This window comes from Sarcophilus harrisii, chromosome 3, assembly GCF_902635505.1.
Source record: "Sarcophilus harrisii chromosome 3, mSarHar1.11, whole genome shotgun sequence".
Taxonomy (NCBI): domain Eukaryota; kingdom Metazoa; phylum Chordata; class Mammalia; order Dasyuromorphia; family Dasyuridae; genus Sarcophilus; species Sarcophilus harrisii.
The window spans coordinates 433,038,309-433,182,487 of NC_045428.1; the positions used below are offsets into that span (position 1 = coordinate 433,038,309).

The 144,179-nt window shown below is 34.4% G+C and overlaps 1 protein-coding gene and 2 pseudogenes across 1 annotated transcript; all 3 read right to left on the reverse strand.

Moving 5' to 3' along the window:
* Nucleotides 1–3,035: 3,035 nt before the first annotated feature.
* On the reverse strand, nucleotides 3,036–3,767 carry LOC100914635 (annotated as a pseudogene).
* A 4,393-nt stretch (nucleotides 3,768–8,160) lies between these two features.
* Nucleotides 8,161–81,038, reverse strand: RXFP2 (relaxin family peptide receptor 2). Its single transcript, XM_003764504.3, has 18 exons — nucleotides 80,996–81,038; nucleotides 69,646–69,792; nucleotides 67,967–68,044; nucleotides 60,852–60,957; nucleotides 59,731–59,802; nucleotides 48,430–48,501; nucleotides 46,844–46,915; nucleotides 45,294–45,365; nucleotides 41,505–41,576; nucleotides 33,238–33,309; nucleotides 29,224–29,295; nucleotides 24,952–25,023; nucleotides 24,759–24,830; nucleotides 22,171–22,242; nucleotides 17,558–17,787; nucleotides 14,488–14,895; nucleotides 13,311–13,529; nucleotides 8,161–8,462 (listed from the first exon to the last, which is right to left on the reverse strand). The coding sequence occupies exons 1-18, from the start codon at nucleotides 81,036–81,038 to the stop codon at nucleotides 8,197–8,199; spliced, it is 2,217 nt and encodes a 738-aa protein (XP_003764552.2). The 3' UTR covers nucleotides 8,161–8,196.
* Nucleotides 81,039–92,402: 11,364 nt separating this feature from the next.
* On the reverse strand, nucleotides 92,403–95,575 carry LOC111719834 (annotated as a pseudogene).
* Between the last annotated feature and the right edge of the window lie 48,604 nt (nucleotides 95,576–144,179).

Below are 144,179 nucleotides of genomic sequence, written 5' to 3' on the forward strand. Positions count from 1 at the left end.
GACCCAGGAAGAGAAAATAATAAATAATACAAATAGCAAGAAATTCATGGTTGGCAAAGTATCTTACATATAAGTTTGTACCAAAGATCTTTGAAATCTTGTGAAAAATGGAAAAGGAGCCTTGAGAGAGGAAATTGAGGTTTAGAGGGTTCCCTTTGCTTTGTGTTATATAATGAGTGTCAGTACCAAAATTTGATTCAGATTTTTTCTGCTAAGATTAAGTGTCTTACTACTACATGATACTTAGATTTCAACAAGAAACTAAAAAATTACACAATCTCTGAGTTGGGAGGGTATTTCAGAGGCCATCAAGGTTAACCTATAACTGATTAGCTCTTTTCAAATGTATCTGACAAGTGTTCTATTTCATCCTACTTGCACTTGAGAAACTCCTAGCATGTAACTAAAATGGACCATTTCATTTTAAACCTGCATTTATTTATGTATTTTAATTAAATTATTTATTAGATATATCTAATTATTTTCATTAATTATTTAATTATTTAATATTTTAAGACTAATTCTTAGGAAATTTCAAGATATCAAAATAAATCTATGGCTTTAGAATTTCCTTCAGATTTGAAGTTTTGATGACCCTGTTAAAGGTATCTGCTATCTTGGAAAGATTACTTATAATGTCTTACTATCTATTAATACCTTATCATAAATGGGCAAATCAGACATCTAGCAGACATCTAGCAGAATTCTGAGAAAATCAAATACTGGACAGGCAAATTTTGATTCAGGAGCTGTTCTAATAAGAGTGTGTGGAGGCAAGACAAATGTGGACATACTAGAAAGGGAGAACCTATGGATTACTAGAACAAGAGTATCTTAGGAAAAATCCTAATATGAAGTCTGATAAAAGTGAGAAAAGGAACATGAAAGGATAAAGCAGAATAATTAAAAACAAAGAAAATAAGAAACTAAACTTTTATTCTAGAACTTTGATTAGGGCCAGTCTTAGGCATGTAGACTTAACATTATTATTCTCATTTTACCAATCAGGGAACTGAGGCTTAGAAATTGAAATAATTGCCCAAAGTCCCATAATTGATTAGGGGCCATGACAGAAGCTAAACATGGGCCTTGTAGTTTTGTTTTACTCTCTCTTTCTTTTAGACCCCACAGAGATAGAAAAGGAGAGGAGACCCACAAACCCCGCCCCCACATACACACAAAGGCAGAGAGAAGGAAAAGAGATAAAGACAGACTGAGAGAGAGAGAGAGAGAGAGAGAGAGAGAGAGAGAGAGAGAAACAGAGTGACAGAGAAACAGAGAGAAAGAAAGAAAGAAAGAGAGATAGAGACAAAAAAAGAGAAACAGAGATAAAGAGGAGACAGAGAGAAAGGGGGGGGGAGAGAGAGAGAAAGAAAGGGAAGAGAGTCATTTGACTTTTGGTATAAAACTCTTAATGTATTTCAAATTGACTTATTAATACAGAATCTAAACAATAAGACAAAAGTGTCACTTTTTAAAAAACAATCCATAATGGTGCCATCTGATTTCTCAGTTGACTTTCAAGAGAGATATAAAATGGATAAGACCTAGAGCTTCCTTTTTAGCTGAAAAGCAGTCAATGTGAAATATGGGATTAGAGAGTTTAGACTGACGACTCAAAGAGTTTTTTATTCCTATTTCTCTTGGACTCTTGTATGCCATTCAAGACTGATTACATTTGGACATATATACTTATAGTTTTCTTGTAATGATAGTAGTCGTTATTGCCATTGAAATGATAGACATTGTTAGGATTAAATATTCATACAAAAGGTTGACCAGTGAAATGAATAGTAGTCTTCACTTAGATTGAAATGATTTAGAAATTGTTTCTCAAGGATTTTGAGATATTTCATTGCAAAACGTAATTCCTCAAAAGAAAAACATCTTATTCTATTCTTTAGTGTCTGGAAAAAGATTCTAACTGTATTTCCCCTTCCATTCATTTACAGGGTGTCAATTAATAGCTAAGTAAGGAAGAGAAATATCTTCTAAAGTCTAATCTACTTGCATCTATATTCAAAGAATACAAAAGACCTTAGTTTCTAAAAACTTGTTATTAGATTCTTTTTTGTGGTTGGTTAATAATGTCCATAATTTATAGCTAAACTGGAGAAGTGTAATGACTATACAAGTGATTAAAGTACATTACTGACATCATTAAATATTCGAAAGACAGTAAAATAGCCTATTTAGATACAATAATTATTTATAACACCTCTTTTTGTGGTGGTTAAGGATTGGAAATCAAAATGATGCCCATCAATTGTGAAATAGCTAAAACCTGGAAAGATTTACATGACTCAATACATAGTGAAGTGAACAGAACATTTTACATAGACACAGTACACAGTTACAGCAAAATTGTTCAATGAAGAAGGGTGAATAATTTAGCTATTCTCAAGGAATACAATGTCAATTCCACAGGACTAATGATTAAGCATACTATCTGCTTCCAGAGAAAGAACTGATAATGTTTGAATGCAGACTGAAGAATACTATTTTTTTACTTTCTTTCATTTTTTGGTTTTATTTAAGTCTTCTTGTATAAAATGACTAATATGGAAATAGTTTACATAACTGTACATGTGTAAATTATATTTGATTCCTTATTCTCTCAAGGTGGGGGGTAAAATTTGGAGGTCAAAACTTTAAACAAAAATGCTAAAAATTAATAATAAAAGGTTAAATACAAATGGATGCCTGTATGATAAACCAATTGCCAGATATAGGGGCTCCTCTAAGAAATTATGCAAATATTTCTCAAACACATTTCTTTCAAACTTTTTCAAAGTTTGGCAATATGTGGGATAATGTCATGGATGGAATTTTGCTAACCCAAATTCTCAGGGGTTTGAAGTGACTTGACCTTGGGGTGTTATTTGATAATCTGAAAATACTTGGTAAATTGGCAAGCAAGTGCCAGTTGAGGGTGGTCACTGGAAAGCTACAATTTCTTCCCTCCCCTCCAATTGGTGAACATTTTATTCAGGAATAACAATGAAAAGGAGAACGGGACGGCAAAAACATTTTCCTCATTTGTAATATCTGTCAGTTTTCAATTTGACTCTCCTTTCCAGGAGTATCTTGTGAAAAACTTCCAGGCCTTTTAAATAACTCTGCTGTTTTCTTTGCTTATTTTTAGTTTGTGGTCTTGGATGATATTCTGGAATTTCTCACCGCTTCACATTTCCTTTGACGTCTTTGGGAATGTCATCTTTCTTCTTGATTTCTCTTTGTGCAAAAGAGTGAATCTTGATCATTTCTTCTTCTCCTTCATTCTTGCTTTTGACTTCTATATCACCTCCTTCATTGCAACTGATAAAGCAGTTATTTGAAGCAAGGTAAGCCATCTTCCTGTCTTGATTGGCTCCCACTGCTCCCTGAGTCCTGTTGCATCGGGTCACTCCACTACCAGGCTATCTGAATTTATTCCGAGATACTTTCTATATAGACAAATAAGTGCAATTCTGGCATCAGACAGTTTGACTTCTCTGAGGTCCTTGGGAGGTCTGGGACCCTCATCATCTTCTTTGTGTGGTGTTTCCATGTCAGGTCATGGACATTTCTTTGTCTATTTCAGTCACTATGGTTCCAGAAATTTCACCAGAGTTTCTGGCTACCCACCGATTTCCAGTACAATTGTCATGGCTTTCTTCTTTCTCTTCCCTTTTCTTTCTTCTTTTTGCTTTTCTTATTCTTGGCTTTATACCTTTCAGAACCAACTTGGTGGACTTGACCAAAGCATACTCAGCCATGGCAGCAAAAGCTGAAGGCTTCCAAAGTAGGTCAAAACTATCTCAAACTTTGTTTTGACAAGTCCTGCCTACCTTGTTGGGAAGACACAATTTCAAAAATTTAATAATATCAGTGTGCAGTCCATGACACTTCTTTTCAGATGTCTTTTGTTGTTGTTGTTATTTGATAGATAGTAAAATGGGAAGGCAAATCCCATTCAAAATGGTCCTCACTTCTATGTTCCAGATTGCCTGGTGGAAAAAAAGAAAATGGGGACTGAAGGTAAAAAGAATCACATAGTTAGATCTTAGATAGTAAACATTAATTTAACTTTTGTCAGTCAGCATACAACCTTTGTCCCACAAACAGCAAATTGACACATAGATTCTAGATTTGGAAGAGGACCTAGAATGGAATGCTGGTTTCCTATCTCTGTGACCTTCAGGAAGTCATTTCTCTCAGAGCTTGAGATTCTTCTTCTGTAATAATAATGATAATAACTTCCATTTAGATAGTGTTCTACAATTTGAAAAGTGCTGTATATATGTTATCTCAATTTATTTTCCCACACTCTGGGAGGCAGGTGCTGTGATTATCCCCATCTTATGGTTGAAGAAATTGAATCAGATTGATTAAGTGGCTTTCCCAGGATCACACAGCTGGCAAGAGTCTGAGGCTAGATTTGAAGTTGGGTCTTTTGGACTCAAACTATAGCACTTTTATCCACTGAGACACTTAACTATTAAATGAGGGAGTCAAATAAAATAATCTCTAAGATCCTTTTAGAACTAAAAAGGATTCTACTGGAAGAGCTGAACCTCATCCAAACTGATATAAAGATGCTAAAGCTAAAATACATTCTAAATAGAAAAGGAGATGGGCAAATAATATAATGAGGATACCTCTGAAGCGCTTTTCTCTTATTGGTCACTTCTTCCTGGAACTTTCATGTTAAGAAAAGTGATCAGGCCAGTCACGTATGCCCTCTTCATTCCTCTACTGGCTCCTTTTCTGACTCTGAACTTTCCTTTCTATTATGGCTCCTATACTTCTTTCCATTCTCTCCAAAGTTTCAATTTCCTTTTTTTGGTGGTAATTTCTTCATTAGAATGTATATTCTTCAAAGGTAGAGATTGTCTTTATTATTGACTGACTAATTTGAACTGACCCAAAACAACAAACAAATTTTCCCCATGTATAATTAACTGAATGAAGAAAAGGCCTCTAGAATGTGGGGTGGACCCTCTCTGGAGGAATGCTGGAAAACTTGAACAAGAATAACTTAAAATGGGAAGATATGGAATGGTTGGGAAATCCCACAGCAATGAAATTATGTATTCACTGAAATACTGAAGGATATAACTAAATGACCACCTTCTTTGTCATTAGAGTCAGTCCTGGGGTTAGGAAAATCACATCAGATTTGAGACTTTCTATGCTGCTGGGGAAATCAAGAAGCCTATTTGTAACTTAGGAGGGAACTGGCACTACAAATTAGTGTTGGGTTGTAGGTACTTAAATTATTCTCTTCTTCAATCAGATGTAGACAATTCTAACTGTCTACCACATCCACCAGCACTCTCCCTGTTCTTGCATTGCACACCATTTCGGATTACACATGATACTTTTGAGATAGCCTATTTTCTCTCCAGGCTGATATTCATATTTATTTGGTCTAGAGACTTCAACTTATTGAGCTGGGGCCTCTGATCTTGTATTCCCAATTGATGACTATGATTATCATTTCTTTTCTTAACTCTTAGCATGGTATTTGGTCATTTGTGCAATGGAAAAAATGATGAGGAATAGTTTCTCACACCTCACAGGTGCCAGTTGCTGTCTTCTATTCTGCCAAAGACATACTAGTGTTCCAAGTCTATAGGTCAGCATCTTACTAGACTATGTATAATGCTATAATTAGAATTCAACCATAATTTTATTTATTTCCAAAGAGTTAATTTATCAGTTTTTTTAAATATTAAATTTATGCTCATTTTACAATACAAAATAATTACCTGAAATTTATTATGGATTTTTTCTTGTGTATATTAACAAAGTTGTAGTATGGCTTGTGTCATACTAATATATAGCTTATTTTTGGACTTACTCATTTGGTTATCCTATACTGTTCTCTATTGCACTTGTACTCATACTTGCTATATAGGACAAAGAACAGAGGCATTGCAAAAAAAAAAAGCAGCTTTCATGATTTTTATGGATATGAAAAGTGGTGAATTATCATATTTTTTCTTACTTATACAGTGGACAAGACTAGAATGATTCAGATAGATTTGGTAGATCTACTGTGATACCTTGCTTAATACTGTTAATAAAGGTGAGGCAATTAATAGAGAAACCACACATCATTCAAAAATAGGAGGGATTTTTAGCTTTTTAAATGTTTCCTTTGAAGATCAGAAAATATGAAAAATAGATGAAAAGAGACCCCCAAAGTGAATGATACAAGAGCTAGAATCAAGTAACCAAGTGGAAGAGCAAAGGTGATGCTGAATAGAATAGAGAAAAGAAGTTTGACATGAAAAGGGAACTGATGACAAGAGAAAATTCAGATATAAAGTAAAATCGATATATCTAGAATCATAAAGGAATAAGAGAGATAGCTTTAAGAGAAACAGGATTTCTATAGCAAGGGAATAAGGCTATAATTTCTTGTGAATTCATTTCTTTCTGAAAATGAAAAAAATTTAGCAGAAAAGCTAAAAATAATTGACTTGATCAAAATTATAAACTCCTACAGAATATACAGTGTTGTATACATGTCCTATGTAGTGTCTAGCACATTTTTTGGGTTTAGTAAGCTTTAAATAATAACTAAAGTTTGTTTAAATTAACAGGAGAACAATGTATAAATGTGATTGATGGACAGTCAATTCATGCCCCTTCCTTACATAAAATCTATTGGAAATATAAATATAACAAAGACCTTTGAATTGATCAGCATAAGAAACTATGGGTAAAGGAATTTTTTTCCAACAAGCAGTTAACAACATCTAAGGAATCAAATTTATTGGCAACTCCAAGGTGCCTGAGGTTGATAGAAGTCAAGTGACTTATATAGGGTGACACAACCAGTAACTTTTACAAGTGAAATTTTAATTAATGTCTTCTTGACTCCATATCTAGCTCTCTTACTCTTTTGAGGCACCTCCGCACTTACTCATAAAAAAGCACTGAATTCAACAATCCATTAGAGGAGGCATATATTAGGCTACACATTTATGTGTTGTTTTATTTCAGAAGTTAGAAGGGAGGAAAGTGAAGAAATCAAATTACCCACTCAGAAAGGAGAACTGGGAACTCAAAAGGTAGCACATGGCTAATCATATTAGGCACTAAATTTTTTATCTGGAGATTGATCAGTTGTAATGCTCTACAAACCATACTCTTGCTCTTGGTAAATCAAACAGAAAACCTTGGGCAAATGCAATTTTGTCCAAAAGGAGGACATATTTGAAAACACATTTTTCTAAAGATTTAAACAGTTTTAAAGAATTTTATAGGTCAATGAATTTAATTATTTTGTTCCAGCTAATTAAAACATCACTGTAGAATTCTAAGGGATAGGATTGTTCAGTAGTTTTTCTTGTGATTCAAATATTTCTTGCTTGAGTCTTTAGTGTGGGAGAGAATGAAATACAAGATGTGACATTGGGATCTGTTAGACTACCTCCCTACACATTTAACAGGAAATCTAGCAAGATACTTTGCCTGGTCCCCTGATGACTAGGTAAATACCAATGATTAATAGGAAGCCCCATACAGGGAGATTGTGAACAGAAAACCAAGACACTTTATAGTTTCATATAACTTTGAAAGAGCAATGAAAAGACTGAAAGATCATGCCCAAATATCTCCCCCCACCTTGATACTACAGTTTTATTTTATAAATGGACAATCATTTTCTTGTTAGCTGAGTTTTAAATGTATTTCTGTATTTAAATAAATTCACATTTCCAGAATAAAAGGAAATCAATTATTAGCTTAGAGCAAGGAAAGATCAATTGCCTATTTGTTGTTTATTGAATCTATAAGAATAGAGGATTTTTGGCTTAGAGATCTAGTTCAATCATCTCATTTTATAGATGAGGGAACTGAGGCTTAAACAGGTGAAATGATTTGGACAATGTCACACAACTTGTAAGTGCCTAAGGTGGGATTTGATTCCAGATCTTCTTGACTCCAAGTCCAATTCCCTATCCATCATACCATGATGCAATACTTCTTCTTGTAGGTAAATGAGGAATGGACAGAATGATTCTTACACAAATGATAATCAAAAAGCTTGGGTGCCAAAATGCTAAGAGTTACACAGGAGGGTGAATCTTGCAGATAGATTTGCTGCTGGTAAAGATGAAAGATATTTCTGAAGTCATCTTCTTGAAATGACATGAAATCCACAGAGTCTACTCCAACTTCTAGTGGTCTTACAATCAAAAGTCATCGCAAGCAAGTAGGTTTTGTAATACTATCCCCTAGAGTTACTTTGTTCAATACTCCAAGTTTCAGGGAGGAGGAATCATTTGTCCAAACAATGGAAGTAGATAAACTTTTCTTTTCACTTTTGAATATTGACCTTCTCCGATGCTTGTGTATTAGTTGCTTCAATTTATCCTTAAAGAAGCTGGTTGTAAGTGTGTAGAGGATGGGGTTCAAGGCACTGTTTATTGGCAGAAAAAAAATTACAATCCAAGAAGTGATTGTGCCTAGAGAAGGAAATGAGATGCTTAATTATGGGAGACTATTTGTTTTATTTTTATTTTATAAAAGAATATACAAACATTTTAGGGTTAAGACAATTTTTGAGGGACATATGATGCCTTTAAGTTTTTAGCTTTCCCACTTTTTGAAATCTCTAAGAAAATTTACTAAGAAAAAGTAAAGACCAACAATTAAAAATGGCAATGTTTGGCTCTAATCATACAAAATCACAGATTTCTGATTGAAAAATCATTTAGTTCAGTCCACACTTGAACGGAAACCATGGCCACTACATGCCCAGCAACTGGCCATACAGCTTTTGCTTGAAGATATCTCGGAAAAGACAATCTAAATCAAAGTTTGGACAGTTTTAATGATCAGGAAATGAGTCTTTATCTTGAGCTAATATTGACTTCTCTGAACATTTCTCTTGATTTGATTCCTGATTCTACCCGTGAGGGTAAACAGAACAATTTTAAGCTTCTTCATTTTATAGCTCTTTCTATAACTGAAGTCAGCTATCAAGCCACTGCCCTTTCACCTCAATTTTTCTCTTCTTTAGATCAAATAAACATACGCAGTTCCTTTAGCTCATCTCCTTAGGGTATAATATTGAAGCCCATCCTCAGAGATGGAGGATGATTATCTTCCTTTGAAGACTGTACAGCTGATCAATGTCCTTTCTAAAAGAGAGTGCCCAGAACTGAATTTAGCATTCCAGATCTGGTCTGACTAGGGCAGAGTAGTGACTCTATCCCTTCTCTAGTCCTCGATACTAGCCATTAGCTTCTTTAATGCAACCTATGATCCACGCTGGACAGCTAGGGGGCACAGTGGATAGAGTATTGGGCTTAAAGTTAGGAAGGATTGAATTCAGATTCAACCTCAGTCACTTATTTGATATCTGATTTGGGGCAAATTATTAACCTCTGTTTGCCTCAGTTTCATCAACTGTAAAAAAGAAATTAATACCACTGCCTACCTCCTAGGATCATTGACAGGATCAAATGAAATAATATTTATCAAGTATTTAGCACAGTGCCTGGTGCATGCAAAGTACTATATATGTGTTATCATTACATTACTGTATCTGCTAAAATCTAAGCATTTAAAGCTGTCGCGTATCTACTAGCATAAAAACCTAGGAAAAAAGGGAAATGAGATTGGTTGGGGCAAACATTTTCCGGGTGAAGTCAAGCTGTCTATGATCATTTCCTTTTCAAAATATTTATTAATCATCCATTTAATGATACATCCTACAGTTTTTACCAGGAATCAAAGTTAAGCTTGCTGACTCAGAGTTCACAGAAGCTTTTCTTTTCCTTTTATTGAAAATGGGATAGCCCTTTGCCTTCTCAGGTCTTATGGCTATTCTTATATTCTTCATGATATTTCAGAGATCATTAACACTGGTTCAGCAATCAAATCTAATAACATGTTTAGTGTCCTGGAATGTAGTTCTTATGTTATCAAGGGAATCTGAATGCTACTGTCTCCCTTTCTTATTATTTCCTAATACACTACTATTTCCCCCATTTATAATGCTTTTTTTTTTTTTTACAGAAAAATGAGATCATTATGAAATTTTTTTCTTAGCAGTATGACTTAGCAGAAGGAAGACAGCACTTGGAACCTGATGATCTGGGTTTAAAAATTTTAGTTCCTCTATTTACTAGTCACTTAACTTTTCCAAGCCTCAGTTTCCTTATCTGGTGAGATGAGAAGGTTAGACTAGAGGACTCTAAATATCATTCTGCTTCTAAAACTATGATCCTATGATGTAAGATGACTGTGAATTTTGGAACACTATAATCCCCAAAGGATCAAAATTGCAAATGAGCCTGGGCTCCCTCAGGTTACAGAAATGGAGCACAAGTGCTCACTTTTTGGGGGGGGACAAATCTCAAGGACACACCCGTCCAAAATTGTCTCTTGTCTAACCTAGCCCAGTTGTAATGGACAGTTCACCACCAGACTGGTCACAGAGTGAGGAATTTTCTGATAACTGTAATTCTTAAAGAATTTCCATGGAAGAGTTTTAACCGGGGCCAATTAAGTTAATGTGTTTATCAGTTTCAATTGATCAGTGATGGACAGAAGCAGCTACACCCAAAGAAAGAACACTGGGAAATGAATGTAAACTATTTGCATTTTTGTTTTTCTTCCCAGGTTATTTTTACCTTCTGAATCCAATTCTTCCTGTGCAACAAAAGAACGGTTCAGTTCTGTACACATATATTGTATCTACAATATACTATAACATATTTAACATGTATAAGACTGCTTGCCATCTAGGGGAGGGGATGGAGGGAGGGAGGGAGGGAAAAGTCGGAACAGAAGTGAGTGCAAGGGGTAATGTTGTAAAAAATTACCCAGGCATGGGTTCTGTCAATAAAAAGTTATAATTATTAAAAATAAAGTCAATGTGTTTAGTTGTTTCCAACTCTTTGTGACTAGGTTTTTTGTGGCAAGGAAAGTGGTTCACCATTTCCTTCTCCAGCTCATTTTCCAGATAAGGAACTGAGGCAAACAAGGTAAAATTACTTGCTCAAAGTTATACAGCTAGTAAGTAAATGAGGCCAGATTTGAACTCAGGATGTTAAATCTTCCTGACTTCAGGATGGGCACTCTATCTGCTGTGCCTAGCTACCCTGTGAAGTGAAAACACTGAGAAAATGACATATCCTTGAAGTCTTTTAAGGTTTACAAAATACTCTCCTTACAAGAATCCTTTGTGTCGGGTATCAGGAATGTGATTAACCTTACCTCACAGAGAAAGAAACTGAAGCTGATTTGTCTGTAGTCATGCATGTCTACAATTTAAATCCAAGTGTCCCAGTTCTTTCCACTGTGCTACGTTTCCTCTGGGCACAACTTATTCCCATGTCATTCCACTCCAATAAACTCCCTTTATTCCATTAGATCAACCGTCAATTATTCTGGCACTTAAAGGCTTTTGCAATCTGGCTCCTACCTCCCTTTCCAGCCACATTACACACACACACACACACAGACACACACACACACACACACACACACACTGTGATCTAACCAAACTGGCCTTCTTGCTTTTCTTTATACATAGCACCCAATCTCAGATCTCATTTACCAAAACAAACATGGAATGCTTTTCTTCCTTGTTTCACCTTCAGTTCCATTTTCTTCAAGATTTAGTCCAAGCACTATCTTCTATACGAACATTTCATAAGGACTATTTGTGTCCGACTTATGGCAGAGTATTCCAAGCTCCAATTGGCCTGATTAGTCACAAATGGACATGGTATAACTCGACTCTAACATAGTGTTGTCATTTTGGTCCTCTTTGAAAGACAACAACCTTCTATAGGAATGCTTTCCTGATCTCTCCATCTCTTAGTGCCTCTTGCTCTCCTTCCATTTTTTTGTGTGCACATATTTACAAACACATTTTGTTTCCCTAACTAGATCCTCAAGGGCATGGAATGTTTGTTTCATTTTTATTTTTGTACCACATTGCTAATGATGGTTTCTCTTGTCAAATTTTCTTGCTTTCTTTTCTCTCTCTCCCTCAACTTTTGGCTCCTTCCTTCCCTTTATCTAAAACTATGGATTGTAACTCCAACAAAGGCTTTGTAACTATATGCCAGGGTCATGAAATTAAGATTTATTATCAGCAAATTTTTATTTGTATACCTGTTTTATATATTTATATACCCGAGGTCATGTAAAAATTTCTCAGGCGAAAAGGGTTGCAAGTGGAAAAAGCTTAAGAAGCTCTAGTTCACCTCATTATTGCATCCTTTCTATTCTTCCTTTTTTCTTCCCTATCATCTTTTCTTCCTCTTCTACTTCCTTCACATAGAAATAGCATGGAACCAAAATATATTATTAGCATTTGTTTTTCTCATAAAATAAAGTATTATATTTCCAGTTGTTAATTTAAAAAGCAGCAGAACCTCACTATTTTTCTCTCTGTGGGGAAAACAATTAAATTTAAATTGTTTTATATGTGTCCCTCAATTATTTTTCTGTGACCACTGATCCTTGTCAGAATAAAGTTTTTATAATCCCTCAGAGCAGTATCTACATAGGGTTTTGCATTGATAATTAAGATTCCTAAGGCTTGTGTGAAGTCGCATTTAGTCAAAAGGCTGCTTGGGGTGGAAAGTGCCAAAACCTGGTTTGGCTTCTGGGCAGGGTCTGGGTAAGAGTGATAAAACATTTTGACTTGATATATAGTATCAAGGGGACTTTTTGAAAATAGGGATTGTATCCATTTAATTTGAAGGTTTGGGTATGATATGCACAGACAGAAGGGGTTCTGAAAATGGTAGTAACTTACTTTTTCCCTGTCATGCAATACAGACAGACACAAAATGCAGAGTTCTAATTATGGATTGGAATCAGGTAAGCTGTAGCATCAAACTCACATAGAATGGGGCCCACTAAATTGTACATAAAAAAAGATTCCTGCTGGCATGCAAACTAACAAAACCATATATCAGCATTATCTGTATTGCTATAGTTTTTGTATATTTTGTTAAGTATTTTAATTATATATTTTATAATGTTATTATAAGTCTCTCTAAATTGGCCAGTGGAGCAGAAGACCTATTGAAACCCTATAGCTTCCATTTCTTCAACCTCAGGTATTAGACCCTTTCTGCCCTCTGATTAACCAATTGCTGTCAGACACATAGAATCTCTGAATGATGTCACATTTTTTTAAATACGTGGGAAAATGTCAAACTGTGCAATATAGATTTATCCTTTTTGTGTAACCTTCGGTGTCTCCTCCTACTCACAATATACAAAAGACAATATAGATGAAGATTGTATTTTCTCTTTCTCCCAGAATAGGAAGGAGGACTTACCTGGTATTTCCACCGGGAAAAGGGAAAGAATTTTTATTACAAACACGGGAATCCAGCAGATGGCATCAGAGAACACGATAAAGAAGAACCGATTAGCGAGAGCTACATCCCTTCCAACGTGAATCCTCATGTTGGAAGTCTGCAGGGTTGTTTTTTGAATGGAACAGAACATGCTGATGTAGGAAAACACTATGAGGAGGAAAGCCAGCAAGTTCACACCTAGGGGGGAAAAGCACAGATCTTAACACCTTGGTACTATGTAAATAATGGGATATTTTTAGAGATGCTGTTAAATGTATCTGCCAGGAAGGCTGTGCAACCCTATTTCAAAAGCTCTAGTGACTTCCAGAGAAAATCCAAAATCAAAAAGTTGTGTTCTGTATCATCTCTACAGATATGAGATTGTCAAATGAGAAAGGAAAAAGGATTTTTAAATACAAGGACCTTCCATGAGGGAATTGCAAGATGCTACACAATTTAAATCTAGGGACCTCTTGCAATAGGATCTAGCAGATGATAATTAGAAGAGAAAAATTCCTTAGGTCTCTGAAACCTTGTAAATGATCTTGTAAAATTCAGATTGCATTAACAAAGTAAAAATGGAAACATGCCCATTTTTTGCAATGCTTCCCCTCAAAATGTAAGTGACTTTCTAAGGAGGAAGTACCTTATTAAGAACCAAGACATGGCTGACTTTAGAGCTGTTTTTTTGTAAACAGTAAACAACAACCTTTCTTTTCCTTGTCATTAAAAGCGCCTCACACTTGGGTGTTTGGAAAATTATGTTCTATTTAACGAACTCTCACTTAAGTTGTCTAAGGAATGAGGGGCTCACAAAAGCTTGCCAGAGTTCCCAGGTGAATTGCTTTAGTTCACAGTCATTGTTGATAAACAGGAAAGCAAAAGATGCTACAGATCAGACAAAAATCACCTAGAATTCCTGGATTTACTGGGAGAGCTTTTTAGTATGTCTTCAGCTGTTTTCAGGACTAAATTTCTATAATAAAACACTTAATAAAATATTTCATCAGTATTTATTGAACATTTTTTGAAATTAAAAACAGAGTATTGGCAACATAATTATACTTAATAATGTACATGAATTAACTTTGCCAAAAATTTATAACATATGTACAAAAGTTAAAGTCAACTGGAAAAATAAAAAAAATTCATTTACCTAAAAAAATGCCAAGAGAATACCCTTTGCTTCTAAAATCTTCTGTTTGGTCATAAAGTGGAAAACACACTCCATTTTTTCCATAGAAGTTTCCAAAAAATTCCTCACTCCAAAATGGAATAATTGCTATTAAGAATCCCACAATCCAGATGCAGACAAGAATGATCAGTGTCTGGCGTTTTCCTGGACGAATGTTACTAAAGGGAAAGACGATGACTACATATTTCTCTAAAGTCAAGTACGTCAGTAGCAAGACAGAGACCTCTGTGGATAACATGGCTAGAAACCCCATGAGGCGGCATTGTAAACTTTCCATCCACAACAAAGCATACTTCTGGTATTGTCCTCTATATTTTATGTCAAAGAATCCAATGAAAAATAAGTAAACTCCCATTAGACAGTCAGCACCTGTCGAAGGATTGCAAAAAAAATCATATATTAATACTAATTGCCTGGCTTGTAATGTTAGTACCTGGGGAGGCTGAGGTTGATGGATCTCTTAAGCTCGAGTTCTGAGATGCAGTGGGCTATGCATTTTGCACTATATTTGTCACTGTTATGATGAGCCCCCAGGAACAGGGAGGCCATCACTTTGCTTAAGGAGGGATGAACCAGCCCAGGTTAGAAAGAGAATTCTTATACCGATCAGTAATAGGACTGACCAGTGAGTAGCTTAAGTAAAATGGGGAGACCCAGGCTTAAAAACAAACAACTAAAATTAACATAACTAAACATAAACTAAAAATTAAATTAAAAAATAAGAATCAATTTCCTTCTATCTAGTTCTACTTCCTAAATCCTATAATTTTAACAAGAAATGAGGAAATACTCTTGAACACTAAAATAACAGAGATTTATTTCTTTACAATTTTTTTCTAAAAAATTATGTTCTTTTATAAAAATTAGATTAAATCTCATTTTATTCATATAGAAAAGTTTTTATGAGAAAATTTCCTCTACTGCTATAGATCTAATGTATAATTTAGAGATTTAGAGATTTGCCTCTGGCCCACAGGTTATGTGACTTGCCTAGGATTATACAGGCAGGATCTTTTTGGCTTGAAAGCTAGTTCTTTATCTGCTATATCTTGTTGGGCTAGCATAAAAATAGCCAGCTATAACTGCTTAAAATAAATAAAATGAAAAGGAAATGGAGAGGCTCATGGTATCTTTTAATTGGCTGTGACATATTAGAAATGACAAATTATAGCAAAGAAGTGAATCAAAAGAGGTATCATCACATATGTATGTGGTCGAACAAACCAGACAGATTATCATATGGAGAGAGAGTAATGGACAGATGCCTGCATGATTCACTGGTATCCTCAGGATGTCATCAGTACACCAAGGAAAATTCCCAGAATATAGTTACAATGGAACCCCTGCAGTAAACTTGGAAGATAGACACAAGGTTTATGACTTTGCATTGCTAGAGAGAGTGGCTGCACTAATGAGATCATAGGAGCATGCTCTTGAGCTGGGAAAGGACCTCAGACATCATCTAGTCCAAACCTCTCCTTTTACAAAATACGAACATAAATCTTCTTAAGCTGAAATGTTCAGGGTCATTCAGTGAGTTGTGGCAGTCAGGATTTGATCCAAGGAACCAAGGACTGAAAAGCCATTACTCTTTCCACAGTACCACACTCCTTCTCACAGATCCCCTGAAGTGCACCAATATTTTTTTTTAATATTTGTCTAAAAAATTTTCTATCAGTATGAATTCCATTTATATTTTCAGACATAGTACTATATTGAACCAAACCCCACTTCTGGCATTTAGTAGGAAAGAGAAAGGAACACACATTAATTGTGTCATAGAATATGTCACTGACATATTGTATCATTGTGTCATTATCTATGTTTATTATATTATATTTTGTTAAATATTTCCTAATTACAGTTTAATCAGATTTGGGCTTTGACAGCATTGTGGGTGGTGTATGTGATGGCATGATTCCTGTCCAAGGACAGCATAAGGAACTAAGAGCAGGAACTATTGTTGTAAATGAGTATCTGATTAAAGAACTGTTTTTATATATGGGGAGGTAGTACAGTGGAAGGACAACTTGGCTGTAGTCTGAAAGACCAGGATTTAAATCCTGCCTCAGTCACTTAAGTAGCTGTGTGATCCTGGATGAAACATTTAACCTCTTCTAGACTCAGTATTTTTCATGTATAAAATTGGCATCTTAATAGCACCCACTTCACAGGATTATTGGGAAGACCAAATGAAATACTATGGGTAAAGCACTTTGTAACCTGAAAATATGACATAAAATATTATTATAATTATTATAATTATTCCCTCCTATAATCCCTCAAATGACTCATCTTTTCAATCTGACCTCATTTTGTGCTGATGGGAATCACTGAATCACTGAAAGTATGGGAATATTTCAATGGTTATTGTTGTTCTTATTTGTCCTTTTTTCTGGAAGAAGATCACTACATGAGGGAGGTGATGCCATGATATGCAAGTGAATTAGATTAACTTAAGGAAGGGAGAAATATCTCGCTTTCTCCTCCAGAACCATCTGGATTCATTGGCCAGATATAGATCAAGATGACTGGAGATGACCCTGGATGATTTGTGACTTGTGAGTGTGTGTGTGTGTGTGTGTGTGTGTGTATGTGTGTGTGTGTGTATACACACACATATACAGTCAACTGTTTGAAGCACGTCCTCATTCACAGATACCTATACAAATGTGTGTAAGTATCTGTACATATAAATTGCCATCACAATTGTGAAGTTGAAATACCTTTTTCTATTCCAATCCCAGCTAAAATTCTACCTTCTCACAGGAAGGCTTTCCCAATCCCTCTTAATTTTAGTGCCTTCTCTTTGTTGATTATTCTATTTGTATTTTGTTGATACAGAAAAATTCAAATGTTGTCTTTCCTCATTAGACTTTAAGCTCCTTGAGGGTAGAACCAATCATTTATCTTTCTCAGTATTCCCAGTATTTAGCACTGTCTGGTAACCACATAGTAGGCACTTAATTGTTTTTTGTTTTTTTTACTGAGGGCTAGAATTTGGGTCGGATCAAACCAAAACCATACTTACAACACAGAATTTTGATGGACATAGCATGGGTCTTATTTTCGGCTCTGATGAAGGACCTCATACCAATTACAAAAAGATTCCCAAAACAAGTAATGAACGCTATAACCCAGACAAATATTCTCAAGATGTTGTTAGCCAACAGGTCTTCAAATGAAGAAATGCCATCAGTCAAGGGTACACAAATTCTAACACGAGGAGCATAGGAGCAATACCGAAAATTTTTGAAATAACTGAAATCAAAAGAAAAAAACACAATAATTGTTAGTATAGATCAAGGCTGTAATTGCTTACTTGAAATGGGGTATTAATGGACTTTTTTACTGAGAAATCTGGATCTGTGCAGAGTTCCCTGGAACCCTGCAAATTCTTCATTGATGGAGATCGCTAACTCACCTGCACCTAATAGACTTAGAGTTACCTGGGTCAAGGAGAAGTTAAGTGAAATATATATGTCTCACTTATCAGAAGTAGCCCCTGAATCCAGACTTCTCTAACTCTCAGAATTTGAATCTGACTGCAACTCTTATATTCTATTTACCTATTAAAATTTTTGTTCAGTATATAATGTTCATATAATAGTCTAACAGAATTAAGAATCAAGAAGTCCTATTTTCAATTTGTTCCTCTCCCATCACCAGTTATCTGGCCATAAAAGCAATTCACATCTCTGAACTTCTGCTCAAGATGTAGATCCCAAGTGACAGACCTGATTGAGATCTGCTTTGGTAGAAGGAGGTCTCACACCATAAAAATCACAAATTCTTGATATATTAATATAGATGTCATTCGTCTAATACTTATACTTAACAACAAAGCTACTTATTTGCCACCACACTATTATTCTAGACAAAATTCCTATATATTATTATTTTTTTGGTTTTTTTTTTTTTTTTGCTAATGTTACTATATTATTGATGAACAACCTGAAGCCAATACACTTACCCAAGGTGACTTTAGTGGAGGATTCAAAGACAAAGGGATTCTAATTTGCTTATCAACACTGCCTTACTCTGTCACATAAAGAGAATTAATTCTCATTATAAAGCTTATCCCTAACCAATATTTGAGGATTTGAGAAACACAAAGAAAAATGGTTTCCTTTTCCAAAATATATAAAGAATTAACTCTAGTTTATAAAAAATCAAGCCATTCTCCAATTGAAAAATGATCAAAGGATATGAACAGACAATTCTCAGATGAAGAAATTGAAACTATTTCTAGTCATATGAAAAGATGCTCCAAGTCATTATTAATCAGAGAAATGCAAATTAAGACAACTCTAAGATACCACTACACACCTGTCAGATTGGCTAAGATGGCAGGAAAAAATAATGATGATTGTTAGAGGGGATGCAGGAAAACTGGGACATTGATGCATTGTTGGTGGAGTTGTGAACGAATCCAACCATTCTGGAGAGTAGTTTGGAACTATGCTCAAAAAGTTATCAAACTGTGCATACCCTTTGATCCAGCAGTGTTACTACTGGGCTTATATCCAAAAGAGATTATAAAGAAGGGAAAGGGACCTGTATGTGCACGAATGTTTGTGGCAGCCCTTTTTGTAGTGGCTAGAAACTGGAAACTGAATGGATGTCCATCAGTTGGAGAATGGCTGAATAAATTGTGGTATATGAAAATTATGGAATATTACTGTTCTGTAAGAAATGACCAACAGGATGATTTCAGAAAGGCCTGGAGAGACTTACACGAACTGATGCTGAGTGAAATGAGCAGGACCAGGAGATCATTATATACTTCAACAACAATACTAGAATGATGACCAGTTCTGATGGACTTGGCCATCCTCAGCAATGAGATCAACCAAATCATTTCCAATGGAGCAGTAATGAACTGAACCAGCTATGCCCAGAGAAAGAACTCTGGGAGATGACTAAAAACCATTACATTGAACTCCCAATCCCTATATTTATGCCCACATGCATTTTTGATTTCCTTCACAAGCTAATTGTACAATATTTCAGAGTCTGATTCTTTTTGTACAGCAAAATAACGTTTTGGTCATGTATACTTATTGTGTATCTAATTTATATTTTAATGTACTTAACATCTACTGGGCATCCTGCCATCTGGGGGAGGGGATGGGGGCTAAGAGGTGAAAAATTGGAACAAGAGGTTTGGCAATTGTTAATGCTGTAAAGTTACCCATGCATATATCTTGTAAATAAAAGGCTATTAAATAAAAATAAATAAAAAAATAAATAAAATAAAATAAAAAAAAAGAAAAATGGTTTCTTTGTAAAGAGTCCATCATTATAAGTTATGCATTTGCATTTAATCATACATCTTATATTTAGTTTAGTATCATCAGTGTTCTCACTTTAAGGAAACTGAATTTTTCTGTTATACTGATAGGATGGTAAGTCCTCTCAGATTAGGAAGTCTGGGACTGAAGAGAAATGGACATTTTATATACTGATTTTGGATCAGGATTTTGAAGGATTTAAGTAAATTGGGGAGAGAAGAGAGAGAGAGAAAGGTTTGTTTTAGGTTTTTATATCACTGAATTTTCTAGGTTGAAGCTGGGAGCAGGATTAGTGGCATGGGGATATATCTGACTCATAATCACCTACCAAACTAAGTCTTGAATTTTCTTATATCTCATCTTATCTATTTTCATCCAGCCCCTATTTTACTTCACCACATCCTGGCAATCCCCCTTTCATCTTTCTTCATCTGCCTGTTCATTTTTTAAAATGCCTCCCATATTAGACAGTTGGGGAGCAATAATTAATATGGTATAGAGAGATCTATATTAGGATGTGTAAGGATAGTATTTACAGGCCCTCCTCTCAGCTCAGTCTCCTTATCCACTATATCTAGTTTAAAGGAGTTTTACATTTTTTTGGATTCCTTTTTCTGCCTTGTAATCTCTAGCAAACACAAAATCTTTCCTTCTGGCTCTTTTATAACCCTTGTATATTAATCTCATCCAGTAAAATGTAAGTCCTTTGAGAGTAGGGACTTTTTTTTATCACCCATAATTGGCTGACACATAGTAGGCATTTATTTCTGGCTAATGTATGTGGAGTTAAATTGAATTGAATAGATCTTGTCAGATGTTTTTTTTTTTTCAGTTAACTTCCTCATCAGTGTGATTTTGCTGACATTTGATGATGGAACTAGTTAGAGAAGGAAATGGATTGTGGAGGTGTTAAAAACAGATTTTATGCAAGGAATTGAAGATTTTAGCAATTAGATCATGAAAAAGGCCAATAAACAGATTGCTAATGGATATGCCCTTATTGACATGACTTTTGGGTCAGTGTTTAAAGTGGCAGCTTTATCTAGTTCCAAGAAGTTTGCATTTCTGAGAAGATACCACATTCTACCTGCAATAGAAAGTCTTCACCTGATGAAGTTTTAATAAGAGGAGCCTAACTTTGAGTCATAAAGTAACTTAATTGTTAGAAAACCACACTACAAAAATATAAGAATTTAAAGTTTTCAAAGTAATCTATATATTTTCACTCATTTAAATCTTAGTGCTTCTAGTTGTGTAACTATGGACAAATCAGTTTGCTTGAGCATCTATCTGTTAACTGGAGAAAATAATATTACAGATTCCATTATGGCCATTTTAGAGATGGAGAAACTGACTTGGCCAGTCATATAACCAGAAAGTGTTGAACTTGGAATACAAGTCTTCTTGATTACAGGTCCAAATCCTCCAACTAGTACAATCTTGGACTTGACTTGAGTAGATAATCTTTTTGAGGATTTATAGGGTTGAATAGATAACCTTTTGAGAAGCAGTATGATACCATAGAACTTTTGTTGGGACTTTTTGTCAAAGGATTAGGGTTCAAATCCCTGGTCGGTTACTTTCTATCTATTTGACCTTTGGCAAGTTAAAATCTTTCTGGGTCTCTCTTCTTCATGTATAAAATGAGAAGTTTAATCTGACTGGCCTATGAGCCCTTTTAGATCTAATCTCTGATCCCATATAAACATAAACAAAATGTTTTCCGTCTTGTTCATCTAGTAAATTTTGATTTTCCTCTTATTTCTTCCCTTTTTATGTAGATACTGCAGAATTTTTGAAATGATGAACATGTATTGTACCTTGCAAATGCTTTAAGTAATGTGCCATTTACATAGTACAGTTTACCAGAAAGAAATTGTTACCCCAAACTATTATAATGGTAGACTTTCACTGTCAGTAGCTCTATCAACAAATGGAATTCATATACATCTTTTTTTTCATCAGAGTTCCTATTTAGAGCAGTCAGTTGCTCATTCATGTGAAGGGAATTAATTTTTCTAGTTCACCTGAGAAATGTTTAACCTGTGACCTCATCTAATGTAATATGTGGCACTTAGATGCCCTAGCACACTTAATGGACCTCAGATGGATGAACATCTTGTATCCAAACAGAAGTTTCATTGCTTTTGGCTCATTGTAAAATTCAGCTCTATTTGAACAAGGTCCAGCTATTACAAAATTAAAAAGCTCTTAATGAAAAATATTTTCTTGAATAGAAACACATGCAATTATAAATAGGAGACATAGCTCATATGAGCATTCTAAAACATTTCTACCAAATCTCCACCTACCTTTCATATATACATATACACAATACATACGTACATACATGTGAGAAAGATTCCTCATGTGTTGAAACATTCTTGGGTTTATATTTGGAATCTCTATCTTTTCCAGGTCCCTGGAAAATATAATTAACATATTTACTAACTGATAAATGAGAATTCAGATTTATAGTGATTTCTAATTTTTGTTTTTGAGGGTCACAAACTTTATACAGTCCACTGAATGAAACATTTAAAAATTACAAAGTTAATATTTAATCATAAAAGAAATCACCCTAAATTCATGTTTGTATATATAGTATATGTATATATATATATATATATATATATATAAAATGCACATATGTACAGGTGCATATTGTGTACATATATATGCACAAGATCTTTATATTTCTGTATATGTTTATATATATTTATAAAGCTTATGTTTGTAGTTGTAAAAAAGGCCAGTTCTGCTTCTGTGGAATCTCTGTCCTGTTCACTTAAAAATAGAATGATAACATAGCAGCATTTTTATACATTCTTTTGATATATTTTTTTAAAACCTATTTTCCCTTTTTCTTTTATTTACAATCAATAGAATGTAATCTTATTATATAAACATATTACTTCTTCAGTAGAATGTCACCGAAGTGAAGGTATTAAAGGTAGTTGAGGTCCAATTTTTCAATCTCTTTTTGTGTTGGGGTGCTCTATTAGCAATAATCTAATTGTTAGAAGTATCCCTAATTCAAGATTACAAAGTTATCCTTAAATCTTCTCAAGATTCCAAGAAACTCTTGACATAGTAAAGACCATGGAATTTAGGTTATAGGTATCAGAAAAAAACAATTCATGTAGGATGACTTTTCTTCATAAAAATTGTCATTTGAAAACTTCCGGAGTCATTCCTTATGGAACTTATTTGTCAGGGTGTTATCTATCCCATCTCCAAATGTGTATAAAGAGAATCACTATGGAATAATAGATGTAGAAAATTCCTAAAACCTTCCTTGTAGTTTTGGGTGGGAAATTGTCAATCAAAAGAGGCAGAAACCTTTCTTTAAAAAAATTAGGATTTGATTTAGATAAAAGAACCTGATTCTCACTTTACCTATACTTTACCCCATGTAAAGATGTCTTTTTGCTCAGTGAGAAAGATGTAACTCAATCAGTTTGATTCTTTTAAAAGCAGAAATGACATGTAAGGGAGCTATTCAATTACAGTTACTGAATAATGACCCATTCCCTCTGAATTCTAGGTCTGCATGGGGTACTATTCAATTTCCTTTTTTCTTCCCAAAGAAACCACTAGGTTTCTACTGATGAGCAAACAGTCCCTCACACATAAATGGACTCCTGGGAAGAAGGTTTGTGGGAAGAAAAGGAAAAAGTTGCTTTTCATTAAGTCCACAATTTCTGTTCTGTTAAGAGGCTTGTGAATTCTCGAGTCCAGATCCATCATTTATTTTCTGATAAGGCCTTCCAAAGGCCAGTCCTTCTTTTGTGGTCATCCACAGATTTAACAGTGTATTGTCAATTGCTTTGTTTAATAAGAATTATAGAGTATGAATTTGGACAGACTCCAAGAAATAGTGGAGGATAGAAAGGCCTGGTTGTTACAGTCCATGAGGTCATGAAGAATCAGACATCCACTGAATAATAGCAAAAAATTGTCACCGAGAATTGCCTGGGAACAATGAGAAGTTAAGTGACTAGCTTTAAGATCACGTTGCAGTGCTGATGAACATCCCTTTCCCTAATCCTCATTCTTCTATAAATATTGTCTTCCCCTATTAGAAGGTAAGCTTCTTGGAGACAGGGATTATTTTGATTTTTCTAATTGTATCCTAGCATCAGTGTTTGGCATAGAATATCTGCTTTTTTATTCATTCCTTCATGTGTCAGAGTCAGGACTTAAACCCAGATCTTTTTGGCGCTATAGCCAGCACTCTTAACGATTATGTTATGGTGACTTTTGATAAGAATTATATAGAAATGAAAAATCTGACCATAAAATATATAAAGAAATGCATCCATCTTAACATACTATGGATCCTACTTTATGGAAATAAAATTTTACAAATCAACAATGCTTGGTATATAGAAGACACTTAATAAATGTTGATTGATTGTTAGCATAATTTGGAATCTTTTTTAGCTAAACTTTGAAAAGGCTAGAAAATGGCATACACATTTTCATACACATAAAAATTCTCTTTTTCTAACTGACTAAAAACAATGAGGTACACACTGTAAGATGAATATTTTCATATTCAACACTTCTGCAAATGTATTTGGGAAAAAGGAGGTAGTTTATTTTTAAAAAGTTTTTATTCTGAAATTATTATATGCATCATTCCTATTTTGTGAAATTGTACAATGAAGTCTTCTACTTGATATTAGTCTTTAGGAAGACATCCTTAGTCTTCAAAGGGGGGGGAAGATATAATCTTTTTTATAAATTGATTGGGAGAAATAGTTATTAGTCATTCAATAAATCCTAGATGATAACAGTGCTGCTCATTATTGTTTATTTATCAATGAGAGGATTAACAGCCATACAACATATGAAATAACCACTTAAAAGGCATGTTTTGCCAGCTAAAATAGCATAGTCTTAGTAATCATGATAAATATATTATTCACTCACAGAGATTGAAGGTATTTCAGACTTTTAAAGTGGTCTTCATCAAGGTTAGAAATTGGATTGTAAGAGAGATTCCTAAAATAAAGAGAAAACAATATACCCTTAGCAGGAAGAGAAAAAGAAGGCACATTGTTATTTAGAAAGTTCAACAAGAGATCATTAAACATGATTCTAAAGGGGAAAAGTTGCTACTTACAATTTTTGCAGACGTTTTAGGTCTTTAAAAACATCATGGGGTAAGTCCACGATCAAATTGTTAGACAGATCACTGGTAGAGAAAGTGAGAAACCATGACAATTAGCTGTCAGTGCATCAAATTGGATATAGATTAAAAACAGTGTTTTCTGTATGGGCATTATAATTTCATTAGACACAATGGAAAATCTGATTCTTTTCTGAAATGATAGTTTATTCATTATACTACAACATGGTTCCTGGCCATTTTAGTGTAATATCATGGTCTCCAGAGTCAGAGGACCTGAGTTCAAATCATATTTGAGATACTATCTATGTATTCATATGTAACTTGATTTCTTAGACTCAAATTTCTTCATCTCTAAAATGATGTGGTTGAACCACAAATTTAGAGAAATGATGATAAAGCATATTATCTATTTATTGTCAAAGGTGATAAACTGAATAGAAGGAGTAAATCAGATTTTGAGGCCCAGCAAATGAAGAAATTTATTTTGCTTAACTTTCTAGATTTTTGTAAGGGATTTCTTTTTCCTTTTTCTATCTCTTCCCTTCTCCCCCAATTGTGGGGGTGATAGGGATAAGATAAAAAGAAAACGAAAAAAAGGGGATTATTGATATATTTTTTAATCATAGAAATGAATAGAAGACCAGAATTACAGACAAGGAGGAAATCTTGAAAGTTACAAGTTGCATTTATTTAAAAGAAAAGGATACTACATGTAGCAATATCTATTGTTTCATGTACAGATCTTTTCTTCTGTTATCCTATGAATGGAACATACTAGTAACTGTTTTATTTGATGTTTAAGTTTCACAATCTAAAGAAATAATATATACAACATATAATAAAAACAAACATAGATGGAAATGGAAGATGGTAAATAAATAAGCAAGTAAGCAAACATAAATAAATAGATGAAAACATGTTGTTGAAACATATAGTCTTTGAGAATCCTTCTAGTATTAGATAGTTGATTCTTAAATCATTATGAACTCCCTCCCTCTGATATTTGACATTTTTGCTTAAAAACAGATATGATTTTTATGGATTCAAATATGATTAATCCAGCCTGCAGTTCTTGTCCACCAATTTATGTTCATTATTTCCTTCAGGATTCAGCTTAAACTGGCTTCTAAGAAGTCTCTCTTCTGACTAAACCTCCCCAGCCTGGTCTATGTTTGGTTTTGTGGAACCAAATTGACAAACCTCTTATTCCTAGCTTGAGCTATATTTTTATTTATAAATATTTGGTTCATAAATATTTGTTGACTATATTCATTCTGCCTATAACTCCCTTCTCATCAAAAGTAGTGCCATTCTCATTAATTCTCAAGAGGTTGCCATTTACAAGTAGAATTTGGGGTAGCTGATCTGTTGGGCTTTTATCTTGATAAAGTAGTCTACAGACCATGGACCATTAAAATCTTCTCTGGTTGGCATGAAGGAAGGCTTAGCTTAAGGGGATAGAATGAAATTATGATAGAAAAGGAGAAAGTTCTGTATCCTCATCCTTAAAGTTCACATAACAGAGAATTCGCTATTATAGCTCTGTTAGAAATATCTTATTCACTTTTATTCATGTTGTTGTTATTCTCAGTGGTATTACACGAACTCATGAATTCATGAACTCATTTGAGGGTTTCTTGGCAAAGGTACTGGAGTGATTTGCTATTTCCTCCTGCTGCTCATTTTACAGCTGAGGACACTCAGGCAAAAAGGATTAAATGACTTGTCCAGGGTCATGCAGGCCTGGTGCTCTATTCACTATGAAAGGCCACTTTCACTCATACCTCTCTACTCACAGGATGTGGTGGAAGAAATGGAATATTCCTTTCGTCATACTGTTACTTCTAGACTTTTTCTCTATGTGCAATGTGCCCTCCTTTAATATCCAAATATCCAATTTAGAGCAAATTTAATTTAATATCCAATCTAGATCTTGATGCCTGCTATCCACCTACTCCCCAAGACATTGTTCTTTCCATAATAAATTCACTGCTTGGCTCAAAGATCATCTCTCCCTCAATTCCTTCCTTCATGCTAGGAATGGTTTCCTGTGTGTGTGTGTGTGTGTGTGTGTGTGTGTGTGTGTGTGTGTGTTTTTCTAAATAGATGTAAAGATAGTTTTCAACATTCACCTTTGTAAAACTTTGTGTTCCAGAATTTTTCTTCCTCTCCTCCCTCTTCTCCCTCTTTATCCCTCCCCAAGACAGCAAGAAATCTGATATAGGTTAAACATATACAATTATTATAAATATATTTCCATATTTGTCATGTTGAACAAAAAAAATCAGATCAAAAGAAAAAACAAGCAAGCAAACAACAAAAACAAAAAGGTGAAAATATTATGCTTTGAAACATAGTCAGTCTTCATAGTTTTCTCTTTGGATGTGGATGACACTTTTCATCACTTATCTATTGGAATTGCCTTGAATCACCTAATTATTGAAAAGAGTCAAATCCATCACAGTTGGTCCTCACATAATCTTTCTAGGGGATTTCAACATACATACTCTAACCCTAAAATTTTTAATCTGCTTATTTCATAGGGTCTTGTTATTATCCACAAGTGTTCACTTGTTTACTAACTCTGAAATTCTTTTATCTGGTCACAATATTTTATAATTCCATTCCTCCCATGCCTTAGGACTCTAACCCTGTTCTTGATTTTTATCTTAACTTCTATCTCTTAGTGCTCTTTGCAAGTCATTCCCTCTGCTCTGGTTTTACTATTCTCCTTTTTCCTTTCTTAACTCACTGATCAATCAATTCAACTCCACACTATACTTTATATTGAAATCCTTTGCTCCCTTGTTTTTACCACTGATCATGCCTGCTAAGCCACAACCTTGTATTACCACTAACTTGTACTGCTTTTATTCATGTTTAGTTAATGGTGAACAAGAAGACTATTTACTGACTGACACCCATCATCTGCTGTCTTCACTTATATTAATGTACTTTTAAATGGAAGTAGGGGAAAAAAGTCACAAAATTATCCTAATTACAATCACTATAAATGTATGTTACACGATCTCACAGCAGTGAAGCAATCTTTTTTATACCTCCCTAATCATTTCACAGTCTCACCCACAGCACAAGTATTCTTGTCTCTCCTCAAGCTTCTCATAGTATTCCCTGCCCTCACTTTCTCACTTCATACTTCACCCCCCAAAAAACAAATAAATACAAAACACAAAAGACCGTTCATTGAAATCATTACAAGCATAGAAGATATTTGTGCATCCATCCTGGTTGAATTCTTCCCCAGAACTTCACCTTTCCTTCAATACTTGGTGGTTCAAAGATTTTCTGTCGCAAATAGACTCTAAATTCCAATTCTAAACACATAATCTTAGGATTAGGATAATAAAAGAGAGTATGTGGGTCAAATAGAAGAGATTGTCTATCTCTTTTAATTTACTATTTGATTTTTAGACCTGTCATAAAAGAATTTTGTTGTCACTGTTAAGTAATTTTTCAATTATGCCTCCCTCTTTGTGATGCTATTTGGATTTTTCATGGCAAAGATATTGGAGTGGTTTGCCTTTTCTTTCTCCAGCTCATTTTACAAATGAGGAAACTGAGACAGTGTTAAGTGACTTGTTCATAGTTCCACAACTAGGAAATGTCTGAGGCTAGATTTGAATTCATGAAGATGAGTCTTGACTTCAGACCCAGGACACTTATCTACAATGTCATCTAGCTGCACATAAACATAACCTACAAAGGTGTATATTTATTTTGGCAGATACTGGATACCTATATAACATTAGACTGGGATATTTATAACAGAGCAATAATTTCATATTGCTGTACCTGAATCGTGGTGACTGTTAAGGGCGAAGCAGAAATGAATGATATCATCTGGAGTGTTTCTATCAGGGCTATTCAATATGGCTTCAATAAGGTATTCAGGAAGTATTTAATAAGGTTTCTAAGCTGTTGAAGAAGGAGGAGGTATTGTAGGATGGGGATCCTATACAGATAGATTGGGACAAGGGAGAAGAGGTGGGAGAAGAAGTGCATCTCCAGATGGCGCAGTTGGTGCCTTCTAAAGTTTTCTGGGGTAATAGTCCATAAGCTCCAACCTAGTTCTTATATTGATTTTGAATATCAAGTGATCAAGGGGACTGTGATTATGACCAGGGGAAAGGTAATGAGTACAATATGTTAGCAGCTTTTTCAGTCATTCCAAATTCCTACAAATAGCACATGCAATTTGTTTTTATAAGCTTTAATATTTTCCCATTACTCGCTGCTACTTACAGTTCTCCTAAATTTTTTAATGAAGAAAAGGTCTTGTCTGGAACAAAGTCAATTTGATTTCTAGGAAGAAACCTGTAAGACAGATCAAGAATCATTTCTGGTTATTTTTGTGTGCTCCCATAATTAGGCCAGTCTGTGAGCTGTCATAGATCCAGGATTAATTTAATGCTTCTTCTGAAGTCCCATGGGGAAGGAAGCACCTTTTGAAATAGAATACAAACAGTGTTTCTGTCTTGTCTGCCTCCAAGTAGTGTTTGCTGAGAAAAGAACATCTATCATCTTCTCTCCCAGCTAATATTGCTAAATGCAATGTGATTTAATAATAGGAAGCATGATTGACAAAGGAAAAAAGCATTTGAACTTTGAACATTGGTTATTTTGATAATTGGATTTTTCTCAATGAAACTTCAGAGATTCTTAAAGGTTAAGGAAGAATAGTAGGCAAGACCCATACCATATTCTGCCCAATTCATATTTTCAGGGCAGTAGAAATTTTTATTTGTACTTTGTAGGTAGAGTGATTTCTTCCAATGCAAATTTATATTAATGCCATGCAAAATGGCTCTTTCTAGATTTGTTAGAAGGAAAAGAAAATGTATTTGGAGGAGTAAAACTGAGTCCAGACTCTTTTGCTTACTACCTGTGTGATTCTGTATGGGTAATTCCACCAGTTTCCTATCTGTAAATAAGAAGGGCTGCCCTGCATACTGTGAATAGTGTACTTGAAATCAGAAACTGTGGGTTCAAATCTCTCCTTACTCATTTCCTAGTTGTGGGACCCTAGGTAAATCACTTAATCTAGTTCAACCTCATCTGGTAAATGAGGAAGTTGAAGTCTATGACCTCCAAAGGTTTTTCCAGCATTAAATCAATGGTCCTGTAATCCTAGATGTATAATTTAAAAGTTATACTTCTTCTAAATATTTACTACCAAGTAACCAAGGAAAAGCCAGGATGGATTCTTAGCCAAAGTGAAGATTCTATTCCATTATTGTCAATAATAATAATAATAGCTAGCTTTTATATAATGCTTTAAGTTTGCAAAATGCTTTGCAAAAAAGTTGCTGGTTATAAAATAAACCCACATAAGTCATCAGCATTCTTATATATCACTAACAAAATCCAACAGTCAGAGTTACAAAGAGAAATTCCATTTAAAGTAACTACTGAATATAAAATATTTAGGAATCTATCTGCCAAGGGAAAATCAGAAACTTTATGAGCAAAATTACAGACCACTTTTCACACAAATTAAGTCTGATCTAACCAATTGGAAAAATATTAAATGCTCTTGGATAGGGCGAGCAAATATAATAAAGATGACAATATTACCTAAACTAATCTATTTATTTAGCGCTATACCAATCAGACTCCCAAAAAACTATTTTAATGACCTAGAAAAAATAACAACAAAGTTCATATGGAAAAACAAAAGGTCAAGAATTTCAAGGGAATTAATGAAAAAAAAATAATGAAGGTGGCTTAGCTGTACCAGATCTAAAATTATATTATAGAGCAGCAGTTACCAAAACTATTTGGTATTGGCTAAGGAATAGATTAGTTGATCAGTGGAATAGATTAGGTTCAAGGGATAAAACAGTCAACAAATATAGCAACCTAGTCTTTGACAAACCCAAAGATCCCAGCTTTTGGGATAAGAACTTACTGTTTGATAAAAATTGCTGGGAAAATTGGAAACTAATATGGCAGAAACTAGGCATTGATCCATACTTAACGCCGTACACCAAGATAAGGTCAAAATGGGTTCATGACCTAGGCATAAAGAATGAAATTATTAATAAATTAGAGGAACATAGGATAGTTTACCTCTCAGACCTGTGGAAGGGGAAGGTCTTTATGACCAAAGCAGAACTAGAGATCATTACTGATCACAAAATAGAAAATTTCGATTATACCAAACTGAAAAGTTTTTGTACAAACAAAACTAATGCAGACAAGATTAGAAGGGAAGCAATAAACTGGGAAAATATTTTTACAGTCAAAGGTTCTGATAAAGGCCTCATTTCCAAAATATATAGAGAATTAACTCTAATTTATAAAAAATCAAGCCATTCTCCAATTGAAAAATGGTCAAAGGATATGAACAGACAATTCTCAGATGAAGAAATTGAAACTATTTCTAGTCATATGAAAAGATGCTCCAAGTCATTATTAATCAGAGAAATGCAAATTAAGACAACTCTAAGATACCACTACACACCTGTCAGATTGGCTAAGATGACAGGAAAAAATAATGATGATTGTTGGAGGGGATGCGGGAAAACTGGGACATTGATGCATTGTTGGTGGAGTTGTGAACGAATCCAACCATTTTGGAGAGTAGTTTGGAACTATGCTCAAAAAGTTATCAAACTGTGCATACCCTTTGATCCAGCAGTGTTACTACTGGGATTATATCCCAAAGAGATTATAAAGAAGGGAAAGGGACCTGTATGTGCACGAATGTTTGTGGCAGCCCTTTTTGTAGTGGCTAGAAACTGGAAACTGAATGGATGTCCATCAGTTGGAGAATGGCTGAATAAATTGTGGTATATGAAAATTATGGAATATTACTGTTCTGTAAGAAATGACCAACAGGATGATTTCAGAAAGGCCTGGAGAGACTTACACGAACTGATGCTGAGTGAAATGAGCAGGACCAGGAGATCATTATATACTTCAACAACAATACTAGAATGATGACCAGTTCTGATGGATCAGGCCATCCTCAGCAACGAGATCAACCAAATCATTTCTAATGGAGCAGTAATGAACTGAACTAGCTATGCCCAGAAAAATAACTCTGGGAGATGACTAAAAACCATTACATTAAATTCCCAATCCCTATATTTACGCCCACCTGCATTTTTGATTTCCTTCACAAGCTAATTGTACAATAATTCAGAGTCTGATTCTTTTTGTACAGCAAAATAATGTTTTGGTCATGTATACTTATTGTGTATCTAAGTTATATTTTAATATATTTAACATCTACTGGTCATCCTGCCATCTAGGGGAGGGGGTGGGGGCGGGTAAGAGGTGAAAAATTGGAACAAGAGGTTTGGCAATTGTTAATGCTGTAAAGTTACCCATGTATATATCCTGTAAATAAAAGGCTATTAAATAAAAATTAAAAAAAAAAAGAGTCAAAACTTTAAAAAAAAATGCTTTGCAAAAATGATTTTACTTTACTCTTCATAACAATTCTGGGAGGAAGATGCTACCATTATTCCCATTTTATAAATGAGGAAATGGAGGCTGAGAGAACTTAAGTGATTTGTCTAGGGTCACACATATAGTAAGTATTTGGGGCTAGATTTGCCTTCAGGCCTTCCTGATATAAGGTCTATCACTCTACCCATTTTTCCACCTAGTTGCTCACTAATGCTGCACTATGGCTAGTCTGAAAGACAGAGAAAGATTGTGGGGAGGGCTCTAAAATGTTAGCCATGTAGATAAGAAAAGGGTTGTTGCTTCAAACTGGAAAAGTTCCACAGATCGATGTGGCTAGGTTTGGGATGCACACATCTGCCACTCCTGTGATGATCTCTTTCCTCATCTCTGCCTGCAAAATGCAGCTCAAGACCCACTTTATGCAAGCTGTCTTTCTTGATGCCCTTTACTACTTACTGGTGTGTCCTTCTGAAATGACCTTCCATTTTCCATATATATTTATATGGCATATAATAATATTATTTTCGGATGTTGTCTTTGCCACTACATGTGAATTTCTTGAAGATCTTCCCCTCCCCTCTTTCTTGGTGTCCCCAGTGCTTAAGCACAGGACCTGGCAGAAATTAAATTAATATGTGTTGATTTACTGACAAAACAACAGAAAACAGGACCTTGTACTGAGATTTAAAGGGCTACTAAAGTCATTTCATAGTTTACCCTTCCAGATCTAAACTATCACTGAAATGTTTGGGGTTTTTGTTTTGTTTATTTATTTGTTTTTTTTTTTCATTTTTATTTACCATTGTTCTAGATTCACAAATAAGTCAGTTATATACTTACAATACTGTGAGCTCATCACACGCCAGAAAGGTGGAATTCATTAGAGATTTAATCCGATTGCCTTCCAAATCCCTGAAAGCCAAGAAAGCCTACATATCATATCAAGGAGCAGAGGGATCTGATTCTGAGCCCCTGCCAGCCCCATATAGGCCCATTCTCACACCCTCCTTTTCTTCCCAATTGCTGACAGCAAGGTTAGAGTGATGAGCCCTATGTCTTCTCTGGATGCTTTGTCCTTGAAGTCAGCATTATTGGCACTTTATTTCAAGAACAGAGATTGTTTTCTTCTGAATGTTTCCACGTGACAACTTCACCATCATGTCCTCTTTTAAGATTCTTCAGTAACACAGTAAAAAGACAAGTTGGTGCTCTGAAGAGTTAAGGAAAACTGCCTTCATTTCAAAGGACTCTCTCTCCTCAACATTCACACAGTGAGCTGTTCACACAAGGTCTCGCCTGCCCTTCCCCCCATGTTGTAGAGCCAATCCCACTCCCACTTAATCCCTTACAGATTTGAAGACTGTTATTATGCTTTCATTTAGCTTGCTCTTCTGACTAAAAGCCTCCAGCTTCTTTGTTCTTTTCTTGCAAGATCAATTTGTTCTCCTCTGGACTCTCTAATTTTTCCATGTCACTCCTAAAATGTGTTTAAGATAAACACAGTAATCTCATGAAAGCCTTAGCAGCACCAAATACAACAGAAAGCATATATGCTTATTTCCAGGCTCTGTTACTTCATCTTTCTAATAACATATGCAAGTGGTAAGGTAGACTTCTTAACAAAAGCAGAATGCTGTAGGTCGTCTGTGAATACTATAGGTCTCTTTCTAAGGTTCCTGTTTACCCAGCTGGGGAGTGGGCTAAAGTTCCAAGATTTCAGATCCTCAAGTCATAGTCATAAGGGACTTCTGGTAGGGCATTAGAGTAGCCGGGTAGGTTGGTCAGCCACCCAGAAACCAGATAAGAGGGCAAGGGAAGGAAGGGCCAGAGGATCAAGATAAAGCAATATCTATCTATCTGTCTATCTGTTTGTATATCTCTATTGACATATCTATCTCTATAAATTTTTATGTTTACCTGTATGTCTCTCTATCTCCATCACTTTACTTGTATCTCTCTGCTTCCATATCTTTCTATTTCCATCTCTAGCTCTCTATCTCAATATCATTTTATCTATCTATATAAATCTCTCTCCATGTTTATTTCTTTCTTTCTTACTTTCCCTTCTTCCCCCTGTCTCTTTCTATCTTTCTTTATATATCTCATTCTATCTACCTATCTTTCTCTTTCTGTTTATATATCTATCTGTCTATCCCTCTATTCATTTTTAATATCTAGAAATTTCTATCTCTTTATCCCTATCTCTCTATCTCTATCTGTATCTTTCTGCGTATCTTTCTTGCTAGCTCTCTATTGATTTATCTATATTAATCTCTCTCTATGTCTATGTGTCTCTATGTCTATCTCTTTAACTGTATTTCTTTCTCTCCATCTACCTATATCTGTCTACCTATCTCTCTGTTTCTATATCTATATACCTCTATCAATATCTCTATCTCTCTATTGATTTATTTATGTAATTCCTATGTCTATCTTTCTCTATGTTTATTTCTGTAACCACCTATCTATCTCTCTCTTTCTATCTATCTCTATCTGATTTTTATCTGTATCTGTCTCTCTATCTCTATTGAGATCTATTTCCATAAATATTTCTCTATGTCTATATATTTTTATCTGCATTTCTCTCTCTCTTCTTTTCTCTTTCTCCCCCTTCCTTCCTTCCCTTTGTCCCTTTCCTTCCCTCCTTTCCCTTCTCTCTCTCTTTTATGTGCCAGGCACTGTGTTAAGAATACACTCTCTGAAAAGTGTTTGAGGCAAAGCCACAGGATGGATCTGAAGAGTGAACACAGGAGAGTTTCCTAGAACATGTAACATCCAGAAGAATCTTTTGACAATTGCTGGGACCAAGGCTTTCCTAGGGCTTCTGTTGCTTTCTAAATGGGAGATATTAAGGCCTCTACCTTGTCTTACTTGCCTCTAGAAGACAGATTTAAAACTGGAAAAGAACATAGAATCACAAATGTAATCCTGAAAGGCCGTTTAATCTAATTTTTATTTTATTTTAAAGATGAGAAAACTGAAGTTTTGCCAGGGAGAAGTGACTTGCTCAGTTTTCACACATAGTAAGTATAATAGCTAGGATTTGAGGTTCATTTTATCCTCCTCCAAGGAGCTCAGTTTGAACCCTAATTCAACTAACGTGTGACTTCAGGCAAGTCCTTTTCTTTAGGCATATTTCATCTGTAAAGTGAAGCTTTTGGAGTTAGATTTGAGAGATGACCAATTTGAAAGGTGGAGCTAAGAAGCTGCCCTTAATTCCTGCCATAGGTGACTACCAGGGCTCTAAAAGCATATCAAGTATCTTTTGGGGAGAAGGAATATAAAGGAGGGAGGGAGAAAAATTTTGAAACACAAAATCTTACAAAAATGAATGTTGAGATTGGGAAGTAATAAATTGGGAAAACATTTTTACATTCAAAGGTTCTGATAAAGGCGTCATTTCTAAAATATATAGAGAATTGACTCAAATTTATAAGTATAAAAGCCATTCTCCAACTGATAAATGGCCAAAGCATATGAACAGACAATTTTCAGATGAAGAAATTGAAACCATTTCTAGCCATATGAAAAAGTGCTCTAAATCACTATTGATCAGAGAAATGCAAATTAAGACAACTCTGAGATACCACTACACACCTCTGAGATTGGCTAAGATGACAGGAAAAGATAATGATGAATGTTGGAGGGAATGTGGGAGAACTGGAACACTGATACATTGTTGGTGGAGTTGTGAACCGATCCAAGCATTCTGGAGAGCAATTTGGAACTATGCTCAAAAAGTTATCACACTGTGCATACATACCCTTTGATCCAACAGTGTTTCTACTGGGCTTGTATGTCAAAGAGATTTTAAAGGAGGAAAAGGGACCTACTCACATGTACAAAAATGTTTGTGGCAGCCTTTTTTATGTGGCAAGGAACTGGAAACTGAGTGGATGCCCATCAGTTGGAGAATGGTTGAATAAATTATGGTATATGAATGTTATGAAATATTATTGTTCTGTAAGAAATTACCACAGGATGGTTTCAGAGAAGCTTGGAAAGACTTACATGAACTGATGCTGAGTGAAATGAGCAGAACCAGGAGATCATTATACACAGCAACAAAAAGATTATATGATGATCAAGTCTGATGAACATGGCTCTCTTCAACAGTGAGATGATTCAAACCAGTTCCAATTGTTCAGTGATGAAGAGAGCCAACTACACCCAGAGAGAAGATTATGGGAACTGAGTGTGGTTCATAACATAGCATTTTCACTCTTTTTGTTGTTGTTGGCTTGGATTTTATTTTGCTTCTCTTTTTTTCTTATGTGGCATGATAATTGTATAAATATGTATACATATATTGGATTTAACATATTTCTACCATGTTTAACATATATTAGACTACTTGTTATCTAGGGAAGGGCATGGGGGAAGGGGGAAATTGGAAGACAAGGTTTTGCAAGGGCTAATGTTGAAGAATTTTCCACTGTTTTGAAAAATAAAAAGCTTTAATTAATAAAATAAAAAAAATTAAAATGAATGTTGAAAAATGAAAACAAACAAGTAAATCATATATATATACATAATTTATGTACATATATTACATATATGCATATTAGAGTTTTCTTGAGGCTATCTATAGATTGGCCTGGGATTAGCATCTTCTGGGGACTTGGAATGAAATGTTTCAAGAGTAAAGTAGGAAGAACACAGAAAATGGAATGTGGGTAGAGTTAGTGTTAGGTCAGCAACTAAACTGATTTAGAGTTTAGTGGTAAGAAATCAGAGAGAATAGTAGTAGTGAAACAGAGCCAAGTGTAATGGTGTCAGGGTAAGCAATTTGTGGGCAAATCTCAATGTGGTTCCCCGAGGGCTGGGTTTTCCCCTGAGAGGACTTTGATTTAAAAAGTCAGGGAAGACTGAAGAGGAGGGTCTTAAAAGTAAGTGGTAACCAGCCAGGTTATCAGGCCACTTGAAAAATTGCATATACTCGCAGGTGTAACTGAAGTGATTATATTATATTATGGCATGATTCTGAACCTCTCATTTATCTCTATTGGGGGGGGTGGCGGTATCCTGGAGTAGGTATAATGGTGCAGGGGAAAAGCTGACCCAGGTCTTGGAAAAAAATTCAAATGCATATGTGAATGAATCTTTAACATTTGGTTGATTTCTGAGGTCCCTTCTAATTCTTGGTGCTATGACATTTTAAAAAGCTCTTATTGTCTATGACTATTTTGATACTGCATATATCTTCCAGTTGCTGTTATTATTAAGTCGTTCCTCAGTCGTGTCTAAATCTTTGTGACCCCATTTGAGGTTTTCTTGGCAAGGATACTGAAGTAGTTTGCCATTTTTTTTTTCAGCTCAGCAGATGAGGAAACTGAGTTAAAGAATTAAGTAATTTGCCCAGGATTGTACAAGTAGTCAGTGGATGGGGCTAGATTTGAACTCAAGAAGATGAATCTTCCTGACTTTAGGTCCAGCATTATATATATATATATATATACTATATACTATATAAATGCTTGGTTTCCTTCCTTTCATAAAGTTCATGAGTTTAGGTTTTAGTTGTTCAGTCATATCCAATTCTTTGTGACCTTATGTGGGTTTAAGTCTTAGCAAAAATATTAAAGTGGTTTGCCATTTCCTTTTTCAGTTCATTTTACAGACAAGGATACTGAAGTAAACAGGGTTAAATGACTTGTCCAGGGTCACACAATTAGTAAGTTTCTGAAGCTGATCCAGACTCCAAGCCCAGCATTCAATCTATTGCACCACTTAGCAGCCCTTGAGCTCAGAAATATGTTGATCAAAATAAAAATTCAAGGTTAGAAATGAGAAGAATTAGAGCTTCTAATACAATGATACATATTTTATCTTATAGTTAATAGTTGAGATTTGGTAGGAGAGCAGTCATGATCAGAATATATGACTATATTAGTATATAATATATTCCAAGGGAAGAGAATTATAATTTTTAAAAAAGGTGATTAAGTAGCATTGTATATTTCTTACTCATATTAGAAAATTCAGGAACCAGAGTGAAAAGTATAGTAGAGATCATTTGGATGAGGATCAATAGAGAGAAAGAAGAGAAATCATATTGTGTTGGAAATATACCACAAACCATTAAGTGGAGGAAATAACATAGGTAAGAAATTCAGGAAATGGTCTACAGTTTTGGCAGAAAGTATTGCTATAGTAGTGATGAGGGACTTCACAATTTGGACATCTGTTGTGGTTTTCTCTCTGCCAAAAACAGAGCAGTCAATAAATTCTTGACTTGCTTATTGTGATAATTATATTTTTCAAAAGATGTAGGAAACAATAAAGAAAGAAATTATTCCACAATAATAATGAAGAATTTGTTATTAAAGTAGAAAGAAGAGAGAAAGAAACAAACTACATATTTAAGATTTATAATAGAAAAAGCCAGGGATATTTCTAAATCTTAGGAAAGAAAATCAGAGAAAGGAGTGGTTAAGTTCCATGGTCTAGAATTCTATAAAGATAATTGGATAATAAAGGGATTAATTCTCATGAAGGTAGGAATTCCCTCTCTATACTATACTATACTATACTATAGGTATATTTCTCTATTTGTCACACTAATCCCTTGTGTATAACTTTCCCTGTATGTTTACTATGTGTGTCTATTCTTCCATTATTGTTATGTGTACTTGTAGGATAGTATACTCTAGGTTTATGGTGATGTTGGTAGTGAGGGGGGGAGGAATATTCTGTTTTTTTCTTCTTCATTAAATGCTTTTGTTCTGAACTAATTGTGTCTCAGGTCAACTAAGAAAGGGAAACACATTGGTGGGGACTTGTCAGCTATTGTTGTAAAGGATGAAGATTCCTAAGGTACTCTGAGTCTAGTTGTCTGCTGAAGGTGATGGGAACTGTGTGTGTGCAAGTAGAATGAATTGCTACACTATGAAGCTCATTCAGGATCTTCATCTTGGAGGCTCTAGTGCCATAAAGAACAATTAGATGAAAAATTAGCATTTCCCCTTTTATTTCAGGATATAATTAGTCAATTTAAATGAAATGCTGAAACAAAGAAGATGAAATTAAAAGTAATACTAAAATAAAATACTACACAGGCTCAAATAATTCAACTTTACAAATATAAGAGGGAAATTGTATGGCTAAGAAGAATTTATGTGAAAAAGACTCGGGGGTTTTAAAAGACTAAAATTTCAACATGAATCAATATTGAACACAGGCAGCCAAAAAAAATAATCCAACCTAGGCTCACCATTTTCTAGAGCAAAGTTGATCATGGTCTTGCTATTGTCTACCAAGATCAGAACACATCCAGAACATTATGTTTGATTCCTGGGACTGCATTTTAGGAAGGAAGTGGATAATTTAGACATTATCCAGAGCAGAGAATCCAGGAAAATGAAGTTAAGAGAAATCATAGCAGCTGTCTATTTCCAAAGATAATTAGGGAAAAAGGAAAATAACCTATATATTCCAAAATGTAGCAACTCTCTTTCTGGTGCAAAGAGCTGGAAATTGCAAGGCTGCCCATCAGTTGGGGAATGACTGAACAAGTTGGGGTATGCAGTTGTGCTAGAGTACTACCATACTATAAGAAATAATGAGCTCAGTGATTTTAGAAAAACATGAAAAGACCTGCATTACCTAATGGAGAGTAAAATGAGCAGAACTATGAGAACACTGTATACAGGGACAGCAATATTTTTAAGAAATTTAAGTGAACAAGTTATTTTGACTATTATAAATATCCAAATTAATTACCATGGATCTATAAAGAAATATGCTATCTGCATCCAGTAAAATAACTGATAAATAGAAGTATATATAGTTTTACATATAAACCTTTTTGTGCTAATGGTAGCCTTCTCTAGGTTGAGGGTTTGGGAGAGGGAAGAAAAAAAGAAATTTACATGATAATTTTGTTATTTGAAAGGAATAGCAAGTTGTGTATAATAGATTTTTGTTTCCTGTACAATCATTTTTTGTTGTACTATGCTGTGAAAATGCTTATTTTATTCTATAAATTAAAAATAAAATAAGAAATGGACAAAGACAAAACGAGTAATATGTGAAGTTTGAAAAGAAGCAGATTTGATGGATGGCTGTCTAGTCCAATTCCATTATTTTAAAGTCTAAGAAACTGGGAGGTTGTGACTTGCTCTATCTGTATAGCATTCTATCTACTGTGCTATCTGGCAGCCCTAGAGTTCAGAAATATGTAGAGAAAAATACAAAGTGAAGATTAGAAATGGAAAAAATTAGATACATATTTCATCTTATAGTTATTGCTGTGATTTGGTAAGAGAGTAATCATGATCAGAATATATAACTGTAGAAGAATATAACTTATTCAAAAGGAAAAAAATATTTTTTTTTAAAAGGTGATTAAGTACTATTGTGTATCCTTACTCATATTCTACTTTGTTTTTTGTTTGGAAAGTTACCGTGGTTTGAACAACGCATTGCACATTTATAGGTTTTTGTCAAAGCAAGCAATTGAAACAAAGTGGAGATGAAAAATTAAAGGACATAACTGATAATATTTTATTTGGTGGATATGTTAAGAGAATTTCAATAAATCATTTTTAAATATGAAGAAGAAAAATATATAAACATAGAAGGTGATATAAGCAGTTTTGTTATTGCCTTGATCAATTTCATATTTTACTTTCTTAAATAAAATCACAGAATTTTACAACATAATTTCTTTCTTCTTGCTTGTTTTTATTGAATTGTTTATTGAAATGTTTTTATTTCATGTTTAAGTTCACAATTTTTTTAAAACTCTAGGGCAGTTAGATAATGCCATAGATAAAGGAGATCCCAGTTCAAATCTGACCTCAGAAACTTTAGCTGGGTGACTCTGGGCAAATCACTTAACCTTGTTTGCTTCACTTTCCTCATCTATAAAATGAGCTGGAGAAAGAAATGGCAATTTCCTCCAGTATTTTTTGCCAAGAAAACACCAAATGAGATCATAAAGAGATAAACGTGATTAATCAACTCTAGACAATAACACCAACATAAATATTTACAGGTTTATTTTTTATTTAAAGTTTGTTATTGTAAAGATAAAATTTTCATCACTTCACTTCTGATTTATTCATCTGAATGAATAAACAATTAGAACATTAATGTTTACTTACATCCAATTAAGATGAGGCATGTAGTTACACATCTCCTTGGGGAGGGCTTCCAAGTGGTTATTGATCATAGACCTTTATAAAAGGAATATATTAATTAGAAATAAAATCGGATGTCCTCAAGCAAAACAAAACTGTGATCTAGCCAAGAAGTGTTATTGGCCTTGTCATTCTGAAATCTGATCTCTTTAAAGAGATTTTTTTAAAGGACTGGAAGTATGATTTATTTAACTATATGGGGCATTCTGGGCATAAAAATGCCCCCAAACTCGTTCCACCAATATGAATCAGAGACTCATAGAATATTGTTGAGTAGCTTGAGGGCAATGTTACATTAAATTGTAAGCCAACCCATCAATAAACATCATTTGGCATTTATATGCCAAAGGGGCAACTAAGTGACAGTGGATAGAATATATAGTCTGGAATCAGGAAGATGCCATCCTGGGTTAAAATCTGGCCTCAGACACTTACTATCTGTGTGAAAAGTCGCTTAACTCTGTTTGCGACTCTTCCTCATCTGTGAAATAAACTGGAGAAGGAAATGGCAAACCACTTCAGTACCTTGACAAATAGGGTCACAAAGAGTTGGACATGATGGAAAATGAAAAACAACTATATATCAGACACTTTGCAAAACACTGGGCATTCAAAGAGGCAAAATGATGGTCCTTGCCCTTAAGGGCTCACAATCTAAGAAGGGAAGCAATAACAAATCAATATGAATAAATAACTTACAGGATAAATAGGGAAATAATTAATATAGGAAAGACACTATAATTAAAAAGTTGAGAAAGGCTTCCTCTAGAAGACAGTATTTTAGTTGGGGCTTAAACAAAGTCAGAAGGGAGAAATGATAGTGTTCCAGGCATGGTGGATAGCCAGAAAAACTGTCCAGAGCCAGGAGGATAGTGTCTTGTTCATAGAACAGCTAGGAGGCCTGTGTCACTGTATCAAACAGTATGTGGTGGGAGTAAGGAGTAAGAAGACTGGAAAAGTATGAGTAAGATTTAAGTTATGGAAGGTTTTGAAAACCAGATAGAGAATTTTGTATTTTATTTGGAGGTGATAGGGAATTATTGAGTAGTGGACTGACATAGTTGGACTTGTGCTTTAGGAAATTCTCTGAATGGAGAATGGGTTGGTATGGGGAGAGAACTGAGATAGACTGACTCATCAATAGGTTGTTGAAATAATCAAGACAGAGGTGATTTGGGTCTACATTAGAGTGATAACAGTGAAATCAACAGATCTTGTTAATACATTGGATGCAGGACTGGGGATAATGATGCCATACAAGGTAGTGAAAAGTCAAAGATAGGAATATTAGGAAGCTGGTGAAGGATGATTTAAGGGGAAAGATAAGTTCAGTTTTGGACATGTTGAATTTAAAATGTTTACTAGATACATAGTTTGAAATGTCTGAAAGGCACTTGAAGTTAGGAGATGAGAGGTAAGCAGAAGGGCTAGGTCAAGCTAGTTAGATCTGAAAATCATTAGCATAGAGATGGTAATTAAACCCATGGGAACTGGTAATATCACCAAGTGAAGTGATATAGAGGATGAGTACAAAACCCTATGGGACTCCTACAATTAAAGAGTATGACCTGGATAACTATCCAGCAAAAGAATCTGAGAAGGAGTTGTCAGATAGGTAAAAAGAAAACCAGGAGAAAGTGATAACCTGAAAACCTATGGAGAAGAGAATATCAAAAAGAGAGTAATCAATAATTAAAGGCTACAGAAAGATCAAGAAGAATGAGGATTGAAAAAAGGCCTTTGGATTTGACAGCTAAAAGATCAGTAATTAACTTTGAAGAGAATAGTTTTGGTAGAATGATAAAGTTGGAAGCCTTTCTAAGTGGTTAAGAAGAGAATATGGAGAGAGAAAATGGAGACACCTATTGTAAATGGCCTTTCTATGGTAATATGAATTATATGCATTTCAAAGGAATACAGGTTTCTGAGTGATAGAGATAATCCCTTGAATATGCAGGGTATGACAGTATGAAGGTGTTCATCAATGAGTGGAAGCAACTACTCCTCTTCCCAAAGGAGGCTGAAGATGAGACTGGAGACAAGTACAACATGCGATGGAAGGCACATGATCATTTGGTCACATGGGAGGTCCCATTTCACTACTCGAAGATTGGAGATTAATCAGAAAATAGCACAGATATAAATCCTGCTCTCTACCAATTTTCCTCTTTTTTCCTTGTGACATGTCAGACAGCAGGAGAAGGCACAGAGTCAACAGAAAGTTTCATGTCTCTTCTCACTTGAAACTGGAGATCAGTAGGTTCAGTAAAAGGTAGAAATCTTGCTAGCAGGACTTACACATGCATATTTAAAGCTATCCCTGGTCCCTGTAGGAGTCTTGCCTCAGGGATACATGAAGCAGGGGGTAGTTTAACAGCTGGTATATGTCAGATATAAAATTTAAACCCAGGTCTTCTCTGTGCCTGGGCCAGCTCTGTATCTTCTACCTCATGCTGCCTTTTTAAGAGCTATTTTAGGATAAGAAAAGATATATTTTTTGAATTGGTCTTTATCTGATGGAATTGAAAAAAGAAGTACCAGATTTTGAAAAATAAACTAAGAATGGCTAAATGTGATATATAACGTGGGTCAAAGTACCATCTGGTTCAGTTTTATGAAATGAAACTACATAGCAAGGGAATGCTTAATTTCCAAGTATTCAGGAACTTGGCTGGAAGTAGCATTCAAACTGAAGTGCCACAAAGAGAAAAATGTAAAGAAAATCATATCTCATGCAGCTTAAAATGGAGGATATGATCCATAATAATGCAGCACTCACTTTGACATGTGGACAAATAATATGTAATTTTTATAGCAAAGAAACATGCATTAATACTATGCATTAATAAAGATTGGAGAAAGTACAGTTTTCAGCAAAGTTTTTGTTGTTTTTGTTTTGAAAGACAGGGGCATATTTTTTTCTGGATGTATAGTGGAATTGGAATTGAGCTTGGAATTAAGAGACCGGAATTTTGCTTTAGTCTCTGACACTTACTGTAAAACTAACTTTCAGAAAAGATAAGTGATTTGCCCTGAGGCATCCAGGCATGCTTTGGATGAATGCAAATGAAAATGAAAACTACATTTTTAAATGTTTATGGATTCAAGAGTGTTATAAAGCCAGATTTTTTAATTGGATCATTACATCTTGAAAATAGGCAAGTACTACAAATCAAAGGCTTGATTTATTATTTTGTTACTTGTCTAGACTTAAGAAAATTATGGAGAAAATATTAATAATTAAAATATCAAAAATCAAAAGAGTGTGTCATATATACACTTCTGCTCCCCAGACATCTAGTTGTTAAATATTTACCTGAATATAGGTACTATCTATCTATCAGCACTATTGGGAGGAAAATGCTTTGTTTAAAGTGATTTGTGGGGACTATTTTTTGTTGTTTTCTTTCTACCTATGAAGAAAAAATGTGTGGGAGCCAGAATCCTCAGTTAAACACTCAGTAGATGAAAAATGGACACTGGTAGCCTGGATAGCCAACAAAAATAAGAGTACACCTCAAACCAAAATCAAATCAAAGTGGACTGAAAGAATATCAGTCATTGGGCTTGGGAAAAAACAAACAAACAGTTTATTCCCTCTGACTCTGATTCCCTTAATAGGATGGTCAGAAGAATGGCATCAGTAAAGTAGATTTTGTTAAGTATGAACTTATTTATGAAAATGTTATTGAACCTCTGGGTAAATCTGAATCAGGTACTACTGAACAGATGGAGAAATGAATTTGTACTTACAAGAAAAACAAAGAATTTAATCCAATAAATAACTGCTGTGAAATTCTGGTTATTGGGTTGTCATCTAGAATTCTGACAAAAAACATAATTAAGAAGTTTCAGTGTTAATGGTACTTATAAACTACAAAAAAATTAATATTAGAAAATAATTCTTAACAATGGATAAATGATTCCTTTACTTTTTAAGTGTTGGACTGAAATTATATTTTATTTAGGATTTATGACCTATTTACCCAAGGGGATCTGATGTCATTTGAGAAGCATAACCATTAAAAATAAAACTTTAAAAAGGAGCAAGGAAACAGATGGTGCTGGGCACCTAGGATAAGTTAATTACTACAATTAATTCCTAAATTTTGTTCTGCACTTTTAAGATAGCTAACATAAGAGTGTATGTATTGGTAGAAGTATATAATTTTTTCTTATAGGTTGTACAAGCAAATGTTAGATAAGATGTTAAATAACTTCTACACAGTTTTTAGGGATGATATGAGAGAAAAAATGTAAAAAGTGTACTCATGTTCATAATGTATGAGAAAACTGTAGCATTCATCCCTTTACTTTTAACTATGATGTAATTTCCCCCCCTCATTAGAAGACCATAATCTAATCTCTCTGACTCTGGTACTGATGGATTAATATAGTTTTATAGTTATTAATATAGTTATATTGAAACTAGGTCATATTTTGAGGAAACCAAAATCAGAGCTCCGTAAAATTAAGGGAGAAAAATAAATTGAAATTGAAAAGGTAAATTGAAGTAGAAAGTTGGTTTTGGGACTATGTCATATTTTGAGGAAAAGAAAATCAAAATGAGGAAGGGGAGGAAGTGCTCAAACTCCTTGTGCCTTTTTCTATTCCTGCTAATGATAGAACTAGAAACTTAGTAGTAGTGCCAGGGGAACAGATGTTAATTGTGAGGCTGCATTGTAATGATGGAGGTAGAGCCAGAAACATGGCACTTGTGATAATAAATACAGTTCAAATCAACATAATTCAAATATTTATTAAAGACTTACAGGTGTAAGGCACTGTGATAGATGTTAGGGATACATGGACAAAAACAAGATAGTTCTTGCCTTCAAGGAGTTTACATTCAATTTAAGACACTTTACATTCTACTGAACATGCACTTTATTACATTCTACTTACAGTGCTGTAAGTAAAGACAAAGTAATTTGGCGAGGGGTCAGTAACAATTGAGGGAATATAAGGAAATCAGGGAATCTTAAATTCTCAACAGCCCAGACAAGGCATACCTGAATTTTTGGATGCAGCTATTATTTATCTACACAGATTTCTTCTTTCCTTATATTTACTTTCTCTAATAAAATGTAAGCTACTCGAGGGTGGGGGCTATCATTTTGCTTGTATTTGTATCTCTAATTCTTGGCATAGTGCCTTTACCTGGTAAGCGACTGATTAATAAATACTTGTGATGTGACTTTGTAGAAGAAGTCTAGATTATATGGAACCAAGAGAAACAAAAAGCTACATAATGGCATGCTCCTGGAAATAATATCTGGGAAAATAGGAACTGGGATACTTACAGCCATGATAACTCATGTAAATCTTTAAACACTCCAGGCCTGAGATTGGTAATACAATTGTGACTGAGATACCTACAAATAGAACAATATGGAAATCAATTGGACCCAAGATGATAGTTTTTATTTTACTTTGTATTAGAAAATATATTACTTATAATGGGGACTTAGTCCCTATATAGCTATTGCTGAAAAGTCTGTGTTAATATAATGCTCTGTGTATAACAGGGTCTTGATAGAGTTTTGTTTGGATTGAACCAAATTGAACAAAAGATGAGGGGGAGAATCATGGAAATCATGGAATCATGGAAAATCACTCATTGTATGTGAGTCATTATTTTAGTGCCTTCCTTATGAGATGATCATTAACTTATCCTTCTTATATCTTATTTGTATACAAATGTTTGCCCCATTAAACTGTGAGCTCTTTGAGAGAAGGGACTGTTTTTTGCATCCGCAGAGGTTAGCACTTTTCTTGGCACATAGTAGGCACTTAATAAATTATTTTCATCTTAATTTGAGTTTACAGAAGTGCTATTATTAAAAAACATAAGGCAGGGCAAATATAATGCATCAGAATGTAGTTTGTTGTCTATCCTTCCTTTTGAAGAAGGTTATTGACATCATGGGATGTCTTGATTTCCATGTGAATTGGATTTAAGGGAGGCAGAGTTGCAAAAAGTTATTAGCCTTACTTTCTCTTCCTAAGTTGTGGAAGTCCAGTGGCAAGATAAAAGTTAGAATCACTGGGAATGATCATGAATGGAGAGAGTAACCTTGGTGTCTTTTCTGTCTTACCTAGTTCTAAGCATTCCAAAGTGTGTGCTTCAGTCACCTTATTGACTATTGGAATAAATTGTTCTCATCTGTCCATTCTTCCAGAGTCTTCACATCCTCCTAACTCATTGATAGGTTTAAGAACTATTAGTTATCCTCAACCTGGTTTAGCCTGTCTGCCAAGATGTGTCTATCTGGGTATGGTCATTGTGTATGCTAGTGGTTCTTGGAGTACATGTGAGAATTGGAGGAAAGGGGGATGAGCAGCCCTGAGACTAGCTTGGTAAGCCTTTATACTGGAGATGCTGGTCCTCCCAGAATATTCCATATTCTTATTGGAATTTAGTACAAAGTACAAGAGTTAGAAAGTTATCCCTCTGCTATACCTACTTTTAGTCTCATCCTTATTAGTACATCTAATCAGGGTCCCTGCATTTTAAGAAAGTGTATTGACCTAAAGTAGTCCTTGAATTGAACAATAAAAATTATCATCACCTTGAGTCACTGGTTTAAAGAGAAAAGGTTAAAAGAGCTTTACTTTCCTAAAAATCAGAGAGATTTTTCTTCCTCAGTGAAAATTGAAATCCTTTATTTTTCATGTTTAGTGTCTAAGTAAATCATATGATCTCTTGCCAGATTTTAAATTTTTATTATCTAGTACATATATATGTAAATATATGACATATTATATATATTATATATGGCATATATACATATAGACACATATAGATAGAAAGATATATTTAGCATAGCTTTAGTTTCCTTTTTTATTAATATGATATACAGAATGTTCTGAAAAAAAAGTTACTTACAACATTTGAAGTTTGTACAATCCATAAAAAGTTTTCCTGGAAATATATTTAATACAGTTATACTGTAAGAATCTGTTAGAGATAAGACAAAAGAGCATTGTGATTATGTTTCATATGCTATATTTAAAAGGTCTTTGAAATGTTGCTGTGAAGAAAGTACATTATGATGCTCAGACATTCTACAAGTTTAAGTTGTTAGGATATGCATTCTGAAAAGAATATTTAACTTAGCTTCAAGAAATGCAGATTCAAACCCTGTCTCTGACACTGGCTCTGTGATCATGCACCTCTCTTAATCTCTTCTAAACCCAGGTTTTTAGTATTTTTTTAAAGCTAATAATATTAGTTTTGCCTTTCTCACAGGATTATTTTGAGCAAATCACTTTGAAATTTCAAAGTGTTATATAAATGTGAATTATTATTTTTCTTCTGGCCAAAACTGTGATGACCTAGCATTACCTTTCCCGGAAGGTCTTATGTAAAGATTACCCAGATTGTACTGCCTGAAGTCCTTGCTACTAGGAAGCCATAACTATGATACCTCTAATATTCTTCTTTGGCTCTATCTAGTCATCTCACAAATTAAACAATACAAGAGAAACAAGGTAGAGTTAGTGGAAAGAACTTGCTTTGCCATTGATTAGTTATGTGAACTTAGTTAAATCATTCATTTTTTTCTGGACCTTATTTTCTTCATCTGTAACATGATGGGGTTGGCCGAAAGCCTCCTTCCCCTTGTCCCCCCAAGAACACACACATATAGATACAAAATGCTTGCAGATACTAATGGATTGGGACAGGCTGTTCACATTAGGTAGGCATGAGTATTATAGTATTATTAAATAAATAATAGTATCAAGCAATCAATACTATTATTTATTTAACAGTATTATATATTAGGCACTGTGCTTTGAAATAGGATTATAAGGAAAAAATAAGAATACAGAGAAATCACCCCTGCCCTCAAGGGGATAGGAGGCAAAATGCATATAAATAGGTACATAAATGACATAAGGTAACCTTAGACAAAAATTATATTATGAAAGGCAGCAGAAGTTGAGGGGGTTGAAAAGGAACTCTATTGGAAAGTGGCATTTTAAGTGAGGAGGAAGACAATGGAAGGTGTGGAGAATGTCAAGGTGCTGACATGAGAATTGGGGCATTTTGTGTGAGGAAGAGCAAGTAGACCAAGAAGTATATGGATTATAGAGAGCATAGAGAAAAGGTAAGAAGACTAGAAATATAGGGAAGCATCATTTGTTTATTATTTATTTTATTTAGTTATGTTTACTTAATTTATTTTATTTTATTAGTTTAATTTAATTATTTATTTTTACTAAGGCATTAAATAAACTTTTGGTTGGTCTCCCTTACATAAGGGAGCTAAGTTGATGTGTTCATGTTCTCTCTCTTCCTCCCAATACAATAAACTTCAGTTCTCCCTGTTACCTCCAGGTTCAAGCCTTCTATAACCTGCTTCTCTCTTATCTTCCTAATCTTCTTACATTTTATTCTTCCATCATGTCCATAATCCAAAGACATTTGCTCTTTTGCTATTCCTTACACATGATACTCCATCTCCTGACCGAGCATTTTCACTGACCTTCCTCCATAGCTAGAACTATACCCTTCTCATCTTTATTTCCTGTAAGATAAAAAAATTTCACTTCCTACAGGAAGTCAATTCCCCTTAAATCTAATGCCTTTTCACTGTTGAATTTTTTCCCAATTTATCCTGCATATATTTTTTTGTATAAAGTTTGTATATTGTTTGCTCCCTTAGATTGAGCTCCTTGAAAGCAGGGACTGCCATTTTATCTTTCTCTTATCACAGCCCTTAGCACAGTACGTTGCATTAATGTTTCAGGAAATTTGAGGGAATCTTCCTCAGACAATTCAAATGAAAGCAATTCCGTTTTATGGAATAGTGCAGGTAAAGTCTCCAGATTTCACAGGCATACAACAATTATGCCAGTATAATAGTTTTTCAGTTTGGTAGTCAGTCTACTACTTCTCTCCCACGCTTTCCTTTGCAGCCTTCCAAACATTGAGCTAGCTCTGTCAATGAGTGAGTCAAGCTCATTATCAAGGTAGACATCCCTGGAAAGTATACTGCCAAGGGAAGTGAATTTATCTACAGCATTTAAAACTTCACCATTTGTTGTAACTGATGGTTCCACATATGGTTGGTGTGGTGCTGGCTGATGGAGTACCTATGCTTTTTTGGTGTTAATTGTTAGACCAAAATTAGCACAAGCAGCAGAGAAGTGATCCATACTTCATTGTGTCTTAGCTTCAGAGACTGCATTGAGTGTACAATTCCAAAATTAAAGTGGAGGAAATATTTGTTCTTGATTTTTTGTTTGCAGATGATTGTGCCTGGCATTAATAAATGTTTGATGACTGACTAACTAGTTATTAGGGAGCTCTTGAAATTTCCTGAATAAATGGGGGAAGGGAGTGATATGCCATATCTGATCTGAGTTTTAGGAAAATATTGGTGACATACATTGGAAAGACTTGTTCCTACTGAGCCAATCTGCTGAAAATTTGTGTATAGCATATTTACACCTCAGAGTTCTTATAAATGAAATATCAAATTTCCCCTTTTATCAATATGAGGGAACACTGAACATTATTATTCCTGTTTTATAGAAGAAACACTTAAGGTACACAAAAGTTAAAGGAATTGTTCAAAGTCACACAGTGAATAATAACTGGGCTGGGAATGGAACTCCAAATTCCTTATTCTTAATTTTTGGTTGTGTCTTAAATCTAATCACTTAACAATTGACAATTGATGCAATAATAATATGGTTAAGATTACTGAACAATCAATTTAAATTTGTATGCAAAATTGTATATTATTAGCTGACTGTGTTTTTGTCATATTCATTTGCCTATCTAAAAGATCCATGAAGGTGGGAGTATGTTTTATCTATACTTTGAAGTTTTCTGAGTGTGTAGAAAACAATACTCTTTATACTCTGATGCTCAATGGATGTTTGAGGTATAAAACTGGATTTCTGATCCTCCAATATAAGGTTAACATTTAGAGCCTAGAAATCTCCTTTAAGCTAGTAGATATACATAAATAAATTCTTGACTGCTTAAAATAATCTTGAAATTGCTCCTCTGGGCTTATTTCTCTATCTCTATTCTGTACTTCATACTTGATGCTATCCCTTCATCCAGGTGCTGAGCACTCTGGGAATTTCAAAACCTAGAGAATTTCCAATGATCAGCTGCTTTGCCTAGACAAATAAAAGCTGTCCCAGGCAGAGTCTATTAAAGGCAGATGTGACTTTGACCTCTTATTATAAATAAAGGGCTAAAATCATGAATTTTTTTGTATGACTGCCAGATCTGCTTTGATTTCAGTTGCCTTCCCCCAAATATTGATGATTTATCTCTGCACTACTACAACAGGACAGCTAGGTAGCACAGTGGATAGAGTGCTAGGCCTGGGGTCAGGAAGATATCTTCATGAATTCAAATCTGGGCCTAGATACTTACTAGCTGTATGACTCTGGGCAATCACTCAACTCTGCCTCAATTCTTCATCTGTAAAATAAGTTTGAGAAGGAAATGGCAAACTGCTCCATCATATTTGCCAAGGAAACTCCAAAATGAGATTTGCCAAAGAGTCCAACATGACTCAACAGCAACCCTACAAAACCAAATTGAGAACCACTGCTCAAGTAAAATCTCTTTAAAAGAAGCTTTTTGTATGTGGAACTTGATTATATTGTGAGTTGATTTCTATTTTCATAATGCTATAAAGCATAATATTTCTATAGTACAGAGAAAACCTTATTCTCTTTTCACTCCCCATCATCAAGCCTAGCCATTATTGGAGTGAGATACTCCCATGTCTTGGCACCACAGAATCTGAGGATCAGAAGGGATCATCCAGTGCAACCCATATAAGAATGAAAGACCCACTAAAATATACCCAATAAACAGGCATCCAGGCTATATTTGAAGATGTCAAATGAAAGGAAATCCATCATCTCGAGGTAGCACATTCTACTTTGAGGCAATTTTAATTATTATAAAATCTTCCCAGCATTAAGTCTAAATTGGTCTCTCTGCAATTTCTACCCATTTCTCCTAGCTTTGGGGTCAAGCAGAGAAATTGTAATACCTCCTCTACATAACAACTCTTTAAAAACTTGAAAATAATTATTAGATCACCCCCTGAGTCTTCTCCAAACAAAACATCTCTAATACCTTTAGCCAGTCTTCATATAACTAACTATAGCTACCCTCTTTGGATATTCTCTAGCCTTTAAATTTCCTTCTTATCCAGTGGTGGCCTGAAATAAACATAATACTGCAGATCAGGTCTGATGAGAGAAGAGTAAAGTAAAATTGCCACCTATATATACTGAGAAGCTCTCTGCTGCATCATATCACTGACCCATATTGAGCTAAATATTTACTAAAATTCCCAGAACATTTTCATAATAACTTGTTGAATCATACTTCACATATTTTATATATATATATATATATATATATATATATGTTATCTTTATATATATATATTTAACATATATTTGTATATGTATATATATAAAGATAATTTTATACTCAAGTACAAGATTTTGTATTCATCCATTTTGACTTTTATTTTATTAGATTCAACCCACTCCAAGATCCTGTTGGGTACTTACTGTGTCATGTTCTGTGTTAACTATATCTTTTAGCTTTGTATCATCTGCTAATTTGATAAGCATGCTATATTGATACTATACCACCATTAAAAAGTACTCTTTGAGTCTAGCTGTTTGACCAGTTTGAAATCTGCCTGTATTATTTTCTAATCTATTTCTCTCTATTTTCTCCATGAAAATAGTATGATATATTTCATCAAATGTTTTGCTAAAACTTAGGTGAATTATGTCCACTGCATTTCTCTCATTTACTTGTTTAGCAATCTTATCTTATCAAAAAAGAAAATGAAGCCAAATTGGCATTATTGTTACTAAACCTGATGTTGGGAAAAACCAAGTTACCTCTTTGTAATGACCAGTTTCTCTCTCTCTCTCTCTCTCTCTCTCTATATATATATATATATATATATATATACACACACACATATATATGTATATAGATAGATAGATAGATAGGACCTCTGATTGGACCCGAATCGGTTCAGCCCTGATGGCAGCTACATAGCAGCTGGCTCCGCAGAAGGGTCTCTCTACATCTGGAGTGTGCTCATGGGCAAAGTGGAAAAGGTTCTTTCAAAACAGCACAGTTCTTCGATTAATGCGGTGGCGTGGTCACCTTCTGGCACTCATGTGGTTAGCGTGGACAAAGGAAACAAAGCTATCCTGTGGTCTGAGTACTGAGTGGCTGGCACAGGAAAAACAAGACCTCTCTCTCTCTCTCTCTCTCTCTCTCTCTCTCTCTCTCTCTCTCTCTCTCTCGAGAGATGTTTGCTAATTATCTCTTTAATAATCTCTTCTAAAATTTAGTCTGCAGACTCTATTCTCTTCAATTTAAAAAAATCAGGAAAATATTGTCCCTTCTCCTAGCTCTATTTCCCATGATTTTTCAGACATTACCATCAGTGGCTCAGCAATTACTTCTGCTAGTTCTTTCAGACCCTAAGAATATATAGTTCATTTAGTCCAGGTAACCTAATTCAGCAAGGGCAACCTCTAGTTGCTCTCTTGTGTTCTTACTTATTTTGTGTTTCATTCCGTTAGTTATTTGTGTTTTGTAATTTGTAATTTGTAAAAGTCATTCTTTTTGGCAGAGAAAACAGAAACAAAACACAAATTTAGTAGTTTTGTCTTCTATTATTAGTTATCATTATCTTTGCCCATCCCAAAGCAAACATCCTTTCCCTTCTTTTATCTGCCTTTTTTCTCCCAATGTAGTTAAGTCCACAAACATTTATTAAGCATCTGCTCTATACCAGGCATGGGCCTAAGTGCTGGAGAATTTTTAAAAAGGCTAAAACTTATCCCTATTCTTAAAGGAATTCACAGTGTAAGTAAAAAGACTACAGATAAATTTTTTCATAAATGTCTAAAATTCAGGCATGGATAAAATGTGATTACAAAGGTCAATGTCAATTTCTGTGTTTACAGAATACTAGTAAAAGGAATTATAAATTAAAAAGTTAATTATATAAATTTTTATAACAGCAACAGCAGAAATTAAAAGAACATAACATGGGTGACCTATGGTGCCCCTTAAACATCAAGTTCACTATTACCTGTGGTAGTTACATTTCATTAAAAGTAAATGCTTTCCAAAAGCCAATCCATTTTTTTCATCTTTTAAAATCTTGACAAAATGGGCAATTCTCTGCATTATTAATTTAACCTTCCACACATTCAAACTCTGGCCAAAGTGTTTTCCCAAGATACAATGTTGTCCTTCCATAATCTTGCCTTTGCTATCAAGTAATTCTCTTTGTTAAGAATGCCTTGTTCCTTCCTCTCTCATTAAGCTTTGTTTTGATCTCCCTCACAATACTTGTTTTGTGATATTATGTATTATGCATAATAATACATGTTTGTGTCTTATATTTAGGCTAAAGCTCTATGAGCAGTGGAATAACCTTCTTATTTTTTAATCTCCCAAAGCATTTTGCTTGATGATCTACATATTAGACATTAATAAATACTCGTTATTCTCTGGTGTGATGATACACACATAATCTCAGTTGCAAGGTAAATTGAAGCTGGAAGATCTCTTGAACCCAGGAGTTTTAGATTGTATTGGGCTATGCTGATCAGTTATAGCTATTAAGTTCAGCATAAATATGATGGGATCACAGAAAGGAAAAGGCATGCAGGAGTGCTATCAGGCTGCCTAAGGAGGGGGCAAATAGATTCAGGTCCAAAACAGAACAGATCAGAGCTTCTGTGTTGGTCTATAGTTGGATTGGCTATGAGTCGCTTCTGAACTTTCATCCTGAGTGAGATAGGGAGATTCAGTCTTAAAATTAGAAAAATAGATACATAAAAGGTAGATAGATTTTGATAGATGAATAGACTCATGCTTAGCTAGCATCCTAGCATGCTACACAGCACAGAATACAATTATTCCCCACAAATAAATAAACGTTTGTTTGAATTAAGTTGAATTGTCAATCAAGCCATACAAGAAGGGGTGACATTGAACATACCTAGTTCCTCAGCAGAATGGAAAAGCACTCAAATTAGAATTTCTTACTTTTAATTTAATTCTGTAATAGCCCCTTCTTCCTTTCCAGAAGAAGAGTTTAGTCTGGGTATAGGAAAATGTGAAGACAGAAAACTAGCAAATAGTTGCAAATGGGTAGCCAACAGCATAGAGTGACTGAGCTTAGAAGGTCTGAGTTCAAATCTAGCTACAGATATTTATTAACTGTGTGACCTGTGCAAGTCACTTAATCTTGTTTGCCTCATAATATTTGTAAAATCCCTTAGCATAATGCTTGGTACATAGTAGGTGCTATGTCAATGCTTATTTTCCTTACCTAGTGGACTCTTTTAAATCACAAGGAAGCAATAAGGTCATTTACTACACTGTGGGTTGAAAGCATTTACTAAAACTAGCTCCTTGGTTCATGTATTCCTGCTGTTTCAGCTGTCAAGACTTTTTCAAGCAGAAACACTGGGAATTTATGTACCTGAAACTAACGTAAATAAATGTTTTAATGATATGCATGTTCATAGGCTGGCTATTTTTTAAATGACAAACATTTGATATTCAGAAGCTGGCTCCAAACTATTTCAAATACATTTTCTTGTTAGTCGTCACATATAACAAGAGTCTAGTGTATTATGTTGGAGTTTTTTTAATTTACATAAAGGTCTGTGTCATATGGAAGAAACGAACTGCTGGTTGGTTTCCATGGCAGCAGTGATAAAGCATTACAGTCAGCCCTACAAATTTTCCCTTTCTGAAAGGTCATCAGGAAAAAGTGCCATTTTTGTTAGAAGGTTCAATAAGACTTAGCATTTTTAAAGCTGCTTTTAATAAATGGCTTGGCAGGGACTCTCATCGGTTGGACTCTAAATACATTCATTTGACATTTAAAACTTTATCTTGATTTAATTATTTTTAGATTAAAAAAAGGTCTCCCCAAAAGAGCTCTTCTCTAATTCATGTGTGTGTATGTATAAAAGCATCAGATATGGAATTAACTAACACTAAAGAAGTCTTCAGTGATCAAATATCACATACCATTACCTACTTCAGAAATCCAGAGCAACTTTTATGTGTATTTTTATGTGTAGCTCAAAAACCTCAAATGGCTTCCCATTGTCTATATAGTCAAATGTAAAATTCTTGGCCTGTCATTTCATAACAACATCAACCTAAAATGAATGGAGCTTTTGATGGAATCAGGAAGGTCTGTGTTCAAATCTAACTGCAGATATTTATTAGTTGTAATTTTATGTGTAGGGCAAGTGACACAAAGCACATGGCACGTGAGACACTGAAACATGGTGAAAGCACAAAGACCCTTGAGTGCTAGCATAAGGTCACTATTAGAGAGGCTCTTGAAATGTATCTATGTGTATATGTGTCAGGGTATTTTTGGAGAAAACCTCACCTTAACTAGTGACCTAGATTCTATTTTAACTAATTATTCTTGATAAATAGATGTTAAACTCTGTTGTTTCTACATTGCTGAAGTTCTTCAAGTGTTTTCAGTGTCATTTAATCTGGTGTCTTGGAAGTTCCAGTTTCCTTGACTTAGCTCCAATTAGTTTTTTTTTTTTTTTTGATGTTGAGTCATTTTTCAGTCATTTCTGACTATTTATGGCCCTATTTTAGGTTTCCTTGGCAAAGATAATAAAGTGGTTTGCCATTTCCTTTTCCAGCTCATTTTAATAGATGGGGAAACTGAGACAGAGTTAAGTGACTTGCCTAGGGTTTCACAGCTAGTACATGTTTGAGGACAGATTTGAACTCAGGAAGATGAGTCCTCCTAATTCCAAGCCTAGCATGGAAGCCTAATTAGCACAGTACCTGGTGTAGAATAAAGGCTCAACAAAGCATCAAAAGTTCCATTGTTCTATTTGGTTGTTGTCATGTTGAAAGAATCATCCATAAAGCCTTTGATCAATTACTCCAAATAGATTATTTAAATTGAGTTCTAGAAAACCCAGTTTTGGAATATGAGATATGCCTTGGAAATTCCTATATTGATACCCAAATGGTACTTCAGAAATTCACTTCAAATAAAATAATGGAAACAAACTGCAAGTGAACTTGGGAGAGAGAGTGTTGTGCCTCAGTTTCCCTAAATTGTTCTGCCTCAGTTCCTTGAATTGTTCTGTCTCAATCCCCTTGGTTGCAACCCCTTTCCTGACCATTAGGACTGAGATAATCAGGGCTGGAAGTCCTGACCATTTGCATTCCATAGAGCCATAATTTGCAGATAAGTTCTTGTTCCAGACTTTCTGTCTCTAGTTTGATTACCTCCTTCACTCCCAATTTATCAGAATTTATGTTCCTACCCCTAAGCTGTCAGAATGGAATTGATGGTGCCTTGCTGGAAATTCCTGCGTTCACCAGTGTTCAGATGCCACCCCTTGCCTTTCTCTCCCCTGATCTCTAAATCAATATAAAAATCCTTGGAATCTTGATATAATGCTGAATTCTTTGAGACAAGTCCAATTCAGCATTGGGGAACAAATGGATTCTTCTCTGCCCCCAATCTCTCCTTCTCAGAAATTCAAATAAAATACTAAAAACTCTCTCATCTCTATCTTGACTCAGTTTCTCCATCATTACAAGAGACTAATTTATTTTCTGACTTTGTGCTTCTTATACTTTGGTAGGAATAGAGATCTAATGCACGAACCTAATATAATGTAATAGCATAAATTAAGGGAAGAGGTGGCCCAGTATAATGAAAAAAAAATGCTTTCCTATGAAGATGAACTAAAAGGAAGTGAGATATTTAAATAGAGTCCTCCCTCAGGGGCTCAAGGATTTTGAAAAGCTATATATGTAAGAAGGATATAGACAGATTCAACTCATTCTCCATTTTCAGTGGTTGGTCAAATACTTCACAGAGGAGCAAATGCTCTAATATCAAGAAATGATTCCAAAGGGTCAGAAGCACCCAGAATTCGAGCCTCAGCACATCTGCATTCTCCCATCTCTATTTAAGTTCATGAGTTGTCTCCTATGTCAATACTCAATGACATACATTCATGGGATACATTTGTCTATTCAGCTTTGGTTGCTGGAAGTCTATCTCTTCAGCTTGTGGTTATCCACCTCAATGTACCTTACCCAAAGGTCTCCAGAAGAAAGTGATCTCTCCTTTTCAGATCTTCCTAGAATACTTAGTTTTGCTTTGTTGGTGGCCCTAACATAGGCCATTTTGTCATCATGTTTATGTATTTGTCATACACTGATCATTAAATTTTAGGTTTTGGCAGAGACTTTACAACTTTGTATTCCTAGTATCCAATCCAGTGGTTTGCACATAGAAGCTGCTTAAGATAAATTTGTTGAATTGAATTGTTCCTAATTTAAATCCGTTACCTTTTCACATTCCCTAAATATGAGAAACAACATTGTAGAAGTGATTTGTGAATTGGATGAAATGGGAAAGACTAGATGATGCCTAAGGTCCCTTTCAATTATACAATGTGTACAAATCTAATCAAAGTAGTCCTTCTCTGATAGTTGGAAGATCTGGATACTAATTCCAAATCTCAATCACTCGGCTGTGTGAAAATGCCTGTGTGTATAGTTTTCTCATCTGTAAAAATGATGGGATTAAAAAATATAATAGCCAATGCCTTTTCCAAGATTCTATTTTTTTAATTTGTATTTTCATAAATTTCATTTATTTGTAGTATATTTAGATGTGGATTTGGCTCTATTCCTTTTTTCACCTGGACCACTGTAACAGCATTGTCTGTAAAATGCAAGTGAACTTGTATTATTTGGAATCTGACTTATTTCATGTTAAAAAGCTGAACTATTTAGTTTTGTCATGTAGATATAGATGTACTAGTCTAGATTCTTTAGCAGTGGGTGTTCTCAGATGATGAATATTTGAAAATTCATGTAGAAATTAACTATATATAATGCTTAAACAAATAAGTTCAATCACTTAAAATTACTTAATGACAAGAAAATAGAAGCTTTAGTAGGCTTTGCAAAAATTACAAATAGGAAAAGTTTTAAAAATTATGAGCAAAGAACTAAACTCTCAATAAAAACATTTCAACTCCATTTTACTTTTATAATGACTCTAATTTGAATACTATAATATAATAAGGACTTTTCTATTAACTCATTATATTTGTACATACTTACATCTTTTTTATTTCTGTGTATTTGATGAAAGCTTCATCTGGAAGAATGTGTATTTTATTTTTCTTAAGGGACCTAAAATGATATAATAAATAATTCAATTGAGTTTAATTCAATTCAAAAAACATTTATAAAACAGCTATTACATCCTAGATAACATGCTAGGCTATTGAGACCAAAAAATGGCTGGCTATCAAGGATTGTTCATTATTTTGTTGGTGGACTATACAACATCATTTCAAGGGGAAAAGGGGACTCCCAAAAGAAATGTGTGAGAGGTGATAATTAACTTTTCCACTGAAATAAACCAGGATTTGTAAGAAGTGGAGATGAGATAAGAGTGCTTTCTAGTCCTGAGGGACCATGCAAAAGCTGAGTAGTCCTCCTCTCTAATTATTTCTCTTTATTAGGGTTTTGGGATTTAATTTAGATCCCCTACTTCTTAACTTACATGATTAGAAATAGCAGCAAATCTGTGATATCAAAGATTCATTTGGTAATTTGATGCTCTGTGTCATTTTAAAGGATTAGTAAAAAGGTATTGTTGCAAATAATAAAAGAAACCAACTGTTTTAAATATGAATGAAAAATACCAGATATGCCAAATCTATGTCTATATTCAGTAAATTCAAACATAAATTTAGACAATATTTGATCATTTTTCTTTTCTTCTACCAGATGGGTAATTTGTCTAAACTACAATATCTCTACCTCTAAACTTTGCACAAACTTTTTTTTTAAACCAGGTTATTCACATGACCCTGCCACCTATTTGGAATCTTACATGAACTTCCCTCATTTATAATAAACATTAGGATAAATGGGTGATTTTCAAAGAGCAAGTAATGCTCCCCTCTCCTTTCCCTACCCTACTGCTCCAGGTTCAGTCCTGACATACATGCACAATCACTGGGATCAGACCATAATTAGAAATTTGAACATCTAACACAGACTAAAGGAGAATATAGCAATCTAACCAACAGCATTCCAAATATCCTTTCTGAAATTCTCAACTGACAGCCTGGAGATTTCTATAATTTGCTAACATAGACATTAGAGGCTCTCTTTGCTTCCATGCTACTTTAGAGAAAACCATATTCACCTCAGTATCCAGTTCAACTTACAATAATGTTACATTGCTGGAAATCCGTGGTACAGATTTTAAATGCACATTTACACATTCTAGTTCAGTTTCTTTGCAGGTACAACTTTGTGGATATTGCTGTAAATCTAGGGGAGGAAAAAGAAAGAAAAAAATCAATTAACTAGGCTTCTTTTGAAATAACTCCCATGATTGCTCTCCCCTTATACAATCCTTACTGGCTGGACCTTCTTCTGTTACATGAGTATGAAAATACTCTGGTTAACCAGAACTTGACAAGGAGGACTCTTGAGATATTAAAATACCACTGGGGAACTTTTCATTTGAGATAGGTAGAAAGCTAGCAGACAGCCTTCCCTTCTCAGAAAATACGAAAATGTGTATCTAAAAGCTCCCTCTTTCAATCTTCAATGGGATAGGGAGATAGGACTACTATGGAAAGACTTTATATATGTTAATTACATCCAATAAAGTTCAGAATTGAACCTTACTCATTAAGATCATTCTTACTCCTTTCTGACTTCATTGTTTAGCTAGATATGACTTGATTAGTGGTAAGGTAGATTTCTATTTCTCCCACCCTGATTTACCTAGATTCTGTGGCTTAGATCTCCTTTTTGAATAAATGTATGAGGTTTGTTGTCTTTCTGCTCAGCTAACCCTTAACTGGTTTTCCTTGTCCCATTGCTGCCCTTGATATGATAGCATTTAGAGAATAATCCTTATGGCATTGACTTTAGGGCTGGAGGGCAACAGAGTGTCAAGGTAAAACATATTTGAGAAAGAAGATTTCTTCTTTGTCTACTTAATGATATTGAGCTCCCTTTACAAAATCAAGATTCTATAGTTCCTAAGTAAAATCAGTGAGGCACCTACCTCCTGCCTATTTGTAAAGAGATGGGAAGTGTCAGACAAATATTTCTTAGGTATTTTTTGAACAACATACACTGGGGACAGATATCTTTAAAATCTGATTCCTATTATTATCTGACCAGGGCACACCACACCTTTGGCTCATCCACATATCCAGAGAGAGAAAAGCAGTAATTTCCCTACCCAGGAATCTCTGTATAGAACATACACAAACAACACCGATCCCTTGGATCTGGATCTCCTGGAAGAAAATCTCAGAGAGTTACACTAACTCATATATATGTACAATGTCAAATATTGGAATAGAAATTCAAGCTGTGAGCATAGGACAATCCCTGATTCAGTAACATTTTTTTCTACTGTGTAAATAGATAACTTAATAGTGCTACTAATTTACTCTGGATTATTCAGAGAAAAATATTTAATCTCTAGATCACCAGCATTAGTAAATATTCAGGGGCTATTTTACATTAGTTTACTTTCAATTTACTTTCACTAGAAAGTAAGTGGAAGCAGCTGGTTCAAGGCTGATAGTTAAACTACTGCCACGTGTATCAACAGGTTAATTAAGCTCCTAATATATTTTAGGCATGAGAGGGATAGTAGATATGGAGCTAAACTCAATACCAGGAAGATATGGATTAAGTCCTGCTTCTGACAATTGAATATGTGACTAGTTGAGCCATTTATCTCTCTCATCATTCTAGGCAATTATAAGCCTATAAATTACTGAGGTTGCCAACCTATGTTGGTAGAACTTGTTTTCTCACCACAGAATTACCTACATCATCATTTCTCAAAGTATAATCCAAGAATCTCTGAGGAGTCCCAAGCTTCTTTCAAGTCATGAGGTCAAAGCTATTTTCATAATAATACTTTTAAACTTTTAAAATGGTAAATATCAATATCTATCTATAAATATATACACATATATCCCAATAAATGAAAGCTCTTTGGAGGGTCCTTAATAATTTAAAAAAGTATAAAAATGTAATTTAAAAAACTTTAAGAACTACTACCTAGAGCAAATAAATCATGGGTCCAGTCCCTATTAAACTTTTAAAATGGTAAATATCAATATCTATCTATAAATATATACACATCTATCCCAATAAATGAAAGCTCTTTGGAGGGTCCTTAATAATTTAAAAAAGTGTAAAAATGTAATTTAAAAAACTTTAAGAACTACTACCTAGAGCAAATAAATCATGGGTCCAGTCCCTATCTCTATGTAGTAAGCTCTGGGAACACAAAGACAAAAATAAAACAAATTTTATTAATTAAAAATAAATTTTCTATTAAACTTAAAAAAATAAAATTCATGCCTTCAAGGAATTTACATTTTACAGGGTGTGGACACTTTGCAGCACATACTATGTAGTAGCTCACTTCTACTATGTGCTATCTATGGGAGCCATCTTTGCAACAGGCTACATGATAAGAGAAGTGGATTTTTGCCCATATGTCATTTAGTATGTAGCCTGTGAAGAGTGGAAATCAGTGGACGAAGCCTCCTATAATTGCAAAGACAGCTCCCATAGATAGCACGTAGTAGAAGTGAGCTACTACATAGTTTGTGTTGTGAAGAACAATGTCCAGGGATGAGTTGGCGAGCATGATTCCTGTTAAACCTCCTATTGTAAGAAAGGAAAATGAAATCCAGGGCTCATAGTATAGCTGGGGATCATTTAATGTTACCTCCATGTAGTGTGGCCAGTCAGCTAAACACTTTAACACCTGTAGGGATTGTGATAATTATTGTAGTCGATGTGAAATATGCTTGTGTATCAACAGCTAGTCCAACAGTAAATATGTGGTGCGCTCATACAATGAAGCCTAGGAAACCAATGGATATTATTGCTCATACTATTCCCATGTAGCCGAAGAGTTATTTTTTTACCTGCATAGTATGTAACAATATGAGAAATAATTCCGAAACCTGGTCAGATTAATTAATGAAATAACATATAAATTGCTTTGCACCCTTAAAGCTTTATATAACTGCTAGCTATTCTTATTAAAAGTTCACATTTATCCTGTGCCTTGGGTTCCCAAGGGCAGATCTCCCAAAATAAGCCCATCTATGTGTCTCTGACACAAAAACTATGAAGTGAATTGTGTGTTCAATTCTGAGCGTGGCCTTTGTTTCTGTGGAGCAATTAGTGGAATGTTCTTGGCCTTTTGTGGTCATATTACCAAAATTATTGTATCTAAACACTTATATGAGGGGAAAATAGGGTGAGGGTGGTAAGAGATTCAGAGAGATGTGACCCTGAAATCATATGAGAGAGATCCATCTGGAAATCTATATCTACATATATTTGAAGCTATATATATATATATGTGTGTGTGTGTATATATACACAGATATCTTTATGTACACATACATACAGAAACATACATATATATTCATTTCTAAATGTTTGTGCCCCTGATAGGGAATAGATTTCAGGATCCCTGCTATCATGTCCCCTGACCTGGATGCAGAGGTCAATTGGCTGACTGAAGCTAAATGTTCTGATACTAAGAACATTACCAGTTTATCCCTAGAGTCAGGGTTGACCCCTGGGGACCTAGACATACCAGAAGATGGGTGGAATGGAGGTGGGGGACACATGTTTTTTCTTCTGGAATCAGCTATGGAAGTCTTCTTTGTAGATGAGGAAAACTGCTCACATTCAAAAATTAGGACATACTCTAATTAATTAAGGACCTTTAAGACTTGACATTTCAAACCCCAAGGACAAAACTTATTGAATAGCTTTAAATTGTGTTGGATAAAGGTCTTATTCATTAGGGAGGAATATTGGCAAAGCAGCAATTTTCTTAGGCCTGATTTGCTAGAACGAGGCTCACTTATCTGAGAGTAAAGCAGGCAACCATTAAATCTGCCACTTGCTTAACCCTTCTTCCGATAGGAGTTAGACTAGCTGGTCCCTAAGATCCCTTATGGCTCTGAAATTATGTGATCATAACATTAAATATAAGTGTCCTGTCTTCTGGCGTTTTTGAGGATTTAGCTTTATTGACTATGTTTTGTCTAGTTCTAATCAATTGCTATCTTTCCCTGGGAGGGACAGGGATGGACAGATAAGATTACAAATAGAGGGATAGGGACAGATGGACGTGGACAGACACAGATGGACAGGAATCGATAGACATGGATTGATGGAGGGACAGAGACAGACACAGAAAAACTGAAAGAGAGACTGAAAGAGACAGACATAACACAGGCACAGATAGAAAGACTGAAAGAAAGACAGAGACACAGACACAGAAAGAAAGCCTGAAAGACAGATAGACCTACATAAATTGAGAGATGATGGAGAGAGAGAGAGAGAGAGGAGAGAGAGAGAGAGAGAGAGAGAGAGAGAGAGAGAGAGAGAGAGAGAGAGAGAACGAACCCATAGATTGACAGACAGGCCAAAACAGACAGAGGGACTGAAAGAAAGACAGACTGACACAGACAGAGACTGAAAGAAATAGACAGAAGATGACAGAAAGACTAAAATAACGACAGACACCAGACCAAAAGATTGAAAGACAGACACAGAAAGGCTGAAAGACAGACAGACACCAAAAGGCTGAAAGAAAGACTGACAAAAAAACACTGAAATACTGAAAGAGACAGACATACACAGGCAGAAAGAGAGATAGACACAGACACAGAAAGATAGACAGACACAGATAAAAAGAGAGACAGACACAGATAGGCATAGATAGAAAGAATGACAGACACTGAAAGACAGACAGGCAGAAAGATAGACAGAAAGACAAACACAAACAGAATGACAGAGACAGGCAGACAAATGACCGAAAGATGAACTTCCAGAGTTAAAAGCTTTTTGATTTTATATTTTGGATATAACAAATGGCCTCCTAGACCTAATTACCAGATGAAGGAAATGCTACAAACTCATTCAGTCTCTCTAGCAGTAAAAATTTGTATATTATTAGTGAGTCCAAATCACTGTATACTTACAGCTGCACTAACCTATAGTTCAGGTAGACCTGGGTTAGAATTAAGCTTTAGATTTATACAAATTACGTGACTTTGAGTAAATAACTTAAGCTCTCCAAATCTTGTTTTCTTTATCTGTAAGCTGGGATAATCTTAGAAGACTGTTGTGAGGATCAAAAGAAGAGAATGCACGTAAGGTTTTTTGAAAACATTAAAGGATTATGTCAATATGAGTTCTTATTTGCAAGAAAAAAAATCTTCAAAGTATTTTTCAAAACTTCACTTAGCTTTTGGTGCCATGTCAAATTTTTTTTTGGATAAGCATATATGAACATACTGAATTGAATAGACATTCAAAAATGCTTTCTATGTCCTGTGTCTAAGTCAAGTGAATACAAAGATAAAAATATTGTTATTATCCTTGAAGAAACATTTATTGATATCCTGTGTTCATGACTGATAAGGGACTTGAACTCGACCTGATGTCATTAATAGTCAAAAAATAAATACTGCCTTTCCCATTTTGCTCAATGTATTTCTTGTAATGTAATTTTAATTGAATAAGCATTCTTTTAGGTATTAGCAACTTTTTACTTTTTAAAAAAGAATTCTATTTGGTGAAAGATCACAATAATGGAAGCAATTGTTTAACTCTCCATCCTACAGTATGATAGAGATAAGTATATATGCACTACCATGTTTTCCTCTCCCTCCTTCGTTTTTGCTCCCTTTTCCCCTGCCTTCCCCCCTCTTTTCCTCTGTTCCCTTCCCTCCTTGCCTTTTCCTTTCCTGAATGAATATTGGAGTTGAATAGATCAATTACACTTTGTCAGCATCAAACATTAAGAATACCCTTTAACAGGAAAGGGACCTGTATGTGCAAGAATGTTTGTGGCAACTCTCTTTGTAGTGACCAGAAACTGGAAACTGAGTGAATGCCCATCAATTGGAGAATGGCTGAATAAATTGTGATATATGAATATTATGGAATATTATTGTTCTGTAAGAAATGACCAGCAGAATGATTTCAGAAAGGCCTGAAGAAACTTACATGAAGTGATGCTGAGTAAAATGAGCAGGACCAGAAGATCATCATATACTTCAACAACAATACTATATGATGATCAATTCTGATGGACATGGCCATCTTCAGCAACGAGATGAACCAAATCATTTCCAATGGAGCAGTAATGAACTGAACCAGCTACGCCCAGAGAAAGAACTCTGGGAGATGACTAAAAACCATTACATTGAATTCCCAATCTCTCTATTTTTGTCTGCCTGCATTTTTTATTTCCTTCACAAGCTAATTGTATGCTATTTCAAAGTCCGACTCTTTTTATACAGCAAAATAACTGTTTGAATATGTATGCATATATTGTATTTAACTTATACTTTAACATATTTAACATGTATTGGTTAACCTGCCATCTGGGGAAAGGGGTAGGGGGAAGGAGAGGAAAAGTTGGAAAAAAAGGTTTTGCAACTGTCAATGCTGAAAAATTACCCATGCATATATCTTGTAAAATAAAAAGCTATTAAAAAAAAAAAAGAATACCTCTTAACAGCAAGTGAAACGGAGAGCAGTAGGAGCTTTTCTATAAAAGTCACCTCTGAGAATTACCCGACTTGACTTTACCCAGGGATAAGTAGACCAGGCATCTGAGATACAAATGAAGGAGTACATTCTTCCTTCAACATAACCATCACCATCACACAAAGTGAATTAGATGGGAGAAATGTTTAATAGCAACCACTTTAAGTTTGAATCTACTCTATTTGTAGACAAAAACATATAGAGGAGATAGTGTCCTCTTGGTTTGGGAGATTACTGAGCTTCAGTACCTGTGCTTCTTTCTCAGTAAATAACTTTTTGTAAAATTAAAAATGCATAAGTAGCATAAAAGGATCTTTGAAGATGTTTCTACAAAGAATGATATATGAAATCCTTGTACTTAATACCCCACTTGTACTTTAGTTAACACCCTACTTTTTCTTCATGATAGTCTCTTAATGCACAAAATTGACACCAGTAGGATGTCACACTTATTTTCTTTTCTCTATCATTTTTTGTGATTTGTGAGAAAAAAATAAATATGCTGATTTATGAAAAACCTCCTTCCCTCCCCATTCCTCAGGCAAATTCATATGTGGAACAAAGTGGATAAAGAGTAAAATCCCAGTCCCCAGATATATTTCCATGTCACAGACAGACACACATACACACACACACCTAACACCTGTCTACAAATTATCTTGGTTATAATGTTGCAATTCTGAACCTTTTAATCAATTTCACTTACAGCATTCCTGTGATAGTTCCATATTATTAGAATTTTCATGAACTGTGTCAAAGATACTGGCCCATCCACTATTGTCTCCTATAAAAGAGTAATGAACCCTTGTATTAACTTTCTAGTAGAATTGATATCCAATTATAAAACAGAAATGCAAAGTATGAATATTACATTAAAACTAATAATGAAATGAGTTAAATGATTTTTAAAAATAAAATTCTTTTAATTAAAGTGTACAATCAAGTAAAAGAGGAACTAGGATTTAATAAAATATTAAATGGGCCAATTGTTACTATCTATATTTCAAAAATATGCAGATGTCTTTCTACAAACTACTTAATCTCTGTTGGCCTCAGTTTCTTCATCTGCAATGTTATTATTGAATCATTTCTGCCATTTCTGATTCTTTGGGATACTATTTAGGATTTTCTTGGCAAAGATTTTGCCATTTTTCTCTAACAATTTATAGATGAGAAAATGAAGGCAAACAGAGTTAAATGATTTGCCTAGGGTCAAATACTTCGAAAGTATCTGAGGTCATATTTGAACTCTGAAGATGAATCTTTCAAGCCTGGCACTCTATTCACTTCACCACCTAGTTTGCTCTATTTGTCTTTTTTTCTTCAACTGCCAAGGTAGAATTATAACAACATCTTCCCCACAGAGCTGTTGTGAGGATCTAATAAGGTAACTGTAAAGTATTTAGCATAGTGCCTGGCACATAGTAAATGATATACAAATCCTAATTGTCTTCTCCTTCCACTAGAGTGCAATGGGTCTGATAATGGCTATTGTCCTAAGGTTGACCCAGTTACATTGTAGAAGATCCAATCCCCGAAGCCAAGGTCTGATGGCTGGTTTATGATTCTTTTTTAGCCAAAGCAATTCAGGAAGACTTGTTTACTAAGGTAGAGTAGGGTTATGATTTATGTCAGTGGAAGAAATGCCTTTATGGATGAATACATATATTCTCAAGGTAGAATAATATATGCAAATCTGCCAATACATATCATATATAACAATCATAGATAATCATAGGTAGCCATTTGCAACCTGCTCTTCATTAGTAATTTTGACAGCAAACATTTTAATGCTCAATCTTAAACTTGAGAATTGTCTTCCTTCCCCCACCTTGCCCCCATTAAATTATGATGTAGAAAATCAAAAACTTTCATATACAAATGAAAATTCAGTTGTAAACACTCAAACTATATATTTTGGCTTCCTGGTAACTCAGTTTTATTGGATGTATGCTTTTCCCCAGTAATATATGAGAACAGCCAATAAAAATTTATAAGTTGACATTTTATAAACCAAACAACAGAACTGACTCTAGGTCTGGCACTATCCACTGGCTGAACCTAGTTTCCTAATTATAATAATACATATTTTAAAATAAAAATGAATGATATATGATAATATACACACATTTGTAAAATTAGAAATTCATAAAAGTTATACATAATTATACCCCTACTTCATATAAACTGGATAGACAAAAACACAATTTTTCAAAACCAATCAATTAAGAAGTTACTGATTTAAAGCAGTTTTCATTTTCCAAAGAGATTCCATACATGATATCTAGTATCCTCCTTCTTGCCCATTTAACATATGAATGAGTTCACTCATGACTTTTCAATAGCACCACAAGTGAGGTATATTATTAAGTAACAGTTACTTACCACAATTTTCTTCATCAGCTCCATTTTCACAGTCAATCACACCATCACAATGAAAAGCCCGAGGTAAGCATTTTGTAAGATTTCCACAAGGAAAAAATCCCTTTTGGCACAAAGGGCTAACTGAACTGCCATCAGTTAGTATGAATTCTGTAGATAGAGTAAAAAATGATAAACCACCATATTAAGTTATAGATATGAGATACATTAAGCTTAGGAAAACAGAAGTCTTAGTTCTAGAGTATGCCTTTGCTTATTTCGATTTGATTCTAGTAGTAGTTTTAATCCATCAGTATTGCATTAGGAAAAAAAAAACACATTACAAAGGGCATTCAGGTCATTGACAAAGCCATAGGAGAAAGGGAAACCATATTATGTTTTTCCAGCTAGGAATGTGAAAGAGGTCTGGCTGCTGCATATCAAGAAAGACATCAAGCTCTCTAGTGAATGAGCTAGAATAGGTTCCAAGCAGTACCACTAAAAAGATCAAATGGATGGATGCCTTTGTGAAAACAGACAAAAACCAGGATTCTATTTTGTTTATAAAATGATTAAGGATATGAATAGGGTAACCACAGATTTGTTTACTTTACCTCCAGAGTTCTAACAGTAGGATGGAAAATTTCTAGTTTGAGAGAAATAGTTTCAAGATGAATAGAAAAAAGTATTGTTTTACTCATTGGATTATCAACTTATGGATGCCATTGTTTTAAGAAGCACTTCAATTAAAAAAACAAGATAGTTTCAAAAAGGAGATAAAGTAACAGACCTAAAGATAAAGTAACATATCTACAAAGTGGCTATGTGAATCTGCATTAATCTCAGTTCATTCATCATTAAAAATTGGGTATAAAAATAATAAATATAACAATAATTGTACCTATCTCACAGCATTATTACAGGACTTGCCAAGATAACACAAATAAAATGTTTTGCCAAGTATACTTGATGTCATGATGAACAACTATGTTCTTATGCAAAACATTCTTTGGGTGACTTAAATGTATTTGCCCTTATTTCTGCAGAGACACCTGATGGCATGAAGTAAATAGAATAGATAGATAAGCAATGTATCTATATGGCATCCAAAAGATTATGTTCATTAAAAGGAACCAAAAACAAAAAAACAAAAAAACAAAGTGTCCTTGTTTCATAATATTGATGAAGTCCTTTATGGATATATGTAAAGAGGAGAACATTTCTCTCCCTTTCCACCACATAAGACATATTGTTTAAGTACTGCCTTGTTGAAGCAATCAGGTTTGAGATGTATGTTCACAGATATTATAACTGTTTTATGAAGCTTTTGGAGATAACTGACTTATGTTTTAAAAGATAAAAAGTTTATATTACTGTTGCAGCTTGGAGTGAGGCCTAATATGTGATTAATGTTTCAAGATCCCCAGAAATTTCAGGGACAGGGTTTTTTCTTTTGTGACTTGGAATGGTAGTGGATAAACTTGTCCCATTAAAAAGAGGAGAAACATTTTCTATGTGACTATATCTAACTTTCATTTAAAAGAAGGTAGATAGAATATCTAAAAAAGAAAGTAATAGAAAGTACATAGAAATCCTTATACAATGTAGAAAGGACTGACATTCCTTGGGATTTGTTCATGCCTAGCATATAACCTGGTACTGAACTGGTATAAAATATAATGAGATAATATATGGAAATTGCTTTTCAAGCTTTAAAGAACTATGTAAATGTTAATTATTATTGTTATTTAAAGAAATATTAGGAAGAACATTGGTATTTATGATCATAAATAAAATTAAGCCATCCGAGTAATTAATTTTCCACTAGGATAGACGGGCAGCTGCAGATGAAGGGAAGAGGGAAACTAATAATCTTTCATTATATATCTTCTACTATGTGCTAGATACTATGCTAAGTGCTTTACAAATATTATCTCATTTAGTCCTTACAATAACAGCTCTGGGAGATAGGTGCCATTATGACCTCCATTTTATAGCTGAAGAAATTGAAACAGAGGTTAAATGATTTGACAGGACCACAAAGTTGGTAAATGTCTGAGACTGGATTTGAATTTAAGCCTTCCTTATTCTAGGAGAAGCTAGGTGGTGCAGTGGATAGAGAGCTGGATCTGGACTTTGCATGAGTTCAAATCTGGTCTCAGACACTTACAAGTTGGGCCACCCTGAGCAAGTAACTTTACCCTGTTTGTCTCAGTTTCCTCATCTTTAAAATGAATTGGAGGACGAAATGATAAAGGATTTCAGGATCTTTGGCAAAACAAAACAAAACAAAACTAAACTGAATGGGGCCATGGAGAGTTGGCTATGACTGATGCAATTGAACAACAACAACAATAACTTCCTGATTCCAGGATCAGAATTCTATCTACTTAGTTTTTGAGATGAAATATGGCATCTTTTTAGTGATCTGTCATAGATAGTAAAACAGTTCATTAATAATAATAGTAATAATAACTGGCATTTATATGGTACTTTAAGATTTGTAAAACACTTGTTTTATTACATAGTCACAATTTTGAGAGAATGAATCTGAGACTAGGTGGCTAGAATATTATGAAACAAGGACACTTTGGGTTTTTTTGTTCCTTTTAATGAACATAATCTTTTGGATGTCATATAGATACACTGCTTATCTATCTATTCTATTTACTTCATGCCATCAGGTGTCTCTGCAGAAATAAAAAAAAAAAAGATTTCTAGCAAGGGACCCTTCATAAATTACTTTTCTAATGCTGACATTTTCGTCCCAATGATGAAACCCTCTTAAGTCTTCTTTATCCTTGTTTAGCTACTATATGTAGCCCATTAATTTGTTTACTCTTTTATTGTCAAATGGGTTTTTAAAAAGCATTCCTTTTGGTCTAGGCTGAGAGTGAGAGCTAATATCTCTTTGTTGACATTACATTTTGCTGTCTACTCTTCACCATCTGTGGATGTCAAGAAAAACAATTTTTATTGAAACTTTATGATTGATAAAAGTAGGCTTAAAAAGAGAACAGTGGTCCTAATAATTTCCATAGTAATATAGATTTGAGGAGAGATTTTTGCAATCATTCGGGTGTCATTTAGATTTCTATCCCAATTCTGCATTATTCTGCATGTATTTGCTCAAAGGGATTTTCTTAGTATTTGATGACAAATTGAAAGCAACTAGGTTTCTTATTCCAATACCCTTCATGCTTTCCATCAACATCTGCCTTAGACTATTGGGAATAAACAGATGAGAACTTAGAAATTGTAGTTTTAAGAATAGGTAGATAATTCATTGCCTGTGAAGCAAGAAATGGTCCTTTTTCTGTATAGAGTTTATGGACTTTCTCATACAGTATGATTTGAGAAGATAAGAAAGAGTCTTCTCCAAATCCAATATTATCCCTTCTTGCCTATTATAGTTTTTGAAATTCTGAAGAGAATCTCTGAGATCCCTTTCAATTCTAAAATTTTATGAGTCTGTAAAAGGATCTTCCTTACTCCAATACTCAATTATCATAAGTATTCATTCCAGTAAATGAGATTGTCTCCTCATCCTTGCTATCTCAATATATGATAGGAATTGTATTACTTTTTTTATTAACAAGCTTTTATTTTCTTTCTCCCACTCCTCTGAATGGGAAAGAAAAGAAAACAAAGTCTTTGTATGAAATGTGTAGAGTCAAAACAAATTCCTGCATTATCCATATTCACACACATATGACATCTTGCTCTGCATTTTAGGTAATATTACCATATATATTATACACACACACACACATATTATATATATAATTATTACATTAGCTCAGCCTATCCATGAGCAACTGATTTGCATTTTTAATCTATCACTTCTCTGTCAAGAGGTGGGTAGCATACTTTATCATTAGTTTTCTGGAAATTCAGTTTAGCAAAATTGCAATATATATAATAAATCTACATGGATCATCAGTATTTCTGTATACTATCAATAAAACTCAGCATCAAGAGATTAAAACAACAATTCCATTTAAAATAACTTCAGACAAAATAAAATACTTGGAAGTCTACTTGCCAAGACAAACCCAGGGACTATGTGAACACAATTACAAAATATTTTTCACATAAAGACAAATCTAAACAAGCAGAGAAATATTATTTGTCCAAGGTTAGGCCAAGCCCATGTAGCAAAAATTACAATTCTATCTAGATTAATTTATTTATTCAGTGCCATAACAATCAAATGAATTTATAGACCTAGAAAAAATAGTAAAAGTATTTATTAGAAAGAACAAAAAAGACAAGAATATCAAGGGAATCAAAATCTGACATAGCACTTTCAGGTTCCAAAATGTATTACAAAGCAGTAATCATCAAAAACTATGATACTGGTTAAGAAACAGAGTGGTGTATCAGTGGCATCAATTAGCTATACAATGCACTGTATTAAACAAACATAATAATCTAGTGTTTGATAAACCCCTGAATCCATGCATATGGGGTAAGAACTCACCATTTGACAAAAATTACTGGAAAAAAACTAAAAAGCAGTGTCAGAAAGTAGGCATAGACCAGCATCTCCTTTCATATATCAAGATAAGTCAAAATGTATAAATGATTTAAACATAAAGGTTCATAGCATAAATAAGGAGAGCATGGCAAAATGAACATGTCAGGTCCTTAGATAAGGGAAGGTTTTGTGAGCAAATAAGAGATAGAGGGTTACAGGAAAATACACATTTTATAGATAAAATGGATAATTTTGATTACATGAAATTAAAAAGCTTTTGCACAAACAAAACTAATGTAGCAAAATTTAGAAAGAAGACAGGAAACTGGGGGAAAATAGCACAGTTCTCCAAAAAAAAAAAAGTTCTCATCTTCCTTAGGTATATAGGGAACCGAGATAAATTTATAGAAATAAGAATCATTGCACAATTGACAAAATTGTCAAAGGTGATGGGGCATTTTTCTGAAAAATAAATCAAATCCAACGATAGACACATGAAAAAAGGCTCTAAATCAAAGGAAAATGATAAGGGGAAGTGGAAAAATTAGTATACTAATTCACAATTAGTGGAGTTGTGAACTAATTCAGCCATTATGAACACTTTGAAACTATGGCTATAAAACTGTATATACCTTTTGACCTAGAAATGTCACTACTTTTTGATCCAGTTGCATCATAGGAGACAAAAAGGACTTATTTGTACAAAAATATTATAGCAACTCTCTTTGTGATGGCAAAGAACTGGAAATTGAGAGGATACACATCAATAGATCAGTGGCTGAAGAAATTGTGGTATATGTGATGTAATACCATTGTTTTATAAAAAAAATAATGAGGAGTATATGAACTGATACTAAGTGAAGTGAGAGAGAACCAAGAGAACATTGTACACATTAACAACAAGATTATGTGATGATCAACTAAAATGGGCTTGGCTCCTTTCAACAATGAAGTGACTCGAAGCAGTTTCAATTAGACTTGTGATAGAAAGTACTATCCACATCTAGAGAGAGTACTATGGAGACTGAATGTGCCTTTAATGTTTGTTTGTTTGTTTTCCCTTTCTCACTTTTTTTCTCTTTTGATCTGACTTTTTGTGCAGCATGATGAATATGGAAACATATTTAGAAGAATTTCGTGTTTAATCTATAACAAATTGCTTTCTGTCTTGGGGAGGGTAGAGAAAGGAGGAGAGGGAGAAAAATTTGGAATACCAGATTTTGCAAAAGTAAATGTTGAAAACTATCTTTGCATGTATTTAAAAAATAAAATATTAAAATTTTAAAAAGTTTGAAAAAAATAATGAGGAAAATAAGTTCAGAGAAACCTGGAAAAACTCATATGAATTCATGAAAAGTGAAGTGAGTAGAATTAGGAGAATATTGTACAAAGTAATAACAATATTTTTTGAATGATCAACTGTGAAAGGTTTAGGTACTCTAATCAAGACAATCATCCAAAGGACCCTTGATGAAAATGGTATTTCCCATTTTTCTCTAGAGAGAGAACTAGAGCTGATGAACTCTGAATGCAAATTGAAGCCCACTTTATTTTTATTGCTCTATATTTTATGTGCTTTCTTTTGCAACATGGATAATATGGAAATGTTTGGCATGATTTCCCATGTAAAATCAAAATCAAAGCCCTTCCCTTTTCAAGGAGGTATGGGGGGGGATTTGGGAGAGAGGGAGAGAATTTGGAACCCCCACAAAAAAAGATTGTTAAAATTCTTTAACATGCAAGTGGGGACTAAAGAAATAAAAATAATTTTTAAAATTTACATGTGATTGGGAAATATTTAATAAAATAAAAATATGTTTTAAAAGTAGGTGGATTATAAAAATAGCAGAGAATTAAAATTGAAGGGAAATTTTATCAGAAAGAAAACCGTGAACATCAGAGAGGGAGGAAGAGAGTGCAAATGGTAGGTTTGAGAGGAGGAACCCCAAAGGATAGAGGACGCTAAGATTCTAGTTATAATCAAGAAGGGAGACAAGATAGGGTACGAGGAATTTAAGAATTGAACTGCAGAAGGGGATAGGAAATCATTTGAATAAAAGACAAAAGGTTAAATGAGTGGTATGAACATTAGGAAACTATTAGAGATAAATGAAGCTGCAACTAGGAGACATTGAGAAGAGGCAGGAGGAAAGGGAGGGCAATGGAAAAAATGGGTTAGATAAACTTCAATGATTTTTTCCCCTAAGTTTAGGTTACAGTGTTTTTTTCTTTCTAAGTTTAAAATACTAAAAATGCATGGTTATGTATATCAAATTAATTAAATACTTATATTCAGTTTTAGAAATCCAAAGTGTAATCTTGGGCAAGTCATTTAGCTTCTATTTGCCTCAATTTCCTTACATGTAAAATGGGGATTATACCTCCTACTTCCCAATGTTGTTGTATTGATCAAATTAAATAATATTTATAAAGTACTTAGCATAATTCTTGGCATATAATGGTTGGTACAGAGATTCTAGCTATTGTTGTTGTTGTATTTGATTATGCTGATCTTTATCACAAATTGAAATGGGGATGATTATTGTTCTGCTTGTTCAGAGGCTTCTAAGTATTAAAGTTCCACAGAAATATGAATCATCACTATCATTATCATCATCTTTGTCATCATCATTACCATTACTCACATGCTTTTCTTATATATTTATTGATTCTGAAAATATTCAGTAACACAAAGCATGCAGAAGCATAGAAAACAGAGAAAACTTGGACTCAAATCCTCTACTTGTGACTCTGGGAAAGTCACTTAACCTGTCTCTCTGCTCCAGGCTTCCATCTCTGTGTATATGTGTATGTATGTGTATCTTTGTATATAACTCTCTTTATGTGTATGTCTCTAATATGTGTCTCTGCATTTGTATGTCTCTGTGTGTCTGTGTCTGTCTGTGTCTGTGTTTGTGCCTGTGTCAGTGTCTGTCTCTGTATCTCTATCTCTGACTGTGTGTCTGTCTGTCTGTCTCTGTGCCTCTTTCTGTCTCTATGCCTCTCTTTGCTTCTGTGTCTATCTCTGTGCCTGTGTGCCTGTGTCTGTCTGTCTCTGTGTCTGTGTGTCTGTCTGCCTTTGTGTGCCTGTGTGTGTCTGTCTCTGTGTTTGTCTCTGTGTCTCTGTCTGTGTGTGTCTCTGTCTCTCTGTGTGTGTCTCTGTCTCTGTGTGTTTATGTCTGTCTCTGTGTGTCTGTGTCTGTCTGTCTCTGTGTGTCTGTGCCTGTGTCTGTGTCTATCTCTGTGTGTCTCTGTGCCTCTCTGACTGTCTCTGTATCTCTCTTTGTCTCTCCTCCTTCTTTCTTTCACTCTTTCTTTGTCTCTCCCTATGCCTCTCTTTCTCTCTTCCGTCTCTTGTCTCTTTTTTCCTTTTTTTCATCCATATAAACAATTTAATATATTTCAGAAAAATAAAAATAAATACTATGCAAGGTTTGAAGGGAAAGGTGGTTACAATGAAGGATTAAGAGAGAATTCATGAGATAGTCTAAATATATATTTAGATATATATAAATATAGTTTAAGAGAGTACATAACCCTCTTTTTAGGATTCTAGGTTGTAGAGAAGGTATTGATGATCTGCATTGCCATAAGGAGTTTCCTCTCATCAGATTTTTCTCTGTTAATGAAATCATAGCTATAATCTGTATGTTTATTCTCAGATTACTGTTTTAATCATGTTCTAGGGTATCTCCTCGACTCTTTAGTTATCCATCTACAGCATAAACAGATCTAACCAAACTTGAGTCTTTCCTTTATATGAACTCAGAACCCTGTATTTTTCCTTCTACACCCTGCTAAGTTAACAGTAATCCTTTTATAATCTGTTGTGAGCCATCGTGCTTTTGATAGAGGGAAAATGGAACAACTAAGTGTTCGAACCCAATTTTACCTGCAAAAAGGCTTACAATAAAGTCAGTTTACATCTGCTTACAAACTAGCTGCTCCTTTCTCTTATTGCCAGCATGTGGAGAAATTTATTCATTGTCACATACCAAATGAGCAAACTGACTTTTATAATGTTTACACTTCAGGAACAATGTGAATTATTTTCAGATCACGAGTAAGGATAACACATGCTCAGTGACTTTACCACTTAGATTCTAGCTATCCTCCTAGTATTGGACTTCCTGACAATTAGCAGTTGTACAGAGACCCTCATTGAAGTTTGAAGGCAGACTTTTTAGCAATAAGTAATGTTGGTTTATTTCCTTTCATTTGCTTAGCTCACAGCACAATTGATTTTTCTCAGCTACTAGCAGCATGGCAGTAAGTGTGTGAAATTAAAATGTGGTGGAGACATTTTGTTCCCTGCCATAATGACATAGTTTCAGTCAAGTCTGAGTCCTGTGTGGGCCATTAGGGGGCAGTCAAATACTATTGCCTTTTGAACAGGCTCAAACTCTGCCTTTACTAACTGGTTACAGGATAAATTACTCAAATCAGTAGCAATAAGCCCACGCAGCATTATTCCTTTAAGTGCCATTGATTTGCAGTTTTCGAGTGACTTTTTTAAGCAAGTAATATGGAACTTAAATTATTGATTGAGGGTACTTTTCCATATGTATTCTAAATTTTAAAAAAATGGGAACTTCGTTAAGGAGAATTGGGAATAAGTGATTCCCTGCAATCACTAAATAGTTCTGTTTAAGAGAAATGTCAATCCATTTGGCTTAAGGAAAATTGGGAATAAATGATTCCCTGCAATCACTAAATAGTTCTGTTTAAAAGAAATGTCAATCCATTTGGCTTAAGGTAAATTGGGAATAAGTGATTCCCTGCAATCACTATATAGTTCTGTTTAAGAGAAATACCAATCCATTTTGCTTAAGTAAGGTATTTTCTTTGACAATTAATGTTACAGACTTCAAACTAGTAATGTTTACGTCTTTAAGCGCCATGGATATTTTGCAAGGCAAATCAATCAATCAAAGTTTTTGGAACTTTATGCTGCATAGACCAGGTCTTTGATCCTGAAACTGACAAGACAAGCCATCCAATAAACAATTTAAGAAAACCTTTCTACTAAGTTCTTATTCTAAAAATAGGGAGGAATAAGCTCAAAATGAAAAAACAAACAAACAAACATTAGAACTGTTAATTAAATGTTGTAGATTTTTATATTATAAGGAAAGGAAATGATTTAATATTCTAAGTATTATGTTTTCACTTGAAAAGTATTAAGATTTAAAACAGTATTCAAATTCTAGTGAAATATAAAATTCAGAAATAAAAATGTCAGGAAGAAGGAAAAATTTTATATTTATTTGAATACAAATAGTATGTGCACAAATTCTGACATTTTTTTGTAAAGAATGGTAAGCTGAAGTGTCTTGTTTTAACCCCCACCTTCCCCACCCCTTTTTGGTGTGAATGTTGGGGAAGGTTTGTAAAGTATTTTCAATGAACAGTAAACCAAATTATGTTTATCTTTATGATATTTTAGTAAAACCAATTAAATTTGTAATTTTAAATCTGAGGTGTTGCTTATAAAGCATATATGTGTGTATATGTATATATACTTATACAAATAGACATATTGTAACTGTATTAAATATATACAGATACAATGTTTCCTTTTTATTAAAAGTTTTCTTTATGCAATAGTATGCAATGAATCTGTGTACAGGCTTTTAAATATAAAATTCTCTAGGCTGGAAGAGTCATCCAAAATTGAATGGCGGTAAAGATGTAAACTTTTTGCTATAGGAGATTATACTGGAGGAGTAGACTCTTTCCTTACAAATTTATTTTTGTATAATTCCATAGATGAGTTTATATATTATCTCTGTTTAGCTAGCCCTTATTTAAATATAAAATAAAATTATGTTGTTTTATTTAGTTGGGTTAAAATAAAGGGATTACATTTTAAGAGTTGCTAAAATATTTCTCTAGGAGTATTTTATTTTTTAGACAATATCTTTTCTTTTAAACTATTTGGTTAAAACCCAATAATTTTGTTCAAACCTATTTCTCAGAAAGACTTTTTTGCCCCCTGTACATCTAAATTTTGTTCTCTAAAAACTGGTTTATCAGGGGGCTCTAATAAATATAATATATTAAAATCTACATATTCAAACAAATTAACCATCTTTTATGCCTTTGGATTAACAAATTACTTATTTAAAGAAATATAACCGATGCATTTAAAAAAAAGTCTCTTCATTTTTGTGTATGTGTAATGGGCTAAATACTGAAAGTTTATTTCTTTTTTGCCTCCTAATATAATGTTAGTGCTTTTGAAAGTAACATTTATTAATTTTTCTACAAACTAGAAAAAACAAAATTATCCAAATAAACTTGAGTTTTTAGATTCAAATTTATATTTTAAAATAATTCTATTGATAGTGAAAAATATATTCTAAAATTTGGTAGTGGATTTTTGTGGCTCAGTTGTTGAATAATGAAAAAGTACCAAATGAATATTAAAGAAGGTTTATATCCTTGTCATTGAACAAGGTCTAATTTTATGAAACACACTACGTCTTAGGTTATTAAACTGTCAGGCAATGCTTTAGAAGGCATATCTTAAAAAGAATAAAAAGTGACTTTTCAAAATAGTTTCTTTATTCTGCCCTAATGTAAAAATTATTTCCTCTTCAAGTTTGACTATCTCCAATGACAATTTTTGATGGAACATCTGTTGCATCTAGGGAAAAAACAAAACAAAAACCTAAGACAAACCAAATAGCAACTAATGGTAAAAACAGTGTCGATTCATTGTCTACTAAATACAGATTGCTAGAAGTCATGACAAATGTATACATATATACGCATGTATATCTGTAAAATAGAATCAAATAGTAGGAATGTTATTTTCTTTCAGAAATTCAGACTTATGGAATGCTAATTATTAAAACTTAAATTAAATAAGTAAGAAAGCAGAAGTCTTACCTTTGATATCTAACAAGATGACCAAATGGAGCAGAAGTAACATTGCAGTCGATTGTAAGCAGAAGAGATTGGATAGCAGCTGAGTAGCAGCAATAGGGTAAACCAATTGAGTTATTATACTTATGCTCCTTATATCTCAGAAAGCAGTCCTGATATAGTAAACTCCAGCACTGCCTCCCATGTTTCTGAGCATGCTCATAGCTAGAAATTCACTGGCACCCAGGGAGATGGTCTCTTGTCACCTAGCAGCTTTCTATCATATTTGAAACTGCAATAATCTTATTTGATGTCTGTTGGTAGGACTATAATCAGAGAGGTAGCAAAAAGATTTTATTTAAGGCTTAATAAGAAAGACTTTTCTTCATCAATATCATCATCATCATCATTATCATCATCATTGTTATTGTTATTATCTATTTGAGTAGTAATAATAGTGAAAAAGAACCATCCCCCAATTGTTACCATGATTATAGTTTCCAGAATATATAACATTATTTACTTTACTTGGAATCTTAAGTTTTAGAGAACATTGCATATTGAAGTTCTTAAATACAAAATATTTATTAGTCGGGAACTTGGAAATAACTCTTTCGCCAAAGTCTTCTCTGTTATGTAATGAGCAAGTGAGAAAGGAGCAATAAGTGTTAACTAAATGGGCCAAATTCAGGTCAGATGCATTTGAAATGCTTTTTTGAGGGAGCACAGAGCTCTCCGAGGAGAGAAATGTATAGTCTCTGGTCCTGTGTCTGCCGTACCAGATTTACTTGGGATCGGCTTCCTGGCTTTGAAAAACTGATCACTTCGTTCTTGCTTCCCAGCTCCACCCACAAAGCCTAAACAATATGAGTTGTACACAAGTTTTCCAACTCAGGAGCGGCAAAACTGCCATGCTGCTTTGAATAAAAATAGAAATATAAAAAAGGACCTTCCATTTCTAGGTTGGTCCCAACATTGTTCAGAAGTCATCTTCTCAGGCTTTTTATTTTAGTGACTTAGTCTTTGAAAACTATATATAGATATGCTTTTGAACAACATCTGATCTTAATGCTCCTTTATCCTAAATTCTATATTCAGATTTACTATTAGCACGCATGTACACACACACACACACACACACACACACACTCCTTTAAGGAAACTGATTTTTGGAAATTCAATACTTTATGGTAGACAAATCAGGCAAGAGTTGTTTATCTTACCCATGATTTTTTTGATTTTTCAAAAAGTATTCACCAGCCACATCCTTTTAAACAATAACACCCCAAAGAAATTTAAATGTCTTGGTGATCATGATAGTTTCTTTACTTCTCTTTGCCTCAGTTTTCTTATCTGTAAATGAGAATGATCAGATGATGTGAGCTCTAAGGGTCTTTTTGGCTTTGAAATTTTATTCTCAAAAGACTGATGAAAACACATTTACAACATTCTCCCAGAAGAGGACTGCTGAACTTTTAGGTTGCTTAGTTATATTTTTCATCCTAGTTTCAGAAAACCTCTTTGTAGCATATGGTTTGGTTAGAAGATTTTGTTACTGAGAGATATTCATTAAGACAAGTTCTTTATATTTTTCTCTCCTGTATGTTATTATTGACCACGTCACAACAATGTTATGTAGAAAATAATCCTGTAGTGGATTGGCTATCATCACACAAGAGAATTGGGGTTTTCATTGCTCTTTCTACTAGTTTTGCTGTTGTTCTTATAAGGATCTAAGGAGAATTTGAAACAGCAGAGATTTTATTTATGATATAATGTAGCTGGCTTTGTTTCTCCCTTAGAAATGAGCTAAACCTTATCTAAGATACCTTCCAGATGCATTCAAATGTGTGTGAATCTGATTTTCTACACAAAAGGAAGGAGACAGTAAAGATTTTTTAAAAATCAACCAATTTGTAATCTTGTCATACATTTTCAAAACTTTCCCTTTAATAACTTTAGCATAATTTTAGACAAATTATATTGCTTCATATATTGGTCCCTACTCCCCACTTCCAAATTTCTGAGTTTTCTTCACATTTTTGTGATCTAGATATTAAAGGAACTAAATTGTTATTTTGTTCAGATGATAAGTAATACTTCCTGGCATTGAAATATTCATGCATAAACTTATAAACATTAATAAATACCATATATTTATAATTTGAAATTTAAATGCATTTCCTATGCAAAAAAAAAATCTCTTTAGTGAGAAGAGAAACAGCAACATTTCAAAGAGTTTAGTTTAGGCTTCTTTTGGATACCATTAAGAATGTCTAGACACACATGCACATTGCTAGAAAAAAATGGCACTTCATATTTTCCCCTTTCTATTAGTCTTTTCAGCCTCATATATTCACATAGTCTTTGAAATCAAGCATATAATTACAAGCATTTCTTTGTCCTAATACTTTTAACAAATCAAAGCTCCCCTTTTGTTAAAAGAAGCAGAAATGGCATTGCTGAGAAAAGCACTGTGTGTGCATAGGAATATTTGTGTATATATGTTAAAGAAAAAAAGAGGGAGTGAGGAAGAGAAAGAGGGAAAGACTATTCACTTCATTATAGGAATAGCAAGTGAAACTAGATATAGATCACTATCTCACATCTCACATCTCACATATACTAAGATAAATCAAAATGAATACATGATTTATACATAAGAATGATATCATAAATAAATTATGGGAACATAGAATATTTTAACTATCAAATCCATGGATAAAGGAAGAATCTATGATCAAACAAGAGATAAAGAACAGTGTGGGATGTAAAATAGATATTTTTAATTACATTAAATTAAAAGGTTTTACACAAACAAAACCAATGCAACCAAGATTAGAAGAAAAATAGGAAACTGGGCAGGAAATTGTAGTAAGTCTCTTTCATAAAAGCCTCATTTCTTAAATGGAACTGAGCCAAATTTTTTAAAAAAGAGTCTTTCCCCAATTGATAAATGATCAAAGGATGTGAAGTGTCAGTTTTCAAAAGGGATCAAAACTATTTATAGTCATATGAAAAAAACTGCTACAAATCACTACTAATTAGAGAAATGCAAATTAAAACAACTCTGAGATACCTTTTTTAGAGCTATCAAGTGGATTCACATGATACACAAGGAAAATGATAGGTGCTTGAGGGAAATATAGAAAAAATGGGACACTAATTCACTGTTGGTGGAGTTGTGACCTAGTCACCTTTCTAGAGAACAATTTGGAGCTATACCTCAGAGGTTATAAAACTGTGCATACTATTTGATCAATTATATCACTACTAGATCTATATCCCAAAGAGATCAAAGAAAACCAAAATAAAAATGACCTATATGTACAAAAATATTTATAATACTCTTTTTGTTGTAGCAAAGAACTGGATATTGAAGGGATGCCCATCAATTGGAACATGACTGAACAAAATATGGTATGACTGTAATGGAATACTATTGTGCTAAAAGATACGATTAAACAGGATAGTTTCAGAAAAAAAAAAAACTTGAGAAGACTTATATGAATGCATGCAAAGTGAAGTAAGTAGAATGAGGAAAACACTGTGCATAGTAAAAGCAATATTGTATAATGTTCAACAATGAATGGCTTCATTTTTCTCAGCAATACATTGATCCAAAATAATTCCAGTAGACTTATGATGAAAAATGCTATCCAACTCCAGAGAAACTGATGGATTCTGAATGTATATGTATAATATGTATACGTATATGTATATGTATATGCATATATATGTATATAATATCCTCTCTATCGCTTTTAAAAACTTTCTTTTTCTTTTTTTGTCCTGTTTTTTCCACAATATGGCTAATATGGAAATATACTTTGCATGACTGCACATGTTTAATCTGTATTAAATTGTTTGCCTTCTCAAGGAGGAAAAGGGGAGTGAGGAAGGGAGAGAATTTGGCAATCAAAATTTTTAAATAGAATGTAAAAAATGTTTTACATGTAATTGAGAAAAAATAATTTTAAAATAGCAAATCAAAATTTTTCCTTAGGCATGACTTTTCAAAGTACTTTGGTGCAGTGTAGAGAGCTGGATTAGCATTGAATAAATTGATTCATTATTGGCTTTTAATCTTAAATTTAGACCAATTAATTTAATTTAAACAAACCTATAGCAATTTATTAGTGCATATTGGTCTGCAATTCATAATATAACAAGGAATCTTTACTAAAATAATGAAATACGTTATAAAATATGATGCTAATATAATGAAACAATGCTGTAATCCAATTTACTACAGTGCAAAATCAAATGAAAAGCTATAATCCTAATCCAAAATTACTGAAAGTATCAAAAGACTCTCCTAAGGCATAAGACTCATGATGTCTTATATTGTGGACACTGAGAAAGTGGAACATGATGCTAGTGAGTCTATTTAAATTTTGGTTTAACTTTAAGTCACTTGTTAGAAATCACTTTTCTCTAATATGGCAGAAACTAGACATTGACCCCCACCTAACACCATATACCAAGATAAGCTAAAAATTGGTCCATGATTTAGATACAGAGTGATATTATAAGCAAATTAGAAGTACATAGGATAGTTTCTCTCAGATCTGTGGAGAAGGAAGGAATTTGTGAGCAAAAAAGGACTGGAACTCATTATTAAATACCAAATAGATAATTTTGATTATATTAAGTTAAAAAGGTTTTGTACAAACAAAACTGTAGAAGTCCACAGATAGTTGGGGGAACTCTGGGTAAGGTAAAAGACCCTTCAGCCCAGAGGGAACCTGTTGACAATGTTCGGTTTGGCTTCCCACCTCCCTTTGGTATTCTCACCCTTCCTGAGAAGTCAAGGAGGACATGACCACCTGTGTTCTACTTGAAGCAAGGGATACTTACAGTAAGAGGAATTTACATATCAATAGCAGGGTGCTTATAGTTAGCACTTGCTCAGTGTGATGTAATGATATGATTCTCTAGTTGACACATGCCTAATGTGCTGTAATGATGTAATCATATTGAGCTATTTTAGGGCTGAGAGGACTGGAAATAAGGACAGTCTATCTTTGACTATCCTCATGAGTCTCTTGATTTCTTCATTTCTCCACTAAGACCAAGACTTGTTACAAGCCAGAACTTGAAACAAGGTGATAACTCAAGGGAGATGTTAGAATCCTAGTGTTAACTCAATGGAATAGATACAATGCTTATTGGTTCACAGGTAAATCCTTACAAAGTAATAAGTCAGTTGCCTAATTTAGCATGGTACTTAGCAAATTCTCTAACTCACTAATGTATTTAAGTACTCAATGGAGTTAACAAGTTTGGGAGATTCACAAAGTTAACTTTGTACTTTGTGAATTCACACCTCCCTTAATCTTTCCTTCAGAGGAGGAGTCAACCTTTAAGAGATCATATATAAGAAGCTGACAGAGGCTCAGTCAGTTAGTTTGGAAGATTGACAGAGAGGAGAGCAATCTGGGAGGAAGCCCAGAAGCCCACTCTCAGAGGTGGAGTCAGATTCATTCCATCTTCCACCTTTGTGCTGGCTGGAGGCTGAAGAAAGCAGAGGCAGAGGCAGAGGCAGAAGCAAAAGCAAAGGACAAAGCTGCAAGAGCTCTTGGAGAAATAAACATTTAGATTTTATCAGCTGGCTATATTTGGAGTGATTATTCCTTGAACCGAAACTAAGACTGCCTCCAGAAAACCTCCCCAAGAAACCTGCTCCCAGAGAGAATCATCATATATTATAAAAAAGAACACCACAAAGACTGGCCCAGAGATCCTCCAAAGAGCTAGTCTGGACAGTATATTTTGGCACCCCAATTTGGGGGCTCTAGAAAGCACACTACATTTTGGTGCCCAAACAGGGACTTCCAGAAGGACACTACATTTTGGTGCCCAACGTGGGGTGTGCTAGAAGGCAGTACACTGCACAAAACTAATGCAGACAAGATTAGAATGGAAGTAATTGGGAAAACATTTTTGCATTTAAGGGTTCTAATAAAGGCCTCATTTCTAAAATATATAGAGAATTGACTCAAATTTATTAGAATTCAATTTATTCTTCAATTAATAAATGGTCAAAGGATATGAACAGAAATTTTCAGATGAAGAAATTAAAACCATTTCTAGTCATATGAAAAGGTGCTCCAAATCACTATTGATCAGAGAAATGCAAATTAAGACACCTCTGAGGTACTACTATACCTCTCAGATTGGCTAAGATGACAGGAAAAGATAATGATGAATATTGGAGGTGATGTGGGAAAACTAGGACACAAATTTATTGTTGGTGAAATTATGAATGGATTCAGCTATTCTGGAGAGCAATTTGGAACTATGTTCAAAAAGTTATCAAACTGTGCATACTCTTTGACCCAGCAGTGTTTCTCCTGGGCCTATATCCCAAAGAGATCTTAAAAGAAGGAAAGGGACACATATGTACAAAATGTTTGTAGCAGCCCTTTTCATAGTGGCAAGAAACTGGAAATTGAGTGGATGCCCACCAGTTGGAGAATGGTTGAATAAGTTATGTTATATGATTGTTATAGAATATTATTTGTTCTACAAGAAATGATCATCAGGATGATTTTAGAGAGGACTGGACTTACATGAACTGATGCTAAGTGAAATGAGCAGAACCAGGAGATCATTATACACAGAAACAACAAGATTATATGACGATCAATTTTGATGGACGTGACTCTTTCCAACAGTGAGATGATTGATACCAGTTCCAATGATCTTGTGATGAAGAGAGTCATCTACACCCAGAAAGAGAATTAAATGTGGATCACAACATAGCATTTCCACTGTTTTTGTTGTTGTTTGCTTGCATTTTGTTTTCTTTTTCATTTTTTTCCTTTTTTGATCTGATTTTTCTTGTGCAGCAAGATAATTTTATAAATATGCATACATATATTGGATTCAACATATATTTCAATGTGTTTAACATATATTGGATAACTTACCATCTAGGGCAGGGGATGGGAAGAATAAGGGGAAAATTTGGAATGCAAGGTTTTGCAGGGGTCAGTATTGAAAGATTATACATGCATATGTTTTGAAAATAAAAAGCTTTAATAAAAAGGGAAAAAAGAAATTAGTTTGGGTTTAAAAGTATTCAACTGTGGAAAGTATGATTTTAAAATTAAAATGCATCCTATTAAAAAAGAAATTGCGTTTCTTATTTTTAAACTGCTATTGATAACCTTTTATTTTTATTCTACATATATTTCCTAGCATACACTCCCTCCCTCCCTCTCTGAGATAACCATTCTTTATAAGAAAGAAAAAAGGAAAAAAGAAACATTGCAGTTCAGCAAAACTAACCAAAACATAAGCCAAAACTGTAAATTTTACCCATAGGTCTCCCATTCCTCTGAGTGGGAAGAGAGGACCAGTTTCACATCCCTTCAATGAACCAAGCTTTTTTTATTACATTTCCAATGCATTTTGTTATTTTTTCTATTACACTGTTGTAATCACTCTGCCTGCTACAGTGGACCAGTGTTTATAAATGACTGTTGGTTGATTATGCATATTACTTTTCTGGTTTTATATCATAGGATCATAGCATTATAATATATCTTTGAGTTAAAAAGAATCTTAGTGGTTATCCCAACAAACACTTCATATAAGTCATTCCATGTTTTCTTTCTTTTTATCTTTCTCTTTCTTTCTCTTTTTTCTGTCTCTGTCTCTGTCTCTCTATTTCTTTGTCTCTCTTTTTCTGTCTCTGTCTTTGTCTCTGTCAACAAAGAGCCATCAGAGGTTTTTGAGTCAGTAAAAAGAAAGAGATGGAATTGGTCATTTAGAAAAGTTATTCTGATAGTGATATTCAGGAAGTATTGGAGCTATAAGAGAGACTTGAATAACAAAACAAATGAGGGAGATTGTAGTTATCTAGACAAAAGGAGACAAGCATGTTAATGTTCAGGAAATAAAAATTGACAAGTTAGGGTTAGGAACAGGAATTGAGAAGAATGGTGAAATAGGAGAACATGGATGGAATATAGAAAATTGGAAGACCTGAAAAGATGGGATAGCATGAGCATGAATCAAGGTGTGTGTGTGTGTGTGTGTGTGTGTGTGTGTGTAATAGAAAGGGATATATATATATATATATATATATATATATATATATATAAAGAGAGAGAGAGAGAGAGAGAGAGAGAGAGAGAGAGAGAAGAGAGGGAGGGAGAGAGAGAGAGCAGGGGGAAAGAGGGAGAAGGAGAGTGAAAGGGGGAAGGGAGGAAGGGACAAGAAGAGAGGGGGAGGGAGAGGGAGAGAGAGAACTCAATATTGACAGTGATTGTGGGTAATAATGAATTAAGGGAATTAAGGGGAATAATGAAGTAAGGAAAAATAAACTCTCAAAAATCTTATCTGGCTAAAAAATGTCAGACTAGTTATAGTCTTAAAATGTGAATTACTTATCATTTCTGCTTAAATGCCATGCAACATAAGTAGATGGTACAGTGGAATAAATAATGGGTCCAGACTACAGAACCTGGATTCAAATCTTATCTCTGATGTTTATTACTGGTTCAATTTTGGGCAAGTCACAAATTTCCCTGCACCTCCATTTCCTCATCTATCAGATGTAGAAGTTGGACAAGATTGCCCCTGAAGATCTTCTTATCTCCAGAACACAATGTTCATGAACTTGTTTGTTCATAATTTTTTTAATTTTGATAATTTTATTTTAATATAATTAGTTTCCTTTATAATGTATGCATTTTATTTTATTCATTTCAAAATGTTATATAAGAAAGAGTCTATGACACACAAGAAAATAAGAATCCTTGTTCTAGATCTATGGTCCCCTAATGTATTATATGAATTTTATTGTGAGCTCCATCATGATTAAAAATAAACTTTATATATACATACACATACATACATACATATATGTATGTATGTATGTGTGTGTATATATATACATATATATATAATATGTCTCAAGAATAAGGATACTGACTTCACACATACAAATCTGTCTTTTTTGTGATCACATTTTGTGTACTCAATCTTTTTTTTTAATTTTTAAAGCTTTTTATTTTCAAAACATATGCATGGGTAATTTTTCAACATTGATCCTTACATAGCCTTGTGTTTCAGATTTTCCCCTCCTTCCCCCCACTCCCTCCCCTAGATGGCAAGCAATCCAATATATGCTTAATACGTGTTAAAATATATCAGTCCATATTTATACAATTCTCTTGCTGCACAAGAAAAATCATATCAAAAAGGAAAGTAAATAAGTAAGAAAACAAAATGCAAACCAACAACAACAAAAAGAGTGAGAATATTATGTTGTGATCCACATTCAGTTTCCACAGTTCTTTCTCTAGGTGTAGATGATTCTCTTCATCACAAGATCATTGGAACTGGTATTAATCATCTCATCATTAAAGAGAGTCATGTTCATCAGAATCGATTGTTTTATAATATTGCTGTTGCCATGTACAGTGATCTCCTGGTTCTGCTCGTTTCACTTAGCATCAGTTCATATAAGCCTCTCCAGGCCTCTCTGAAATCATCCTGTTGGTTATTTCTTACAGAACAATAATATTCCATAACATTAATATACCATAACTTACTCAGCCATTCCCCAACAGGTGGGCATCCACTCAGTTTCCAATTTCTTACCACTATGAAAAGGGCTGCCACAAATATTATGCACATGTAGGTCCCTTTCCTTCCTTTAAGATCTCTTTGGGATATAGGCCCAGGAGAAACACTGCTGGGTCAAAGGGTATGCACAGTTTGATAACTTTTTGAACATAATTCCAAATTGCTCTCCAGAGTGGCTGGATCTGTTCATAGTTCCACCAGCAATGTATTAGTGTCCCTGTTTTCCCACATCCCTTCCAATATTTGTCATTATCTTTTCCTGTCATCTTAGCCAATCTGAGAGATGTTGTACTCAATCTTCCTAAAGTGAAGTGTGGTCCACTTACAAATTAGAAAGAATTGGTGCAAAATTATGGGGAATGTTAGTCACAGAAGATTGTTTTTAAAATTCAGAATTAATAACATTTTTATGTATATTCTTAACCCCTCCTACACACAAAATTCCTTATATAGTTATGGGGATATCTACCAATAATGTCAAGAATTTATGATTATGTCAATGTGAAAATTCTATATGCTAATATTAGTTGCAATCAATTCATGTTATACATTTTTATATTGTAGAATTGTGGATATAGAGTTGACTCAAACTTAGATACCATCTAAGTCAACTCCCACATTTTACAGAGAGAATGCAAGGCCCAGAGAGTGTGATTATAGTCACATAGGTAAAAAGAAGCAGAAGTGGGATTCAAAAATAAATGTGTTACTCTAATACTAAAAAACTATGCAAAATGGTTGATGTTTGGAATGAAAAACCAAAAATGTTCTTTTTGCTATATAGAATTAGAAGATGGAGGGAAATGGCGTATATTTTTAAAAGTTTCTCTGGAAATGGAAAAGTTTCAGTTTCTCTGATTCCAAACACAAAAATAAATCCTTGAGACTTCCTAGGATCCTAGTGAATTGATTTTGAGTCAATGGGAAGACAAGCTTGGGGAGCAAGAAAACTGAAGTTCTACAACCAGCAAAGCAGGTAATTAGCTCTTGAATACCTAAAGCTCCCCATGGAAATCTTTGCAACAGGCCTGAATTTATTTTATGGGAATTTTGCCCTTCCTTTGAACAAATGTCCCCCTCTCAGAAACTTGGGGCAAAATTCTCTAATTATCTGGAGCACGAGATAATTTGTATGCTAACTCCTCACTTATAAGCAAAAATTTCACAGTATTACAGGAGAAATTTTTTACTTAAAGGAAACAGAAAAACACATCATGAATGATGGCCCTGGAACTCATTCTGTTGTCCACTCTGCCCAAATAATCTCTAAAATGAGCTGGGACTTTTCACATGTCTTTCTTCTTTGTTCTCTGCCTGTGACTCCACTCATTTCTGTGCTTTTCTCCTCTCTGCTGCCCCAGATGGTTGCCCCACATGCTTCTCTCAGCCTTTGGCTCTTGTTATATTTCTCTGAGGCTACCAGCTGGCAGTAACTTTTTATTGCTCTCTATGGAGAAGTCTCCATACACTAGAAAATGGAAAAGAGATTTTTAAATTCTCTTACCTAATTAAGCTTCCCTGCATCACAGTTCTAGTGATGGATTCCCTTCGCCAGAGCTAATTGTGACACTTCCAGGCACAAAGATGTGCCCTGGGGGGAAATATAGGATTGTTATCTAATAATAATAATGACAATAAAATAAAAATAATGTAATTAGAGTGTATATAGCACTTAAAGTTCTTCAGAACACTTTAGGAATGTTATATTATATCTTCATAAAATCCCAGTGAGGAAGGTGTGTTCTTATTCTCATGTCTTGGTTCACATAACTATTTTTTTAACTGGAAATTTTTTTATTGTAGGTGAAGTGGGAGAGATAGACACAGTTTAGATGATTCCACTTCTGTTGGCAACAACTAAAGCATCGACGTCTAGAGCCAGGTGGACATAAACCTTCTTCTTTACATTAGTTAACTTGTTAACCATGACCATGGCAATATGATAGAGCTTCTAACTGCTTGCTTGATCTGATACTTGTTGGACTTGTTTCCACAATGAAGACAAAGGAGTTGTTGTCCTCAATCTTCTTCACAGCAAACTTAGTGGTCAAGGAAAACTTAATGATAGCATAATAATCAAGCTTATTTCTCCAAGGGCACTTTTTTTTGAGGTTATTTGGGCTGCCTCCAAAGTCTTATTGTCTTGGATCACTGGAACACAAACGATGTTTGAATCATCTTTTTGTGACTGTGGATACCCTTCATCATCACCTTCTTTGCCTTCAAGGCCTTGGACTTGACTTCTATGTTGGTGCTGGTGGGGACAATCGCTTCCTTCTTTGCCTTTGGCACCACATCAGGGGGAAAAGTCACCTAACTGTTAAGTGTCTGAGGTAGGATTCATATCCAGGTATTCTTGACTAATTCTGACACTCTAGACACTGCCCATTTAGCTTTCTGAGAATTCTCACCTCAAACTGAAGATTTAGATAGGGTGACCCCAAACCCTGACATCAGGCATGTATCTCCATTACTAAAGGATGTGTACCTCTATTATTTACTTCCCTGCTTATGCATCTTAGCTGTATTATTCAAATGCCCAAGAAGATCATCAATAATCACTGCCAGTTATAAGCCATTCCCTAGGTAAGGACTGTGTCTTTGGCAGTTCCTTAGACATTGTTGTTGTTATCCAGTCACATCTGACTCCTCATGACTCTGTGGATTATAATATGTCAACCCTGTGCATGAGGTTTTCTTGACAAAGATACTGGAATGGTTTGCCATTTTCTTCTCCATTGGATTAAGGCAAACAGCTAGTAAGTTTCTAAGGTCATGGTTGAACTCGGGTCTTCCAGGCCCAGTATTCTATCTAATGAACCACCTAGCTGCCTCCTATCTGAAGGCATTCAATTTATTTTATGAGAAGATTACTAAACTAGGGACGATGGAATTGCAATGGATACAGTTTACCTAGATTTTATCCAAGATTTTGATAAAACATCTTATACTAATCTTGTGGAGAAAATAAAGAGATATTGATGAGAACATAATACACTTAAATGGATCAAGTACTGGTTGGATGGTAAAACTCAAAGAATAGTTGTTAATGGTTCAATGTCAAGATAGTAACAGCTCTCTAGTAGAGTGCCCAAGGAGTTTTTGTTTGGTCCTGGGTTGCTTATACTTTTTATTAATGACTTGGATAAAGATGTTGATGGCATGAAATTCAGTAGCTTGCCCAGGATCTCATAGCTATTAAGTGTCTGAAGCCAGATTTGAACTCAGGTCTTCCTGACTCCTGACAGGTCTAGTACTCTATTATACTATGTAGCGGCAAAAGTGGATAGATAGCCTCCAGAGGTGCTGGGTTCCTCCTCCATTGTGATCCTAAATCAGAATCTGTCAGAGGGTCCATAAACATTTATTATGTGCCTACTATATGCCAGGCATTGTACTAAGTGTTAAGGATATAAAAAGAGGCAAAAGGAACTTACAGTCAAAGTAGAGGCTGGATACTTGCTGATTAGATGATATAGGGGGTATTCCTTTGCATATGGGTCTTGTCAATGGAGTCCCTTCTGACTATCAAATGCTGTGATTCTTGGACTTTTTTTTGAGTTACAGTTTATTCTCTTTTCTTGCCAAAGTAATTATCTTTAAAAAGATAAAAAAGAAAAGGGGAAAATTGCATTGGAGTTCAATAAACCAATTTGTCCTTGAATATTTGACAATTATTATTAAGATCCTATCCTGTCATCTAAATTCCGAGAGAACCAAAGCATCCAATGCTAAGGTAATTATCACTTGAATAATAAAATTAGCTACTTAGTGAACAATCAAAAGGTTCATTGTATATGTAGATATCAGCTTTATAGCTTCGGAAGAAAAGATTTCAGGAAATAGAAGACCCCAGAAGCAACAAACAAATATGCACAGCAGTTGAGAATACAAAAATAATTACCTATTGGAACCCAATTAAATAAGCCTATTAGATTCCAAGATGTGAAGTTCAAAGTAATTTAAGATGTATGGTTAAAATGATGAATTGAGGGAAAACAGTAGAATTGACCATAATATCCTTGGATATACATTTATGTAGCTGCTGATTTTAGAAGTTGATGGGCCCCAATTAATTTAGCTCAACTAGAGGAAGATAGGGCAAGATAGAAGTCTTTCTATATACAAAGCTATCCCTATGTACATTGTATGGGATAGAGAACTGGATTTGGAAACTGGAAGATCTGGATTTGAATTTGATCAGAGATTTTTTTTAGCTCTGTGAAATTGGCTATATCATCTAAACTTTCTGACCCTTGGTTCCCTTATCTACAAAAAGGGAATAATAGTATCATCTAGATGGCATAATAGATACAGTGGTGAGCCTAGAGACAGAATGACTTGATTGCAAATGTGATCTTGGACATTTGTTAGCAGTATGACTCTGGGCATTCACTTAATTTTGGTCTCCTTCAGTTTCCTCAACTGTAAACTGGTAATTAATATTAGCAACTCTCTCCCAGGGTTGTTATGCAAATCAATTGAGGTATTATTTGTTAACAATAAAATGAGATATTGTTTTACACAGTGCCTGGTATATTCTAGAAGCTTAATCAGTACTTTTCTCCTTCCTTTCATTTCTTCCCATCTTATAGGGCTATTGTGAAACTTCAAATAACATATGCTAACACTTTGGAAAATATGAGCTGGGAGGTAGAGAGAAGACTTATTTAAATTTTATGTACTGTGACTTTATTGAAGTTGTTAATTATTTCTATTAGTTTTGTTGTTGCTATTGTTGATTCATTAGGATTCTCAAAGCAAAACATCATATCATCTGCGAAGAGTTTTGGTTTTGTTTTCTCATTGTCTATTTTTATCCATCCAACTTCTTTTTTTCTTGCATTATTATTATAGCTAGTATTTCTAGTAAAATGTTGAATAATATTTGTAATAATTAGAATTGTATCCTTGCTTCACCCCTGATCTTATTGAAAAAGCCTCTAGCTTATCCACATTACAAGTGATTGCTGATGGTTTTACATAGATTCTACTTGTCATTTTGGCTTCATTTATATCTATTTTCTAGTGTTTTTAGTGGGAATGAGTGTTGTATTTTGGCAAAAGTTTTTTATGCATCTATTGAAATAATCATATGATTTTTGTTGTTTTTGTTATTGATATGGTCAATTATATTAATATTTTTTCTAGTATTGATTGAATCCTGAATTCTTGGTCTACATCCCACCTAATCATATTGTTTGCTCTCTGTGATATCTTGCTGTTATCTCCTTGCTAGTAATTTTGTTTATTTATTTTTTGCATCAATATTTATTAAGGAAATTATTTTAAAGTTTTCTTTCTCTTTTTCAATTTTCTTGGTTTAGATGTCATAAAATAAATTTGTGTCATAAAAAAGAAGCATTACTTTTACTTATGTTTCTAAATAGTTTATATACCATTGGAATTAACCGTTCTTTAAACATTTCATAGAATTTACTTGTAAATTCATCTGGTCCTGGAGATTTCTTATTAGGGAGATAATAGATGATTTGTTCAATTTTTTTCCCTAAGATAAGGTTATTTAAATATTTTATTTCCTCTTCTGTTAATGTGGCAATTTACATTTTGTAAAGTGTAGGGGCATCTAGTGGGACAGTGGATAGACCACATAATTTTAGAATCAGGAAGATTCATCTACCCTGATTTCAAATCTGGTTTCTGATACTCATTAGTTATGTGATCCTGGACAAATCACTTAAACCCCCTTGCCTCAGTTTATTCATCTACAAAATTTATGTGAAGAGGTAAATGACAAAGTACTCTAGAATTTTTGCTAAGAAAACCCTAATGGATATACTTCAACAACAATACTATATGATGACCAGTTCTGATGGACCAGGCCATCCTCAGCAATGAGATCAACCAAATCATTTCCAATGGAGCAGTAATGAACTGAACCAGCTACGCCCAGAGAAAGAACTCTGGGAGATGACTAAAAACCATTACATTGAATTCCCAATCCCTATATTTATGCCCACCTGCATTTTTGATTTCCTTCACAAGCTAATTGTACAATATTTCAGAGTCTGATTCTTTTGTACAGCAAAATAACGGTTTGGTCATGTATACTTATTGTGTATCTAATTTATATTTTAATGTATTTAACATCTACTGGTCATCCTGCCATCTGGGGGAGGGGGTGAGGGGTAAGAGGTGAAAAATTGGAACAAGAGGTTTGGCAATTGTTAATGCTGTAAAGTTACCCATGCATATAACCTGTAAATAAAAGGCTATTAAATAAAAAAAAGAAAAGAAAAGAAAACCCTAATGGGATCGCAGAGAATCCAACAATTGAAAAGATTCAACAACAATAATAACGTACCAGGAACTGTGCTAAGTCATGAGGAAACAAATTAGCATGTCATCCTTTTGGGCTATCCTTTCCTTGTGTTTTCCTTTTTATGGAAATGGTGTCTAAAAACCTGGATTTAATTTCTAGCTCCAACATTTAATAATAGTGTGACCACAGGCAAGTCATTAAGCCTGTTAGCGCCCCAGTCTACTAATCTGTAAAATGGTGAGAGTTCTTATAGTAAGATTCATATTTTTATCTTTCTCACACATGTGCAATTCTGAATATTATCCAACCTCTCAGTGCCCTCAAGTTACTCTGTAAGATTATAAATTGCAAAGTAATGACAATTTGCATTGAGAGAAATTTCCTCTTTGAGAGCTTCTCTAAGCACCTCACCAAATTGGAATCAAATAAGCACCCCACCAAAAAAATTAAAAAAAAAAAACAACAAAAAGTGAGGCTAAAAGTCAAACTATTGCTTCACAAGGATGTTGTAAGGATTGGATAAGAGACAGGTTGGCAAATTTTACAGTGCTATATTCAATTTAATTAAGCCAGCATTTATGAAGTACTTCATAGGTTCAAGGTTGTACATGCAAGCTGTTATTATTTTAATCAGATTTCACTTGTTTAAAAATACATACAATTGGATGAGGAGGGGAGTAAGGGGGAGTATAGTGTGGAAGAAGAGGCAGACATACCACTATCATCCAGAATTCTCTACTTTGAACTCTTACTTGGTATTAGACATCTGGCAATGATATTACAATCTACTAAAGCCATTTTTAACTTCTCTAGTGTAATCAATAGTTTACCAGCCAGTGATATTAGGAGAAATGGGACAGAGAATGGTTATTCCTCCCTACAATAAATACATTTTTGAGTATGACCCTAAACTATTTTTTAGAGTTCCTTTAGCTGAAATTTCTTGCATAAAACCTAGTGAACTCCTTGCCATCTCTCTAAACTCTTCCATTTCCAAAATATTGTGTTCTCAAATTCTCCTCTCTGAACCAATACCCTTTTATTCCATCTTTTCCACTTCCTTACTCCTAACTACATATTGGTCTGTGACTTCATTAACCCTACTTATTCTCTCTATTTATTATTTTTGCCCTAATTGTACTTTCCTCCTTACTCAGCCTGCTTCCTAGAATTATCCATTTCAATGTTCTTGTCACCACTCTGATAACCCTTCACTTGCTATTCCTTCCATCAGGATACTTCTCCCTATTCATTTTTTCAAGCATTACAGGATAAAAGTCTTGAATCTGTACTGAATTCTCCTACTCCAAATTTGTAGTAAAAACCTTAGTTTATTGACTGGGTCCTTGCTGATTCTATTTTTTTCATCTATTCCTTCCCAGTTTACTACTAAATTCATGAAGAACTATTCTAAACATTTTTCACTTGGCAGTTCCCCCTCCCCCAATATCACCAAATGTTCTCAATTTATTGATATCTCTTCTACCTTAAGACTTCTTTGTCTTCTCTTATTCATTATTTTTCTGTTGTCTCAGGAGAAGAGATCACTCTCCTTGCCAAGACTAATTCATTCACCAGTGTTCTTGTGTAATCTTTTGCAAAAAGAAAAAAACAAACAAATCCAAAAAAAACATGAAAAAGATTTTATAGAACCTTGCTCCATAAAATTATCCTTTCTTTAAGTATCTCCAACTCTATCTGTTAGCTCCTTTCCCTCTGCCTATAAACATATCTAGACTTGTATTATCCTAAAAAAAAATCCTACCTTAATTGTCCTATCTCCTTGTGCTACTTTTATATTAAAAAAAATACTGGGCAGAATAGCCTTCATTCACTATTTCTACTTCCTCATCATCCATCATTTTTTGCTTAACCTGGAGTCAGGGAGATCTGAGTTCAAATTCACCCTCTCACATTTCAACTAACTGCAGTACCCTAAGCAATTCATCTAAACTCTGCCTCAGTTTCCTCAATTATAAAATTGTAAAATATAAAACACCTACTAACCAGAGTTGTTGTAAAGATCAAATGAAATATTTGAAAACTATTTCACATATAGTGGGTCTTTGATGAATACCCATTTCCTCTTCCACAACCCATTACAATTTGGTTATAATACATCTAACATATGCCAAGTCCTAGGAATATGAAGATAAAAATGACCTTTTATTCTTTATCTCAAGAAATATACTAACCCCATAACTTTGGGGATAATGACTAAGTCACCAAATATGTTATTTTCTTTACCTACCTTTCAATTTGACTTTGTTGATCACCTTTGCTTCTTGGTGCTATTTTTTTCCTTGAAGTGTTTTTTTAAAAATTCTGACCTTAACAAACATTAAATAAAATGAACATTCCTATAAGTCCAATAGAACAGAAAAATAAGATTGAACTTGCAGCACTTAAAAGTAAACTTACGCAGGGTTGTTAGGAGACTCAACTGAGTTAACATGTTTAAAAAACTTCTGTAAACCTTAAAGTGCTTTTAACTGTTATTTTGTTTATTATTTGTGAAATCTATTCATATTCTCTTACCCAATTCTTCTTGTGACTAAAAGGAAATATTTATAAACTGTTGTTTGGAATCCATAAACCAGAACCATGAATTACTCATTTTTTTCCTTTGAAAACATCAGAGGTATTTATTCAACTATATGATTTAGTCATCTCTTCCCACACCATTGATATATAGCCAAATGAATTTCTATCTAAAGTACCAAAATCACCTTTCTGAAAGCACATAGTTTAATTATCTGCTTCCGGAAAATCTTAAATTTTCAGGGAACTTTAAAACAGGGGCATTCTCAGATCTTTTAACTGTTATTTAAAAATAAAAACTTTTTTTGAATCTTCTCCCTTTCACAGACCATCCATTTCACAGACAAGAAATGATATCCATTAGATATATGAAGTTATTCAAAATATATTTCTGCCTTAGCCATGTTGCAACAACAATAACAAAAAGAAAAATTTAAAAATATTTCAATATGCACATTAAAAATGTTTCAATATGCACTGTGTTCATCAATTCTCTTTCTGGAAGATGATAGCATTTTTCATCATGAGTCATTTGGAATTGTTGTGGATCACTGTATTGATCAGAGTAGCTAAGTCTTTTATACTTGGTTATTGTTACAATATTGCTGATCCTGTGTACAATTTTCTTGGCTCTGCTTGTTTCACTTTGCATCATCTCATAAAAGTCTTCCCAGGGTTCTATGAAACCATCTCCCTTCAATAGGTTAAGTCCAGAGTGAAGAGGCTTCTATATCATGATAGAGAATTTCTGTTGCATTAGAAGTATATTCTGAAGAGGAACAATGTCCTGCTTCTATCACATTTTAGTTCTGTGATGCTGCTTTAGGCGCTAAACTCCTCAGTGTCCCAGGCATCTCTACAACGCTACTCTGGTGGGCAGTTGCCCATCAGCACTGGTAGAAGGAACTCCCTTAATTGAAGATTACAATGAAATTAGAAGACCAGATCAAAAACAAAGACCAATTAAAGGAAAGTATTTAAGTAGTCTCAACTAAAGTCCTTCTCTGATACTTCAGTTGGGTTTGGGTTTGCAAAGCTAGCCTAGATTTCTAGTAGGTGTAATCAAACTGTGAAGGCTTTAAATATGAGACTAGCAGCAGCTAGGTGGCACAGTGGATAGTATGCCAGGTCTGCAGTCAGGAAGACTCATCTTTCTGAGCTCTAATCTGACCTAAAATACTTACTAGTTATGGTACCCTGGACTAGTCACTTAACCCTGTTTCCTCAGTTTCTTCATCTGTAAAATGAGAAGGAAATGGCAAATCACTCCAGTAGTTTTGCCACCCAAATATAAACAGAAAGAATAGGAAGTGATTGAAAATGACTAAACAACAATCACCAGCAACAACAGATTATATATTTGGAGCCCAAGAACCATTTTAGCTCTGCTTGAAGGAGATTATCAGAGAAAGCTGGAATACCATGTGAAGAATTTTTTTGGTTGAGGAAGTTTTTGAATATACTCTTTGAAAGCTATTTGAAGAGTTATCACCTTCCTTTATGGGGGGAATCGATGAATACTGATTAAATCATGGGCTCTTTGAATTTTATCAAATGATATTAAACCACATTTATAAATGCTTTAGAATTACAAAATCCCTTTGATATATATGGTACACATTTTTTTATCACTACTTCAGTGATAAGAAAACCAAGTGTTATTGAACTTATACTAGTCTTATCTAAACTAGTTCAGTTAAGCAGGTAAAACCAGGAAAATAACATATCATAATATAAATGGAAAGAATAGCAACAGAAAAAAAAATGAAATAAAAGCTGTATTATTATAATTACTGAGTTTGAATCTGAAGAAAAGATGGAAAAATACAGCCTCTCTGATATCATGGTGCAATTCCTTTAGAGGCAGTATGAAATACAGGGGTGTGGAAGATTAATTGGGGGTCTCCTCTAACAAAAGCTAACATATTTTGTTTATCTGCATGTTAAAATGCTGTCAGTTATCATGTGGAAGAAGAAATAAAGACTCTTAAAGGAGTCTAATGCCTTGAAAAATAGAGTGGCATGAAAGAAAGAAATGGTTAAATGTTCCTCAGGCCATTGAGGCATCTTTGATTTTTTAAAAGGTCTATTGGAGTTTTCTTGTTTAAAGTACCTTGAGGAAGTGCACATTGTGTGATACATAAAAGTGGGATGGAAACAAAATTCCTTTCAGTCATTAGAGAAAACAATGACTTAGTAGTGCTTCGAACAATGTAAAGATTTGTAGCCAAGTTCTCTACCAGACATGAAATTTCCACCCTTCCTTGTTTGAGCTCCAGGAAAATATTTGAACTACCTCAATATTCAATTTTTACATATGAGAATCTGGAATTTTATAAGTTTTGTAGAAGACTATCTTTTTTTAGAGATGTTTACTTTTTTTTTTTCCTTTATGGAATTCTTATTTTGGATGTTGTAATAAGAAGAATATGGAATAAAAAGTCCCCTCTTCTGACTAGGCTGTCTTTTATAAACATTTAAGATCTTAGGAAAGCACTTACAGAATTTCGGAGCTGAAAATGATTTCAGGAGAGGAAATAAAAGAAGCTCATTAATTTTACATTATGGCTTACAAATGTAATAGAAGATTACTGCATTGTAAAAAAGATCAGGAAATAACAAAATTAAGTAGTGCACAGGAAGAAGACCTATGTGAACTAATTCAGAGTGAAATAAGTAGAATGAGGAAAATAATATTCAGCAAAGCAAATGGAAAGAAGAGCAACAGAAAAAAAATGAAACTAAATCCTGTGTCATAATCATCAAGGTTGACTTTGAAGAAAAGATGAAAAAAAACAATTCTTTCCTTGAACTTTGATATCGGTTCTCCCCCAAACCTTTGGTATGACCATATCTAGCTTTCCCACCATTAGATATCATTTCTTCTTTGTTAATTCCTCCTTATTGATTAGAAACCTGGGGCTTTATAAATATTTTTTGATGTGAGATCCAGTGCTAACATTTCAGAGTTAATTTTTTTTTCCAAATTTCAAAGAAAAGTGCGAGAGGAAAGGGGAGGATCAGTATGTTATCATTGGTTTATTAGTTCTCAGCTTCACATAATACTAATTACTACACGAAAAGCTGATTAAAATACTGTTGAATAATACACAGTAACACCAAGATTATGTAATAGTCAGCTGTGGTGCACTTAGCTCTTTTCAGCAATGTGGTGATTCAATACAATTCCAAAAGACTTTGCATGGAAAATGTCATCTGAATCCAGGGAGAAGTATGGAGAATGAATGTGGATTGAAGTATAGTATTTTCATCTTTTCTGTTTGTTTGCTTTTCCTTTCACATGTTTTTCCCCCTTTGGGTCTGATTTTATTCCCACAACATGGCAAATTTGGAAATATGTTGAAAAGGATTACACATATTTAACCTATATCAGATTGCTTACTGGCTTGGGGAGGAAGGAGGTAAGCAAGGGAGAAACATTTAGTACACAAAGTCTTATAAAAATGAATGTTGAAAACTATGTTAAATGTATTTAGAAAAAAATAAAAATAATTTTGAAAAAAATAAAATACTGTTGAAAGGTTCAACAAATGAATTGAGAATAATTGATTAGGGCAGTTTTTTGGTCACATATTATAGGAATAGTGGGCACAAGATCTGTTTTCTTTCCTTATGTACACCTAAAGGGCATAGTCTAACTTTGAGGTGAAACATGAGTAGGGAGGAGGTCTGAGAAGCCTGAATAGTTTCTAGGAAGGTCTCCACTATTGCTCACACCCTTCTGTGTTACACATGTTTTTATTTTTAAGTTGTTGCAATAAAAAAAATTGGAAGGAATTAGTACATCTCCATAATTTTGAGAAAAAATGCATCAAAAATGCCAAGTATCTCAATGATATCTTAAGTATGAAAGCAACCTAATTCTTAGCATTTATTGAACCTTAATGATTAAAAAATAATCACTATATGTTGAGAGTTGTAAAGTAATCTTCTCACAACACCACTATAAAAGAAGAAGTGAATATATAATTATTGTATCAATCCTGAGGAGCTTGATCATTATAGCTGAACATAGTTATCACATTTTGATACTATTTTTATCCTTGTTTCTTATTGCACAATAGTATTTAATCACATTCATATATTACACTTTCTTCAACCTTCCCTAATTGATGAGAACCCCATGATTTCCCATTTTTGCCACCACAAAAAGAATTGTCATAAATATTTTTGTACATAATGGAACTTTTACTCTTTGATCTCTTACGGGCATAAGCTTCACAATAGTTTAGCTAGGTTAAAAGATGTGTACTGTTTAGCAACTCTTTATACACAATCTCAAATTAATTTCCTGTATGACTGTCATATTTAATAATATCAAATAATGATAGATAAAATTTATATTATGTTTACTACATTCTGGACACTGTGCTAAATATAATTATTATCTCATTTGATTCTCACAACAACCCTGAGATATAGGTGTTATAATTATCACCATTTTGTGGTTGCTCAGTCATTTCTGTTGCATCTAACTCTTCATGACTCTATTTGGGGTTTTATTGGCAAATTTATTATCAATGGTTTTGCCATTTCCTTCTTTTGCTCATTTTACAGAGAGGAATTAAGTCAAATGGGGTTATGTGACTTGTCACATAGCTAGTATGCATCTGAGGCCAGATTTGAACTCAAAAAGATGAGTTCTTGGCTCCAGGTCTGGAGCTCTATCCACTATACCCCCTAGCTTCTCATTCCCATTTTACAGATGAGGAAACTGAGGCAATCATAAATTAAGTTACTTGGCTAGGGTCACAACAACTAGCAAATATCCCAGGCTAGATTTGAACATTAATATTCTTCAATCCATGTTCTATCTATTGTACTATTAATTAACTGACTAGTCATAAAATTTGGGATTTAGATGGAGAACTATGACTGGATCAATTCATAACTCCTCCAATATTTGTTCATCAATATGCCTATTTTCTAATAATTCTTTTTAACATTTATCTTATCCTTCCTTCAGCCCCAACCCCTAGCTTTGTAAACCTGATGGCTAATAAATGAAATCTCAGACTTGTTTTAATTTAATTATTATTCATTTGGAACATTTTCCCCTCATATAACTATATATAGCCTGGTTTCTTAAGCAAGGTACTTTTTTTCTCAATTCTTCTCTGGATGTAAAATTGTTTGTTATGATTTTATGATATGTTATAATGACCTTTGATTTTATTTTTTCTCATTCTCGACAAAGATATTTTCAAGAAATTGCATTTGTGGTATTTATTCATAATAATGAGAGATAAGATTGAAAGAAAACATGAGACATCTACAAAATAAAAATACAAAATGTATAGATAGTAAAGAAAAAGAGAAGATGGTGTAAAGATTAGACATCTTCCTGAAAATAAAATGAAAAAGAAAATATGAGTAGTATACTTCAAAATAATTAAATTGTCTTAAAATACTGGAAGCAGAATATAACTTAAAGACTAAGCAAAACCCCAGAATATCAAGAGAAGAAAAACATAACTTTAACTCACAAGAAAATATTGTAAACAAATTTTACATTTATGATATCAGAACAATTTTGTAGATATCAAAGATAATATTCTTCAAATTCATAGGAGAAATGAACAAAATAGTGGATTATCCCATTGTTGCAAGAAATAAAAAAGTAATACAATATTATAGAGAACCAAGGAAAATTAGCTGACATCCTTAATATAATGCATCTTTAAAATATGAATCTAAAATAAAAGAAATTAAACAGATGTTCTTTAAAAAAAAAAAAAAGACATTAACTTTAACCATTCCATTAAAAGAACTCAAAAGCAAAAAGGGTATTGAACATGCAAAATGAACAAACACCAGAAAGTTAACTACCTGCAGGTAATAATGAAAGATGACACAATGTAATATTTCTTTTTTTCCCCTTGGTTCTCTTCTTCTTACACTTTGCTATCTCATTATACATCATTTCCCATTTCCAAACTTTGGCTGTATTATAAGGACCCTGTCCTAGACTCTCCTCTCTTCTCTCTCATGATGACCTTCTCTTAATTCATATGAAACTCAGTATTGAAATCTAATTCTTGTTTAGTTTTTGGACTCCAGTTCTACATCTGTGACCACTGAACATTTTGAACTGCCTATTTTACAGGCATCTCAAATTCAATATCCAAAACAAAATTCTATATCTTTTTCATGAAATATAATTCTTTTCCAAATCTCCCTATTTCTGTCCAGGACACCATCCTGTCAAGCACACAATTTTTCAAAGCTATACTTACTCCTCTATCATATATCTATTCAGTTGCCAAATATTATCAATTCTAATGAATTCTATTAGTTTTCTTTTCTTTCTTCTGACATTGTACTTCTGCATAAGCTATCCTTTGTGCCAGAAATCAATCAACAAATAAAATTTATTAAGTTCCTGTTACATGTGAGGGACTGAGCTAGGTGCTGAGGATATAAAGACAAAAAGTAACATAGTATTTGATTAAAATTAGTTTGTATTTAATCAAGGAAGAAGGTACTCATATAATTATATGTAAATATAATTATATTCATAATATATACAAAATGAATATAAGATAATGGAGAGAGGGAGAGCACTAGTGTTTGAGGAAATTAGGAAAGATTTCATGTACAACATGTTGACTAAGCTGAATTTTAAAGGAAGGATTACACAAATTGCAAAAGAATGAGGCATTTTATTCCAGGCATGAGAATGCTTTTAGATTCTTCTTTTTTATGTTATACATGTTAAAATATGTTAAATCTAATGTGTGTAAACATATTTAAACAAGTCTCTTCTTGCACAAGAAAACAAATCAAAAAGGAAAGAAAACGAATAAAAAAACAAAATGCAAGCGAACAAAATCTAAAAGAGTGAGAATGTTATGTTGTGATCCACATTCAGTTCCCACAGACCTCTGTGGGAGGTGTAAGTGTAAATGGCTCTCTTCATCAAAAAATCATTGGAACTAGCATCAATCATCTTATTAATGGAAAGAGTCATGTTCATCTGCATTAATAATATTGATGTTGTCATGTACAATGATCTCCTGGTTCTGCTCATTTCACTTGGCATCAGTTCAAGTAAGACTCTCCAGGCCTCTCTAAAATCATCCTCCTAATAATTTCTTACAGAACAATAATATTCCAAAACATCCATATACCATAATTTATTCAACTAATGGGCATCCACTCAGTTTCCAGTTTCTTGCTACTATGAAAAGGGCTGCCACAAACATTTTTGCACATGTGTGTCCCTTTCCCTCCTTTAAGATGTCTTTGGGATATAAGCCCAGTAGTAACACTGCTAGATCAAAGGGCATGCACAGTTTGATAACTTTTTGAGCATGCTTCCAAATGGCTCTCTAGAATGGCTGGATCTGTTCACAGTTCCACCAACAATGTATTAGTGTCCCAGTTTTCCCACATTCCCTCCAACATATCTTTTCCTGTCATCTTAGCCAATTTCAGAAGTGTGTAGTGGTGTTTCAGAATTGTCTTAATTTTCTTTTCTCTGATCAATATGCTTTTTGTTTCTTATCTAATTTCTTTCTAAGTTCAGTTTAAATTCTACCTTCAACTTAATCAATTTTTGTTCTTGCTGTTGTTCATTTTCTTTCTGTTGCTGTTCTTGTTTTTATTCACCTTCTTGTCCTGGTCTTTCTTCTTGTTCTTGATTTTCTTATTCTTCTCCTTGTGGTCTTTGTTTTTGTTATTTAACTTCTTTTCCTCCTTATTCTTGTCCATATTGTTTTTTTTTTTTGTTACTTATATCTTGTTTTCTTCTTGTTCTTGTTCTTCTCAATAGTGGTGGAGGTGGAGGTGGTGATACTAGTGATGGTGAGTGGTTGTAATATTATATAATAACTGGGAAGATTAGACAGACACGTGGAAGTGTCTAATAATAATGCAAGGTAGCATTTACAAAAAGACCAAATGACATAAGTAGTGTGTGGTTAGAGTTGGGAATAGAATAATGCATGTGAGATGGGAATGTTATGGAAAGTTTCTTAAAAGATAATGGGCATTAATCTGAATTCTGAAGAAAAATAGGACTTAGGAAATTGGGGGAAAATATTCTAGAGTGAAGGAAGAATGTGAGCAAAGATGAGCAAAAAGAAAAGGGAGTAAACAAGTTTGGCTTCAAGGGAGAGTTTCTGCAGAGATGGCTCCAAAGGGCAGATCTAGACTTCAGATGGCTTAATGTAAAGAAAAATTTTCTAATTAGATTTATCCAAAAGTCTCTCTGCTGTTTTGTGGAGGCCAAATACAAATGGGAGAGAGGATAAGATGAAAGGCTGAGTGATATTTGGGAGAAGTGTGAGATAAATTTCTGATTTCATTTTTAAAAAAATATCTCAATGAGGTGTGTCTGTCTACATTAAATAAATACTAATCAAAAGTTATTGAAATGCTAATCGAAGAATTTGAATATAGACCAATATTCAATAGACCAATATCTTTAAATGAACCACCCTACATTTAATGAAAAATGTTATAAATATATTATAGAACAATACAATCAGATATACTGAGAAAGGACCTTGTAGTTAGGTAGAAATATAATTGCTGTGACTTTCTCACTTACTGAGTATTCCTGGGCAAGACTTTAGCCTCCCTGTGTCTTAAATCCCATATTTCTGCCCCATAACTCCAAAAAAGTAAGATTGGCATTTGAAACTATAAACTTTAACATAAAATACAATTGCAATTTTATTATAAGAGTAAAGGGAATTATTTTATCCCTTCCCCTTCAATTAATAATAACAAGGTGTTAAGACTAAGATCCTGCATGCTGAGATTTTGATGTGTGAACAAGATGTTTCTAAACCTTGTGTCATTTTTATGAGGAATGAACTTCTGTGATTGGGTCAAAGGGGTAACAGTGTGATGGGCTAAACACATGATTCAGTAATACCTCTGGGAACTTTAAATATTAAGAGACATTTTAGCAGTTTATAAGCCATAAGTTGAAGTTTTCAGTTTAGGAATATAGGAGAATCCTTGGTGTACTTCTTTGCTCCCAGATGGAAGCATTGTTTCCTGGGGCAGTTAGGTAGCCCAATGATTAGCATACTGGCCTTGGTATCAACATGATTCTAGATTCAAATCTAGTCTCAAACATTTATGATTCATGGTTCTCAGCCTCAGTTTCCTCATCTGTAAAATGGAAGCACCTATCTCTCTTTGTTAGTTTGAGGATCAGATGCAAATAATATGCAAAATACTTGGTAAACCTTGAAGTGCTATGTAAATACTGGGTATTATTGACATACTCTCTCTGATTCCAATTGTATACCCTGTCTAATGCTAGTCCAGGCTCTTTGAAGATGTGACCAATAGGAAGATGGGCGGGACAGGGAAAGAGAGAGACAGAGACAAAGATAAAGATATAGAGACAGAAGTTTCTTTTTTCCTTACCACTCCTTCCACTGAATGTAATTCATTCTCAGGTGTCTGGCTCCAAATGTAGATTGGAATCCTTAACTTTTAAACTGAAATATATTTTACTGACATTATACCAATTTTTTTAAAGTTCCCAGAGGCAGTTAACTTTTTTGGTTCAGCAGTTTTTCTGTTCCTAATCAAGTTCATGCCTCATTAAAAGACCACAGGGCACAGGGGTATCTTGTTTACACATTAAAACTTCATCTTGTGTTACTATCCTTTAAATTTAATGCCTTATCATTTCATTAATTAATATCTGGTTTGGAATTTCCCCTCACATAATTATAAACACAAGTATAAATAAGATTTTACATGAAATAAAATTATCACATATATTGATCTGGGAATAAAATTCCTCACTCATGTGAGAAACACACTCTCAGGACATCCAATTGTTAGCATAGTTTGGTGGAATAACTTTGTGTTCCTTTCATAAAATCTGAATTCTAGAAAAATAACAATAAAATTCATTTGGAAGAACAAAAGTTCAAGACTTTCAGGGGAACTAATGAAAAAAAAAATCAATTGAAGGTGGCCTAGTTGTACTAGATCTAAAACTATATTACAAAGCAGCAGTCACCAAAACCATTTGGTATTGGCTAAGAAATAGACTAGTTGATCAGTGGAATAAGTTAGGTTCACAGGACAAAATAGTCAATAGCTATAAAAATCTAGTGTTTGACCCCAGCTTTTGGGATAAGAATTTACTGTTTGACAAAAACTGCTGGAAAAACTGGAAATTAGTGTGGCAGAAACTAGGCATTGACCCACACTTAACACCATACACCAAGATAAGGTCAAAATGGGTTCATGATCTAGGCATAAAGAATGAGATTGTAAATAAATTAGAAGAACATAGGATAGTTACCTCTCAGATCTATGGAGGAGGAAGATTATGACCAAAGAAGAACTAGAAATCGTTATTGATCACAAAATAGATAATTGTGATTATATCAAATTAAAAAGTTTTCATACAAACCAAACTAATGCAGACAAGATTAGAAGGAAAGCAATAAACTGGGCAAACTTTTCAAAGTTAAAGGTTCTGATAAAGGCCTCATTTCCAAAATATAGAGAGAATTGACTTGAATTTATAAGAAATTAAGCCATTCTCCAATTGATAAATGGTCAAAGGATATGAACAGACAATTTTTGGGTGAAGAAATTGAAACTATTTCTACTCATATGAAAAAATGCTCCAAATCACTATTAATCCGAGAAATGCAAATTAAGACAACTCTTACTACTACACTGTCAGATTGGCTAAGATGACAGGAAAAAATAATGACGAATGTTGGAGGGGATGCAGGAAAACTGGGACACTGATGCATTGTTGGTAGAGTAGTGAATGGATCCAACTATTCTGGAGAGCAATTTGGAATTATGCTCAAAAATTTATCAAACTGTGCATACCCTTTGATCCAGCAGTGCTACTATTGGGCTTGTATTCCAAAGAGATCTTAAAGAAGGGAAAGGAACCTGTATGTGCAAAAATGTTTGTGGCAGCCCTGTTTGTAGTGGCTAGACACTGGAAATTGAATGGATGCCCATCAATTAGAGAATATCTGAATAAGTTGTGATATATGAATCTCTCTCTCTCTGTCTGTCTCTGTGTCTCTTTGTCTCTGTCTCTCTAACTCTGTTTCTGTCAAAGACTGTCTCTCTCTCTCTTCCTCTGTCTCTCTATCTCTGTATCTCTCTCTGTCTCTTTCTCTTTGTCTCTGTCTCTCTATATGTCTCTGTCCATCTGTCTCTATCTCTCCCTGTTTCTTTATCTCTGTCTCTCCCTGTTCTCTCTCTCTGTCTCTGTCTGTCTGTCTGTCTGTCTCTCTCTCTCTCTCTCTCTCTCTCTCTCTCTCCCTCCCCCCCCCCCCCCCCCCCCTCCCTCCCTCTCTCTCTCTCTCTCTCCCCTTCCTCCCTCCCTCTCTCTCTCTCTCTCTCTTCCTGTCTCTCTTAAGTGACTTGCCCAGTCACACAGCTAGGAAATATTAAGTGTCTAGATTTGAATTTGGACTCAGATCCTCCTGATTCCAGGGCTGGTGATCTATACTAGTACTTCTCAAATGTGTTGTTAAATCTCACAGCAGCTACTAAAGTCTGGCAGGCCAAGGGTTAAGAGAGAAAGATGAGGAAAGTAAGGAAGGCAATTAACCTTGTTTGATGACTTATTTATTTGCATAGTTCTAGTTTTATAAGCTCTCTTAATTACCCCTTTGACTAACCTAAGGGTTTTAATTACTAGTTTGAGAAATGATGCTACTGATGCTATAGTTTCCCAGTGCAGGAGTCAGTTTTTTCTATGTGAAAGTCCCCTACCTTCCTTGCTCATAATGTGCATACAAAACTTGCCTACAATAAACATGTGTCATAGGTTTCATAAAATAAGTATCCCAAAGCAGCTAATTGGATAAAAAGCGTATCAGAGTCCAAATAGAGGAGATGAGCAAGATGGTAGGCTAGGATGACGTACTACAGGTTAGCATCCCCCAGGACTACTTTACAAAGTTCTAGAAAATGCACTAAAGTGAGGTTTTAGCAGGAAAGCCAATGAATAATCACAGCAAATCATTTTTCCAACCTAGGTCATCCTAAAGAGACAAAGATGTCTGTGGACACTAGAGACAGAATTTAATTAGAAGCACATGTAAAGTAGCATTCCAATACTCAATCTGACCAAAAGCCCGAGTGCAGCTGTGGGCTAGGGCAAAAAGAGGTCTTATAATCTAGCACAGGTTTTTTAATCCCCAAATTCAATGTTCTTTCCATTGTACCATGTAGTATAATAGTTCAATAATCAGTTTAGGCCCCCAGTTTGCTTTTAATGAGTATGCATTTAATGCAAATCATAAACACAATGTAGTATCTGTGTGTGTTTAAACTCTAATTTCACTCAGTAGTTTAGTTTGCATGTTTTGAAGTCTAGTAGGCAATTAATTTATCCAGAAGTGATCAGGCCTTGGAAAAGCTGGCTTATGTTGTCTGTACTAGTGGGAGACCGATTTTATACCAGAGAGCCAATGAAATAATTGATAGCGAGAAATAGAGCTGCCAAGTTCGTGTTAGCCAGTCAGCACATTCTCTTCCCAGTAGGAAAGCCTACTTGGGAAATGAAATTTAAATAGAAGGCTGCTCACCAAGCAGCTTGGCTGCTTGGTGAGCACATAGAAGCAGAGCAAGGAAAGTCATTAGTAGGAGGAGTCTGCCAAGCCAACCAGGTGCTGGTGTCAGCTAGTCTGAGCATCCTCCCCTCAGAAGAGCTAAAGACATATTACCCAGGCATGCTTTCTCCAGATTTTCCTTCCTCACTAAGTACCACATGCTGTCTTTTCTGTTTTTTTACCCATTATTATGGGCACACTCTGTAAAACATTGCCCAGAACAAAATGGCTTTACAGCAGCTTAGAGAGAAAATATAGTTGACTAAATAAAGTACTTGTACTGCAGTCGGATAAACCTGGGTTCACCCTTTTCTCTCACACATTGACCTTTGCAAAAGGGGAACTGGTAAATGTTTAACAGCTGATTCTCTTGGGGGAAATGGGCCCATGAACATTTTAAAATTTAATCTATATTTACTAATATTTTCTTCATCACTTTCTTAAGTTTAGATAATGAACAGAATAATAAATTAAGTCTTGATTTGTAGTATTTGCTATTTCTAAGGTATCAGTTCTCAGACTGAAAAATTTTAAATTGACTTTCTAAGCTGGTTAAAACTAGTTCCAGCATATCCCTGAACTCTGGGCAACTTAACATATCTTAACTTTAATTTCTTTTTATTTTTAATAGTATTTTATTTTTCCAAATGCATGCAGAGATGATTTTCAACATTTACCATTGCAAAATCTTGTGTTCTAAATTTCTATTCCTTCTCTCTTCTCCCCTTGCCAACATAGCAAGCTATTGGCTACCTCTTTTAATATCCCTAGTTTCCTCAAGCTTTAGCTCTCATGGCATGTTAGACAAGAAGCCTTTCTGGATTCTTCCAGTTTTTATCCTCTCTCATCAAATTACTTTGTACTTACTTTTCTTTGTTTATTTTCTAATAGAATGTGAGCTTCTTGAAGACAAGAACTTTGTCATTTACTTCTTAATGTCTTCAGTTGCTAGCTGAGTACTTTGCAAAGAGTAGTTCCTTAATAAACATTAGATTGAATTTTGAATATCCAAAGGCATTTGTGTTCCAGCTCACCCAGTCCTTGTACCTGCTACTCAATGACAGTACAAATAAGAATAATTGTAGTGAGTTAACTGTCCATCTAACCACACCCTCTGATTCTGTGTTTGGCAGTAAATATCCTATTTTTATCTATCCTAGTGTTGTTACATTCCATTCACCAAAACTCCATTCTAAATCTGTAGGACAAATTTGCTTGATGATTTTATAGCCATAAACCTAAAATAATTTGCATGAGATCATAACTGATGTTTTATTAATGGTAAAATTATCCCTACAGCAAAGGAAATAACCCTGAATCTCTTTGGAAACCTAAATCACATTAAAAAATAATAACTGGCTGTACTACTGCCTGACTAATTAGCAGTTATCCTTTGAAACTCAAGAGCTTGTAGAAAAAATGATTTTATAGGTTTTCCTCACTTTTCATTGCCCTCAGAGAATAGAGCCTGCTACTGTGGTGATGGGGGAACAGAGATTTTAAAAGGAATGTGGTGGTAATCAGGAAATTTTTTTTGGGGGGGGGAAGCTGCTATAGGTACCTGGCTTGAGTTATAAACCTTCCTGAGAAGTATATCAGGAACATCCACATAGGAGGGAATAAAGTTGGGGGGATATTAAAAGGTGGCAGGGTAATTGTGTTGAACACAAGTCTATACTTGGCTCTAGGGGGTATGGTGAGATATCATCTCATATCCTATGTATGCACACTTGGGATAAAGGCACAATGTTCTCCTTGGAGACCAATGCTTTAGACTACTACCACATTAATATTCTTCATGGACAACTAAGATTATACCATTCATCTGCTCAAAACTTTCAGTAGTTTTCCATTAGCCATTGACTAAAATTGAGGATCCTAAGGCTAAAGTAGTCTGTCCAGATACAGTTGTGAGACCCAGATGCATAACCAGGGAAATCTATTGCTTATTGTCTGGGTACAATGGAGACTGCTTTAAACATTGTTCTGTTGTATATCAAGCTACATAAGCCCTGTCTTGTTTTGAGGATAAGTTTTCATTCCACTCTGACTTCATTCCTTTCCTCCTCCTGGCTCCTTGGACTTTCTCCAAGACACACCAGTTTTTTCATTCTGGAAGTTTATCCCACCCCAGGCATATTCAAACTGGAAATATACTCTGCCCCTAGAGCCCCTTCCTCTTACCGGTTGGTTCTACCCAGAACTTCCATTTTAAGATAAATGTCCAGGTCCCTCATAAAGGTTCTACTTATGATTACTTCTCTTGCAACAGTCCACTCTTTTGTCTCATTTAGTTTTCGTTTATGATATCTTGAAATATAGCTCTGAAAAACCAGGCTTTGATAAATCCCATTGGAATTCAAATGGAGTTTCTTGACTATGCCTTTAAACCCAAACTTTACTTGATTTGAGGAACCTATACTTGTTTCTAAAGCCCCTGATTACTCATATAAGGACTCATCTCAAACACTAGTTCCCAATGGTCTCTTAGTGACTGACTAATCTATGACCTTTCTCAGGTAACAAAATGCCTTACCCCAATTAAAGTGCATGTCACCCTTAACTGAAGACAATAATACAGTTTCTGAAAGTAGATCAGAAGCAACAATCTGTCTTATAAGGATAAATAAATATGCTAGAAGTTTGTAATTTACTTTATTTCACTTACAAAAACAAAAAATAAATAAATCATAGACTTCATTATATTCATCAAAAGATCCTTCAAAAAATTGTTTATTTATAGTTGGTCATTATATATAGAGTCATATCACTTCTTCAGGCAACATCAGAACTACTAGACAAAACAAAATCTTTGCTCTCAGCTGATTCTTTCATAATTATATTTGTGCCTCATTTGTAAAAAATAAACATGAGACTCTAGTTCCTGCATTTCATTTACAAGCTGATCCTTGTTAGTCTGCGAATCTCCTGAAATTTTACTTTCAGGCTTCTGCATCAATCACTGACAGAACTGTAGGTGTGCTGACTTCCAGTTGGACTTGTTTGTTCTCCTTTGTGACAACAGTCCATCCTACTTGACCTTTGTTGTGCTGGACAGCTACCCCAAATTGCCATCATGATGGTCCCTTTGGTGGGACCCTGATTTCCTGGGACCTAGCTTCTCAAACAACACTCACTGAAGAGAGATCCAGAAGTGTTCTGGAGACAGATCATACTGATTCTTGAAAGTTGGTTGATAAATTTTCAGTATGAACACTTATACCTTGGAAATTGGTAAATGTTATTAATTAGACATAATTTATTTTTGTGGGAAGTTGTGTAGGTTTAAACAAGTGATGGAGACATCCAGAGAAAGAGCTATGGACTCTGAATACAAATTGAAGCATATTATTTTAATCTTTTTTACATTTTATTTCTTGTGATTTTTCTCTTTGTTCTGATTCCTTCACAACATGACTAATGTAAAAGTATTCTGAATGTGATTATACATATTTAACTTATATCAGATTGTTTGCTGTCTTCAGGAGGGAGAGAGAAAAATTTGAAACTCAAAATCTTACAAAAATGAATGTTGAAAACTTACATGTAGATGGAAAAAAATACTATTAAGTGCAAAAAAAGAGAAAGTGATAGTGAAAATGGTAATAATGACAAATTAAAAGTGTCATTCACACTTTTTTCTCCTTGAAGAGTTGAAGCTAAATATTTATTAGCATACTTCTAGAAAGATCCATGATTTTTGGAGTATGAATCACATCCTCCCTCCTCCCTTGCTTCATTATCCCAAGTGATTTTGTTCCAGGTTCAATAATTTCTACTTAGAGCTCTGATAGTAGGATTTGCCACAGACTATATTAAGCCACTTTTAATCTTCTACCAAGTGTTATTTAGATCTAACCAAAAACCCTGAAACACACAAATTCTCACTTTTAGGAAGTTTGTAAAAAACTGTTATGGGAATACAGAGGAGGCTGATGAGGGAAAATATAAACTCCAGAGAAAGGAAAAGAATAAATCAAAAAATCATATCACAGCACTATTGAAATTATGTTCCAAGAAAGGGTTAAGTAAATGTTTCAAGATAGTAGTAAAGGAGGAAAATATGTGGGTATTTAATCCTTATAAACGAAAGGACCAAAGGTTTTTATAAAATCAAGAAAGACTGCATGGTAGAGAGCAAGAGATTCTGGGAAGTGACCTTTTCAGATAAACTGGAATAGATATTGTATTGGTGGCTAGAAGCAGAGTTATTGAAGCTTTTTTAACTTGATGCAGGAGCAGAAAGATTAGATGAGTAAGATTATATGAACTTAAATGAGATCTACAATGAGATTGAGAAACAGAGTGTATGAAGAAGCCCAAGAGTATATGGATAATTGGAAAAGGAAAGAGAAGGTCAAAGATCAATCCTGGCTCAAAGAAAGACTTTTAGAAAAATTATCCAAATGTGCTACTATTAATATATTAGTTGTACTTAAAAAAAAAGTAATGTAATCACTAAAACTCACTTTTTATTTCAGCTGAACTCAGATCTCTGTTTTATAATTTTTCCCAAATATGTTACTATAAACTCCTGTCCAACCTTTTCTTATATTACCAGAGTGATTAGACTGCCAAATAATTTGGGACAAAAGTTTTTATTCATTCATAAATCCTCTTTTCTATCAAGTAGTCAGAAAAACGTAAAAAAATAAAAATATCATAAAATCAGGACAAAAATCCACATGTACAAAATTATTTGTAGTAGTATTTGTAAAAGTAGACACTTTTTGTAGTGTCAAGGAATTGGAAATTGAGTAGATGTCCATCAGTTGGGAAATGGTTTAATAAGTTATGGTATATGAATGTAATGGAATATTGTTCTGTAAGAAATGATGAGCAGTCTGACTTCAGAAAAGCCTGGGAAGACTTATATTAACTAAGGATGAATGAACTGAGCAAAACCAAGAGAACATTTTACACAGTAACAACAAGATTATATGATGATCAACTGTGATGGACTTAGCTCCTAACAATTCAGTGATTCAAGGCAATTCCCCAATAGACTAAGGATGGATAATGCCATCCGCATCCAGAGAGAGAACTATGGAGTCTGAATGTGGATTGAAGCATAATATTTTCACTTTTTGTTTGTTTGTTTTTTCTTCCTTGTGGGTTTTTTCCCCCTTTTTGATATGATTTTTTTCTTGAACAATATGACAAATATGACATGTTCATATGACAAATGTGAATGTGTTCACATGACAAATGTGACAAATATGAATATGTTCAAAAATAATTGTACATATTTAACCTGTATCAGATTGCTTGCTGTCTTGGGTAGGAGGGAGTTAAGGGAGAGAGGGAGAAAATCTGGAAGAAAAAGTCTTGCAAAAATGAATGTTGAAAACTATCTTTACATGTATTTGGAAAACAAAATACTATTGAATAAAGACTGAATGTAAAACAACACAGGCTATGTTCATTTTTTTTTCTTTTTCTTATGTTTTTTCCTCTCATGATTTTTCCTTTTTGTTCTGATTTTTATCTCTTAACATAATTCATAAAGAAATGTATATCTTAAAAAATTGAAGTACATGTGTAATCAGAAAAAAGAAATCAATAAAAAAGGGAAAAATACTACTGAAAATTAAAAAAATGAAAAAAAGGCATTTTATTCTCAAATACAGTTTGACTCTTAACACCTAATTGTATTGAAGTGAGTATGGGTTTTTTAAGACTGTGTGAATCAAGCATAGACTTCTAATGATTTTGTTCAGGTAGGAAAAGCTACAAAAACAGTAACCACTAGCAGGTTATAGGTCTGTTGACTGAGAGCCACACAAATATTAGAAAGTTTTATCACCAGAGTATGGGCCACTGGTTAACAAAAGCTTTTCAAGCATATATAACAGAAACTGAAAACTAAGTGAATGCCCATGTGTTGGGGAATGGCCAAATAAATTGTGGCATATGAATGTTATGGAATATTATTATTCTATAAGAAATGATCAGCAGGATGATTTTAGAGAGGCCTGGAGAGACATAAACTGAGGCTAAGTTAAATGAGCAGAATCAAGAGATCATCATATACAGCATCATATACAGCATATCATTACATGATAATCAATTCTGATGGATGTGGTTCTTTTCAACAATGACATGATTCAGACCAGTTCTAATGATCTTGTGATGAAGAGAGCCATCTACACCCAGAGAGAGGAATGTAGAAACTGAGTATGGATCACAAAATAGCATTTTTACTCTTTTTGTTATTATTTTATTAAATTTTGCTTTTTCTCATTTTTTTCCTTTTTTGATTTGATTTTTTTTCTTGTGCATCAAGATAATTGTATAAATATGTATGCATACATTGGATCTAACATATTTTTACCATGTTTAAAATATATTTGATTACTTGCTATCTAGGATAAGGAGGAGAAAATCAGAACACAAGGTTTTGCAATGATTAATGTTGAAAAATTATCCATGAATATCTTTTTAAAATTAAAAAGCTTTGATAAAAAAGCATATATAACAATTCATGAAGACAATCTGCTATGTAAGTAAATGGTCAAAGGATATTAATATGTACTTTTCAAAGAAAGAAACACAAGCTAATCATATAAAATGCTCCAATCATTAATAATTTGAGAAATGAAAATTTCTGAGTTCTACTTCACACATGTAATATATTAACAAAATTGACCAAAAAGGAAAATGTTCAATGTTGGAAGAACTTTTGTAAAATGGGCACACCAGTGCACTGTTGGTAGATCTATAAACTTGTGACCAAAGAAGAACTAGAGATCATTATTGATCACAAAATAGATAATTTTGATTATATCAAATTAAAAAGTTTTTGTACAAACAGAACCAATGCGGACAAGATTAGAAGGGAATCAATAAAGTGGGAAATCATTTTTACATTCAAAAGTTCTGATAAAGGCCTCATTTCTAAAATATATAAGGAATTGACTCAACTTTATAAAAATTCAAGCCAATCTCCAATTGATAAATGTCAAAGGATGTGAACAGATAATTTTCAGATGAAGAAAATGAAACTATTTCTAGTCATATGAAAAGGTGCTCCAAATCACTATAGATCAGAGAAATACAAATTAAGACAACTCTAAGATACCACTACATACTTCTCAGATTGGCTAAAATGATAGGAAAAGATAATGACAAATGTTGGAGAGGATGTGAGAAAACTGGGACACTTTCACATTGTTGGTGGAACTGTGAATGGATCCAACCATTCTGGAGAGCAATCTGGAACTATGCTAAAAAAGCTATTAAACTGTGCATACCCTTTGATCCAGCAGTGTTTCTACTGGGCCTATATCCCAAAGAGATCTTAAAGAAGGGAAAGGGACCAACATGTGTAAAAATGTTTGTGGCAGCCCTTTTTGTAATAGCAAAAAACTGGAAATTGATGAATCTATTGATTCCCATCAATTGGAGAATGGCTGAATAAGTTATGGTATATGAATATTATGGGATATTATTTTTCTGTAAGAAACGACCAGCAGGAAGATTTCAGAAAAGCTTGGAAAGACTTACATAAATTGATGATAAGTGAAATGAGCAGAATCAGGGGATCATTATACACAGCAACAACAAGACTATATGATGATCAATTCTGATGGACGTGACTCTATTCAACAATGAGATGATTCAAACCAATTCCAATTGTTCAGTGATGAAGAGAGCTATCTACACCCAAAAAAAAGGACCGTGAGAGCTGAGTGTGGACCACAGTAATAGCATTTTCATTCTTTCTGTTGTTTGCTTGCATTTTGTTTTCTTTCTCAGTTTTTTTCCCTTATTGGTCCAATTTTTCTTGTGCAGCAAGACAACTGTATACACATATTGGATTTAACATATATGTAAACACATTTAATATGTATGGGACTACCTGCCATCTGGGGAGGGGGGAGGGGGAAGAAAGGGATAATTTGGAACAGAAAGTTTTCGCATATGTTTTGTAAATAAAAAGCTTTAATAAAAAAAATCAGTGTGCTAAACTCTGGGCATTGAGATTCAATTTAATTCAATAAACATTTTTTAAATACTTACTGTGTGTCAGGTATTGTGCTAAGCTTTGGGGATACAAATTAGAAAAAGAAAGACAATTTAAAAAGAAAGAATGAATTCAAGGAATTTACAATCTAATGGAATAAGATAATAAACAAAAAGAGGTGTGGGGGGGAACCAAGGTATATTGAGCTCAATAGCATGTTGTTTTTGGAGTTGAAGCTAGGCAGATCAGTAGAAGGGTAAAATCAGTTCTTGTCCTAAAAGAGCTCACATTCTAATGGAGGCAAAATGTGGAAAATAATATAAGAGGGGAAAGAACTGATAGGTGAAGGGAGCAGGAAAAGATTCTTATAAAAGGTAGGATTTATGCTAAATCTTGAAGGAAGCCAGTAAGAGACAGAGGTGAGGAAGGAGAGCTATGTAAAGAAAAATTCTTCATTTGGACGTTCACCCTGCTTAAAGAGGCAAAACTCAAGACAAAGACAATTAAAACAATTTTGTTATAATTATGTGAAGGTGGCAACACATAGATGAGCTAATCATTGAAGATTATCAATGACTTAAGGGTAGAGATAGCTTCTATAGATAACTTTAAGATAATCCAGATAGATCTAGCTCAGTAAAAGGAGCTGGGCTCTTGGATCTCAGTTCCTCCATCCAAGGTAGCAAGGAAACAAGAAAGAAATCATTTATAAGTAGGGGTATTTGACAAAGAGTTGGTAATACAAAAACTGCAGACTTAGTATCTTCTTCCCCATCAGAACTTCCCCCAATACTATTTGATAAGCAGATATGAAAACAGTGGGTTATTGGGTCAACATAACTTTCAACAGAATATTTTAGACATGGGGGCTATGGGATGGGAGTGTTGTATTTGAGAATCAGAAAATAAGCCAGTGGAGGCAAATAAAATGTAAGATTTTGGCAAAGGACAGAAGAGACCAAGTTTTGAAGAACATTAAATATCTTACAAAAGAATGTATATTTGATCCTTGAGACAATAGGGATTGAGACAATAGAGATTAAATGGTCAGATATGCTTCAGAAAAATAATTTTGATAGCTGAGTGATTAGGCAAAGATGTGGCAAGGATAACAAGTAGAAAGTTATTGCAATTGTCCAGAGTAAAAATGAGGAACAAAACTAGGGTAGCATATTTGTGAGTGGACAGAAAGGATCATTGTAGAGGGCCTGACCAGAACTATGAAAAGGCATACTTAAATCTAGGTCAGCAAGATACTTATAGCTAAGCATATACTTAGTACTTAGGATGGTGATGTAATGGTTGCACATCTCAGTGTGCTGTAGTGATATAATCATACTGAGGTATTTAAAGGAGTCTCAGAGACAGAACACTCTCTTAGCCACAGTTCTCAGCCACAGACACAAGAGAAGATGCCAGATTCCAGACTATCTTTGATCAGCCACATGGCCCTCCTCCCGCCTTCACTCCTCCACTAAGACCATGGACTTGGGCTGATCCTGAGGTCCTCCAGAAAGCTAGCCTGGACATTACATTTTGGAGCCCAAATGTGGGGCTCTAGGTGAAGTCCTATACAAATCAGCTTGATTTTTAATCAGAAACTCAGGGGCTTGCAAAGAAGGGCAAAAATTAGCTCAACTGACACAATAAGTGGAGTTCAGTGGAGACATCGCCTGTGACTCAGAAATAGGGTGAGTATACAAATAGACAAGCAGGAAACTTTGGTAATAGGGTGAGTATACAAATAGACAAACAGAAAACTTTGGTAAGGGCTAAACTAGTCACTTCCACTATTTAGCTGAAATAGGGCAAATACTAAGAAAAGAGTCTCCTCCACCCTAAGGGAAGCATGTAGAATGCATAGTTAGGTTAATAGAGAAGCAAGGTTTATTGGTAACATGGAAGCAGATCAATGGACTCTTAAATATATTAGAGTACACATTTCCTTGGTTCTCTAAGGAAGAAAAATTAGAGCCAGATAAGTGGGAACTGGTGGGAGAGCAACTAATTGAATATTATGAAACTATGGTTCCTGATTCAATTCCTGAAGAAACATTCCTTTATGTACAATATAATACAATTGGCTTTAAAGAATCTCACAAATTCTAAAAAAGAGGAAACATTTTAAGGAGAATAGCCAGACAAGGAAGTGTGATGGGAAAGAGATGGGGGGGGGGGGGTACTGACAAAGTAGCTGAAAGGCAGGGAGAATTGGATGTTAAGTACCATACCAGTAAGCTTAAAGAGTGTAGGGCTTCTCACTTTCACAGCTCAGTCACAGCTGAGGCATTCCCCATCTCCTGACCCTCCCCGCCCCTCAATTTTTCCTTCTTGAGTGGAGGGAGGGGGGAAAGGGCATCACCTTCAGCACCACCCATGAAGGAGCTTTGTCCACTCCCTATGACACAATTACAAAAGGCACTAATTAAAGCTAAAGAGGAAGGGCAAGATACATCTGATTTAAAAATAGAAGTATACCCTGTGATTGAAGAGTTTGACTCTTCAGGTCAAGAAAAAAGAAAATACGAACTGTTTAATTTGGAAATTATCAAAGATCTGAAAAAGGCTTGCATTCTTTATGGGTCTACATAGTCTTATGTTAATATGATATTACAGAATTTGACTTTTGAAATTTTAATCCCTAATGATTGGAAATCTATAGCAAAGACATGTTTAGAACCTGGACAAAACTTGTTATGGCTTTCTGAGTACAGTGAACTTTGTAGAATACAAGCCTAATGAAACAGGCAACCTGGAGTTAATATACCAGTCACCTCTGATCAACTAACAGTTGTAGGTCATTAAGTAGACACGTTAGTGCAGATTAATTATCCTTTGACAGCATATGAACAAATTGCTTCTGCTGCTATCAAATTATGGGGCATCCTCCTAGGAAGACAAGATAGAGGGGAAGCCTTCACAAAAATAGCCCAAGGTCCAAATGAACCCTTTGCTGATTTCATGAAATGTCTGCAGACAGCTGTCATACAAATTATTGGTGAAAATGTAGCAACAGAAATTATAAGACAATTTGCTAAAGAAAATGCTAATGAGATTTGTAGAAGAATTATACTAGTACTATATTAGAATGCTCCTTTAGATGAGATCATAAGACTCTGTGCCATAGTGAGTACAAATACCTTTTATTCCTAGGCTATGATGGAGACTTCTCAAGATCTGAACATGGGAAGACAGGGTGGGTCCCTTTTGGCAAGGGACTTCCAGAGAGACTCGTCAATGCTTTCAATGTGGTTGAATAGGGCATCTGAAAGCTCAATGTTGGCAGAGAAGACAGGGTGGAGAAGAACACCCAAAACCATATGTCCAAAATGCAACAGAGGCATCCAATTGGCATCAGAATGTATATTGACTCAGGGAAATGGGAAGTGGGGCCCACCTCCAGGGCCCCAGGCAAAAAAACACTTGGGGCATGATGGGAGTTAATGTTATATCCAGAGAGTCTCTAGAAGTTCAGTACTCCAACATGATCAATCATCTGAGAAGCAACTTGATGGGAGAAAGGGATTACAATACAAAGAGAATAGAGTTGTATGCTGCTGGGACTACTGAGATATCCCCTGGAGAAACGAAATCTGTCCCTGTCCTGCCTATAGATCCCTTGCCTCCAGGCACAGTAGGCTCGACGATTTCACCTCGTAAGAGTGCTTACAGAACAGTGTCCATCCATACATTAATTTGGGAAACTGAGGAATGTGTTGCTGCCAGTCACTAATACGGGTAGACAATGTGTGACATCACCCAGGAGAAGTAGTAGCATCGGGTTTACTAATATAGACTCCTAATAAGCAATCTGGTGATAGTTGCTCAGATTTTGACTCCTTACAACAGCCAGGAATATTCTGGACTGCATCCATTACAACTGACCATTCTATGCTCATTGTCTATGTAAATGGCATACCAGTGGAAGGGTTGGTAGACACAGATACAGATTGTACAGTCATTAGAGGTACCAGTTGGCCCAGTCATTGGCCAAAGATTAAGGCAGACACCTATATATCTGGCGTAGAAGGATCAATAGCAGCTGAAGTTAGTGCTACCCCTTTGAGATGGATATTTGAAGGTGAAACAGAAGTTTTTACACCTTTTGTAGTAGAAAAAATTTCCCCTCAAACTATGGGGAAGAGACATCTTACAATAGTTGGGATTACAGATGAGTACTTTGGCTTTTTAGGCAGGGCTGCTGTTGGAGGCCTGCCAAAGCTATCATCTGTATCCATTCAATAGAAAACTGATACACCAGTGTGGATAAAACAGTGGCCCTTAGAGAGTGATAGAATTCAGGCCAATATAGATATAGTACAAGAGCAACTTGATCATAGACTGGGGCTGATCCTGAGGTCCTCCAGAGAGCTGGTCCGGACTTTACAGATCATATATGAGAAATATTATGAACTTAGAGATGATAAACTTTGGCAATAGAATGAATATGCAGTGAATACTTGTTATCCTTGAATATAAACCTGGATGAGTGAGAAAATGATGATGTTGCTGTCAGTCCTAAGAAAGTTGAATGAACAGAAGGATTAGAGGAAATTATAATGAATTCTGTTTTGGGTATGCTGAATTTGAGATCCCTGTAGAATATATAATTCACAATGCCCAAAAAGCAGTTCATAATGGATATAGAGATCTAAGAATTATATGACTAGAAATGCTAATTGAACCCAGGGGAGCTGGTAAGATCAAGTGAAAGAATATAATCAGGAATTCTTAACCTGGGGTCTATGAACTTAAAAAAAATTAGCTATTTCAATATAGCTGATTTCTTTTATAATCTTTCATATTTAATTTATGCATTGAAGATAATTATTGTGAGAAAGGTTCCATAGATTTTATCAAGGTTCATGACATTGAAAAAGGTTAGAAAACTCTATAGAAATAGAAGAGATGGACAGTCTTTGGAAATATTTCCAAAGATAGATAATTAATTGGGATTGTGAATCACCAAAGAAGCTGAGGACCATTGGTTAGAGAGATAAGAGAAAAATTAAGAGAAACTAATTTTACTAAAACCCAGGAAAAATTAAGTTTCCAGAAGGAAGGGAATAGTGGTCTTAATGTAAAATACTAAAAAAAGGTAAAAAATGATGAGTATTGAGAAATGGTTATTAGATTGTGAAATTAAGTTCACTGGTAACTTTGGAAAGAGCAATTTCAGTTATAAAATAGTCAGAATCTAGATTTCAGAAGGTTTACAAGCGGGAAAGACAGGAAATGGGGGGACATAATGCATTTTTTTTTCTCAAAAATTTAGCTTAACAGGAAAAAAAAGATAGGATAATAGCTAGCAAGGATTGTAGATCAAGTGAGAATCTTTTTTTAAGTATGGAGAAAATATGAATGTATTTATAGAAAGCAGGGGAAAATAGGGATAAAAGAGAGGGGGAATGAGAGGGACACTCTCCTAGAGATAATTATTTGAGACCAGATTGAAGGAAGAGTTGCTGGAGAAAGACATTTGTAAGACAGAACACAGGAAAGCAATGAGAAGGGAGAGATCTTGGCAAATGGATTTTTTTTTTTCAGAAATATGGGTAGAGGTCTTCAACTGAAAGGATGTGAAGTAATGCCACTGGGGATTGAAGAGACTCAATTAAATTTGGAAAAAGCCAGAATGGAAGAGAAAATTGAATAGAATGATTGCCTTGCTACAGTGAGGGTCCAGTTGAGATTAGATAGCAAAAATATGTTCTGGTTCCACTTAGCACAGTTTCATAATTTTCTCAAGTTCCATTCAGCAGCATAGAAATAAAAGTGAAGACTGATGGGGCTAGTAATTCAAGTTAGAAATATAGCAGGAAAGAAGAAGAATGAAAGGGATTTTAGAATAGACAATAATTAAGACAAATATTAATAAAACAATGCGTAATAACAATTATAATGAATATTAATAATTTAAGATAAATTAAAAATGAAAATTAAGCTAAATAAATAAGTTGGTTTACCAAAACAGAGATGGGGAAGTAAGATAGCATAGTCAATGCAGGGCTATTGACTTGGGAAAGAATTGAAGGATAAGGGAATAGGGATTATGGTGAAGATGAAGAACAGATGAATATTCTCAGGTATTTAATAATTGTTCAAGACTCTGGACAAATCACTTAACCTCTTTTTATCTCAGTTTTTCATCTCTAAAATGGGGATAATAAAAGCATCTACCTCCTAGGGTTGCTGGGAGAATAAAATGAGATAAAATTTGTAAAGGGCTTCGCAAAAATTAAAGTAAAAATAAATTCTAGCTATCATAATCATCATTAACTGTTGTTGGAAAGAACCTCTGAAGCTGTCTAATCTATTTTCTGATTTTACATTTGAAAAAAACTGAGATTGTGGAAGACGAAGTAATTTGCCCAAGGGATTTGAACCCAGGTTCTTGATCTAGTCCTTATTGAAGAGAGAATAGAAAAAAGAAAAGAAGTCCTTATTGAAAAAAAAAAAAAAGAATTCTCTTTTTGTTCCTTCAGCTTCTCCCATCAGGATGACGGTATTCCTTCATAACTACAAAATATCCAAATACTCCATCTGTACTTCATTGTTCCTGGATCATCTATCATTTTTTCAAATGTAACTACAGCAATACGTTAAAAAAAATTATGATCAAGTCTTGAAAAAATTATCTAAATCCCTAATAATTAAAGGCAAATTAAAAACAATTCTAAGGTACCACATCATATCCATTGGCTAAAATAACAAAAAAGAAAAATGACAAATACTGTAGGGGTTGTGGGAAAATAAGTTCACTTGTGCATTGCTGGTGAAGTTACAAATTAGTTCAATCAATCTGGAGAGCATTATGAAACTAACTACTTGGTAAAGCCATAAAACTCTGCATACCCTTTGACCCAGCAATACCACAATTATGTCTATACCTCAAAGAGAGCAAAGGAAAAGGAAAAGGACCAGTATGTACCAAAAATCTATTTATAGCAGATCTTGGTGGTGGCACAGAACTGGAAATTGAGGGGATACTCATCAATTGGGGAAGGGCTGAATAAATTATGATATTATTGTATTATAAGAAATGATGAAAAGCATGATGTCAGAAAAACATGGGAAGACTTATATGAAGTGACACAAAGGGAAGTGAACAGAACCAGAACAATTTACAAAGTAATAACAATATTGTAGAGGTAATCAATTCTAAAAGACTTATTAATTCCGATCAACACAATGATCCACCAGTTTCAAAGAACTCATGATGAAAAAATACTACTATCTAGAGATGGAAAACTGATGGATTCAAAGTCCAGATTGGAGAATTTTTTTCCCTCTTTTGCTTTTATTTCATCCTTTTTTCCCTGCACAGAATATTTATTTTAAGTGGTTGTTTAATTACATTCTGAGTGAATACTGCATTTTGACCTTTACACAGAGGAATTAAATGCTAATTAATTTTGACTCATTGTTGGCAAATAGAATTTTCAGTAAGAACAAGGATTCATTTCTATAACTCTTTATGGTTGCAAAGCAATTGACTTGGATTTTCTCATTTGATCTTTATAGCAGTCTCACAAGAGAGGCAGCATAATGATTATCCCCATTTTGCAGATAAGGAAACTGAAGCTTAGAGGTTTTAAATGACTTGCCCAAGATTAAATTGCTTATAAGCAGCAAAATCAGGATACCTATCTACTTAGATTTTTTGGCTCTAAGTCCAAGGCTCTTTTTTTTTTTCCATACGTGATCTTTCCTGACCTTTAAGAAAATGACAGCATTGAATCTAATGAGATAGATTTTCAATGATTTCCCCTTCACTATTATTCATATATTTTGAACACTGAAGTTCAGTTACAAATGGAACAATCAATTAATTTTATTTACAATAGAAATGTATTAAGCATATAGCAAGATGGAACCCCTCACAACATAATAAACTCTGTCTGACATTTCCTACTTTGTGGTAATAACTTTTTTCTCTAAGTTTCAGTTTCCTCATCTGTAAAATGGTGACAATAATACTTGTACTATTGAGGAACTTGTAAATTTTGTGTTGTTAGAGAAATATGAATTATGATCATCATCACTGTTAATGAGAGTGATGCAGCATAGTGGATAGAGTGATGGACTTCACATGAAGTTCAAATCCTTCTTTTGAAGTACACTAGTCACATAGGTAAATCGCAAATTCTCAATGCCCACAGGCACTGCCCTATCACTCAAAGTTACAGAAGCATTGTTGATTTTGTTCCAGAGTTGTCTTACATTACAACCAGGGGTATTACAAGTAGGGGAGGTACACCCATAGTGGCATTTTTCATGTAAGAAATTCCTTAAAGCAATGAAATAATAGAGATCTTGCCCCCAATTGTGTGTGTGTATGTGTGTGTATGTGTGTGTGTGTGTGTGTATAATGACATCCAAAGGCCATTGGCATAGGATGCTCTCCTCATTGCTGGAGATCAACTCCCTATGCTTGTGTGACAGGGTAGACAGAGTTGGAGAGAATGGGAGAAATAAAGAGAATTTCAGTCTCTTCATGTCCTTCTGGTCTCTAGTATAAAGGCAGAAGATGCAGGGAAATTTTAACCTCACTTCCATAAAGGGAGAAAGATTCTGGGAAGAAGCTGATATGTGGAACTTAAAACATGTCTCTATTCCCTGTTTACTGCACTAGAGACTTTGGGGGATTTTCCCTTAGGTGAGATCTGGGACTCTCTTAGTTGAGTCCAGCTATCTCACTCCCAAAGGCAAAAGCTCCTTCAATCTGCATTGTCTGGCATACATTCTCCTATATATACTTTCTCTAATTTCTGTTTTTGGTTAATTTGGATAAATAGGTTTCTTTGCAATTCGCACATTTGTTCAGTGTGGGACAGATATTTAATAAGAGGAGAATTAAACCCTAGATATACAGCTTGGAGTCCCTCTTTCCCTGTTAAGAAATAGTGATAAGGAATTTAGCTTGAACCTAAAAATTTCTTCTCCTACACTAACATTTTTAACAGACCAGAAAGATAAAATTCTATTGGGGTATCTATTTACTGCACCAGCCTTTGGCCCAATTTTATGGATCCTCTTCTGGCAGTAATCAAAGGTTCCCTTGAAGGAAGATTGTAGAGGCAGACATTAAAGATGTATATATTCTTTCCTCTCTAAGAGTTATACATAAAACTTCATGCTACATTTGTTATAATTACTCAAGGAAATAGCTCGTCTGAAGGAGTAGTTTCAGCATCTAAAGTAGTTGTATTAATATTAATTGATATTAATATGATAAAAAATGATTTCTTCATGATCATGAAATAAATGTCAGAGCCAGGATTCAAAACCAAGTGTCTGAATTTCAGGTCTTAAGTTCTTCCTACTACAAAACACAGCTTCTTAATAGTTGCTTTAACAATTTTGAGCACTAGGTTTCAATATAGAATTCCCAAAGGCCCCTATCAGCAATGTGAATCTATACTTGTGTGTGTGTATGTGAAATATATATATATATATATATATATATATATATAATTTCCTAGATGATGAAGTCTTCAATTTTGGGGGTAGTTAGTTTAGGAATTGATAAAAATTAATCCCTGGGGCAGGTGGGGAGCAGGCACCGATAGAGATCAGTTTAGTTCCATGGCCCCACTCTCTGGGGAGATCTTCCAATCAGAACTCCAAGTTATGTCAAACCCCTGAGACCCACCCTCTGTAAGCTTCTTGACCAATCTCATGACCAATCTCACCTAGCCATTCCCTATCAGAAATCCAGTCATGTCCCTGAGGTTGTTTTCCCTATAAAATTAATTTGTAGGCCATCCCATGGCTGCTACTTTTCTTTTGGGCCAGTCTACCAAGCTACTACACTACTGTGGTGTCTTTTTCCTTATCCTCCCCCATGCCACTTGGTATCTTCCCTAACTCCACAATATTTCCCAACCCCATTTCTCCTCCTTAAAGCTAATTCTTTTAGGGTGCTAAGTCCCTTTCAGGATTTAGTCTGCTAGCTAAGGGCATGACCCAGCCTCATGGGGTGTTTCCTTTCTACTGGGTAATTGAGAGTTCTACTGAGAAATTTGTCTTTCATTGCTCTCTCACTCTGTTTCACATTTACCATTCCTGGTGTCTATTGCATTGCTTCATTTTGTTTGTCATTTATTCCCCTAAATAAATCTACCTTTTGGCAAAGAAGATGGCCATTGTGAATTTTTCACATGCCTGAATCCCAACTTTTGGTGTATGCCATCATCTGGCATTTACATTATCTGTATCATTTTAGTACCTAACCCACATCACTAGAAATTGCTATCCTTCTTTCCAGCACCTTTGAGAGAATTTCCCAGTCTTTTCTCCCTTGTTCTATTTCCCTATATACAAATTGAAAATCAACTTCTTGATCTGGACATAAATAAATTGATTTTTGTAACACAAGGTAGGAAATTCTCAACCTTGCATTTCCCTAAATGATTTTGGCATTTCTATGTTTGAAGCAAGAGCTGCTTCCTTTGCTAGAATCAATACTAGTGCTCCTGAATCAAGAACTGCTATTCTAGATTTACTCTCAGTACTAATCTCTTCATTCTCCAGGGGCTGGAAAATTCCTAACTTGAAACTGAAAAGAAATTCATTGCTCAAACCTTTCTCAAGATATGCTCTAGAATTAAATATTGGTTACATTTGTGTATTTGGACCTTTACAGAATCAGAGAAGAGGGTTGAATAAAGGTATGTGTAAGAATAGAAATGTGAGAAACAGTGGGAATATTCCAGTGCCCTCAGATTCCTCTTTTAGGCAGGAAGTACTATATAAAGCATCCCAAAGGTCTTAGTGCAATTGAAGACTTAAAGCTTAAAACTGCACTAAGACTTTTGAGATAGCCTATATAGGGAAGTAGGACCTTTATAAGCAGCTTTTTGTTGCCTTGTAAAGTAGTATAGTAATCAGAGAAGCGTATCAAGGAATGATAAAATAAAACAAAACAAAACACTGTATAGGGACAAAAAGTCTTCATTTGAATCAATTGGACTTGCCAACTTATGTCAACTTGGACATGTCACTGCCTTTTGGAACCTGAGTTTCCTTATCTCTGAAATGGAAATGGAAATCTGTCTCTTTGAGATATTCTCCAAGACTGTTTTGAGAAAAGGGCTTGGTAAACATTTTGGGGTGATAGAAGTAGGGATTATTTTCATGAAAATGGGATTTGTTTAAAAAGCTATGGAACAGTACTTAGCAACTTTTCTAACTGAGGAATCCCCTGAGCTTACAATTCATAGAATTTTTGAAATCAAAGATCATCAGGGGCTTGTTAATGAGAGGTTTATCAGATATCAGGCTCTCCTGCTAGACACCCCCTGACTTGACTCTTCTAGTGTGTCACACCCTTAACCCTGCCACATTACAACCCAGATGGTGAATGGTTTACAGATGGGTCTACTTTTCTTGAAAATGGGGAAAGGAAGGCAGCTTATTCTGTGGTGACCCTCAATAACACTTTGGAAGCTAAGCCATTCCCTGCCTGAGACTTCTGCCCAGAAAGCTGATCCCATTGCCCTTACCAGGGCTTTGAAACTGGGGAAAAAGGAATGAGAGGGAACAGCTATACGGTCTCCAAATATGTTTTTCATATTTTGCTCACTCATGGAGCTATATGGAAGAAAGGGAACTTTTGACAGCTAAAAATTCTCCTTTTAAATATGCAAGGGAATTTCTATAATTATTGCAAGCTGTCCTTGGACCTAAAGACACCACAAGGGAGATTCACATCAAGCCAAGGGGAACAGGCTTGCAGATTTAGCTGCCCATGCTGCTGCCCATTTGCCCCTGAACATGGCACCTTTATTTCCCCAGTTCCCTGACTCTTATATCCCTTCATATAGCACCTTGAGGAAGAATGGGGACATATCCTTTGCCTTCTAGGTGGTTTCAAACACCCCTCAGGGTTCAAACAACCAGTTTCTAATCCCACAGGCAAGCACTTCTGCCAAAGAAGTTTGGGAACTTCTTTTTGGTCAGCTATAATGTCCAGGCCAGCTCCCTGGAGAGCCTGAGGATCAGTTAGAGTTAGGATAAATCAAAGTTCTTGGTCTTTAGCAGGAAAAGTGAAGCAGGCAGGCAAGCTGCCACATGATTTACCAAAGATATATCCTGGATTCTGGAGTCCAGAGTCTCCAGCCTCTCTCTTCCTTGTCCTGCTGCCTAGTGACCCTGACTTCTCTCCCCCAGCCCTCCAATCCTTGCCTACGTTTATCTCACTACCACACATTCAGCAAGCCCCAATCATGAGAAGAGCCATCAAATTACCATATCATCTAAATATATTCTTATAGAGCCATTGTCTGACTTCAAATGTGTAATTAGCCTTAAGTGCTCTGTGGTCTCAGATTCAAGTACACCCTTTCAGAATTTCAGCCCTCTACAATCTGCCCAGCTCTTGGAAGTGCCACAATGGCCTAGCCTTCACTTCTCAAATAACTCAAAAAATGGCTGAGGCACTTAAAATTAGCTTTCTTTCTTTTTTGTTATTTTCCACTTTTTTCAGGTGCACCTTTAACAACACTCCAAGGATGAGAGCTTTGCTCTTAGTACTTTCTCTCCAGCTCTCTGTGTCACTGTGGACCCATGCCAATGCAGAGATAACTCCTTAGTCTTTAGTCAGGCTAAGAATTCTATGGGCAGTGAGGACATTCAGGATTGTTAAGTGTGCCCTCAGCATCCTCGAGGCAGCCCACATATACAATCTGATACATTATTTGCAAAGGCCCCATTCCCAAATGTCACCATCCCCACCTTGGATGCCATCCCATTTGTACTAGTTAGCCCCAAGGGGAATAACTTTAACCTGACTAGTCCCTGTTTTCTTGCCAGAAAGGATCTCTTACCCACATAATAATTATAGGATATCCATTCCAAAATTATTCTGGCAAACTTATTTAAAATCCTTCTACACTACCTTCCTTGAAGCTTCTTCATAACTAACACTCATACATTTATTTCCTTTAGGCTCCAAGCTATGATCTTCCAACTATTTGTTCATCCTGAATACAATCAGCTAACTGATTCTGACAACCAGCACCCCTCTAAATGCTGCTGCCACCATTTTCAAGTCATGTGTCTCCCCTCCTCAGTCTGGACCCCCACCAAGTAGAGACAGCTCTAAACCCCTTGTCAGAAAGATGAGCCCTCCATCCCTTTGTCCTAAATGAATTTGTGTCCTAGTGCTTGCTAGGGGAAATACTATGTAATCTGACTTAAGAGTGCTATTGTTTTGACAATTTATCTGTCAATAATTGTAAATGTCCTCTGGCCTTGGAATGGTCTTGCAAACATTACTGACTGTCAGATGGATAATTTGACAATAATAATCAAGTTCCTGACGCAATAGTGAATAAGATCACCCCCTCAAATCTACCTGAAAGCTATAAAATTAGCAAATAAGTAACATGAAGCTCAGCAGTTTTGCTCTATAAATCTATCTCATGCTTTTAGGTCCCTTGCTAATTTTCTTTTAGGACTTAGCCCACTGCAATTGGCATTGCAATTACAATAAATTTTGCCCCTTGACTAGGAAATGGGTTCAAGCCTTCAAATTCTTTTGACATCTTACAACATCGGTCTGGTACCCCAAGCTCTTGGGGTTCCCCCTTTTCTAACCTCAACAATATTACTGGGGCAAAGGAGGTTAAAGCCTCATATTATTCTAAATAGACAGTTTAATAGGGGAGAGCTAGCTTCCTTATAGCACTTAATAAGCTGGTTTCAAACTCTGTATCACCTATGAGATACTTTTAAATTTAATCTGAATTTTTAACTTTTTCCTATCACTGAAGTCTAAGAAAATCAATACAACAATAAATCAGGAGATATATATGTTAATGCTAAAAATTTAATAATCAGCTTTCTCCAGAGGGTTCAGTATGGCTCCAGCATATTTGTAGATCACTGATTTAGAGTTAGAAATGACCTTGAAGGTCATTTAAATCCACACTTCCTTAGTGCTTCACTCAAGATCACTATAATAGTAACTCAACTCCAAACTTTCTCCATTGCCCCAGCATATTATAATATTTCATTTGGATTACTAGAGGAACTCTAATTCTCATGAATTAGGTAAGGTACAGCAATTATGACTAAGCAGGATTAAGATTGGAGTACTGTTTTAAACTCAAGATTCTAAATTTTTTAGTCTTTCTATTATACTACCCTTAAATCACACACATTTTTTTTTCTTTCTGGATTTTCTTGGTGTTTTGTCTTTAAACTTACCGTATTCAAATGCATATTATAGAGTTGTTTCTCATGGCATTTTCTCTGGATTACTTCTTTACACTTATCTAATTCTGTCTTGTTTTACAGTTTCATGGTTTTCAAATATTCCCAAATTCTACAATGAAGTGTTATGTCTTTGGAGCAGGGGCTCCATATATTGATACTTTTACTTTTAATACTTAATACTTTTACTTCCTTTTAATATACTTGTTATATTGGTATAATATTGTGCATATTTTTTTGTTTGTTTTTGGACAGGGACTTGGATTACATTCATAAAGTGAACTCAGATTGGAAAGTGATGGAGAGAGAGAGAGAAAGAGAGAGAGAGAGAGAGAGAGAGAGAGAGAGAGAGAGAGAGAGAGAGAGAGAGAGAAGAGTGGGGAAAAGGGGGGAGGAAGATTGAATTGAATTTATTCTGGCCTCCTTCTTCTCAGATCCCCTGACAACTTCTAATTTTGAAATTGTTCCCAGATTAAGAATTATTGAATTTGATGACTGAAAATTGAGATTTTAAATTTTTCTATATAAAAGAGAATTTATCTTTTGTTTTCAATTTTCCTGTTGTGTGAAATAATAAAATTGTGTTTCTTCTTTTGGTTTCAGTTATAAGAAGTAAATAAATTCAACAAATATATATACATATATATATATTTATAGAGAGATTCAAAGAGCACTCGTAGACATAATGTCAGAAGATTGGGATTTAGTACCTCACTCTGTTACTTAATATCTTTTAGTTGCTAGGATAAGTCACAATCTTGGAAAATTAAAACTATCAATAAGCACTTATTATTATTATATATTATACATATGCATATAGTAGAATAGAAAAACATTGTATATAAAACTAAGAACCTCTATTATATAGAGAATTTGCTTTTTTAAAGAATATAATATATTCAATATGTAACTTTTTTTATCTTAGGATCATAATGGCCATAGTTGAAAAGATTCATCACCAAAAGCTGGCCACCTGGTGATGATGTTGTTTTTGGCCACAGAAACTCATTAAATCATTTACTGAGACACAGAAGGGGTTACAATATGTAGATGGAATGTATATTCTGTGGATAAAAATCAAGGATGTTCATTTATTCACAGTAAAGTTTTGCAATATTTGCCCACTCATAGCATAATATGACTCCTTTTTTTTTCTTTATATATTTCATTAACATTTTCATTTTTAAATTATTATTATCACTTCCTACTGATTCTCCTGCTCTCTCTTCCCTTTCACAGAGTTATTTCTTTAAACAAATAAGTATAATCAAGAAAAAACATCAATAAATTGTCGATATCTGAAAACTTAGGATTCATTCCCCACTTCGAAATTAATTACTTCTGACCACAGGTAGGAGGCAGCCTTCACAACAAATGATTTTTAGCAACTGCATTGATAATATTTCTGAAATCATTCACTGTCTTTTTTTTATATTATTGTGTACATGATATAAATCATTCTCTTGCTTATGTTTATTTTACTCCATTGCTTCATTCATGTATGCCTAAATTTATTTGAAATTTTCTTACTGTTCAATAATATTCTATGACATTCATATGACCCAATTTTATAGTATCACACAGTTATAGATCTAGACCTGGAAGAGACCTAATCCAAAACTCTAATTTTTACAGACAAAAAATCTGAGGCCCAGGGAGGCCTGCTCAATGTCACAGAAGTAGTAAGTAAGTGTCAGATGCAGCATTAGAATCCAGATCCTCTGGTTCCAGACCCAATATTCTGTTAGATGGTCAACAAAAATTTATGAGGCATCTATGAGTTCTGTGCTAAATGTTGGAGAGACAAAGAAAGGCAAGAGAGAGTCTCTGTTTCTGAGGAGCTCATAGCGTTATAGAAAAGACCAAATGTAAGCAATTTCACATAAATAAGATATATGCAAGAGAAATTGGAGACGGAAAAAGTATCTCAGTGTCCAGTACTTTGTTTTGTCAGGTGATCTTCAAATTGTTTTAAGACAATTCACATGGACGTGATTCAGTTTTCTGGCATAGTGCTGTCCAGGTTTCACAGGCAGATAACTAGGAGATCAACACAATGACTTTGTACATCTTCAGTTTGGTAGTCAGTCTAATACCTTATCCACAGCATTCATTTGTCATAAAATAAAAATACATGCATGATGAAAGCAAGTAGAAAAATTGATGGAAAGTTGTATTGGCTGACTAGGATTGTTCCATACTAAAGAAATCACAGATCCTTCCAACATTTGAACAAATGAATAGAATACCTAATGAATTAAGCTCCTTCTCTACTATCAATATCAGTAAGAAAGCTCTTCTAGAAAGGATTCTGGGAAGATGGCAGAGTAGGTCAGAAAATTTTCAGTTCTTCAAACTTCCTCAATAGGAAAAGACAAAACATTGCCCCAGAGGGAAAGTAGAACAGAAGAAATAAGCAAACATCAGCTAAAACAATTGGTCCCTGAAGAAAACCTAAGAAAACTCCAGAAAAGACATGACTTCCAGGGTCAGAGGCTTAGACTGAGTAAAACCCAACACTTCCAGGCTAACTTTGAGGAATCAACAAACAACAAGTCCTGGGGATGGCTGGTGCTGAGAAGGTTGTCAAGCGAGTAGAAGAATTCTGAAGGACCTTCCACTATAGAGATATGCCAAACACAATTATGCTGATCAGATGAATGCCAGGCAGGACTGCTGCTGCAGGGAAAAACTCACAACTGGAGAGTACCTAGTAGAGGGGTTGGGACCCTGTTGGCTGTGGGTACTTGCAGGAGAGCCCAGTCCCTGGTTTCAATTCCAGGGCAGAAGGGACATTGGTAGTTTTCTGGTTATCAGAGGGACTGCAACAGGCAAGGTCATTTATAGGACAATGTGACTTAGGAGTGGAGTGGAGAGCCTAATATTGAACCCTGACAGACTTTGGAAAATAACAGTAAGAAGGACTTAAGTCTTGGGACATTGTTCCCCATACCTCAGAACCAAAATTTGATCACACTCACAACTGCTAAAATATAAAGCAAAACAACAACAAAATGAGAAAGCAAAGGAGAAAGAATCCAATCATAGTTACTTTGGGGATAAAGAAAATCAGGATATATTGAAAGGAAGATAATGGAACTAAAAAAGCCAGTCCTTTTTCAATGAGAAATATCAAATAGTCCCAAGCAAAAAAAAAAAAAAAATCTTTAAACTTAAAAAGGACTTTAAAAACAAAATAGAAGAGGCCCAGGAAAAATTAGAAGAAGAAAAAAGAGCAAAGAATATCAAGAAAATTATGAGACGTAAACCAACTTGAAATAGAGAACCAAAATAAAAAAAATAATTCCCTGAAAACTAGAATGGGCAAAGGGAAGCTAATGATATTCTAATACATAAAGAAATAATAAAACAAAATCAGGGCATGAAATTCAGAACATGAATGGGATGAACTTATCCATATATGAATATAAATAAAAAATATTTTTATACAAATAAAGTTAGATCTAAATAATAGAAGTAATATTTATTTTTCATGGATAGGTAAAGTCAATATAATAAAAAAAATGAAAATTTTATCTAACTAATCTATTTATATAATGCCATTCCAATTAAATTACTAAAATTATTTTACTGAGTTATTAATTTAAAAGTTCAGTTAAAAGAACAAAAGGTCAGGAACTTCAAAAAAATCAGGGGTAAAAAGGTAAAGGAAGCTGATTCAATAGTTCAGACCTTAAACATAAGTTAGATCATTGCTAAAATGTAAAATAATGTTGATTATTTTAAATTAATTTTTTCTTGTGTAAGTAAAAATATGAAGCCAAAAATCGAAGGGATGCAGGAAAATGGGGAAAAACTTTTATGGAAAATATTTCAAATAGAATATAATTGAGTTGGACTATTGCTGTGGTCTAGGAAATGATGAGCTGATTGATTAGAAAAATATACGGAAAGACGGGGACTTACGAAAGATGTCATCTATCTTTAGAAAAAAACAAGAAATAAGCATAGTATGGTCTTATTAGTGTGTTTGTGTATATATATTTATAGAAATCAATGTATATGTATGTGCATGTGTATATATATAGACATGTAATGTGTATGTATATGTATATATTTACATATATTGCCTAATTGTAGCCTACTTAGGAGAGAGGGGGAAAAATAAAATAAAAAGTAAACAGCAGAGAACAAAAGGAAATCTACAAGGAAGCAAAGAAAAGCTGGAGAGCTATGAAAACAATATGTAGCATTTATTATATAGGTTTTCTTGAAATGGAAATTTGTTACTTTATATTGAATCCTCTTTTATGTTCTGTTGTATACATGGCAATATTTTCCCCCATTCTTGTTTTGTATTTGAGTTTAAAATACACTTTAAAATTTAAAAAAAGAATGCTCTTCCATCTTTTTTTTCCATCTATTCAAATTCTGCTTACTTTCAAAGTCTTTACTATAAAATATTCCTTTAATTAGTCCAGATTTTATTGGTCTTTTATTTCTGCTTAACTCATGATAGAAAGTCTGTATGACATAATGTTAAACTTAAAGCAAGGATTTCTGCTTTAATTAAGTGAGATCTCCAGATTTCAACTCATCTATAGCTCAGTAGATAAGTTTTAAGAAAGTTACCTGATACTGATAAAAGATTATTTGGCTTGCCTGTGGTCATACAGTTAATAAATGTCAGAAATGCTATTTGAATTCATATCTTCCTCATTGTACTGCCAAAATTCTGTCCCTTATATCACACTGTCTCTTAAAATAACTGTCTTCTATTGTTGATTGATTGTCTTCTTATTAGTCTTATTTTTCCATGTAGCTTATACGTACTTGGAGAATAAGGGCCACATCTTTGCTTATTCTATAATATATAGTAATATTGTATCTTCTAGACTATTGAGTACTATTAGATTGGTTTGTATAGTGTTGGGTAATACATTAAACAATATTATATATGTATGCATAAAATATGTTATTTCTTACCCCTTCTATAATATATTATTTTTACATTGCTTAGCATAGTGTTAGGCACATACACTGTGGACACAGGTTAGTTGTCTCTTCCCCCTCTACAATGTATTGCTTTATTATGCTGTTCAACTAAAGAAAGACTTCTGTGATCCATTATTGCCTAGAGGATAAATTCCAAACTCCTTAATTAGGAATTTAAAGTTTTCCACAATCTAGTTCCATCTGAACTTTTTATCTTTTCTCCTATTACTCCTTCACATACTGTTTTTAGTTAAGTTAGATAACTTGAAGTCTTCTATATCCTGCACTTGTCTCTATGCTTGGAATACATTGATTTATGTGTCTTGAATGACTTCTTTCCCCATCCCATTTCTTTCTGTCCAATCCTATCCATTTCTCAAGGACCAAATCAAATGCTTTCACTCCTATTTGTGCTTCCCAAAACTGTACCATCCCTTCCCCTTCCCCCCTCACCTTGCAATGGTTAAATCTCCTTCAGCAGATTTCAGTATTTTTTAGAGGCTTATATTCTCTTTCTCTCTCTGTCTCTCTGTCTCTGTCTCTGTCTCTGTCTCTGTCTCTCCCTCCCTCCCTCCTTCCCTCTCCTTCCCTCTCTCTTTCCCCCCATCTGACCAGCCCATTTTAGGTTATAAGTAACATCATTTTACAGATTAAAATTCAATCTTTATATTCCTGGCTCTCTACACATATAAAATGGAAATCTGTACACAGAAAGTTTTTTTTTTTTTTTTTTAATAAGAGGTTGTCAAAAGAATCAATTGGTCTTTCCTGGAGCAAGTATGCATACTAAAAACTAAAACACAGCAATAGAGTTAGGTATGGGTTTCCTCTCCTCATAGGTCTTCAGAGACTGGGCTATGATTTTTTGGGTATATGATAAGGGAGTTCCTTTTGTGTATGAGTTGGAATAGACAACTCCTAAGGTCCCTTTCAATTCCCAAATTCTGTAAAGTATATATTTTATTGGAGAGTTTGGTAAGAATTCCAGCAAGTTAAGCTTTAGGTTAGTGTTTTATGTTTTTCGAAAAAAATCCAAAAAATAAATAACCAAAAATTAAAAAAAGGTTTTTCAAGGGAAGTCTTTAAATTAATCAGAAGAAAATACCATTTTCCTTGAAATATTTTAAACAAAAGCCTTAGGGTGTTCCCTAATTCCATTTCCACCCCAATTTCCCCAAAGCAAAGTTAGCTTTGCCAATTTAGAACAACACATGGCTGTTACAAATACATTTACCTCCCTTTTTCTTCCAGTTGCTTTTTCTTTAGGTTGGCTCTTGATGGTTACTAACCATTCCCAGCTGTGCTCTCTTCAAAGTAGAACCTTCCGATTGTTTTCCTCAAGTCTCCCTTGTCTTTGGGGGTAAAAGGATTTAAAAACCAACCTCACTGGGAGGAACTGGGAATGCTTTACCCAGAGAAGAGAAGACTTAAGGTGGGAGACATAACATCACAACTGTTTCAAGCATTTGAAGAGATCTCATGATGAGGAGGAAGTGATTTGACTTGATTTGTTTGACTTTGATTTGTTTGACTCCAGGACAAAGAATAACAGATATAAGTTACAGAGAAGCAGATTTAAGCATGATATAAAGAAAAACTTTCTAACACTTTCTTCTATCCTAACATATCAATGGACTGTCCTGGAGATAGTAGAGTCCCTTTTCCTGAAGATCATTTCTCTTGGAGACATCCCATTATAGATAAAATGGCCCCCTGAGGTCTCTTTCTATTAAGAGGAACCTGTGATGCTCCTATGGCTTGGCTTAAACCACTGAGAATTTATTAAAACACTTAGCATATGCTAATAGTTAAAAAAAATTAAGAACAGAGTTCCTACTCTAGATTCTACCACAAATCCCTATGTTAGACAGGTAGTATCCATTACAAGGGTTCTTATCTTGGGGGTCCATATGCTTATTTGTTAAAATGACATTTTATTTTTCCCCAGTTACATGTCAAGACAATTTTTAGCATTCATTTTTACAAGATTTTGAATTCCAATTTTTTTTCCTTTCCCTTTCTCCTTTCCATTTCCTCTTCCAAAGATGGTAGGCAGTTTGATGTAGTTTATACATGTGCTAACATGTAGGACAAATTTCCATATTAATACAGTTGTGAAAGAAAAAACAGATCAAAAGAAAAAAAATGAGCAAGAATAAAATAAGTGAAAAATATGCTTTGATTTGTATTCCTTGTCCTCCAGTTCTTTATCTGGCTATGATAGGTTTGAGATTCACAACCAAATGATGAGATTGACGTTCAGTCACCAAATGATGAGATTTAGGACAGCAATTGGCATCGAATGTTGGGGTTTGGCACCAGATGTTGGGGGGAGGAGTTGTCATATGATGAATTCACAATGGCCATTCTCTAAAAGGTAGGTTTACTTATGAGAAGAGGTTACAGACAAAATGAAAAGAGACAATAAACACCAGAAGTGGTAAGTATGAAACAAATTTGTCAGACAGGAAAATGGATTTAAGGATTAACAATGAAAAAGACAAGTTCCTTAGTGGAATTCACAATGAACTAGGAGAAAGGACAATTAATCCATTGACTAGCAGGCTAAATCCACAGAGGAGTTTAGCAGTCTAAAAAAGTTAGTTAGCCATAAGAAGGTAAAAAACACCATGAGGCATGGTGGGGGAATGAAAGGAAAGATACTCTGGGGCATTGGGAAGGGGTAAAGAGAAAGATATCACAAAGCAGAATGGCAGGATGGGCTAAACCAAAAGGATTTAGCAAAGATGGCATAAGTCACTGACAGATTTATAGGAGAAATTGAAGCTCCATCTTTGGCATGACTTGGCTTTCTGATTGGATACAGACCTCCCACGGGGGGTGGGGCTGTAAAATTGAGTTAATTCCCAGAAGTGTACTTTCCTGCTTGCCTCAAATCATAATTTTATCATGATTTCAGCCTTTCTCTGCCAATCCCACCTAGTGACCCAGGATCTCATCAGTTAAGGATAGCATTTTTTTTCCTAAGTCCTTTGTACTTGTCTTATATAATTGTGCTGCTGAGAAGAAATGGAATCATACATGAACTGATGCTGAGTGAAATGAGCAGGACCAGGAGATCATTATATACTTCAACAACAATACTATATGATGACCAGTTCTGATGGACCTGGCCATCCTCAGCAATGAGATCAACCAAATCATTTCCAATGGAGCAGTAATGAACTGAACAACTACATGCAGAGAAAGAACTCTGGGAGATGACTAAAAACCATTACATTGAATTCCCAATCCCTGTATTTATGCCCACCTGCATTTTTGATTTCCTTCACAAGCTAATTGTACAATATTTCAGAGTCTGATTCTTTTTGTACAGCAAAATAACGGTTTGGTCGTGTATACTTATTGTGTATCTAATTTATATTTTAATATATTTAACATCTACTGGTCATCCTGCCATCTGGGGGAGGGGGTGGGAGATAAGAGGTGAAAAATTGGAACAAGAGGTTTGGCAATTGGTAATGTTGTAAAGTTACCCATGCATATAACCTGTAAATAAAAGGCTATTAAATAAAAAAAAGAAAAAAGAAGAAATGGAGTCAGTATAGTTGATCATCACAAAATGTTGTTGATATTGTGTACAGTATTTTCCTTGTTCTGCTCATTTACTTTCCATCAGTTTATACAAGTCTTTCCAGGTTTTTCTGAAATCTGCTTGCTCATCATTTCTTATTGCATAATAGTATTACATTTATGTACCACAGCTTGTTCAACCAATCTCTAATTTATGGGCATGCCCTAAATTTCCAATATTTTGCTACCACAAAAAGGACTACTATAAATATTTTTGCGCATGTAGGTCCTTTTCTATTTTTTTATGATTTCTTTGGGATATAGACCTAGTAATGGTATTTGTTTGTTTTTAATATTCTAATAACTAGATTTCTATATAATTGACTACTGCTATACATTTATTTTATGCAGTTAAAGACATTATTCTGAGTAAAATTTTGTAGACTTCAATAGACTTCTAGAAGGGCCCATGATAGAAAAAGGGTTAAGAACCCTTGCTTTCATGGAAAAAAAAAATCAAAGCACCAGGATTCAAGAGCTCTAGGTACTAGTCTCATTTCTGCTTCAAGTTTCAGGTTCCTTTAGGCTAGTTAGGTAGCATTTTGTCTCAGTTTTCTTTTCTTACGTATTGATAATTACAGTATAGGATGGGTGATGGAATGCATAGCTCCATTCATATTAATAAATCTAGAGAAACTTATCAACACATTGGCTATAGGATAATGTATTTTATTTCCACAGCAAATCTGGAGAAAACAATCTGTACTGTTGGAGGGAGTGATGACATGTATGAAATTATACATCCTGGAAGTAGTGAGTCAACCAGTTAACAGGCATCTAAATGGCACAGTGGATAGAGAACCAGGCCTACAATTAGCCTTAGATATTAGAATCTAGCCTTAGATATTTATTAACTGTCCCTGAGTAAGTCACTTTATCTTATTTACCTTAGTTCCTCATCTTTAAAATGAGATGAATAAGGAAATGACAAATCATTCCAGTATCTTTACTAAGAAAACCTCAAAGAGACTATAAAAAGTTGGATGTGACCAAACAACAAAAATTATAGCCTAGGTATTATGCTACATGCTGGGGATACAAAGGTAAAACTAAAACTATCTCTATCCTCAAGGAACTCACACTGTATAGACAAAGAATCAGTACTAGATGGACAAGGTAAATAGCTATCTAGGGTAACATGTGTATGTTTATGTTTATGTGTCTGTGTGTGTGTATGCATATATGTTCATAAGATAAGGGAGATTTTTAAGCATTATTTTAATATATTTTAAAAATATTTAATGCCAGAAAACTAAACTCTTTAAAAGATATCATATTGGACTTGGAGGCAGGAAGTCCTGAGTTCATATGCTGCCTTAGACACTAAGAGTCTGACCTTGGGCAATAATTTCATTTTTCTCTGCTTTAGTTTTCTCAGTTGTGAAATGGAGATAATGATAGCACCTGATGTACAAGATTTTTGTGAAGAAGTACTTTGAAAATCTTAAAATA

Bases quoted from the DNA above. Each gene is read 5' to 3' on its own strand.
- RXFP2 (XM_003764504.3), bottom strand. From the start codon at position 81,038: ATGTTACTTCTGCTCCATTTGGTCATCTTGTTAGATATCAAAG. The intron at 45,366-46,843 runs GTAAGTATCCCA...GTTTTTTGTCAG, and splicing joins TTACATGAGTTATCATGGCT to AATTCTAGATGACAACCCAA. The intron at 22,243-24,758 runs GTGAGTGAATAA...TATATTTTCCAG, and splicing joins CTGAAATACCTTCAATCTCT to GGACCTGGAAAAGATAGAGA.